General features: G+C 36.8%; 1 protein-coding gene across 1 annotated transcript; it reads left to right on the top strand.

The window, feature by feature from the left end:
- The first annotated feature begins 8,100 nt into the window (after positions 1-8,100).
- On the top strand, positions 8,101-71,834 carry hs3st2 (heparan sulfate (glucosamine) 3-O-sulfotransferase 2). Its single transcript, XM_056454237.1, has 2 exons — positions 8,101-9,119; positions 71,094-71,834. Exons 1-2 carry the CDS (start codon positions 8,590-8,592, stop codon positions 71,710-71,712), a joined length of 1,149 nt encoding a protein of 382 aa, XP_056310212.1. The 5' UTR covers positions 8,101-8,589; the 3' UTR covers positions 71,713-71,834.
- Positions 71,835-125,000: the final 53,166 nt, after the last annotated feature.

Raw genomic sequence — 125,000 nt, 5'->3', positions numbered from 1 at the left:
GGGTTTGGTTTTTCCATGACTGACCCAACTTTGGGTTACAACAACCTAGCATTTTTTACACTATTACTCAAAGAAGACATTTTAAGTGAACTGTCCCTTTAAGAGGATTTCCAAAACAAAATAAAATGATAAACAAATGTCTCAATGTATTTTCCTATACATGCTAAAAAGTTACAACATTTGGCAATTTAAGAAATAGTTATTTTACAGTGAAATGTGGTGTATAGTCTCTTCTCGGCTGTCTGTAAACTTCACAAATACCACAGGGCTAAAATGAGGGTTACGCTGGCAGCTCTCTGGACAGGAATATCTGTAAATATCACTGCCTGCTGAGTCTCCTGCTGACTTCTGCCAATACAGACTGGTTGACAATTACCAGCTTCCAGAGAAAAGCTTCAACCAAGACTCCGGGCTGATGACCAAAAGGGTGACATTTCTGACTCTTGTCCCCCTTTGGTGAGCAAACATTAGCGATCGATGGATCAAAACAGTTCTGATTTAAACAACACCAGTAAAATGTCAGTAACAATTAGCTGATACATCCATGGGCTGGAGAAGAAGCAACCTGCTGTTCAATGGCCTTTCCTGGGCGTCTAGTTTCTGTGATATTACCTTTCCTGTTAAAAAAGAAGAAGAAGAGATAGAAGCGTTTATGCTTCTGGAACGGCGCTAATGGCAAAGCCACTGCGGTCGAAACTGTCACATTTTCCCACTTGCAAAGGTTTGGAGCTTAAAAGGGGTGAGAAAATTTCCTCCAGCCTTTGCTGCTGAGAATGATGCATGCAAGCGAGGGCTCTGATCTTATTACTGCTGAATGATTGCCCCAAACTGAATTCAGAGGAATGAACAGTCGTACAATGGTGATTGGAGCTTAGAGAGGAATGGCTCAGCCTTGTGGAAAGGGTAACAAACAAAGAGCACACATCTAAAACACACCGTTGTTTTTTTCTTTCTTTCTTTTTGTTTACCAGAAGGACGAAGGCAGCAGATTGGATTATTTCATTTGCAGACATCAGTGATTGGTAATCCTAGCATGGTTTGGATTAACCTTTAAACAATAGTATGACCAAAAGATGTGCTTGTTTACATTTAAAAAAATAAATAAAAACAAAAACAAACAGTCACATTATTCATTCAAGAGAAAAGGGCCCTGAGGATCTGAAAAAAAAACTTGTGTATGTGTGAGTGAATGCAAGTACAGATGGTTCAGTTGCCTTGCTTTTGTTTTTTCTGATGTTTTTAATTTTTCATTTGTTTTTAATGTGTTCCTTTGAGGGGTCACTGTGCTGTGTTTCTATTGTTAAAGAGTAAAACAGCTTTTTATAGTGCTTTTTTGTTTATTGTTGATGTACAATCTAGTTTAACATGAAAACCATTTGAGGCATGACTAAAAGGTTAGTGTGTGTTGTATAGAGAAAGTTCCTTTGAGAAGAAGCAGTTTTCAGCACCACGGACAGAGACATGGTGCTTAAATGAGTTTAATATTGTTTGAAATATACACTTAAAAATAAAAAATTTAATTATTTTGAGGGCAATGCATATTGTTCAATCCTAATGACTTTCCAAAATAAAATAAAATAAAATAAAATAAAATAAAATAAAATAAAATAAAATAAAATAAAATAAAATAAAATAAAATAAAATAAAATAAAATAAAATAAAATAAAATAAAATAAAATAAAAAGTTTCCCAGTGTTGGGTTGTGACTGGAAGGGCATCCGCTGCATAAAACATGTGCTGGATAAGTTGGTGGTTCATTCTGCTGTGGCGACCCCTGATTAATAAAAGGACTAAGCCAAAAACAAAACAAAACAAAAAACAAAACAAAAGCTTGGAATGTACTACAGAAAAAAAAAAAGAATTCAGGTTTGTAACAATATGAGTGTGAATAAATGAACACAGACACCACAGATAAAGACATCGTGCTTAAATGAGAGCATGTTGTTTGAAATATACAACTTTTTTTCAATTTCAAAATAAAATTGAATTATTTTAAGGGTAATGGATAATGAGTTTCTAAAACAAAACAAAACAAAACAAAATAAAAGTTTTAAATGTACCGAAGAAGAAAAAATCAGGTTTGTAACAATATGAGTGTGAGTACATGAACACACAAACACCACAGATAGAGGCATGGTGCCTAAATGAGAGCATGTTGTTTGAAACATACAACTTCTGTAAAAATTACTTTGAGAGCAATGTAAAATGTTGGACCCTAATGACTTTCCAAAATAAAATAAAATAAAATAAAATAAAATAAAATAAAATAAAATAAAATAAAATAAAATAAAATAAAATAAAATAAAATAAAATAAAATAAAATAAGCAAATTATTTTTTTTCAATTTTAAAATTATTCAATATACTTTGAAATATAGAAGAAAAAAAACTGAAATACAATTAGCATCATATAGGTTTAGAATGGAATGTATACACAATGCAATAATCTTTTAAGCCATTTAAGAAACAAATCATCAGAGTGTCTTTAAGAAGTTTTTGTATTATTTTTCAGATAAAAAAAAAAACAAAATATGTCGTGTGAGATTTTATCAACATGATAGAAGTCAATGGAAACTAAAACTGTGTGGTGTACTTATATTCAAAAAAGCTGTTGTGTTGATGCTCATATTTAGGTTTGGAAACAAAAAAGTGTAAGTCAATTAAGTCAAATTTGGTATAATATGTCTTTTTAGGATTGTTTACAGGGCGGCACTGTGACTCAGTGGTTACCACTGTTGCCTCACTGCAAGAAGGTCGCTGGTTCGAGTTTTCTGTGTGGAGTTTGCATGTTCTTCCCGTGTTCACGTGGGTTTCCTTCGGGTGCTCCAGTTTCCCCCACAGTTTAAAGACATGCGCTATAGGTGAATTGAATAATCTAGTTTGGTTGTAGTGTATGGGTGTGAGTGCATGAGAGTGTATTGGTGTTTCACAATTCTGGGTTGTGAATGGAAGGGCATCAGCTGCGTAAAACATGCCAGGATAGTTGGTGGTTCATTCCGCTGTGGCAACCTCTGAAATAGAGACTAGCTGAATGGAAATGAATGAATGAACGAAGATCATTTACAATTGCTCTTTATTTCATTAGCATTTTCCCTCATAACTGCAGCAGAAAATATATTTTAACAAACGCCTCAGAGGTTTCATCCATAAAATGGAAGCCAATGGTTTTCTAAAACTGTTTGTCCACTAATATTCTTCTAAACATTTTGTTTATGTTCCACAGAAGAAGAAATAGGTAAAATGGGACAATAAGAGCGTCATATTAAGTTAAGTGTACCCTTGAGAGTATTTTACAAGTTTGGTTTGATACAATAAAAGTCGACAGCAAATAAATAATTTGCAGTGCTCATAAATATCCCATTAAATGCATTTGATTTCATTATAATTTCAGTCTTTTGTTATTCTCATTAACTTGATCTTCATTCTGCAAAAAGAACAAGGAGGAAAGTGGTAGTTATATTAGAATGTAATGGAAAATACAGAGTAGAGTTACAAAACACATTAAATAGGTGTGCGAAAAACAACCCCCAGATGTGCCATTCCAAGATATAACCAAGTAATTGAAAATGATTTTGAAATGGCGCTCCACTCCCCCAGAAATATTACATCCAGCAGGGTTTGAAATTGTTCCGCTAAAAATTAAACAACTCCTTATAGGCTGACCGCACTTTGACCTGAGTTATTTCAGATCATATCTCGCAGCACTAACCTCTGCAGCCAATAACGCAGCTATATATTGTAGGAAGCGCTGGCGATCGCGTTCGGAGATATCCAGAATAAGACTCAGAGCTTGGCGGAATGAAAAGGTTAATGAAGCCCCATGCTTAATTGTATCAATGTCATCTGGGCCAATGCTGTTGACCCAATTGATCCGTAGTCTCTGATCACATTTCACTAAAAGCGGATTCAGAGTCTCAGCAAGGGTGGCTGATTAGCAAGACAGACTCTCTGGTGCCCCACTAATTGGGAAAATTGTCTGCAGATAGACACTCTCTCTCTGCAAAGCACACACTTTCACTGAAGAGAATAGCCAAGTGGCTTGCTACTGTGTTTACATGTTATGGCATTTGGTGGAAAGGTTATTATTATTATGGTTATGATGATGATAATGGTGATTATTATTATTATATTATTAATAATAATAATAATAATAATAATAATAATAATAATAATAATAATAATAATAATAAAAATAATAACAAAAATAACAATAATAATAGAATTAAAATGTGAAATAAAATATATATTTTCATTGAACAACTGATAATCAACATGTTAATGTTATTTTTGGGTAAAATTCAATACATTTTGTCTTGTCATGCTTGGAATTATACATAAATAAAAAAAAAATTAAAATAAATATTATAATTTTTAGTGGACTATTCCATTCATAAGAGGTCATTTACTTCAGTGGAGATAAAACAAAAGCATTTATTGTGACAGATGCATAAATATTATCATCTATTTAAAGGAAATCAGTGGTAGCTAAAATTGTATGCTTACTGAGATTCTTCAATGCATATTTGTTCATGTTCCACAGAGAGAAAAAAAAACAGGTTTGGATGAAATATGAGTATTGTTTGCCTCCTTGTTTTCTCTAGCTTGCAAATTATGTATTTAATTGTGTTGTTACTTGTAACAACATGTACTGTATCTGGTCAACTCTTTATATTCTCATATCATGTCTAAAACCACGTTGAAAACGCGACATGTGCCGCATTGTTTACGGATTTAAACGCGTTTTTGAGCTCACAATCCATTGTCGTTTGTCATTGCTATGGCCACAGTCAGCTGTTCCTACACACGTGCGGCTGTCAAGTTTCAAAATAGTTCAGCTTTTGCCGCTGTGTGGATTAATACTGAATGTGTGTCATGGTTAAGAATAGAGAAATATGCTGGTGTTAAACTGCACTGCGTTAATGCACTCCTGCATTGGGCTCACACATACACTCTGCACTCTGACTACTTCAAAATTGTTGATAAGCCATGGTGGACATTTCTCTCTGTCTTATGTTGGACACAGTCGACCAATCATAACAGACTGGGTCATTGGACCAATCAGCGCAGGTTAGCATTGTGCTAAGGAGTGGTTTGGGAACAAATGAATCGCTGAGCGAATCATTTGGGAGTCGTTGGAATAATTAGATAAAAATAAATGCATATTATAAGACAATGAAAGTGTTTTTGGATCTTGCATGCATCAGACTGTTGTTGGAGACCCCAAAACCAAAATATGACGCTTTTTAATGCGTAATAGGGACTCTATAAGAGTATTCTCAGGGTTTGATTGATAAATCGAATGACCGAATGATTGTATTGAAAATTAGATATTTTACAAATGTTCTTGTTTATCACTGAAAACCTTTTGTTTACCAATATTCTTCAATATTATTTTTTTCACTGAAGGGAATAATCCCATAGCTTGCTATTCTATGTTTACTTACTATGCCCTTTGGGGCTTTTCTTCTTCTTTCTTTCAAAAAGAATACACCAAATAAAACTACCACAAGGCAGATTTTTCACTGAACAGCAGATAATCCCAACATGTTCATGTTATTTCGGGGTACACTGCTCATTTCATGGTGTCAACGTTTATATAAATATAATCTGCACATTCAGTATTTTTTATTTTTTGAGAAATGTCAGACAGACTCAAACAGAGATAGTGACATTTGCTGACTGAAACGCTCTTGTTCTCTGGTGCAATCCGTGTCTACAACATCCAAGCCTTTGGAGATGAGAGACACTCTGAGTGATTTGTTTGCCTACACACAGAAGTAAAGGCCGCTAAGGATTATATCCAATAAATGCAGGCAACTTTCATAATGAGAATTTGTTTATCACCTTAAGCCTTTTACTCCACAAAGACGTCTGGACGTTGAAAATCCCTTCTTGAAGAGGATGACTGCAATCGTAGGAATTTCACCTGTGTAAACCAAATCCTTTTTGAAACTGTCTCACCCAGCCACCTGTCAATATTAATGTCAATATTAATGTTCCTCTCTAGACAAACAGATTGAAATAAAGCTCTCTGCTACAGATTATGCGATGAGGAATATGGGCTATTTGTCTTGATAGTTGTCTTTAGTAGATATTTAAACACTGAAAAATTGCATCTGTCAGCAGTCAAGTGACTTTGAAAAAATCAAACGAATTAGATCGTACGAATTGATACGAATTAGCCACTAAATCAAAAAATTACGAATTGCCGTGAGATTGTGTTGAATATACCAACACAATCTCACGACAATTCGTAACTTTTTGATTTAGTGGCTAATTCGTATCAATTCGTACGATCTAATTCATGCAATTTAGTACGATTTGCTTATCACCCAATGACAGTTGGGTTTAGGGGTGGGGTTGGGTGCCACGCCTCCTTTTTAAAAATCTTACATTTTCATACCACTGAACCTGTACGAATTTGTATGAATTAGCCAAAACGTACAATACTTACGTTTTCTAGTGAGATCAGGCTGAATAAACTGTCAACATATACTATATTAATACAGATATTTATATTAAATATATTACTTTACTAGGCATGTATTTGATTAATTTGAGTATAAGGTTTATCAACGACTTGAATGAGAAATGTTTTCATGTGCTGCAAACATAAGAAGTATTTTACAAAATATTGATGTTTTAACTTTTCAGAGGTTAAAAACATTATAAAAGAAGATATAATAAAACAAACATGTCTAAAAGCACCTTTGAAGGTACAGCATGTTTGGAAATGACGTAGAATAATTATATTACCTTATCAAGCAATAGTTACCCTGCTTTTTCTTTATGTGTTGTTGATGAAAATTTTAATTCACTCCATCTTGAACATGTGCTCTTATGTCACTATTCATTTTAATAGGAACCACCTAAACAATCTTTCACACAAACTTTTAAAAGCGGCATTACAGTGTTGTGGTGGAAATGACACTGATACTGTGCGACAGCAATATTTTGTAATAAACGTATTATTGATAATAGTCTCACATTAATAACCATAACATATTTAACCTATTTCACTAGTGCTTAATTGAGACACATTAATAGTTACCAGATAAGTAATATTTTAAAATGTTATTTTCATTGTTGAAGTTTAAAACTCTAGGTGTGCGACAAGGTGAAAACAGTGATTTTGAAATAATAGAAAGGTAGAACATTTTTTAAATGTAAGTTTTATTATTAGTTTGACAAAGAAAGAGGAGTTTGAACAAAATTATATATATTTTTGTATGATCAAAGGACATAAAAGTGCCTGCAATTAAAAGATTACCCATAGGCCTATATATTACTCAAATGCAAAACATTAACTCATAAATCCAGAGAAACATAATTTTGAAGTGATTTATGAAATATATATATATAAGTTACATAGCTGTATGCATCTTAGGGCTGCACTGTGGCGCAGTGGATAGCACGTTCGCCTCACAGCAAGAAGGTTGCTGGTTCGAGCCTCGGCTGGGTCAGTTGAAGTTTCTGTGTGGAGTTTGCATGTTCTCCCTGTGCATTTTTATGTAAAACATATGCTGGATAAATTGGTGGTTCATTCCACTGTGGTGACCCCAGATTAATAAAGGGACTAAGCCGAAAAGAAAATGAATGAATGCATCTTTTCCCTGTCAATCTACAATTTGAGGAACAAATAATTAACTAAAAAACACAGTTTAAAAAAAGTCACTGAGTTTGCCTACAAAGTGCATAGCTACATGCGGATATTAAATAAATCCCCATCATTTATTGATCAAATAGTACCCTCTTAAAAGCCCCCAGTGTGAGAACCTCATAAATAACAGTTTTAAGTGGAGAGTTGTTTCTTTTCGGGTCTAAGAGAAGCAATTTTGTAAAACTATAAACACAATTTACTATAATTGAAGAATCGATTAAGAATCCACACCATGGTGCAAAGCAATTCGCTCAGACGCAGGGCAAATGAGAATTTAAGCAGAATAATGGCACTTAGTGTAATGGCACAGGCGGCTGGGCAGTACTCCTTTAAAAAGACAAACGCACGAGGAATATGAAAATATGACGTGACGTCAGGCGTCGTCTTTAAATATTGATCTCGAGCGCTTGACTGCCGCAAAGCCGCTCTTGAGAACTTTGGAAAGACACAAACATGAGCTGAGCTGAGCGGTGGCGGGGCGAGCGCTGCGCGGCTTCGCGTTGGGAGCAAAATGTGCCTTTTAGACCTGGAATATGAGATTTCCTAAACGGATTATATTTAGTAGGATGTTGTTCCACACCACCAGGTCAGACGAAGGGATATTTTAACACTATATCAGCAAAGAATCAAGTCCGTCCGTGAAGTCCGTCCCTGAGGTGATTTTTACGCACAAAAGTGGCGCGAATCTGAAACTAAAAGGCAGTGGAATTACATTTGTTTTCGCTCATTTGGAAACTTTACCTTGTTACTGATACCTGTTATTCTTTGACTTTCTGTCTTGTGTGTCCGGTCGGAAATATTAACTATCTTTTTTTTCCCAAATGAGATGTAAGCTGGCACCGTCGGAGTTGATGGGGAGCACGAGAGAGCCAGCAAAGCTCACAGAGAAACTTACGGAGAAAAACATGCCGTCTTTTCACCCATGGAGACATGGCATATAGGTTCCTGTCAAGCCGAGTCGTGCCATCCTCAAACAGATTAAGCAGGAGGTTTATTTTTATATTCACTATCTCTTTGTCTTTCATGTATCTATGCTACAGCATCCTCTTCTGCTCCGGTACAATCATGCCTAACCAGAGATTGGAGGAGCAGCGCTGCGTCCATCTGAAGAACGTTGGGAGTAAAAAACTTTTACAGAAGTCACATTATTGCACTATATCAGCAAAGGCGAGAGTTATCTCAGATGAGACGAGGGCTGTGGGTCTCCTAAACCTTACAGGCAACCAAAGCAAACATACAGCCTTCCAGAAAACAGAGCTGGTAGATCACAAGCAGAGTAATAATAGTAATTCGCCAAAATATGGGAATAAGAAGTTGCCCAATGCACTTATAGTTGGCGTTAAGAAAGGAGGCACCAGGGCGGTCCTGGAGTTCATTCGGATTCATCCAGATGTTCGAGCTCTTGGGACTGAACCACATTTCTTTGATAGAAACTATGACAAAGGACTGGACTGGTACAGGTAAGGTTGATTTTTTTAATGACTGCTTTTGAATTATATTCTTAATTCACAATTGCATTATAAGCAATAATAAATTTACTATTGTTTTACACAAACACACACACACATCTTTTTAAAAATGCTGTTGTAATCTGTTAAAAATATCACTGTCATGCAGATGTGTATCTTGTGTTTCAGACAAAAAATAAAAAGACAGTTTCCCCATTTATAAATAAGTCAAAGCAACAAGCTTTGTATGTCATCAAGAAGTGCACAGACTAAAAGTCAGACTGGAATTTATAACATGATTCTTCTCCGATCCACTTAGGGTTTTACATGACATCACTAGCCAAGGAAACCTCAATATGAATAAGACAAATAAATAAATAAATAAATAAATAAACAGGTTACAATGCAAAAAAAAAAAAAAAAACTCACTTTGATGTCATTTGCAAGGGGGGAAGACAATTAAATGTAATTTGCCATCATTTTTTATATTGCCAATTCTCTATATAACATTTACTCCAAACCACTGACTTAATCTGATCTAAAACAATGTAAACAGTCAAAAGGGATGATTCAATAAGTCAATAATTTTAGTTCTGCTTTAGTTAGCATTCCTGAATTGCAGACAAATTAGCAAGAAACATTCAGTCATTTTCTTTTCAGCTTAGTCGCTTTTATTAATCAGGGGTCGCCACAGCAGAATGAACCGCCAACTTATCCAGGATGTTTTACGCAGCGGATGCCCTTTCAGCCACAATCCAACACTGGGAAAGAAAAGAAACAATATATTTTAAATATATAAAATTACTTGTTTCTCTGAATTTACTGGATGAATTAGTTATGGATTTAGTTAGTTTATTTTTATTCATTTACGTTTTGTTCTATAAAGGTTTGATCATTTTTCTTCCAAAATTCACAAGTATTTGAGGTTATATCTGAAGTAAAACATTGGTATTGCCTTGTCTAACAATGAATATAAAAATATTTTAAATTCAGAATAAATGTTACAGGATCAGCAGTTTACAGAAGAAAAATAAAAAATGGTATTTTACTCAACTATATATATATATATATATATATATATATATATATATATATATATATATATATATATATATATATATATATATATATATATATAAATAAAGCTACACAACTATTAAATAAAATTTGACAACACCAGTAATTCATAGTTAATTATAATAGTACAAAATATTAAATTAACCTATATGAATAAAATAGTTCCTCATTCCTCAACTATTTATATTAAATATAATTAAGACGATATCATTAATTCATATAAAAAAATACTAGTACAAAATATTAAATTAACCAACATCAAACTAAAAGGCACAATTTTAGAAAATCCCTTGCAGAAATTTGTGGAAATCTTAAAAATTGGTAAAATGTCCCAAATATAATATCAGCAGGGTGCAAAAATGATGAAAACTGGCTTTTTTCAGTGGCAGTAAGACAAGAGTTGAAAAACCCGAACTGCTGACAAGGAGATGTTAGCAGTAAGTCATACTGCGAGAGCAGGAATGATAGCATTTTTGGCCAGAGACCCGGAGCAGAGTGACACAGAGTGATTGCAGTGTTCGGTTTCAAGGGGGAAAAATATGCAGATAAAGGCCAATGGATCTCTTTCAAGAGTAAACCTTCCATAAAGCCTGCCAGGGAAACGCATGGATCATATTGATCAGTGGGCAGATTAAAATCAACTCCTTCCTTCCTTCTTCCCTTTCTGCTGATGGGCTGCCATTCAAATACCCATCGGGGAGCCGTTGGACTAGCTGTGCAAGGAGTCTGTGTCGATTCAGTGTAGGGCCGTGGTGTAGGGGTCTCTGGGAGACAATATCATTCCTCCCACTTCCAGCACGGCGTCTGCCTGCAGCTCAGCTCCAGTAATTACACACACACATCACATCCCAGCCCAGACAGGACAGAAAGTGAAAGAGAGGACTCCCCATGGGCTGTGTCCAAATGTATGGGGGGGGGGGGGGGATCCATAGTAGGCAACAGAACATACCTGTGCGAGAGCAGCCTTTCAGCCATTAGCAGGTGTTGTGGCTTGTTCTGTCTGCCCATCTGGAAACCGCAATAAAACACACTTCTCCTGTGTTTGTGTTAGTTTAGGGGCAGCTCCACTCACCCACAGCCAACTGTGCTTAAATCAATTGAAGCGGATGTGTTTGTGAGATGTGCCGATCGATGCCAGTCCCTTGTATTTGGACATGGGAAGAAAAAGATGCGAGAGAAAAAAAGATGCAAGCAGTAAGAAAAAAAATGAGGCAGAATGAAGGGGAGATAAAAGAACAGCAGAGATGTTGCGTGGTTTTGTATGATTTCTAAACAAATTAATGCCCATATACAAGCTATTATTAGAGCAGATATGCTCTTTTGTTAAGTACTGCAAGATAAGTCTGTTATACAGTAGTTCTTCTGATTTATTTGGAGAGCTATTGATGCCAGAGGAGTTTGTGTATGACAATGCTGGTAATTAAGGTATATTGAAAAAGTACAGTAGATTTGAAATGGAATAGGTAACACTTTGACTAGTTGCTTATTAGCATGCGCATTATCATTAGGGATGCAACAATTATAGATTTTGGTCGTACGATTATCGTCTGAGGAATAATCACGGTTATCACGATTATTATGCATTTGTTTCAAAACACTTTATATTTTAAAGTATTATTTATCACTGCTCAGTCACTAAATAATATAGCACAAAATACTAATAAAAACAATCAATATTCTATTTCTCTTTGGAATTTGGAATACATTTACTCTGAAAATAAATGACAGAACAAACAATAAATAAATAAATAAAAATAATAAAAAAATTGTCTAATGTAAATCTAAGCATAACATGAGCTGAGTATTTCCCTTTTAAAAAGAACAAATGTAGTCATTGTAGGCTGCTGAACCTGTGTCTGAAAGGCACTTTTGATCAACTATATTATGAACTTGTTTGGTATTTTCATTTCATGTATTTTTTTTTTCCTCTTTAGAGTAGAAATGTCTGTATTCCATATAACATATGAAGCTGAACCGTCAGTTCTTATCACGTGACTTGGGGTGTGTTCGCACCATTCTTTAACTAGGTGCCCCTGCAAAGCGTGAGCACATTGTGCCGCGTGCGCACCATGTTCATGTCAATCCCAATATGAGCACAAGAAAAGAAACAATGAACTTACGCGTACAAGACACGACGTGATAGTTAATCCAGTGTGTGTATTAGGCTTGGACAGTATGCAGATTTTGATACCGTCAAACCTCCTCCCTATTTTACCTCGGTATACGGTATTACCATGCATAATAGAAAAATTATGATGTAAGGCTCAGACAGCGTCACCAAACTGTTGGCTTGTGCCTAAACCATTCAGAAACTGAATACCATATAGACCTTTTGCTTGAAACGCAAAATTACCACTTATGCTTTGCGTTTATACGAAAGGAGAATGCTAAGAACTTCCGGTCGTCAGCTGATGCGGGTAAACAGTCAAACTTGCATACCTGTAAAGTTTCATGCTAGTAATCTGGTTTGCTCTATAATGCAGTGAAGTGTTGCATGTGTGCGTGTGGCGTGTGTGTGTGTGAAGAGCCGCTGATCTAACAGCTGACAGGCCAGAGAAACACACACACTGTACATGTGTACTCTGGCGGCTGACATGTGAACTAGCAGAACGTTTTTCTCGCGTGCATGAACCACATCTGACATATTATAACAGCTTTAATACACACCTTTCAAAGTTGTGTGTCACAAAAACACTCCGCTATCCACTCAAAATGCTATTGAAACCCATTTTTGGAGCGCAAATTAAGTTCTTAGCATTCTACCAGAAGACGCTGGCCGCAATGGCGCCCTCCATGCAGCAGCCAAGAGAAAGGTTTATATACGACCTTAGGTTCAAGGTCACCAGTTTGTCTTGTTCGTATTAGAGATCTGCGCGGGAAGCTCTCTCTCATTCACACACATAGACAGCACCAAGCCAGCGATGCACAGCATCACCCTCTCTCTCTCGATCACACACATATACACACATATAGACAGCACCAAACAAGCGATACACAGCATCATGCTCTCTCTCATTCACACACATACACACACACACACACACACACACACATCAACAGCATCCATGTGGATGCGCGCGTGCTCGCTCACTGAATAGCGATGTTGTTAGACCGTCTGCTCACGTTCAAATTACACCAGAGTTACCGACCGCTTCCACACTTTATTCGGAAATTTATTCCCGCACCTTAAGAAATCTGGTAGGGTTCCGCAGCTCCCGTGGTACAGCAGCGGGAATGCAGACCTCTAGTTCATATTTACCACGCCGCCCTTCTCTTTCGGTCGAAACCCGAAATACTGCCAAACTGCAGAGGTTGTGTTCTTTTTCGAGACCAGGTCACTTGGTGTGCGATTCGCCATCTTACCGTACCTCTCTCTCTCCTACACACTGTCCCGGGATGACAATCACACATCGAATTTTTAGGCATTAAATAAATAATATTTAATATTTAATACTTGTCTCCTATATAAGTGCATTGTTTTTTATGACGGTATAACGGTATCGAAACTGACACCGTTGCTATTTTTAGATGCTGCGATATACCATATTACCGCATTAACGCCCAAGCCTAGTGCGTATTAGCCTCGATGTACATGCTCTGAACTATAAACTAGCACACAGTTGGCATAACTTTGTTTAGTTTCAGCAGTTTTGTTCCATGCAGAAGCACAGTGTTGAGAAGGATTTACGATAAATTAACTGTGACGAATTAAAACACAATTAATGGTGAAATCAGTTAATCGTTGCGTCCCTAATTATCATATCATTGACGTATTATATTTGATTGTAATGTACATATTTAAGCTTTATTCTGCATGACCCTATTTAGGCACAGGACAATAACCAGTTTCAAGGTTTACCACGGTTTAGAAAAGTCACGGTTTTGAAAGCGCAAATATTTTCGGTTACACTTTATTTTGATGGTCCATTTGAGTATTAGTAGACTGTCTGCTTAATATCTGCTGATACTGCTCCTTCAACAGACATTTAACTGACTATAAGAAACTTTGCTAGTACATGTCAACTTACACTAACCCTAACTCCAACCTAACAGTCTATTTATAATCTAATGAGAATTAGTTGGCATGTAGATCCAATGTAACTAAATTCAACAAATGGGCCAACAAAATAAAGTGTGACCAAATTTACTGTCATACCATTGCAAGGTACATGCAAGTAGTTTTGTTTTCAAAGACTATTTAATTAAATTTATTTAGGGCACAAAAAATGGACCTGAACAGTGCAGTGGATTACTTCATATCAGAAAAGAAAGATATCCAAAGATGCCTTTTTAAGTTGACCAGATAAAAAGATCAAATTTTAGAGCAGTAATCACAATACCGTGAAACCGGGATATTTTTATCTGACGGTTATTATACTGTCAGAATCTTACACCAGCCCATGCCTAACTATACTGTAGATCTCTTAACTGAACCTCATATAAACATAACTGCTACGACAACTACTTTCCTATGGACATGTGGGAATTAGGAGCTAATTTAGTGAAAATAGTGAATGTGTTATCAGATTATAAATAACTGTTGTGGACAATAAATGAATCTCCTGAAGTATATGTAATGCTAATTGGCATTCATTCATTCATTTTCCTTCGGCTTAGTCCCTGATTATTACAGCAGAATGAACCCCCAACTATTTCAGCATGTGTTTTATGCAGCGGATGCCCTTCCAGCTGCAACGTAGTACTGGGAAATACTCATAAAACCTCATTTTACCTAATTTCACACATGCACTCATACACTATGGCCAATTTAGTTTATTCAATTCACTTATATGTGGATGAAACCGGAGCACCCTGAATTATAAAAAACTAAGGAATGTTTGCATTCACTCACTGTTTAAAATGAGGCATCTATACCCATAAAAAAATATATTTCTTAATTTATTATCAAACATAGCAAAGCATAAAGCTTTTTATTTGTTATTATTGCACTAAAAAAACTGAAATAGCATAAACACCACCACAGGTAAAAGTAAGCTGGGCAATAAATCGAAGATTTGATTTAAGTGGACGATAATGACATTGAGATAATAATTCTGTGATAATGTCACCATTTTTGTTGCTTTCAATAAACCACTGCTCTGTGTAGCAAATCCTGCACATGATATTTCCACATAATATAACACGGTAATAAACTCAAAAGAGCTCACCTCATAAGAAAGTAGTTAAATCTAGTTTATTCAGCTATCACTATGTGGATTTGCTGGGTACCATCATGGGTGTTTGGACAATTCGTGGGTTTCTGTTAGAACGCCCTGTGGCTTTCAGAGGTTATTTACAACAGACCACACTGTGCTATCCTGACAAGTTGTGCATGACAAGTGCAGCTTTAATCAACTGCGTTTGCGTTTTTTAATTTAATTTATTACCCAGCCCTAACTAAAAGATTGATCTTGGAATTTAAGATTCAATATTTATACTTGAGTAAATGTAGATATACTGTATAGAAATATGAAATTTCTTATTCAGTTATGCGTGTGAAGTGGATAAAACTATGCTGTTTGGTTCACATTAGGTGTGAGAATTCTATGATTCCTCACAATTGAGTGCTATTTGATTCTTGGGGTCACAAATCAATTTAAAATCAATTCTCAATTTTGACTATTTTTATGCCAAAATGAATACAGTGAGAGAACAGAGGCTAAAACCATGAGCATCTTTTTCATTAGTTTCTTTTTACTGGCACTGATGGTTCCATGAAAAGCCTTTAATAACATCCATAGAACTTTTAAGAACCATTGACTAAACCATTTTATGGAACCAAAAAAGAAAAACAAACAAACATTAAGAATCCTCATTTATTCTTAAATGTAGTTAGTATTAATTGATGGTTTCTATATGGTGATTTGATTTGGAATTCTTTGGAACTTGCCAAATTTGCTGAATGTAATTGTGTTGTTATTATCATATTAATTAACATTTAGAAGATTAACACCCGAAACACTGAATTTGTGGAATGAATATTTGTACGGTTAAACCCCTAATGCACACTCAGTAAATCATGCCTTAATAAAGCACTCATGCGGGCACATATTAGCGCACAAACACACAGCTTCTCTTACTCTCACACTAAAAAACTCATCAATACTATTTGTGGATGGGTTAATTAAAATGCCACAGAGGCCAAGACACTGAAACAGTCCCCCTAATCCTCACTGAAAGCCATTTTATTTTAGCCACTGACATCTTGCAATAAGAGGACCAATAAGGGCTGCAATAAAGGGCAGAAGTAATGAGAAAGATGAATTGGCTGATTAAGTCAAAAGTTCCTTATAAAGCCCTTTAATAATGTGTTTTAGAGTCTTGTTTTTCTTTTTACCTCAATCTCAGTACTGGCAGGGTGCGTTCATTAAATTCACATAGCGTAGTTAAGATTACCCCTGGGATTTTACTAGAAGTCATCCTAGATGGAGGAAAAAAAAAACAAAGTCCTAGGTTGAAATAATAGGATCTAGCTTTAAAAAAAGAAGGTCGTAAGGTTTCTGGACAGTTTCGTTAATTGTTGAGTTTTGTGTGCATGACCACTCCTCCGAAGAGAGATGTCATGCATATGTGGCCTCATTACTTTATTTTCCGAATGCACAAGGATATGGCCTCATTTGTTGTAGTCAAACCTGTTTTCCCATTACGAGAGGATGCTCGTGAGCCTGCTGATGTTGGTTTAATATTCCAGCAATCAAACAAATATTTTGCACCATCCGGACTTAAAAGGGCATGTGGCTTCTATTGATTTTACCATAGTTGGAGGATCTTCAAGTAGATTCCCTAAGAAGTCCTAAGATTGTACGAGATGTCTTTTTAACATTTGCTAGAGCCAAGAAATTCCTCCTGGTCCTCCATTAATTGGCTCGAAGGGGAAAAGGAGCAGCAAAACACAACAGTCAGAAAGGTTGACGAGGACGTAAAGTTGGACAGAGCTTATTTAACTGGGGGAAAAGAAAAACGCACATTCCTGTTGCCCACAGGAGACCTTTCTATTCCCAAGCATCACTAACGGGAATTGCTAATCATGGCATGCTTCGGAGAGTTGTAGAACTTCCTGTAGCATTAATTACTTACACAATTCATTCTTGGATGCGCCCTCAGTGGGGAACGGGAAGCCACCGAGATGGTTTGATTTGGCGATTTTAGTGTAAATTACTCATTAGACATGAGTGCCACTAGCTAGAGCAACGAGTAAATACGAGCTACTCCGAGACAGTGCGTCTACCGATGGGAGTCCATTACGGGACTGACTGGATTAAGGATGAATGTTGAATGCTCTGAGTCACTCTAGAGACAAAACCGCACAACCGCTGAGGAGCTGAAGGTGAGCGCTCAGATTCACTTGAAGAGAGGCAGTCATCATATATTATCATACATTATGGCATCCAACTGGTCCTCTAGTGTGCAAATTAAACCATGCTTATGCTCAGCCTATAAGATTCATTGACTCAGAGTAGAATTTAGCACATTTTATTGTGTCGCTCTGAAATAAGCAAGACATTTTGCTAAATATTTTTTGGAAAAAAATAAATTAAAAAGCATACTTAATGCATTTACTGAAAGTCATGTCCTTGCTTTTTTGCAAGTAAATTATCTAGAGTTTTCATGTGCAATGAAAACACACGTGCTTGAGAGAAACCTCTCCAGCGTATTATACTTTCAGGAAAATGCAATACCATAAAGACCAAGGACACACTTCATAAACCTGCCTCGTACAGTGAGAAGAAAAAAAAAATCTCTTGAACCTTTAACACTACAGGCTGCGTTTGGTGATAACCTAACATCACACTTTAGAACACATTCCTGACAGTGAATAACAGGTAGCAGTTTTTGTTGATGCTTTACAGTTCATATAGACAGGGGCGATGAATGGAGCTGCAGGAAGAAAAAAAAGAGAGTAAAAAAACATGCTGCAGTCTGCTGAAGTACCGAGACTTAGACGATGATTAATCTTCCAAAAGGACAATGACCCAAAAATATACCCCTAAAATGTAATAGTCACACAGAAGTGGAGAGAAAAGTTCAGCTTCTGAAGTAACCCAAATCAAAGTCACTTCAATAAAAATAAAATAAAATTGTGTGTATATACACCTTTTTCTTAGAACGCAAAATGAATCATTATGATTTACGTGTAGAGTAGAGGGTGCTTCGAACTTCCAGTCCGCAGGTTGATGCGTATAAAGCAGGGGTCACCAATCTCGGTCCTCAAGGGCCGGTGTCCCTGCAGGGTTTAGCTCCAACTTGCCTTAACACACCTGGCTGGGTGTTTCAAGTATACCTAGTAAGACCTTGATTAGCTCATTCAGGTTTGTTTGATTAGGGTTGGAGCTAAAATCTGCAGGACACCGGCCCTCCAGGAACAAGTTTGGTGACCCCTGGTATAAAGAGTCACATTTGGATAGATTTGAAACGATAGTTTTAATCTATTTTACTTGCTTTTAACGTCTTTTAACTTATTGTTTATAGCACACTTGTTTGTAGTGCAAGTAGTTTGACCGTTTTCTACCGTTTATTATTCCTAGTCATTTCCCCCATAGGCGACCGAATCGGAAGTTTAAAAACAAATTGCAAAAACGGGCTCACTTCCGCACTGTAGAATAAGGTCAATAAAATGTCTGCATCTGGAGGTCGGCCTGTCTCTGTGAAGTGATTATTCCATGCGCAATTTTATTGGATGAGAATCATGGGACTGGTTATTCTGCTTAACCAATCAGCATCGACATAAAACATATACAGTATAAAGGCTGATTTATACTTCTGCTTAAAGCACACACGTTTGCTTCGGCGCAGCCTTCATGCAGTCGCATAGCCCTTGCCACGGCTGACACCGTTACTGACACGAAGTGCAGTAACGGCGTCGTGTAAGCTCTGTGATTGGTCGGCTTGATACCGGTGATGAGCGTGGCCTGTGCTGAGAGCCACGAGCCTGATGGAACGAGCGTTTACAAGTGTCGAGCCCCATGAAGGAGCTCCAGATGGAAACTGTTGTTTTATGTTTAGCTTATGATTAAAGTTGTTGCACATCCACCGGTTCCCACCTCTGAATAAGCGAGTTTTAGCTACTTGTAGCGTTGAGAAAAAACAAAACTCGACACAGAGGAACATAAAAAACTTCACTGCTAGCTAGCATTTCAGAAATGTTATTGCAGTGTAACACAAACAGCACGCAGAAGTAGAAGTGCACGACTACGCACAAAGCAGATGCCGTGGGTCATGCCGATTGCTCGACACAGAAGTATAAACCAGCCTTAATGACTGCAGGTATAGTGCAGTAAAAGTACTGATACAGCACTAAAAATATACTTAGGTAATGTGAAAGTACACTTTTTTTAATCTACTTAGTTTAAGCCAAGTCCTCAGAAAAACATCTCTATGACAGTGATTTTTACAGTGGCCGAGAAAGTTTAACGCGCTGCAATTTAAGAAAGCATGCAATTACAAAAAACACCAGCAAATAAAGAAACGATTTTCATCAATTTGACATCACACGTTGCAAATTAATCACAACACAAACAAGTGAAGCACTGCACAGCAAATTGGTCAAAACGCTGGCAAATATCCACGTAACGCAACGGAAATGTTTCTAGGGGACCAAAAAAAAAAAAAAAGACAGACCCTGCTGAGATATTGATATGTTACTATGCCGTAACTGTTGCTCAGTGAAGTGATTGGTGGTCTTTGAAAGGTAAGTTGTTTTCGTTTATTTTAATATCTTGATTACATGACTTAACACATCTATATCTCAGCAGGGGCTGTCATGTTTTTGGGGCCCCTAGAAACATTTGCGTTGTGTTACATGGATATTTGCAAGTGTTGTGACCAATTTGTAGTGTGTTTCTTCAGTTCTTCATGTTGTGACCAATTTGCAGCGTGTGTCTTCAGTTGTTTGTGTTATGACCAATTTGCTGTGCGTTTCTTCACTTGTTTGTGTTGTGACCAATTTGCAACACATGTGCTGTCAAATTGATAAAGATCCTTTCTTAATTTGCTGCTGTTTTTTGTACTTGCATGCGCTTTTTTAAATTGCTGCGCATTAAGCCCTCTCGGCCACCGTAAATTTGAGTATTGATATTTTGTTCATTTACACCACTGCTGACATTACAACTGAACACACAGTATAGATAAAGTGATCTTTAAAGTGAGTCATTTAGCTGGCTTTTTTTATTTAAGTTTCAATATATTTTTCAAATACAAGTTCAAACCTGTCTTTTAATTAACTTTTACACGTTGCAGACAGTGTAATCCTTTAACTCGCCAAAACTCTCTTCAAAAAACATACCTGTCCCCTCTTATGGAACCCTCCCGCCACCCTCCCCCTCTCCTCTTTTTTGAGTGTGCAGCCTTTTCTAGCAAGCTACAGTATATTTCATGTACACAGAATCACCTTTCGCTTAAAATTACGTATACCCATGAGACCGTGTTGATTATATGCATCTAAAAATGACTTGTCATTCATAAACAGTCCTCTCAAACTAGGAGCATCAGCAGTTTAAAGGTGAGCAGGCGTATGCATCACCTGACCCATCTGAAGAACACAACATCTAGAGCAAGGGAGATGAATACTAATGTATTCAATTATTATTATCTCTTTTTTGGTATTATTTTTAGATCAGTACGTGTTAACTGTTCCCTTCAACAACATAGAGGACTCCAAAAAGATTTTATACTGCACATATAAGCGCCAGACAGAGATATAAATAGCGTTTTTCACTTTTTTCAGGCTCCAGTGCATAAAAAAAAAATAACCATTTCCCATTTTAAAATCAATTCACAAGCCAATGCTTATTCACAAGCGTGCCTTATGGGAGTAGATGGTGGTGGGAGATGGTGTGCGGTGAAGCTATTTGTTGATATTGGATGCCATTTTAGTCATGACTTCCTTGGGAATGGTTTCAGTGCACCCATAGATGGTTTCATCTATGACCATTACTTTAAAAACTGCATCAAGAAAATGAAAAATAAGGATATTAATGTGTTATATAAGGCATCTGTTTAAATGCTAACGAACAAAGACACCTCACTCTTGCTTTAAAAGTCATTAATGTGACAATTGTGAGAAATAAAAATGAGATTCTAGTAACAATACAGTGTTAAAAACATAATGTGTCAAAAATCACACTCTAAACCAACCATAACATTTCCTTTAAAATATGTACAATAACAAAGAAAAAGTGAAAGTGAAAGAGGAAAATGTAATGAAAAACATGACAGTTTTTTGTATTTTATTATTATAGTTGGCTTGTTTGCAGATTACAGTATTTTGTGTGAGTTATAGGGCAGAATAAAGCAAATGAATCACTGAAACGCCACACCACTTTCCATTTTTAAACCACAAGTATACATTATAGGTGAAGATAAGAAAAAATAGCATAGTTTTGTATGCTGTAGAGCAGGGATACTCAAGTTTAGAGACCAAGGAGTGCACAAAAAGGGCCACAAATTTGAATTTGCATTAAAAAAAAACTTTGTTTAATATCATTTTTTCATGTTTTACTCACTTCAAAAAGCAGTTTATTAATAAGTAGTCTTGTAAGTTCTTGTTCTACTTCAAATTAATAATAATATGAACATAATAATAAAAATAATAATAAACAAGTAAAAGGGGCGGCATGGTGGCTCAATGGTTAGCACTGTCACCTCACAGCAAGAAGGTCACTGGTTTCCTCACGTGAGCTTCCTCCGGGTGCTCCAGTTTGACCCACAGTCCAAAGATATGTGGTATAGGTGAACTAAATAGGCCATAGTGTGTGTGAATGTGACAGTGTTTGGGTGTTTCCCAGTACTGGGTTGCAGCTGGAAGGGCATCCGCTGCATAAACCATATGCTAGAATAGTTAGCAGTTTATTCCGCTGTGGCGACCCTTGATTAATAAGAGACTAAGCCAAAGAAAAAACGAATGAATAATGTAATAAATATTTCCCAGTGATGGGTTGCAGCTGGAAGGGCATCCGATGTGTAAAACATATGCTGGATAAGTTAGCGGTTCATTCCGCTGTGGCGACCCCAGATTATTAAATGGACTAAGCCGAAAAAGAAAATGAATGAATGGAATGAATAAAACATTTTATTAATGCCAATGAACAAGCACACCTCACTAGCATCTAACGTCATTAACGTGACAATTTACAGGACAATTGGAATTTTTGTAACAATACAGTAATATATTCTGTCAAATAATCACATTTTTACCCTTAAATCTAACCATAAATATTTCTTTCAAATTATTTTCAACATTACAAACAGTAATAAAATATCTCCAATTGGCAATGTATTGCAAATGCTGTGCACTTTGGCACAATACAACAGTTTTGTGTGTGGTGCAGAGCAGAATTTAAATGATTAATCACTGAAAATTGAATATTGGAATTCATTTTAATGAATTCTACAGGGATAGCTTCAGTGTCAGCCATTGTACACATCATCTACAGCTCTTTAGCCGCTGCATCAACACAAATAAGTTGTAGACTATGCTATTTAAGGAATCGGATTAAATGCTAATGAACAAGTACGCCTCAGCGTTGTATAACAGCATTAATCTGACAATTTGCTAAGATTACTCTTTGTTTCTGCTTTAATGGATCATCTATGAGTTGAAGTGCAGGTATTTGGCATTGCGTTCGGGTGTCCTTCCAGCCATTTGCATTTCTGCCACATCCTGCGTAAGCCTGCTTCTCATTATTCCATGGTAATGTTCCCATTATATCCTGCAGCTTTGCAATGAACCCTTTAAAGCAGGAGAGAAAAATAGCTCCGAGGAGGCAAGTAAACTGAATACGAAGTTACACCGGGCTGGCAAAGCATGACACGAGCATACTACTAGCCTAGCTGGGTGTCTGTTTGAATACATAACACTCTGGAAGCCACCCAATAATGAATGACAATGAATCTAAAACACTGACACAATTAACTGGAAAACTCACCAGAGAGCGGGCAGTTTTCCGGCTCCAGATTTGGGAGGCCATCCATAAAGCATTTTCTTTGTGGGTGGTTCAGATCCATTCCCTGTTGGACAATGAAAGCTCTGGCTCTTAACTTCCACAAAAAGCGAGCACTAGCCTGTCTGTGGCTCAGAAGCGAATGATAACATATTGTGTTTTGACAGTGCCATTGATACACACTGAAATTAATTAGGATAATGAGGCAGCAGAGCCATAAAATTTATAATTTTGTGATCGCTGACATAGAGTATTATTGTTTTATTTTTTAATGGAACCATCCTACAAAATTATCTGTACTGTCAAATTATAATACAAGTTAGATTGAGGCTAAAACAATACCACAACGTACCATATTTTGTGTCCCAAATTATAGACAATACACTATGCCAGGGCTTCTCAAAGTCTGTATGGTGGTATGGATCCGGACTGCGAGGGTATTTAATTCAGACTCGATTTTGTATGGCAAGACCATGCGTAATGGATTCAAATTGTGGATTTCCTTCATTGATAAATGCATAAACCCTGTAAGTCAACTGTTTTGTTGTTTGCTTTTTTGTAAAAAAAAAGAAAAAAGGATGCGGGCAGAAATAAAATCGAAGGCAAAATATTCAAAATTTTCCTGCGTAACTCTGTTGTCACGACATCCAGTCATCATACGATGCTTCACGTGATTACGCGGGCTAATCGTGCGCGTCCACCTGCTTTAACGCACTGCAGCAAAGCGATCATTTGTGTGAAGATGTTGGTCTCATGGAAAAGAAAAAACTTGATGAAGAGAATAGACAGTTCAAAGTTGAATGGACAGATAAGTATGCGTTTATTTTGCCACAAGCCAGCACAAAGCCATTCTGCTTAATTTGTGATGAGACAATTGGAGTTGTGAAGAGTGGAAATGTGAAACGTCACTATGAAATGAAACACGGACATTTTGAATGGCAGTATCCACAAAATACCGATACAAAGACCGCAAAACTACAAAAACTAGAGTTTTTATCACACACTTTTTGTATTTTTCACTATTTTTGTAGAGAGCTTTGGATGTAGAATTGGTGCAGTTGCTATCTGATCTGCATGCAATGAACCCTACTACTCACAGTTACATCACTAGCTCCATTGAGTGCATTGTTATGCAATCTTTATGATATGCAATCTCAGCTTTGCATCATCATGGCTGCATCCAGATACTATTGACCTACATTTTGTTGTGTTTTGTACAAAAACGCAGTTATATTAGTGGTTTATGCACATTTGCATTGTATTTAATGTGTTTTTTAATGCAAATGCCACTTTATTTAAAGAAAGATAAATAGTGTTGATATGTGATGCGTGTTATGTATGTTCATTAAAACGAGTAATATCAATTGCTCCAGACCTTTGACCTTAATTAAAATTCAGATTAGGAACTTTTAAATTTGACATTGAGAACCCCTGCACTATGCACTGTATAGCAGTGGTCTCCAACCATTTTAACACCGCGGACAGGTCAACGCTTGCAAATTTTTCCGTGGCCCAAGGGACCAGGCTGAGGAGTTGGGTGGGCAGTGGGGGGTTGGAGTGTACCTAGTGTATGGTGTACGTAGATTGCTAGGTGACTATCTACCACTTTCTCAAAGGGGTGATAAGCTGACACAACATTGCTGCAACTCTGATACATGTTTTATTTCTGGGTAAAATGAAAAGCACTGCAGTGTTTGGGTGTTCTGTGTTTGTCTGAGATAATTAGTCTACTGAAATGTGTATATTCTATACAAAGTATGAAGCTGATTGGTCAGTTCTTGTCACGTGATTTGTGGTGCGCTCGCAGAATTCTGAAAGACGTGATATATGCACGTGCAAGTCTTTGGAAATATCGAACTTGCGCGTGGAAAACGCGATGTGCAAACAAGGCCACCATCATATGCGATCTCCAGCAGTTTATCTTCCTCTTGCACAGACATGCTGGATTCACCTGATTTGTTGACAAATGGGTTGCAGAACCATTTTTTTTTCCCATTGCAAAGAAACTTTCCAAAGACGTCTGTTTCATACTCATTTTGTAAGCTTGTGGGTCACATTTTGGCTGTAACCGAGATGTAACAGAAAAAACATTTTTCTAAATAAAAGTTTTTTTTTGTTGTTTTTTTTTTAATAAAAGATCGTTCAGATTCAGATAATCAATAAAAGAGAAATACTTAATTATTTCTTGTGGAGGCTGGTACCAATTGATCCGCGGACCGGTACCGGGGGTTGGGGACCACAGCTGTACAACGTATAAGCTTCATAGTGTTTTTTTTTCTCATCTAGAATGACTGATATAATTTATCCTAGGTAAACTGTCAGCTGAATAAATGAAATGTAAAAAACAATGACTACTACAGATGTGGCCACCGAAAATGCGTTTCTTCGCACTATAGTGCTGATAATTGTCATGCACAATCACACGCTGTGCTGCAGCAGCAAAGGCCACCTTTTCATTAAAAAAATAAATAAAAATGTTGTGCTTTACGCAATATCCACTAGGTGGTGCAAGGAACAACCACTTTTCCATTGACGAGCCAGTGCGAGCGAACGCCACACAAATTAAACAACCCACCAAGGGGTGCGTTTCTGAAAACCATCATTAGCCAGCTAAGGTCACAGATTCCATCCTTGTAATAAATAAATATAAGGGAAAGAAAAAACATATCTACTGGTCAGTTTAAGATATTCCATAAAACACCTTATAGGTTAGGGGTCTTTTTTTTTTTTTTTTTGCTTAAGATCACCCTAATGTTTCCCTTTTAAATTTAAAGGTGTTGCTTAAAATAATAAAGTAGTTTTGATTTAATAAGTGATATTACTTTCCTGCATGCTCCTTGATGTTTTAATAATGCATAATAATATTTACACCACATTAAAGACACAGGAGCCAGTAACTTTCAGTTGTCGAGATTTGTCACATTTAAAAGGTGTGTTTAAAATGAATAATAATAATTCAATTAAGTGCAGCATTCAGGTATTTAAAGTGGAGTGTACTTTTTAGATTATTCAATGCAAACAGACTACTTGCAAATGGGCATTATGAAGCAAAACAAAATTAAACAATGTAAATATAACAAAAAGATGGGCCAGGATTACTACACAGGGAAAATAAGTGTGAATGTTCAATTCCATAAATGGAAACTACACTTCCAATGGAATTGTATAGTTGTGATCCACTGACAATGTGCAAATGAAAGAAAACAGATGCAGCAGCTCATTCTATAATGTGAAATGCAGTGTATAATCCAGTGCAAATTAGCATTCAAACAAGAAAAGCTGGTGATAATAACATATCCATATAAACATCAGCACAATATGGGTTAAGACCAAGCGCCAACCTCCCACTCTCCCTTGGGAAGCTAATACGGAAGTAACTGAAACTGCAATTCATCAAAATTACGCTAGTCCTGGCTCCATATAGAACAAATTTCAATTGAGCCCACTGTTAGAACGGCCAACTTTAAAACAGAAAAAAAAGATGTTTACAGCCTGGTACAAAGACCGATTTTGGGTCAAATAGCTAATATTAACCTTCATGACAACTGTGAGGGGGGTGATTTTTTTTATAACTCATCCATTTCCTTTATATTAGGTTATATTAAGTTTGCATAATTAAGGGCGCCACTTGAGTGACAGCAAGGTTTTGCTGGTCACCATCACGTCACCTCAGCTGACTCCGGCAGATAAGCCACTGAACTCGGCATATACATCGTATTTTTGTGTTGTTTTGTGTGACTTTACACAGTCAGTTGCCTTTTGGACTTATTTCTTACAATTATTAGATGATATGGCATGCTGTGTGCACTTAATTGTGCTCACAAACCATTCAGTTATATTCATAATTTGTTCAGAGTAAAGTTATATACTTATATACCATCTTTATAAATGTATTTGTTTTATTTAAGATCATTTATCATCTATATTTTTCTTTAGAGCTATAAAGCACTCCAGAATCTGACAGATTGATTAGCTATGCTTAGTGGCTCAGTGTATTACAACAGTGTTTTTAAAAGTCTAAACACTTTATTTATGTTGTGTACAATCAAGCACATGTGATCAGAACACAAACGAGTCGCAAGTAATAAAGTATTAAGCGTTCTCCCAAAGTAAAGTCTGTCTAAGCCAGTTCCAAGCAAAATGCCAGCAGGTGTCTGTAGCTCCGCTCACTCTCAGCCTCTTTGCCCTTGTTTGGTACCCCGCCGTTGGTGCGATGATGCGCGAACAAAATGGCGACGGTTGGCTGCGCCTACTTGTAGCTTCATTTGCAGTGTTCAGAAACCTATGGGTGATGTCACGTATACTATGTCCATATATTTTACAGTCTATGGTAAAGACGTGTTTTTGTGGTCATAAATAATGATACAACTACCAGTAAACCTTTTACATGTCGCATGAATCTCATTTTCAATTTAAATTTGACTGTTTTTTGCAAGCTTGTCATGTAATTTTAAGAAAGTCAGAATTGCATATATAACATTTTTCTTAGTTTTCTCTTGTCATTTGAACATTTTTTTTCTTCTCAGAAACCCAAGAGACAAGTGAAAAGAAAGTGAAATATATGACAAAATCCAAGACCAAAAGTCACAATTACAGGAAAAAAGTCTGAATTCTGAAACCGAAAGTAACATACAAGCTTCCAAAGCAGTGTGTACAGATGTACAGTATGTACTGAAAAAGAATGTCCAAATCTTTTCTAATCTTTTTCTAATTTCTAATTGAATGTTTTTAGTAGGATTGGAAAATTGGTGCTTTCGTAAAAACAAAAGTTAATGATGTGATGCATTGGTTAAAAGGTTTGCATCAGACACAAGTTGACATTAAGTGGGATTCTTTTTTTGTCAATAGTCGATCAATCGATTCACATTGGGAAAGTGAAAATATTTCAGTTTTTTTATGTATTTAACACATTGTGTTTTCCTAAGAGCATAACCAACATTTCACATTGACACTTTTCATATAAATGTCACATATCATGCAAAAATATAAATATATCTAGAGTAGGTGAGTGAAAGAGTGTGTCTGAGCATAGATTTGGGGGGGGGGGGGGGGGTGTGTTGACATTAAATGTGCTCTGTAGAATTTTGAACCTACATATGGTAGCAGCTGTAATGGGAGGCTTGCATTGGGTAAATAAAGGTAAGCAAGTACAGTCCTGAACTCAACTGAGTTACTGACTGTTTCTAACAGCAAATGGGGTGAATTGTATCATTTTTTATTTGGTTTATTTATTTAGCGATTTTAATGGTGTAAACAGCAGTTCTATTTGTCCTGCATCTGCCATAAATAAAGAAATACACACATAAATTCAAATAAATACATAAATATACAATGCAAGTTTATTTATATAGCACATTTCATACACAATGGTAATTCAAAATGCTTTACATAAACAAGAATAAAAGAAACAAGAAAATAAAAACAACAATGAATAAAAAAAATATATTAAAATGGATTAAAGTGTATTAAAAAAGGTTAAGGAATGAAAAAGAAAAGACATAATGTGATCTGTCCTACAGCACAGTGCTCATTCAGTAAAGGCACAGCTCAGTTAGATACCTATTAATCAGTAAGCTTAGTTGTATTTCTAATGGATCAAGTCATTGGCCATGCATTTAGATGCATATTCTGTTGGCCAAAGTTCTGAGATGCACATCCCTAGGCTTTAGTGAGTGCTGACTTCTTTTTTTTTTTTTTTTGTATGCTGCTAAAGAGTAAATATTGTTCTAAATATGTTAGCAAATATAGGCCTAACACTTGTTTTAATAAAGTGCCCATTGAGTTTAGAACTCCCAAAGTGTGCTGTATGTTTGGTGGCGTGTAATTGAGAATGAATGAGAAAATGCCTCAATTACACTCTGATTGTCCTGTAGTGCTGTTCGAGCAATAAATCCTCAAAAGCCTCTTGTTTCCATGCATGTTCTGCATACGTAAAACTGATTGAATGAATAATTGTGTCAAAAAGAAATATACTAACTTGAGAATGTATTAAGTAGATACAAATTCTGAATTTGTATTAGGTTATTGATCAGTGGCGGCTGGTCAATAGAGGGCGCTGGGGCGCCGCCCCCCTTCAAGTTAGCCCCCTTTATTTTGTTAGTATTTATTATGACAAATATTGCCAAAATAAATTGATTTAATTACAACATTCTACAGTGTGTCATACTAACGTTTATTGAAAATAAAAAAAAATGTATGAATAATATTTTTTCATATGTGTACGGGGCGCCGGACTAATGAGTGTCTATGTAGGTACACGAACTTTTGCAATGCATGTGATATGACAATGAGCTCTAATTGGCCTGTTTTAAATTGTCCTTGGGGCGCAGCACTCTGCGCCCCGAACCCGCCCATTTTTGTTGTTAGAACGAATCATATTTGTTTTTATATGATTTGCCTTATGTGATTGGACCATTCTCACTTGGACCTTTCACTTAGTAGCAGCTCCTTAGTTATCTGACGACTATTAATCAAAGTGGAAGCAAGTGCAATTTCTCGACATGAAGGAAAATTCCATTGTATCTTTGCAAAGATATCCGTTTACAAGTCGTTTGGATGAAGAAAAAAAAAGAATCAAGGAGCTTGGACCACATCGACCTTCCTTGCAAATTCACCAGCAGTCAAGTGATCGCGGGCGCGCGTACACTGGGCTTTTTCAGCACTTGTTATGACAAACGGAGTTGGCTGGCAGGTTGTGATGTAAGTCATGCCTTTTACTGTTTTCTGTTTCTGTTTCAAAGTCCTGGCACCGAAACGTTGTGGACACGTTTATTTTCCTCATTTAAAGTACAAAACATGTTTACAGATTGATATGTTTCTGATCTTATAACTATGTGGTCAGTAGTTTTAGAAAATATAAACAGATGTTCCAATATAATGTTAATATAAACTTTTTATGTGAATTTATGTGTTGAGTTTTTACTGCAAATGTCATCCATAACGCTGGAACTGCTCAATAATAATTTGAGGAGTAATAATATTGTAGTCACCAAAAACATTTACCCACAGATGGTAAATGAAACAATACAATTTAATTTGTTGCAAGCACACTGGCTTGTTTAGATGATACAATGACCAGATCTCTTTTCAAATAGAAGTCTTTACGTGTCTCATTTTAGAAACATTATATAAAAATAGTTGATAGGAATTTTGAAGCTAAGTGTTGTTAATTTTATAAGCTGGGAATATTGGGCTGTATAAAACTATGATAAATGTAAATGCATTTTTATGACTAGGTGATCTTCTTAAACATATACAGTTTTTAAACTATTATCTTAAAGGATTTATTATTCTTCTGTTCCTTCTTGTGGGGCTTGATATGTTTACTAAGAATGAATGTGTTTGAGAAAGTATGAATTTAAACACTGCAACTGGTCTGCCTTTATAACTCAACCTGGTCATTTTAAATGTAGCAGTTGAAATAGACACTGTCATAATTACATCATTTTTGTCTTTATCCTTTAGGTCTGTGATACCATACTGACACACACACACACTGGAGAGGTTCTCCTTCACAGACCACCTCGTTAGTGCCACATTGCTGCAGGTAGACAGGTTTGAGCAGTATACAGTAGCATTTCCAGAAGATGCACATAGCAGGCCTATCCAGTGCTCGATGGAAGTAAGCTAAAGACAGAGCTTAGTCTCATCTACTCCAAGGATGAGTTCAGATCCTGTTGTGGTGCTTTGGAACTACTCCAGCTGTTTATGGAGAACAATCTTGAGGAAGTCTTTTCAGAGACTGTAACTCTCCTAAAGATTCTTGCAACTATGCCTAGGACCACAGCAGAAGCTGAGAAGTGCTTCTCAACCTCTAAAAGCATAACTTTTCTGAGAAACAGCATGACCCAAGAGAGACTGAATGCATAAGCCATGCTGTCAATAGAGAAGAGACTGATTACTGAGATGACTGACTTTAACCAAAAGGTCATTGAGAAATTTGCAAGCCAGAAAGAAAAGACAGCAAAATTTATTTTTTTTAAGTAGTGCTACTGGCCAGTGATTAGGCAGCGTGTGTGTGTTTATTGATTATCTTGATTAGTTCATTACTGATAATAAACCCAAATTAAACCAAAATTCACTGATTTGTGATGCATTTATTGTATGCTTTAGTCATATTTTTGTTTTTTGATACATCAACTGATAAATTGCTTTTACACTTGCGTTACCAACAGTTAGATTTTTTTTTCTGGTGTTTGCGCCCCCCCAAATTTTTTTAGCACCAGCCGCCACTGTTATTGATTTCTTAATACTATAATTAATGTCTATTTTACCTGTGTCAAGGGCAACACTGTAGCCTATATACAAACTTTCATGTAATAATAGCTTTTTATTGCCAGTCTATGTACTGTACAACTTGCAATAACTTTATAGTACCATCTAGTAGCATGAAGCCAGTCATTTGCAGAACTTGTATACATAGCGAATCCATATTACTACAATTAGATGCTTGCTTCACTGTGGTTTTCTCACCGCAATAACTTTTGTGTTATTGAGATGTCAGCACATATTTTTATATCAATCTAAAAAAAAGAGCTTTGTTGTGAATATACAATGAGATATTAAACTGCTTTCAATCTCTTGTACATTATGTGTGCATGAGCGTAAATAAAAAGTCGCTGTAGTTCACTTAATGGTCACCAATGTCGCTAACAAGAAAGGTTTCTGACCTTTTTTACACAAAGCCCCTTTAGTTCAGAGATAGTGCAGACCCAAAATGTAAATGCTGCTTACAACTACTCATCCTCATGTTGTTTCCAACTCCCCTAGATCTTCTGTTGTGATCACCAGCAGTGTTTTCTCCGCTGGAGATTACTTCCAGTATTTCTAACAAACTACAACTCCCAGAACTCGTTGCACCCATCAACCCCCGCAACAGCTGACAATAATCCAGACACTCACATGCACTTACAGCTGTTGGTCATGATGGACTGATTAGTAGGACTATAAAGACACTTCACTTTCATATTGCCGAGTCTTGTTTCTTCACAAACATTACAAAGTGTTTTTTCCTTGTTTGTTTTCCTGGGTTTTTTAATCTTGCCTTGTTTCCGTTTTGATTCTTTGCCAACTAGCCTGACTTGTCACTAGTGGTGGGCTAAGCAAGGCTTCATGAAACACTGAAACGGTCAAAGCAAATCTGTCAAAACTTTGAAACGTTTCAAAACCTGTCACCTACTGGTCATTTTTATGCATTGCACTGGAACAGCTTCAGCACAGAGACAGTTAAGCAAATCGAGGGATTAAACCCCACGTTGTAGTGTCGAGGCTTCAAGTGATTTAGTGAAGCGGTGAGAATTCCAGACTAGCATGCAGAGATAATGGGTTTGAAAATAAGGATGCAGCTATAGTTCTTAGTTTTTAAATGCTCTGTTCTTGTAAAGTGTTTTGTTATATCATTGGTCTGACATACTAATGAACATTTTGTGAATAAATATGTCTTGTTTTGGGCATAAAAATGTAACATTAACAAAATACATAATACATACATAGTCGGGATTCAAAATCAAGCCATTTGCAGCACAGTTAATCTGTGCACACGCACACTCCACTAGGCTACAGAAGATAGAGATTGTTTTATGCCCCTGTCAGTCAAACCCAGATTCTCCAGGTCTCAAAAAAGCTTGAGAAATTCCCGGTACTTTGAATCGATGTAGTCATGTGATCTGGGTGTTCCGAATCACCTAAAGCCTAGTTCACGCTACAGGACTTTAAACATCGGCAGATCACTGTGCTGTTCACACTACATGACTTGATTTTGTGTCTTTTAATCTCTGTGGTGTTCACACTACGCGACACTATGTGAATGATCCACAAGAGGGGGGTGACACACTACAAGATCTGACAACTCTGCTCAATCAAGCTACCAAACCACAGCCAATGAAATGTTGAGGGAGGAGTCATCAGAAAAAGCTGAACACTGCTTGTGTGCTCATTACATCACTGACAGCGTTTCAAACTTTCAAGAAAGCATTTAAAAACATTGTCAGTCAGCTGATGCATCAGCGGATCAATCGCCCATCGGCAAGGTTCGAGTGGATTGATACGCAGAGAGTTTTTAATTTTTGTAATTTAATAACTCTTTGAAATAAAACTAACATATTTATAACACCCTGAATATCTGTGTATTTCTTTCTAACATTGTTATTTTTTAAATTACATAACTGTAAAGAACTGAGCATTTCTCCCTTTAATTACCATATTGGTCAACATGACTGCATGCATGTCTGCCACTTTTCACTGTGACTTTAAATATGCATGCATTTTTTTTGCCTAGCAACTTCCTGCTAACATAAACATCACTTTCTTATAGCAAAAACATAAATTTACTTCAGATATATCTTTCAAAACAGCATATTCTGTGCAGGGAAATAGCTCCTGTTTGAAAGTGAATATGAAAGCAAGCCCAGAGCTTTGCGTCTTCTAGTATCTTAACTACATATTTATAGGTTGTATTACCAAAAATATCATATTTTTAGGGTAATGGTGTCATCAAATTTGATGACAGACATTTAGAGCTTAATTTTAATATCTCAATAGAAGCATTGAATATTAATATGATGTGACAATATGACGTTTTATAGGAGAACGGTCAGAATGACCAGTATGGTAATTCTAATAATTACAGAACTCTAGTACCCTTTTAATATAGCCGACTCCCGTGTCCGTGTTAAGGCAGAATGAAGCAAGTGCATCGATGCCCATTCTGGCCAATCGCAGACTTTTCTGTTGGGCTCCTGAGCACACGCTGATATGCTTTCTCATTGGCTGCAGCTCGTCACTACATCTGACCGGACGTGGGGTCGAGTCGGCCGACTTCTCTGGAATATTCAGCATGCTAGAAATTGGATTTCCGTCTGCGAGGTGTCGGCGACGCTTCAGCAAACCTCTTTGACGCGTTATTCAGTAGTTCACACATAAAGACTGGCGAGCGCCCGATCACAGCCCGATCTGTCGGCAAGCTCGTTAACTTCCAAATCGGGCTCAAATCAGGCTTAAAATCCTGTAGTGTGAACTAGGCTTTAGTCACATGACCTAACTGTTTCAAATCTGTTGAATAAAGAGATTATTTTTTATTCATTCATTCATTTTCTTTTCGGGTTAATCCCTTTATTGACCAGGGGTTGCCACAGCGGAATGAACCGCCAACTTATCCAGCATAGGATTTACGCAACAGATCACACACAAACAATTTAGCTTACCCAATTCACCCATACTACATGTCTTTGGACTATGGGGGAAACCGGAGCACCTAGAGAAAGCCCACATGAACACGGGAGAACATGCAATCTCCACACAGAAATGCCAACTGACCCAGCCAGGGCTCGAACCAGCGACCTTGATTTTATATTCATTTTATTTAATAATTCTTATAGCTTGACAATATTCCAATTGTACCACTAAAGGTGCATGGTCTGTTTTGAGGATGTATTTTTATGAACGGGACCATTGTTGTCTATGAAGGTTGAGGGAGCTCTCAGATTTCATCTGAAATATCTTTATTTGTTATTCTGAAGATAACGAAAATTTTCAGGAGTTTGGAAAGACATGGGGGCGAGTAATTATTAATCTTATTTTGAGTTTTGGGTGAACTAGCCCATTAAATTTAAAACTTGATTTTAGTGAATTTTTTGCCTTCTCATTTCACAAGTCACTCAATCTATTTGTACTACTAAATGGCACTGGATAGTGTATAAGAAATCAAATTGGGATGCACCTATAGAATTTCATGGTCCTATTTGCTTCATAAGCGTGTGATGTTGTGAAATCACAGCTTGAAATGCGAGCGTCGGACCACCGTTCTCTGAACTGAAGCCAGCATCCAGGAGACATCATCTCTTTGAGCTCTCCTCCTCCTCCCAGGGCCGTATCTGAAGTAAATGAGACCAAAAATACTGTGGCACCGCTGAGGTGCAAAAGATGTTTCAGTTCCAACACAAATGAGTTTGGAGATTGACAAGTCTGGGACCTTTCATCTTTTTATAGTCTCTGTTGAGGAGCTCTTTGAGCAACTACGCATAAAGTCTGCCAGCACTCTGCTCTGAATCAAAATACACCATTTCTCAGAGAGGTAAAGTTCATTTATCATCGTTCGCCGGCCTTCGAGTCTATTTCAGGGGTAGTCGATTGTCTTAATTGTTCACGTTCCTTTAGGCCAGATCGATAATACCAACAGATCGTTATTGTTTAATTTCATATGTTGCAATTACAGCTAAGACAACGCATGATGAATTTATGAGGGCGAGTGAGTCATTTATAAATGGACAATATACATGTTGACAAATGTCTAGCGGAGCTTGTGCATGGATAAATCATTCATTAGAAGCGACGGGCTTGAAGATGAATGTATGGCTGAAATGATAACACATTTTTAAGGTGTCAGTTTGAAGGAGTTATAATTCATTCAAGTGCTGGTTTTAGTCGCATTACTACCGCCAGCGCTGTTCACCTACGCCCACGCTCATGATGTATGTGTGGATGCTTCATGGTTAACTCTTAATAGGCTTTCTCTGAGGCCAGTTCCTGTTGCTGACTGGTCATTAATGGGCTGACATCCTCCCAGAAGAAAATCGGAGTCCTTGAAATATTCATGATCCGTATTATGCTGGTGGCAAAATGAAGCCATTTGACAGGACAGGAAATTAGGAGCATTAGGAAATTAGTAATCCTTTTTTTTTCATGTATCATGTGACATTTTTTAATGGTTCACATGGCAATGTGCCTTGTAATTGATTTATTTATATATTTAATTTTTTACAATTATGGTTAACTAAACACTTTTGATAAACTTTTCTTACATGTGACATAACACCATGTCCTAACCATGCAATAGCATGTATGTTCCTTATTTATCAGGGGTCACCACAACAAAATGAACCACCAACTATTCCAGCATATGTTTTTTTTTTTTCACAATTCAGTTCGGCTATGCTTGACGTCACCCATTCAAAGTCAATGGGAAGCGTTAGTAAGGCCATTTTTGTTTACACAATTCACTTATACCACATGTCTTTGGACTGTGGGAAACCGGAACACCTGGAGGTATCCCACGCGAACACGGGAAGAACATGCAAACTCTACACAAAAATACTACCTGGCTGGTACTAATTGATTATATATAAAGTATTACAAAAGCGCATGCTCTTTTTTCTGCAGTAGGGTTTTTGCATACTATTTTTCCTGCAGAAAACATAGCATGCAGTTTTGTATGCAGTTTTGCAATACTTTCTATTCCTACAACATCCCAGCTTACAGCTAAATACAACTTGATCTAATGGGGAAATGTGGAAAGCCATTTTTAGTTTGTTTTGTTTGTATGAATTTATTATTATTTATTTATTATTATTATTTTTTAAGTAGGGCAGCCCATTACCCTGCCCCAACCCAACCAGCAATTTCACCCCTACACCAAAATAAAGGTTCCAAAAATAGGGTTTTGTAGAGACAGCAAAGAGGAGCCATTTTTTATCACATGGACACATATTCAAATATTCTGATAAAATGTTAAAATGTAACAAATTAAAACACATGATAATGTATTGTTAACTTTAAGTATTGATATAAATATTATGCATAAGAAATAACAGACAATGTGGTGTTGTATTATCAGAAAATAATGCACATATAAGGTGGCGAAGCTGGACCGGAGTCCACACCTACAAGACATTGCTCAGATGAAATAGTTTGAGATATTTATCAGGTTTTTGTCCTCAAACAGCTTCTGTGTGTGGTGCTATAGTTTTTTACACATCTCATCTGAAGTCTAGCTTTATTTTGGTTTCTTTTTTTACTTGTGTACACTGTGAAATAACTGAAAATATTTGTTTGAGTGAAATGGAATTAAGCTGGCACGGTGGCTCAGTGGTTAACACTGTCTTCTCACAGCAAGAAGGTCACTGGTTGGAGTCTCTGCCGGGCCAGATGGCATTTCTAAGTGGAGTTTGCATGTTCTCCCCATGTTCATGTGGGTTTCCTCCAGGTGCTCTGATTACCAACAGTCCAAAGACATGCGCTGTAGGTGAATTGGTTAAACAAAAATGGCCCTAGTCTGTTTCCCTGTACTGGGTTCTAGCTGGGTTGCAGCTAGAAGGGCATACACTGCATAAAACATATGCTGGAATAGATGGCGGTCCATACACCTTATAAATAAGGGACTAAGCCAAAGAAAAAACGAACGAATAAATGAAATGTAATTGTAATACAGACAGGATCCACGCTAAACTACTTTAGCTGTGTGTTTATCACCAGCCCTGTATATAAAACAATATGCTATAAATATTTACCAATCTGCCATTTGAGGAAAATTGGCAGAAAGAGTTTGCTAATCTTTAGCTATAAATTTAAGAGAGTTCTCAGAGCAAAAGCTCCTCTGATTGGCTGTGGTTTGTGGTCGAACTAGTCGCATACATTAAAGTGTGGACGGAATTGCTTGATACTGAAATGTGGTTAGAACACAAATTGATGCTTAAAAAAATTTATTAATGGACTTTTAATGACTTCAATGCATGGCTCGGTGCATAATTTCAGTCTCTCTGCTTTAGCTGTCAACTACTTCATCTAGTACATCAGGAGACAAATCCATTATGTAGTCTGTCTCAGGCTTCAGGCCCATTGTGACCATCTGATGCAAGCTCTATTCTGATTGGCTGCTGTGCAATTTCTTGCAGTCGGGACTCCATTCACCTTGACAAAAAATAGTGTTTACAGATACAGGGTCAGAACAGTCAATATTTTGAGGAAAAACTAGTCACTAGAATCAAGGCTGTATAGCCAGGTTTAAAAATTTGTGAGATCTGGGAGTTTATTTAAAGAACTTATTAGCAATAATGGCTACAAATGCAACTACAATTCAAATAGGGGCACAGAGAAGTGATATGGAAGTTTACCAGAAAAAAAAAGTATATATATATATATATATATATATATATATATATATATATATATATATATATATATATATATATATATATATATATATACTGTATCTATCTATCCATCCATACATCCATCTATGTAGCATTTTTCATAACTGTAAATTTGACATGTAGTACATATCATGGTCACACTTTACAATAAGGTTCATTAGTTAATGTTAATTAATGCATTTACTAACATGAACAAACAATGAACAATACATTTACTACAGTATTTGTTCATGTTAGTTAAAGTTAGTTAATGAAAGTACGGTTGTTCATTGTTAGTTCATGTTAACTCACGGCACATTAACTAATGTTAACAAGCATGTACTTGGATGTTAATAAAGCATTAGTAAATGTTCAATTATGATTAATAAATTCTGTACAAGTGTTGTTCATGATTAGTTCATGTTAGTAAATGCATTAACTAATGAACCTTATTGTAAAGTGTTGCCCATATAATATATATTCAGTTGCGGCCTGGTTAAAAGTTGATTGAGTCTTTCATTGATGGTTCATGATTAATTTATTGGTCACATTCCATAGAACCATTACACAACACAGCATCATGAATTACCGTAAGAACTAGAGAGAAAACAAACACAAATAAATCACAAAAATTGAACCACTAAACCAACTTCAAAATTTAAACATTAATCTTAAACAAATTAAATTACCTTATTTTCCCTTAAACCAGGAGCTAAACTCATAAATGAGATATCAGTGAATCAGCTGTGTACCCGTGCCTTGTTGGCGTGTTTCACCTAGCATCTTTCCCTGGCGTACCTTGCTTAACGTCCATTACTACAGGCATCATATATCAGGCTCTGTAATCTCATTGTCATAATTAAAGTCTCCAACCATAACTTACTTCATTCAACAAAATCAAACCATATACAGACTAAAATAAAATAACAAAAAAATTATAAAAAATAAAGTAACACATTACTTCAAGTTTCATTACATATTCAGTAACTTCAAAAATCCTCAAGTATTAATGATTGTTCAAGTCTGTCTTATGTTATGTTAAGGTTATGCTGAAAAAGTGGTCGGCAGTTCAGAAATATAAATTTTGTACTAAAAATCAAACAAACAAAAAAAAAAAAAACATTGTGCAACTAAAACAGATAATTTACATTAACCACATTGAAATGATGAAAAAGCACAGTATTAAGTTAATTAATAAGTAAAGCAATATTCTCACTAAAATATTAACAAGACAACTGCAACATTTTTACTTTAACAAAATATCCTGTGCATAAAGATGCAAAGGGAATATTGAATCAAATGTAATGATAACAGCTCATAACCAAACACAGAATAAACTGCAAATTCTTATCCGGGAAAGAATGAGGAGGATATCGTTGACTGGGCAGGGCTCATTAACAGTGTCAGCGATGACATGAATTTGAACTGAGGAAATGAGGCAGTATCTGTCCCTGCAGATTCATCACACTGACTTATGCTTTTCATCTGAAATACCAATCACATCAGCACTTACACCAACATCCCACCAATGAGGCTCAGATTAATTATAACTGCCCAGTTAATAATTGCATGTGTAGGTTTAAGCAAGACCTCAGCTAATGCAATATAGCAGTGTCTCTGAGCATGCATATATATCAATATTCACAGGTTAAGCTTAATGCCAGTGGATTGAGTAATTAGATTTCAGCTCAGGCTTGTGAAAAATGCAGTACATGTCTGTATATATATATATATATATATATATATATATATATATATATATATATATATATATATATATATATATATATATATATATATTCATTCATTTTCTTTTCGGCTTAGTCCCTTTATTAATCTCGGGTCGTCACAGCGGAATGAACTGCCAACTTATCCAGCATTTGTTTTATGCAGAGGATGTCCTTCCAGCTGCAACCCATCACTGGGAAACACATACACACACATACACTACGGACAATTTAGCCTACCCAATTCACCTGTACCACATGTCTTTGGACTGTGGGGGAAACCGGAGCACCCAGAGGAAACCCATGCGAACGCAGGGAGAACATGCAAACTCCACACAGAAACGGCAACTGACCCAGCCGAGGCTCGAACCAGCGACCTTCTTGCTGACCTTCATCACTACCTACTGCGCAACTGCGTCGCCATATATATAGGATGCTGCGATGAGGATTTGCAAAGTACCAGTTCCTTGTCATGGTGATCGGCCGATATAGATTCTTATGCCTTAAGCTTTATGTAACTTTGCCATTGCATAAAGCACATTTTCCCTCCAGGTATGATGGAGTGGAGATCTCTCCTTACCTAACATAATAAACTGAAGATGATGCAAATAATCCTATACATTATTATTACTGCATATATTCTTAAACGTGTCTCTTATAACCATTTATTGTGGACAGAAGTAGCATTACAGAAAATAAATAATATGCGGGAGACTCGCAGGTCTTTCAGAAGAGGTCATACGGGTGGACACAAGATGGGGCTGATTGCTCCGCTCGCGTCACAGCAGTTCAAAACACTGGATATACAATGTTTGCAACAAAAAGACCATCACTCGCTTGAGTAGCGCCAATAAACTGTATAAACAGAGGTCAAACCACATCTTTGTGTATTTTAGCTGCTGTAACGCAAACGCAGTGATAACTTTTTCCCCATGCATCATTTAGTTCCTCACGTGTTGTAGTTGCTATCTGTATAACCCAGGAGCACATCTTCCTGTGCTGGTAAACTCATAAAAAAACACTTGTGATCGCTTTATAAGATTGGAGCATCCCTAATAAATATATATATATATATATATATATATATATATATATATATATATATATATATATATATATATATATATATATATATATATATATATATATATATAAATAATCATAAAGAGAGAGAGTGGGTTGAGTGGTGGACACTATGGGTTCTATGTTAACGATCTAGATGCAGTCTAAAGTGCATGGCGCAAAAGCATTAGGGGCGTGTCTGAATCAACTTTTGCTATTTTAAGGACAGAAAAGTATGCTCTGCGCCCCGGCGCATGGTCTTACTGGGTTGTGCTTATTCTCTTAATGAGTTATGGGTGTGTTTTGAGCATAACGCGCATTAAACCAATCAGAGTCTCATCTACCATTCCCTATAAGAGTCAGTTGCATTTGGCGCATTTGCTATTTACATGGCAGACTTTGTAAGCAGAAAAACTGAACGCTTCACTAGCGAGAAAACCTAGTGAAGATCATCTGCAGCACGAGGATAAAGAACGAACCTCCTCCATTTGGCCTCTTTACTTTCTCTTTCTCTTTACTTTTGCTCTTTACTCCTTTACTTTCGTAAATAAAGAAAGTAGTGTTGTGCGCACTCCACTGAAGACATTAATTAGCCTACATATTTCATTTTGTTTGTTAAGATTTGTTTTAAAACTATTTTTAAATTCAGTTCTGATTTCCAGCAAACGAATAAATGAACAATAATAATGAAATGTGGTAAAAAAAACTGAGTTATATCCAAACACACGTCCTGTTCTTTATGCCCTATATGGTGATGCAGACATCTCCAAAACCAGAAAGTTTGACAAATCTAAACTTATTTTTATTAAAACAAATATAAATATGCATATAATAAATTATACTGCTAATAATAATAATAAGATTATACAAATGCAAATTGTCATGAATAAATGGGAAAAAAGCCCCCCGACATGAAGGCATGGATACAGTGGTTTTTATACTTATGTAGAAAATATTAAAATTTGTATAACAATTTAATCATTTAATTTGTTTTAATTAGTTTCATATGTAATACAGTTTGTAAAGTAATATTTTCTGTCTTTTAGAAGACATATTTTATGAGATACTTGCTTTGTTTACCAAATAAATGGATCTAATTGGGATCTAATTTTATTAACATTAAATAAAAGTTTCAAATGTACTATTTTTTATTTAACACATTAATTTTTTTTATGGGATTGCATATAAATTTGCAGATTTCTTTCAATATTCTGCACAAAAATGGCAAAAAATGTCAGCCGATTCTGTTTGGTCATACACATAACTTAGACCAGCTTTCAGTTGGTCAAAAGCACAGTCTATTTCAGTTCCTCAAAATATCAACATGCCAACAATGCACCTTAATACACCTTCTTTATAGACCAGCACACCCATGAGTCCACAAAATGGTGCAAATGGATTCGCTGTTTAAAAAACGTGGCGCAAAACGTGAAAATTAGAGTTGCACTGGTCTGAAAATAGCAACAAATCGCGCCAAACACGTCTTGCACCTTATTGCGTTGGGTGTATGATGTTTTCTAAGAATAACCTGAAAACAAACCTCAACATACAGTCACACACAAATAGACTAAAACTCACAAACATATCCTCGCTCACAAATAGGTTCACACATTTAATCCTGGGATTTATACGTATGGGATCGTTAGACAGGTCAGATGTGCTTAAGTGCATTAAAACACATAAAGGGCGCAGCAGGGAAGGAAAAAAAAAACAGACTTTATTCCCAACCCAGCTCAAACAGCATCAGGAGGGCATTTAGTACTGTATATCATATTGACTGAACATCCAGAGCTGACCTTTTCATCAGACGTTGGTAGACATTTCTAAGGATCAAAACGCTGGACTTACAAGTTACAATTTGAAGTGAAGGTTCAAGAGCACAGAATGAAAAGAATATGCTATGACTCGCAGCAATCAAAGCCCAGAGATGACTTTACTGTAGCTGTGCTGCATTCCCAAGTCTGAGTGAACTTTCAGAGAAATCCTCATGAGGTTGCATCAGAACAGTGTATAATGATAACTGTTTTATATATATAGCTGCAAAGTCAGTGAAAGTCAAATCCTAATGTTTCACAGATAACCTAAACAGGCAATTTGCAAGTCAAACTATTACAGGAAGGGGCAAAGAAAGGCAGATTAATGAGAGTGTTGTTTAGTTGTAGAATCTTAAGTGCTGTTCGAGCCTGTTTATACAATTTCTCTTCACACACATCGGCTGTAGTTGCTGTCTAAGGTTAGGTTAAAGCTTTCTTTCCATTCGTTAAAGTATGTCAATGTTTATGTATTCAGTAATATCAGGAAGTGTGTAAGATAGATATGCTATGAATACCTCAATACAGACATGTTTATGAAGGTAAAAAGGTGGTTATTTTCACTCAGAATTACACACATAACATATTATTTGCAATCATTTACAAAGAAAAGCCAAGTAATATTGAACTAAATGGTATATTTCGAAGTAAAAAGACTGAAATAAATATTTTCAGGCACATCACAAGCCGATATGGATATAAAATACCACATATTCAGGAAAACATTATACAAAAATAGTTGAAATGCATGTAATATAGCCACATTTTACTTTTAGAATTGCTCCAATTCAGTATTTAATTAATTTAAAATCATTCACAAGTGTTAATGTTTTTTTATTTTGGAATACAATCAAATTTTGGGGGTTGTCAACAATGTTATCAGTGTATCAATAATGTACATTTATGTGTCACTGTCAAAGCTGGGTCGCAAAACTGCTTGTCCCAACACAAGTTGATTCATTTAACTTAATTTAATATTTTTTACAAATTTATTTAACAATTTATTATAATAATATTTGCTGGGGAAACTTATTAAACTTATTAAATGTATTTAATTTAACCGCTTAACTGCAAATTAGAATAGAAACGGTATAAAAACACACAGACATACTAACAGTTATAGCTACTGTACATTGTTATTGGTCAGTGATGCTAATATTTGGCACAAATCCATCAATTTCCCCTTTCTGGCTGTTCTTTCTATAAACATGTAAAAGCACTGTCCATGCGTGTTTCCTTGTCGATTAGTATCGTTATATTTCATTGCACAACCATTCGTCTATCAGGCTTTTTGGCTAAAAATAGAGAAATCACGGTTTAATTAGTTATTATTAGATTATTTTAAAATTTCACCTCTCCTGCGGTGCATGAACTAAGCTGTTAAATGGTCAGCGTATGAGGTGGTTAAGCTAAACTAGCTTAAATTTTTATTAAATAATTTTCTAATCGGTTGCCTATTATGTCGTGAATATACCCCATGTAATGCATACTGCAGTCTTTTTTTGGTCTGGCTTTCTCAGATATCTCACCTGTTCGCCAAAAATTACTAATGATATCCCTGGCAATGTCTGACACCGGTGCATACATATTGTTATAGACGTGCCAGGCACGAAAGCTTGACAGGCAAAGCAACAGTAACAAACGAGGGCGGGGCTTAGCGAAGGGTCAATTGAGCAGTAGCCATTTGCCTAATAATAAAGCTTGTTAACAAGTAGCTGCGTATTTACAGCTACTATATATTTCTGTCCATCAGCTTCCCATCTCTTTGTGCTCCATGGCAGCGTTGTCGCAAACTGCTGTTACATCTGAACACATTTTTGAACACATTTTTGTAATTCCTTTGTCCCGCGGCAGCACCACACTTGGTAGTACTGGTCATTTTGAACTGTCACTCATTGTATATGCAGGTCAAAGACAAGCTCTCCCAAGTTGGTAACAAAATAAATGTACAAAATTGATTTTATATACAAAAAAAAAGTGTATTAAAATATGTAAAAGTGTATTTTTGAAAATATATTGCATTGTTGAAACAATGTTGTGATCAGATTAAATAGATTTTATTGTTATTTATTTAAAAGAAAATACATTGATGACAAATGGATAAAATCTAGTAGTTTGAAAGATAGTGGCAGTATGGCAATAATGGCAAAGTATGGCAATTATTTTCATTTTTTGTCTAGTAATAATTTTCAATTTTGCACTAAACAAGACATAGAACAACACATTACATCCAAATCCAGATCGCAGATGTTCTTGATTTATACAGCATCCCTCATTTGAGCATCGCTTAGTGTGAAATAACTGATGTATTATTAATGCGTTTGCAAAAGTCAGAGGCAGATACATCATCTCATAATAAAGACTGAAATCCTCAATTCACCCTACATTGAATGTAGGCATATGACTTTATCAGATGTTTGGTTGTGATAATTGCTGATAATATAACAATTAGACATATCTCAATATTTAATAATATAAACGCACAGCTAAAGTAGTTCCAGGCAGGATTTGACCATGACTGTTCCAGATCACTACGTCATACGTTGTTTTGGTCACCTTTTACAATGAGCTTTCATCAGTTAATGTGATTACTAACATGAACTAGTTATGTACAATACTTGTACAGCATTTATTAATCATATTTCAACATTTACTAATGCATTATCAAAAACCCCTTCGGACTCTTTGTCCATTACAATAGACATCACATGTCAGCCCATGTTTTTTTTTTTTGTGTGGTTCCTGAGCATTTCATCTAGTTTAAAGCCTGAATTCCATGAGAGTGGACGATTGTCATTCAATCAAAGGGCGGAAAGGCTCAGCATCTTGTAATTTGAAAAAATCCACTACACTGAAAAGCAGCATGGCATCACTTTACTCCAGACCTGTGGTGGATTTAGGCATGGGCAATATGGGTGATAGCCCAGGGCGGCATCTTGCTGGGGGCAGCAGCAGTCGGTGCAAAAAAAAGGTTTCTATATGCAACCGAAACAACGCTGTAAAAGCAAACTGACACATGCACGCAGAAAATCATTCACGCACGCACTGCTCCCGGTGTGAATCTCGGTTGTTTGCATGCACATCGATAAAATACGAGTCGCTCATGCGCGATGAAACCGTAGTAACAGCCTTTTATGTTATTTTTATGACACAAGGTTTCGACACGCAGCAAGATTTGCAAGTTGACAAAACTGAAGTGTATATAATATGATGATGATCTTATTTTGACTAAGCATGGCTATATAGCAGAATGGAGGGATAATGAGTCATTAAGGTAACACTTAATAAAATTAATTCTCAGCCTTGAGTCGAGTCTAAAATGAACAGATCATTCTATAAAACATTTTTTTTTTTTTGTAATTATTTTTTCATTAATATTCATGCAAAATATTTCTCAAGTAATCTTAGCATAGCACTTCAGTTTATTTACATTGTTTTCCAGTTACATTCAGGGTTGTGTTCTGTTATTTATTTAGAATAATTTTTATTTATATTAAAAAATATTTTTAATTATCCCAATTCTGATTTTGTCCATATTTTACCCAAAATTATGTTAAAACAACAAACATTTTTAGAAGGTCCTTTTATTTAACTTGACGTAACCTTGCAACTAGGGGGGTTGAGGGGGATAGATGGGGTGGTTCACCCAGGGTGCTATTTAAGCTAGAACCTCCACTGCTTCAGACAGATACGTAAGCCACATTTACAATGTTTTTATTCAGATTTATTGATATGTTTGCCAATATTTCATTGATTGTTTGTAAAAAAAAGAGGGATTGCACTCACTGTACTAATTAAAGTATAAAATCTTTAGCAACATTGCAAGCTTTACATCAGGATTTTTTCAGATATGTCTGTCCATTGGGATGTACAATGGGTTCAAGATCTGTTACAGAAATAAATCTCCAGAAATGCTGATTGATTTCATATGCAGAATATACAGATCTTGAAGCATATAGCAGATGGAAATATCTTCGATGCAGACATTATGTAGAGTGATGAGGAAGACGAAGATAAAATCTGTCATAAACAAGGTGCAATCAACAACAACCTTACAACAACAAAATTAAAGTAAAAATGTTACAATTGTTTATGACTTTGGAAATAGATTTCTAGATTAGACCAGCAATCATGTATTTTCTTTGCATTTTATGTTGGTATAATATTCAGGAAGTACAACTGTTCTGACCTGATGTCCATTGCAATGGACAGAAAAATATATTCAGTTAAAATCAGAATTATTAGCCCCCCTTTTACATTTCTTTTCTTTTTTAAATATTTCACAAATTTAGTTTAACAGAGCAAGGACATTTTCACAGTATGTCTGATAATATTTTTTCTTCTGGAGAAAATCTTATTTGTTTTATTTCGGCTAGAATAAAAGCAGTTTTAAATTTTTTAAAACCCATTTCAAGGTCAAAATTATTAGCCCCTTTAAGCTATATTTTTTCGATAGTCTACAGAACAAACCATCATTATACAATAACTTGCCTATTTACCCTAACCTGCCTAGTTAACCTAATTAACCTATGTAAGCCTTAAAATGTCACTTTAAGCTGTAGAAGTGTCTTGAACAATATCTAATAAATTATTATTTACTGTCATCATGGCAAAGATAAAATAAATTAGTTATTAGAAATGAGTTATAAAAAAAATGGGGAAAAAAATAAACAGTTGGGCTAATAATTTAGGGGGGCTAATAATTCTGACTTCAATTTTTTTTTTTTTATATTAAAATTTGGTCTCATTTAAAGGAGTCTAAAGAACTGTGAAAACATACTTTTACATTTTTAGAAACCGGGAACATAATTCGGGTCTGAATGGGGCTAACATCCAAATTCATGTCTGTTAACATTAGTTAATACATTTTGAGTAAACATGAACTAACTGTATTTTCATTAACTAACATTATCATGAACAAATACTTTAACAAATGTATTGTTCATTGTTTGTTAATGTTAGTAAATGCGTTAATTAACATTAAATAATTCAACCTTATTGTAGGTGTTACCGTTATTTCAGTTATCAACTGAACTCAACTGCTGTTCAAGGACAAATGGCTGACAAAACTCTTGAAATGCAGCATCAGAACAATGTATTTAGCTGTAGTAATCATAGTATATTATTGGTATATATCTAATAAAATGACACTGGACAGATTCTAAAAGGATTTGTGCATCACAGCGTTCTGTGTCCTTTTCTCTTTAAATGTGCACTGTCATCTATTAGACAAACACACCGCAATGTGTGGAACACAAAGGTGCAGCACATAAGAAAGTCATCTCAGCGCACAGGTTGGCCAGAAGCCTTTTTTTTTTAATCAGAATCAATGACCTCAGTAGGAACGGCACATTGGTTTGCACTTAGCACTCCATGCCGACTCGCAACATTTTTTATTTATATATTTTTTTCCAAAGTTGTGTTTTGTGCATCTATGGTCCAGCTCACAATGTGGTCCCAGAATAGAGATGCCTGGTCTGACAAAAGACCTGCAGGAGGCTTTTAATTTGAGAGAACAACTTCAGGTTGGTGGTATTAGTATGACAGTAGCTGATGTAATTCACGGAGCTTGTTCTCCAGAGCCTTCACGACCTTGTCAGCAGATCCCAGACAAATCAGAAGGGCTGCCCGGCTCTCTGAAAGTTCTCTTCAGCTGGGAAGACAACAGAAATGCATGGTGCTCTGGCAGACAATTAGCAGCACTGTTACTTTCAGATGCAATATCAGACCTTTGCCTGATGTCATTTCTCATTTCTCTGAGCCGCTGGATCTGTTGGCAGTAAGTGCCGAGCGAGCCCTCGGATGAATTACAATGTCAATCTGCATTAAAAGTAAAAGCCAGTGATAGCAGACATCGGGATATCCTCCATTATGTGAACCCCAGCCTTACATATAGAGTGATCTAATAAAAGGCCAGAAAGCTGGAGTAAATGTTGGGATGGAAAACGTCCCCCATAGGAGCGTTGGGTTTTCAAACTGCCGATAATTGTTTTGCGTCTTACTTGTTTATGATAGAAATTCAATTAGGAATTAATTCTCGTAATTCTGCCGGAGAGTGACTTCAAAGTTAATTCAATGGGAAAAGATTAAAAAAACGTTTCCTTTGGTGCGCCATGATAAGCGCGTTAATTATGTAATTGCTGAGGAATTATGCCAGTGATTAAAATGTTTACATTTTTGGCATACTTGGTGTTGCTATTAAAATCATTCTTAATACAGGGACTTGGTAATCTGAGGATTCTGTGTACAAGTTTCAGATTGTCTTTTTATTATTATGCTAAATAGCATAGAAAAACAATGGGCAAAAGGCTAATTAGCATGTGCTTCCCGCACAATGCTACAGTATAAGTCACTGCTTAAAGGGATTGTTCATTTACTCTTTCTCTCTCATGTGGTTTTAAACCTTTTTGTTTTTCTTTTTCTGTTGCACACAAAAGAAGAAATTTTAACACTGGAACTACCAGAATTCTATAGAATTACCATATCGGTCATTCTGACCGTTCTCAGATAAGACATGATATTGTCACATCATATTTACCTTCAAAATTTGAGAATTGGGTTGTTACAACTTATTTTAAATAAAAAGTTTCAACCAGTAGCAAAAGTAGTTGTTCGAGTATGGAAACATACAGTGAAAGTATTCATAGCACTTCACTTTTTCCACTATACAGCCTTATTCCAAAATGGATAAAATTTATTGAAAATCTCATGTATGTAAGTATTCCCAGCCTTTGCTCAATACTTTGTTGATGCAACTTTGGCAGCAGTTACAGCCTCAAATCTTTTTGAATATGATGCCACACGCTTGGCACACCTGTCTTTGGGAATTTTTGCCCATTCCACTTTGCAGTACCTCTCAAGCTCTATCAGGTTGGATGGGAAGCGACAGTGTACAGCCATTTTCAGATCCCTCCAGAGATGTTCCATAGGATTTAGGTCTGGGATCTGGCTGGGCCACTCAAGGACATTCACCGAGCTGTTGTGAAGCCACTCCATTGATATTTTGGCGGTGTGCTTTGGGTCATTGTCCTGCTGGAAGATGAAAAGTCGCACCAGTCGGAGGTAAAGAGCACTCTGAAGCAGGTTTTCATTCAGGATGTCTCTGTACATTGCTGCATTCATCTTTCCCTCTATCCTGACTAGTCTTCCAGTTCCTGCTGCTAAAAACATCCCCACAGCATGATGCTGCCACCACCAAGCTTCATTGTAGGGATGGTATTAGCCTGGTGATGAGCAGGGCCTGGTTTTCTCCAAACGTTACGCCTGGCATTCACTCCAAAAAGAGTTCAATTTCAGTCTCATCTGACCAGAGAATTTTGTTTCTTATGGTCTGGGAGCCACTCTACCATACAGGCCTGATTGGTGGATTGCTGCACAGATGGTTGTCCTTTTGTTAGGTTCTCCTCTCTCCACCGAAGAACGCTGTAGCTCAGACAGAGTGACCATCAGGTTATTGATCACCTCCCTGACTAAGGCCCTTCTCCCCCGATCACTCAGCTTAGATAGCCGGCCAGCTCAAGTCTTGGTGGTTCCAAACATCTTCCACGTCCGAAAGATGGAGGCCACTGTGCTCATTGGAACTTTCAGAGCGGCAGAATTTTTTTTCTTTAACCTTCCCCAGCCTTGTGCCTCGAGACAATCCTGTCTCGGAGGTCTACAGACAATTCCTTTGTTTTCATGCTTGGTTTGTGCTTTGACATGCACTGTCAACCCTGGGACCTTATATAGACAGATGTATGCCTTTTCAAATCATGTCCAATCAACTGGATTTACCACATGTGAACTCTAGCTAAGCTGCTGAAACATCTCAAGAATGATCAGTGGAAACAGAATGTACCTGAGCTCAATTTAGAGCTTCACGCCAAAGTCTGTGAATACTTATGTAAATGTGATTTTTCAGGTTTGTTATTTTTAATAAATTTGCAACAATTACAAAAAAAATTTAACTGGGGTGTTGTTTGTAGAATGTTGAGGAAATAATTTCTAATTTCCTTGAATCCATTTTTGAATAAGGCTGTTACATAAAAAAAGTTGTAAAAAATCGAAGCGCTATGAATACTTTTCGGGTGCACTGCATATAACTAACATGTATAACAAACATAACCAATAATTAAAATTCAGTCATCAAATTTAAGTCATCACCCTAAAAATACAATATGTTTGGTAACACAGCATATAAATGTATAGTTAGGGTACTAGACCACCCGCGAATGTACATGACTGTAGCTGCGTGCCAAATGGCACAGTATACACTATGCACTTCTGCACTATGTACTTATGCACTTACACACTCAACAGCAGAGTATTTGAATGTTGTGTCGTCCCAAATGGAACACTAATGTTTTTTTTTTACTAAGCAGAAATTCAAACAGTTTCCCAGATGACATTTGACGGTTGCCACATTAGTGAAATAAATTACCAAAGTACCAAATAATACCTGCCATGAGCAAGTAGCAGACACTGAATAGTATGTTTCATTTTGACCGCTATTTTGTGTTTTGTCATTTTAATGAAACTATGCTAGAAAAAAATACACATATTTAGGAAAAGTCAGGGTATTTTAGTTATGTGTGTTTTATTTTAAAAAAGTTATTAAATTACAATAATTATAAAACGTCAAAATGACCGATTTGGTAGTTCTAGTGTTAAAGAATGTTGGTTGTTTGGTAAAATAATTACTATAGACATCAAAGGGCTCCAGCAACCAGCATTCTTCAAAATATCTTTTGTCCAACGGAAGAAAGAAACTCAAATATCCTTTGAACAATTGAAGGGTTCTATTAATTAATTATCTGCTGATTTAATTAACCTGTTAACTGTCACTGCAGTTTTTTTAGTGGAGGCCTGCAAAGGTAACTTTGAAATTTAAATGAATATAAATCTGGAAAGCTTTTGAATATAATCCTCATGCTGGTCTTGTTTTAAAGAAGAGACTTTGAAGTTTCCTGCACAGATGTCTGCAGTTTAAAATTAAATAACAAGAAAGCTATAGCTGTTCAGATTTTTTGTAATAAAATACAGCAATACACTGTTTATATTTTATTATAATTTTATAATTTATTACTTATAAAAATTACAATTTGCTTGACCCTAACAAATATAAGAAATATGAGTCATGGGTCTGAAGAAGTTTTGTTCAAATTGTGACACCAATATTGTAAAAAAGTTACACCACAACGGCCGCACATTCATACCCAATTTGTGCTTCCTGAAATGCACTTGCTTACCACTACTTCTTAATAAATTTCAAATATATTCTCAAAATTTTGGAGAAATTTAGGTAAAAAATCATTTGTTTGCATTGTTAACATAAAAATAAAAGTTTAAGTGGTTGTAACTGTGTTTATTGGCCTTTTTAAAGGCCACAATCTTCTATATTTTATACAAATTAATATGAAATTGTCACATATATTTCCTAAAAAAAAATACAAATATGAAAAGTACACACTTATAGATTTCCAATGATATATCATTTGTTAATATTAAACAAGGTGAATATAATGGCTTCAGATATGCAATGGCAAATGTTGACAACTAAGAGGTTAAATTAATTAATATAATGAACATGGTATATACATAAGTGCTTTTGAACATTGATGTAACTTTAATAGTGGTTTTATTTTTTTACAGCTCAAAGCTGTGTAACTGATGTATGCACGAAGTAGTGTTTAGATGTTACAGTAGCATGTCTGTTTTGTATGTTCAGTGTTTCCTCTAGGATTTTTTCCAGCCGTGACGGCAGGCCTTTTTTTTACACAGATCTACCAACTACCTGTGGCATTATTTCAATGACAAATGTCATGAGCGCATTATTAGTAGTCGAGATTGCATTTATGTAATAGCCTACAGCATGCAAATCTTTTTGGTGTCTTCTTGCACGCCCCCTCAAATATAAGCCGCTTCAAGAGCGCGCAGATCTTCTTCTTCTGCGCTCTCAAATAAACGCTGCTGAAGTGCGATTTAGTGCGTTTATGTAACGAGTATGTCTCCAGCATTTTTTAGAGTTGCTAGGAATACTTATTAATGTGTCCAATAGACCTACAGAGCGGTATTAATGCATCCTAAAGTAAAGTGAAATGGCTATACATCGTGTTTGCTGGGTCTCACGCGTCACGCACCTGTCAGTCAGTCAGTCAGCACGTAACCTTAAAGGGTTAAACAAATGATGCACAGCACTACTACGGTTACAGAAAAGTTCTTGCTGTTATAATTCACTTACCCTTTAATACGTTTTGGTGCGATTATAACCCGCTATTAAAAAAATTAAATGTTTTGAATGAGAAGCTGTAATGTAGCCGTGACGGGATGAATTTTGGAGCGGCGCCCCGCCATGGAACAATAAACGTAGCAGAAATCATGATGTTGTATTTCATATATGAGTCTCTATGTATACAAAGATTTTTGTAGATGTAAGTTTGTATGCATGCATGATTATTTATAGATAGATGCAAGAGCTCCTTTCATAAATGTATTTAAGTGAAGATCTCCATGCGCGTATGTGTGACATTTGTTAGATATTGTGTACAATTTTCAGATATCTTCTGAAGCATTCAGTAGTACATGTCTGCTTTACATACAGTATGTGTATGCAAGTGCTTGACGTGTGTGTGAGTGATGTTTGGTTTTAGCCCTGCATGGCGCCTCTTGCTCAAAAATTCCCTTTTATCATAAACAAGTGTGCAGACATGATACAAGTAGGACACTCATATCGCAGCTTCAGTGATTATTCAGGAGCTTTTTCACATCATTAAAGTTAGGAAAAAATGCTTTCTCTCAACAATAAATGCTTCTTCTGGACATGATGCTGACAGCACAACCCGGTTACAGTGTTTGAGGGTCAAAGTAGATGTTGTGAAGTGGATGAGATCGTGTATTCCTGATCTAAAACGATTTTTAGCTGAATATGTGGTTCTCTGTGATTGAGAAAATGCAAGTCAATGGCTATAACAACTTTGAATGACTGCAAATATACATATATATATATATATATATATATATATATATATATATATATATATATAATAAATAAAGACAAAAGAAAATTCACATCACTACCGATGATACTCTGAGGCCTTATGAAGAGAATTGATTAGTCTGTGCTAAAAATACAACACATTCAAAAGTATTATTACCTTTGATCCACAGCCTAAGCAAGTTCACCACTGTAATCTAGCTTTATATCACATTATGATAAATCAGAATGCCAGAAATGTTTATGTTGCACCCATAACATTTAAAAGCATTCCAAAATTGTTAATAAATCTACTGTTAATTGTTACTTAAATGACTTGCTTGAAAACATTTGATCACTGAGAAAAAAAACCCAGATATATTAAAGATAAATAAAGATATTTAATGGATTAATGTGGAGGTCGCCTTCAATGTTTAAATGCATTTAAGGTCAAAAAACACTTAAATTATATTATATAAATTATATAATTAAACACTTAAATTATAATAATATACACTGCTGCATCAACACTTTTCTCACAGTGTCTGAAATGGTTTGTTCAAGGATTCAATCTTACATTACCATATCTGAATTAAAACTGTTGTACTTGTGGTGCTGTCATGGATTGGTCAGGCTCTCACGACCCCCACTCACGAAGATCACCATCACCTGACTTCTAATGAGCACACAGCTGCATCACATTCACGAGCACCAGATAAAAGCACAGCACTCCAGTCGCTCATTGTCCGGGCTCGTCTCGACGAAAGCGGACAACTGAGCGACCACTCAGCGTAGTCATCCTCAGCTAAAACAAACGATTTACTTACCTGTTCTCTTTGTATTCCTCCTAGTCTTCCTGGTCCTCCCGAATCGTCCTGTCTTCCAGTCCTTCCAAGTCTGTGTCATCCTCTGTCAGCTGTATCTGGTGTGTGCTGTCCATCCTCGTGTATTCCTGTTACCCAGCCACGGAGGAAAAGACCCCAACATCATTCCTGATCCTCCTGGCTATCCTTCATGTGCTCCTTGTTGTCATTTAATAAACACCCTAACGTTCCCTTACCTCTGTCTCCTGTCCGCTTCATAACAGAAGCCCGGACCCATAACGACGACAACATGAGCACCCCCGATCACCTTCAAGAGCTGGTGGACCAGTTGAAGCGGATTCTACAGCCACCAGCTCCACTTTCCAACGCACCACCAGCACCGAGCACTTCCGCCTCCACAGTTTCTTCTTCGGCCCTTCCTTCCAGTCCCATGGCCCGACCAGCGCCCTACTCAGGCGGAGCGGGGGAGTGCAATGGTTTTCTGTTACAATGTTCCCTCATATTCGAAATGCAACCTTCTCTATATCCCACAGATAAGTCGAAGATCGCCTACATCGTATCTCTACTCTCTGGACCTGCACTTAAATGGGCTGAGACGATCTGGAACCAAGCCGGGCCGGTCATGAATTCCATCACTACCTTCACGGAGTATTTCAAAGAGGTGTTTGGACGTTCTGATGGGGAAGTAGCCGCTGGAGAGCAGCTGTATCATCTAAAGCAAGGTACTCTATCTACACAGGAATATGCTCTCCGGTTTCGCACTCTAGCAGCTGCAAGTGGATGGAATGAGAGATCGTTGTTGACCACGTACCGGCTCGGCTTGGAACCCACTCTCCGAATCCAACTGGCCACATTAGATGATACAATGGGTCTGGAGAGATTCATCCAACATTCTCTCCGATGTTCCGATCGTCTCCGTTCCTATCAACAGGACACCATCACCCCCTCGTCTGCACTCCTCCAATCGCCTGAGTCAACAGCCTCTCCAGAACCAGAACCCATGATAATAGAGTCTGGAAGACTGACATCAGCGGAACGACAGAGGAGGCTGACCCGGGGTCTGTGTCTATACTGCGGTGTCAGTGGACACACCCGTATGGAGTGTCCCCTTCGTCCCATTCGGACTTCAGTGAGTGTATTCAGTACGAATATTGAACAATGTAAACCACTTACTACCACCGTACAAATAACTACTGCCTCTATTTCTCTCCTTGTCACAGCCCTCATCGACTCCGGGTCAGCAGGGAACTTCATCTCCCAATCCCTCTGTCGTCAACTCCACCTCCGTACTGAGGCGTCCTCGCATATATACCAGATACAACCGATAACCCAGTGCACTCGATCTTCGACCCGTATCCATCGACAATGCGAAGACATCCTTCTTCAAGTGGGGTTGTTACATCAAGAGAGGATTCAATTTCTGGTTCTGGAGGGTGCAAATATGGACATCATTCTAGGGCGCCCGTGGCTGGTGAAGCACGATCCCATCATCTCTTGGGGCACAGGAGAGATAAAGAAATGGAGATCTGGATGTACACCTGCCTGTTTTCCAAATCTCCCTCTTCAAGGTCGGAACCCCATTTCTTTGTTTGCAACATCGGTCGAGAGCCCTCCTGAGAAGCAGTCTATCCACATTCCTAAGGAGTACAGCTCCTTTCATGATGTCTTCTGCCCCAAGAGAGCTTCCCAGCTACCGCCGCATCGGCCATGGGACTGCGCGATCGACCTAGTTCCAGATGCCCAGTTGCCAAGAGGTAGGATCTACCCGCTCTCGCTTCCAGAGAATCAGGCAATGGAAGATTACATAAGGGAAGCTCTGAGTCAGGGGTACATACGTCACTCAAAATCACCAGCCGCCTCAAGCTTCTTCTTTGTGGCCAAGAAGGACGGAGGGCTGCGTCCATGCATCGACTACAGGGTCCTAAATAACGGTACAGTAAAATACCGATATCCCCTTCCTCTGGTACCAGCCGCTTTGGAACAGCTCCGAGAAGCTAAAGTCTTCACTAAATTGGACCTCCGCAGCGCGTATAATCTGATAAGAATACGTGAGGGGGACCAATGGAAGACAGCATTCGTGACCCCTACTGGCCACTATGAATATGAGGTCATGCCTTACGGTCTGGTCAACGCCCCCTCCGTATTCCAAAACTTCATTCATGAAGTCCTCCGGGAGTTTCTTCACCACTGTGTAATAGTGTACATAGATGACATCCTCATTTACTCCCGGAGTGAGGCCGAACATCGCCAACACGTTGCGGAGGTCCTACACACATTGAGAGAACATCACCTCTACCTCAAAGCGGAGAAATGCTCATTCCACCAGAAGTCGATTCATTTCTTGGGATACATCATTGACCAAACCGGTATACGTATGGATGGGAAGAAAATTGAGGCTGTTCTATCCTGGTCAGAACCCACTTCCATTAAGGAGCTCCAGAGGTTTCTTGGGTTTGCTAACTTTTATAGACGGTTTATCAAGGACTACAGCAGGATTACATCACCTCTCACTAATCTCCTCAAGGGTAAACCCAAAGGACTGGAGTGGACCAAAGAAGCAGCCGCAGCCTTCCGCCTTCTTAAGAAGGAGTTCACAAGGGCCCCACTCCTGACTCATCCTGACCCAAATCTTCCTTTCGTGGTGGAAGTGGACGCATCCACCACCGGCGTCGGGGCAGTATTATCTCAACATCATGATACACCGCCCCGACTGCATCCCTGTGCCTATTTCTCTCGGAAGTTGAGCCCGGCGGAGCAGAATTACAGCATAGGAGACAGGGAGCTTCTAGCAATCAAGCTAGCCTTGGAGGAGTGGCGTCACTGGTTGGAGGGAGCCAAACATCCGTTCCAGGTGATCACAGATCACAAAAACCTCCAATACATCAAAGAGGCCAAGAGACTATGTCCACGTCAAGCCAGATGGTCACTTTTCTTCTCACGTTTTGATTTCTCCATTTCCTATCGTCCAGGACCCAAGAATCTAAGAGCAGACGCTCTCTCTCGTTTACACGAGCATCACGATCATGAAGAACTCCCAACGAAGATTCTTCCCGAACACATCTCCATTTGTCCGATCACCTGGAACGCTCCTCCAGTCGTTGCCACTCCGGAAGCCCCTGCTCCGCCGGGATGCCCTCCTCATCGGCAGTTCATACCACCTGAACACCGGGTAGATCTGATCCACTCCTTACATACCTCGCTAGGCACTGGACATCCAGGGATCAACAATACTCTCTCGCTAGTATCCCAACGATTCTGGTGGCCAAACATGGCAAGGGATGTGAGGCAATATGTTCAGGGCTGTAAGGACTGTGCCCAATCCAAGAGCCCACGTCATCTACCCGCTGGAAAGCTCCATCCCTTGCCGATTCCGAACCGTCCCTGGTCACACCTAGGAGTGGACTTTATCACTGACCTCCCTTCGTCAGAAGGTAATACCTGTATTCTAGTCATAGTAGATAGATTCTCAAAGTTTGTCAAACTAATCCCTCTGAAAGGTCTTCCCACAGCCTTTGAAACTGCCGACAATATCTTTAATCAAGTCTTCAGGTCATTTGGTATTCCAGAAGATATTGTGTCGGACAGAGGTCCACAGTTCATCTCACGTCTATGGAAAGCCTTCTTCAAGCTCCTAGGTGTGGCCGTCAGCCTCTCTTCTGGATATCATCCCCAAACCAACGGGCAGACAGAGAGGAAGATTCAGGAGGTGGGACGGTTCCTGAGGACCTTCTGCAGTGGTCACCAGAACTCCTGGAGCCAGTATTTGGGCTGGGCAGAATATGCCCAAAATTCACTGCGGCAACCCTCCACCGGACTCACGCCATTCCAGTGCGTCCTGGGCTTCCAACCACCGCTCTTTCCCTGGGATGGCGAACCATCTGATGTCCCCGCAGTGGATCACTGGTTCCGGGAGAGCGAGAGAGTCTGGGACGAGGCTCATCAACATCTGCAGAGGGCAGTCCGTCGAAGCAAGGTAACCGCCGATAGGAGAAGGTCTGAAGAACCCAGATACACACCCGGACAAAAGGTGTGGCTATCCACCCGGGACATACGCATGCGACTGCCCTCTCGCAAGTTAAGTCCCCGATTTGTTGGTCCCTTCACCATCGTGGAACAGGTTAACCCCGTCACCTACAAACTACAATTACCCTCTCACTACCGTATTCACCCTACATTCCACGTATCACTCCTGAAACCCTATCACGATCCTGTTCTTCCCTCCACAGAGCCTGACCACGAAGAGGAACCCCCTCCTCCACTGCTCCTAGAAGAAGGAGCCGTCTACGCAGTGAAGGAGATCTTGCGTTCCCGACGTCGTGGTGGCCAGTTGGAGTACCTGGTGGACTGGGAAGGGTACGGCCCCGAAGAAAGGACATGGGTTCCCAGAGCTGATATTCTCGATCCTAGTCTCATGGTGGAGTTTCATGAGAGCCACCCTGAGTTCCCAGCGCCTAGAGGCAGAGGGAGACCACCACGGCGTCGGAGGTGTCGGCCCTCAGGAGCGGGCCCTGGGGAGGGGGGTACTGTCATGGATTGGTCAGGCTCTCACGACCCCCACTCACGAAGATCACCATCACCTGACTTCTAATGAGCACACAGCTGCATCACATTCACGAGCACCAGATAAAAGCACAGCACTCCAGTCGCTCATTGTCCGGGCTCGTCTCGACGAAAGCGGACAACTGAGCGACCACTCAGCGTAGTCATCCTCAGCTAAAACAAACGATTTACTTACCTGTTCTCTTTGTATTCCTCCTAGTCTTCCTGGTCCTCCCGAATCGTCCTGTCTTCCAGTCCTTCCAAGTCTGTGTCATCCTCTGTCAGCTGTATCTGGTGTGTGCTGTCCATCCTCGTGTATTCCTGTTACCCAGCCACGGAGGAAAAGACCCCAACATCATTCCTGATCCTCCTGGCTATCCTTCATGTGCTCCTTGTTGTCATTTAATAAACACCCTAACGTTCCCTTACCTCTGTCTCCTGTCCGCTTCATAACAGGTGCAGAGTGCTCTGGTTCGAGTCGGGTGAAGCACAGTTCCAAAAAACAAGTAAAAGCAACATAAAAAATAAAACTGTGGCCATGATACAATGTTCGCTTTTGAAAACACTACTGGGTGGGTTTAGGAAAGAGTTTAGATACTGTAAGTGGTTTGCTGGTCTAGGTGATAAGTCATACCTTCTTATGGACAAAGGATTTGTATCTGACGCAAATAACAACACATCTTATGTAACGTATTTCAGATTTGCACAAATTTAGACATCTAGTGAATTTGTGACATAAAATGTGCAATGAAACATACCCGAAGCAATGTATTTCACATATCCGCAAAAATGTACGCTAAGGCATATACTTCCCATGAGCTATGGGTTGGTTGTGTACGTTACTTAAAAAAGTAATTAATTACTGATTACTGAAATGATTTCTAAATAACTATTTTCTAATTACTTTAAACATTTTAATTACTTTAATCAGATGTGCTTAAAATTAATTTAAACACACACTGCAGACAATAAAAATGTAACTCTTAGTTATTTAAATTTGAGTCAAATGTAGATTTTTGTTTTGTTACCAAACATAAATACTCAGCAAAAAAAGTTAAACATTATACTATAAAAATGTAAAATGTTTTTAAAAGCTAATAAACTTTAACCAATTTCTTAATATTAACCATCTTTAGTTAGAAAATAGAATGATTTTGCAAATTATATTTGTTTAACAAACAAATACAAGTGCTTTTCTGAACTGATTTATACAGATCAATTGAATTAATTTAAGTATTTAATAAAATTACCTGAAAATGACAAGTAATGCTTTACTTTTTTTCAGTGGATGTGTAATTTAATTACAGAAACTAGTTACTTTGTTACTAATTACATTTACACACACTGATACTAACTGTAATTGTAGAAATAGTTTGATCACACAATTCCAAGTCTGAATTCCCATCCAGTGAAAGTGTGTAGAAAGCAAATTTGCTTTTAAAGCAAACAGAGCTTTCTCAATGTGTTGACAACATGAACAAAACTCTTCCAGACCTCAACTGCAACTAAAGGATTTGAGGGTTTGAGTAACTGCAAATGAGCCAAATGAAAAACACTAACAGCGTAATGGAACTATTAGTTTGATCTATTTATGTAAAATATGAAAATCAAGTGAAGCTCTATCAAGCCTGCAATTTTTGTTCACATCTAGTTTTACTTCTGCATTAGCCACACAAATCAAAGCTCTCATTCTGTTTTACAAATTGCCAGGAACTTAAGGCTACTTCACGGGCCATTCTTCGCAGTGGACCCAACAGTACTCTTCTGTGGACCACTATGCAATTAGCACCTCTCTATTCCAGCTTTCAGCCAACTTAGCCTTCACTCTCCTCACTAAATGAGTTTTCCTCTAAAAGAGCAGACTCTTATGCAAGCAACAGAGCACCTGCCAGCCCCTGTCTCAAGACAGCAGATGAGAGACACATCAGTGATGTGATAACAGGCAGACTGGCAAATTCATGGCATCTTTTGATTCTTGAAAACGCAATTAATTAAAGAACTGCGCGCACAGAGGTAGGCGATGATGCAAGGACTAAATAAATTGGAGCCAGATCTTTCTTTTAATAAATATTCCACGCAAGTGGACGCAGTTTTAACAGAACGTCGTCTTCTGTGCAATTTAATGACAATTTCAAACAGAAATTCATGAAATAAAAAGAACTATTCAATAAGAACTTGAGTTTTACGGCACTTGGTTTGAGTTAAGAAAGGCATAAATTTTCCCTTAGCGATGCATGAATTATTACAGCCTGCAAGAGAAAAAGTGTGAGTGCATTTTGATTGATGTCTGGAAAGAACTACAAGTTCGATTATGCAACTTAAGCATGCATTGCATCAGTGTGAGGCTGTGATTGGTGTTCTGCATTCAAACGCACAGTGAAGTTGTTTAGTGGTTGAAGTTTCAATGCACCGTATGCAAGATTAATGGCTGCCTCTGGCCCTGAACCGCTAGGGCTAACAGAGACGCCCTGGCCAGCAGCGCACCATTTATAAATCAAGCTAAATGGATCAATATTTTCAGGACTATGGTGGTGAAGTATAGCAACTCCTGCTTTAGGAAAGCCCATTATGATTTGGGGATGAGTCACAACTGGTGGTGGAAGCGGGAGGTTATTCTGTGACCCCTGTGTTCCATACAATACAACGGTCAATATAATTTCCATCTTTATTACTGCCTTTCGCTAAGATTTAAATTCTTAAGCCCTCGCTAATCCTGTCTTATAGCTGTAATTCTCAATTTAATGGATGAACGCTGATGTAATCGCATAAAAAGTTCATTTATAGCTCTGGTTTAATATCGTCTCAAGGGGAGGGGAAAAAATTTGAGGGATTTGTAAACGTAGCAAAAAAATCTCATTAATTACCTGATGTTGATACTTTGGAGTTTACTTGATTAATCATAGGACAAGGTCCATTAGTGGGGAACATTTATAGAAATATTTATCTGTTTAAGTTTAATTTACATGTTTATGTTTTTAGATTGTGTTTAGACCTAATTAATGACACATTATTTCAGTAAAGGAAGGTAGAGATGAAAAAAATATAAATAAAAGGTCTTTAGAAGCACAGACAAACAAACACACACACAAACTTATATATCTATTTTTTGGGGGGAATTCCCACAGAAGTGATGATTTTTATACTGTACAAACTATTTTCTGTCTCAAATACCCCTAAACTCAACCATCACAGACAACATTCTGCATTTTTACATTTTTAGAATGTTTAATTCTGTGTGATTTATAAGCTGTATTCTTGGACACACAAGTCCAACATTTACTGGTAGCTGTATTCTTGTGAGGACGATTGGTCCCCACAATGTAAGGAATATAAGGCACTCAGACATACTCAAGCGGAGTTACATATCCATAGTGATTTTCTTGGAATGCGTTTCTTGCAATGAATTTCTTGAGTTTAATTCCATTGATCTCATCTAAAATTAAACTATATATAACATTAGTCAAGTGAAGAAATGGTTTTAAAGGCCCTATTAGAATCCTGAGATTTTCCTCATAGATTGATAATTCTGTTTTTACCTTATTTGGAAGGGTCACAAATATTAATGAGCTCTGCACTCATGCTCCCCCGACTCATTTCTCTGAAGCTCACGTAGTGTGATTTATTCTGAAATACACATGTAAAAGTGGCTTACAGAGATATATTTAGAGCTATGAACAGCTGAAGTTAGAATTATTAGCCAACCTAAATTATTACCCCCCTGTTTATTTTGTTCCCCAATTTCTGTTTAACAGAGATATTTTTTCAACACATTTCTAAACATAATAGTTTTGATAACTTATTTCTACTAACTGATGTATTTTATCTTTGTCATGATGACAGTAAATATTATTTTACTAGATATTTTTCAAGACTCTTCTATACAGCTTAAAGTGACATTTAAAGGCTTAACTAGGTTCGTTAGGTTAACTAGGTGGGTTAGGGTAATTAGGCAAGTTATTGTTTAATGATGGTTTATTCTGTAGACTATTGAAAAAAATATATAGCTTAAAAGGGCTAATAATTTTGACCTTAAAATGTTTTTAAAAAAATTAAAAACTGCTTTTATTCTAGCCAAAATAAATCAAATAAGACTTTCTCTAGAAGAAAAAATATAATCAGACATACTGTGAAAATTTACTTGCACTGTTACTCACCATTTGGGAAATATTTAAAAAAGAAAAAAAATTCAGTGGGGAGCTAATAATTCTGACTTCAACTGTATTTACAAGTTTAATGTACACTTACTGGCAACTTTATTAGGTACACCTTACTAGTACTAGGTTGGACCCCCTTTTGCCTTTAGAGAGGGGGGGGGGGGGGGGGTTGTAACCCCTTTCAACCCCTTTGTGCCTTCAAAACTGGCTTAATCCTTTGTGGCATAGATTCATCAAGGTACTGAAAAATTCCTCAGAGATTTTGGTCCATATTGACTTGATAGCATCACGCAGTTGCTGCAGATTTATCGGCTGTGCATCTATGATGCGAAACTCGCATTCCATCGAATCCCAAAGGTGCTCTATTGGATTGAGTTCTGGTGACCGTGGAGGCCATTTGAATACAGTGAACTCATTGTCATTTTAAAGAAACCAGTCTGCTATGATTCACTCTTTATGACATGGTGCATTATCCTGCTGGAAGTAGCCATCAGAAGATGGGTACTCTGTGGTCATAAAGGGATAAACATGGTCAGCAACAATACTCGGGTAGGCCGTGGTGTTGATACGATGCTCAATTGGTACTAATGGGCCCAAAGTGTGCCAAGAAAATATCCCCCACACCATTACATCACCACTACCAGCCTGAACCTTTGATACAAGGCAGGATGGATCCATGTTTTTATGTTGTTGATGCCAAATTCTGACGCTACCATCCAAATGCTGCATTAGACCAGGCAACGTTTTTCCAAAATTCTATTGTCCAATTTTGGTGAGCCTGTGCGAATTTTAGCCTTTGTTTCCTTTTCTTAGCTGACAGGAGTGGCACCCAGTTTGGTCTTCTGCTACTGTAGCCCATCCGCTTCAAGGTTTGCTGTGTTGTGCATTTAGAGATGCTTTTCTGTTCTGTATACCTCAATTGAGTCACTTAAATCACCTTTCTTCCCCATTCTGATGCTCAATTTGAACTGCAGCAGATCATCTTGACCATGTCTGCAGGCATTGAGTTGCTGCCATGTTATTGGCTGATTAGAAATTTGCATTAACAAGCAGTTGGACAGGTGTAACTAATAGAGTGTGTATAGAAAAACACAGGTAAACAGATGAGTTTGAGTTTTATTGCTATCTTTTCACAATTACAGTAAGAGTTGAGCTGATAAGATATGATCGAAATATCATATGATGAAAGACTTTAGCAGTCTACATGTGTATTTTGCTTCATTACAAATGTACACGTAACTGTCACCTCATTACAAATATACACAGTTAATTTCACAATATACACGTTAAACAAAAGATACAGTTAAAAAGACCATGTCTCTTCAGGGTGGCGCTGAATAAATTTATAATCTCACTCACTATCCTACTGCTTAGTCCATGATTTATCGGGGGTCGCAACAGCAGAATGAACCGCCAATTATTCTGGCCCATTTTTTATGCTGCGGATGCTTTTTCAGCAACAATCCAGTACTGGGAAACACCAATGCATGCTCTCATTTACACACATATTCATTCACTACAGCCAATTTTATTTACCCAATTCACTTATACCACGTCTTTGGACTGTTGAGGAAACCTGAGCACCCGGAGGAAACCCCCAAAAAAATAAAAACAGGAGAGAACATGCAAACTTTACACAGAAATGCCACCAGGACTCGAACCTACAACCTACTTGCTGTGAGGCTAACAGTGCCGCCCAACGTATCTGTCCTTTCCAAATTTTGCATTATGGAGAGCTGTGAACAAATGCGATGCAGTTGCATTAACTTACCAGACTAATGCTTGTCCCATTTTCAAAGTAAAAGTGCCCCATACAACACAACAAGCTGTGTTAAACTGTCGTAATCTCAGATGGAAATGTTGTGGCCAATCAAACACTGTTGGGTAGTGCATATTAATTGGCCTGTTTGTCAGTGGTCTTTTACACTCACTGTGTTTACACTATTCAGCTCTTCATTGTTCATCTTTAAACATTACAAATTCAAGTTTGTTTTTAATTAAAACATTTGCATGGATGAATCATTGATGAAAAACAATTACAATTGCATGCAGAAAATGATAATGTTGAATTTTGCTAACTCAAAGATGAACACGATGTGTGTCAAAAAATTCAGCGTCAAGAGTCTTTGCATTGGCTAAACAGCGCCGTCCTGCATTCAGATAGCAGTTCCCCTGCCTATGGCTACTGCAGGCATGAGTGCACTCTCAAGACACCTGTTTCAGTGATATCTGTCAGGTCAGAGGCAACTTTTCTGCCTGCCATTCCATAAAAAATAGCTTACGGCATCGTTAATGCGCTAGCTCCTTCAAAGAGCTAGACAGAACAGCAGCGATCAGCTACAACAACACAACTGTGACCGAGTGGATTTCACCTCATGTAGTTCATCAGTTCAAGCTGAAACAACTCTAAAGTTGGACTCGATGGCTCTCTTGAAGAAACTTGCGAAAATAATGACCTATTTCGCATGTCCCAGATTTGCTGAAGCCCTTTCTCTCTATTGTGCATCTGTAATGCAGGTGATGGTGATTTATGAGCAGCAGTGGAGGATGTGCCTGAGATTTGATAATTTCCCAAACCCTTCAGCATCACGCCCGCATGGGGAGATAAGAGACTAGAAATATTGGCTGCCAGTATTAAAACCTCATGTGTGTGCTCTGATTACTTTGTCACTTTGTGCTACCGACTTCCTATTTGTCATACTGGAATCTACAGTAATGCAATGGGTTGACCATGAAATCTCAAGCAATAGTATTAGCATTCTGAGCATTCATTTTACTTTTTGCAGAAGATTACAACAGGGAAATATGAACTATTTTAATATTTCAGTGCTCATTTTACATATGCATATGTATAGATGTACAGCAAGGTCAATAATTATTTCATCACCCTGTTATTTTTCAATATCTCCTATTAATAAATCATGGAGGGGTCTAGAATTTTCAGTATAGGTGCAAAAATCCAGAAATCACATTGTATGACTTTAACAATTTATATGTAAATTAGTGTGTCAAAATTCTTTTAATATTTGGTACAGAAGCCTTTGTTAACAATTACAGAGATCAAACGGTTCCTGTAGTTCTTCATTAGGTTTGCACACACTGCAGGAGGGATTTTGGCCCACACCTCCATACAGATCTTCTCTAGATCTGTCAGGTTGAGGATGTCACTGAGCAAGACCGAGTTTCAACTCCCTCCTAAGATTTTCTATTGGATTAAGGTCTGGAGAGTGGCTAGGCCACTCCAGAACCTTGATATGCTTCTTACAGAACCACTCCTTGGTTTTCCTGGCTGTGTGCTTTGGGTTATTGTCATGTTGGAAGACCCAGCCACGACCCATCCTTAATGCTCTTATTGGGGAAAGGAGGTTTTTGCTCAATGTCTCACAATGCATGGCCCTGTTTATCCTCTCCTTAATACAGTGCAGTCGTCCTGTCCCCTGTGCAGAAAACACTCCCAGAGCAAGATGCTTCCAGCCCCATGCTTCACTGTACAGATATGGCTACTGAGAATGTGCGAGAGATCTAAAGTGGTCTCGCACGTCACTGCATTAAACTGCGGCACAGCCCAACATGGTCTAACACAAATACATGGCCAGCCGGAGACAGTTATGTATCATAGAGAACACACTGAACTGACATTCTGTAGCAACCAGAGCATGAGAGCGGTGTGACGCTCAGCTAAGCATTCTGCTCCATGGTTGTGCACTTGCACGCCGGTAAACCAACACCGCTCATTATCCCGCGCTGACATAAAATTTATCTAGTAGTCTAACTCTAATTGTTTGTAACTAAAAAATCTTAAATAATTGTCTAAAATTAAAGCACTTTTATAAAATAAGTTTAAAATAAGCTGTGTTCTGTGTTTCTTGTGCTTTTTTATTTCAGTACAGTTTTATATATAATATTTTAACAGGCCTAAGTGATAAACTGTGTATTTTAATGCCTATTTATTTAGGCAGATGTGTGTGTTATCTTATACAAAAGTTTAACTGACTGTTAGCCTATCTTAAACTATGGAACTCTGACCATAATTCGAATCAGAAATTTGCTTCCACGACCACGTCTTATTAATGCATATCCTTGTTATACTTTTAATATTTAATTATGAAATGTAATAATTTGTTCCTGGAATTGTCCTACTAAATATAATATTTTCGTTGTAACATTTTTCATAACACAGATTTGATGTGTCGATTATGAATGACAGCATAGATTCTATATGATCTGAATAAATGTTTAAAGAATGTTCACACATATTTGTGTGACTTCCACTGTAAGTGTAGCTAACCAAGCATAGTGCTGGCCAGTGTTTTAATTTCTTGCAATTATAGTGTGCAGTGCAAAGTGAAAGTACACTCGAAAGTGTAACTGTGCTACTGTTTTTTATGGGGTTTGATACAGTTACATATATTTATTACATAATGATCATTGTGTTTATCTTACTAAATATGTATTTATTTATTTATTTATTTATTTATTTATTTATTTATTTATTTATTTATTTACTTATTGACTTATTTATTTATTTATTTATTTATTTATTTATTTTAAATCTCCGCCAGTCCACAAGGAATCGCTTACACCAAATTCCATCTTCCCACTTCATTAAAGTCCAAATCACTTTATTAACACAGTATCAGTATTAAAAACAAATCCAATGATTCAATACTTATAATGACTATATCTGGCAACATGATGGAGTATACAGCCGCATGATTCACTTAAACAAAACAGTTCATAGCAGTTGTTTTTTTCAGACTGCGCTTTAATTATTTATGGCTATAGGGTTTTTTTTATTTATTTATTTTTTTTTTATTTCCTTATAGCAATGATCTGCCCCTGCTGTAAATCTGTCTAGGAAACTGATTTATATTTAATACACAGGGATACCAGTGCTGGGATGCTAGATTCGGATGAAATGCTATTTTTTTGTGCCACCTCGGTAGATGTTCTGTATTGTTGCAATCCTGTCGATTGTTACAGTTAAAACCACTCCATCTGGATGTTATTCAATTGGAGCAAATACCTGTAATGTTATAAGATTTTCCGGTTACATATTAGTTTAGGTCACAATTCACAGTGTTAACAAACTATTAACTAACACTAGCAGGTATAAGTTGGATTTAGGTTTTGGGTAGGACTATGGGATGCAGAATAAGATCATACTTTATAACTACCAATGAACGGTTAATGAATAAATAATAGGCAGGTGATAAGCCAGTAGTTAATAGTACGAATTGTGACCTGAACTAAAGTGTTATCGATTTTCCTTCTTTGTGTTTCATTTATGGACTTTCTGTGCAAATGCAATATGAATATTCGGTCACACTTTACAGGTTTCATTAGCTAATGTATTTATTAACATGAACTAAAAATGAGCAATACTTGTACAGCATTTATTAATCATAGTTTAACATTTACTAATGCATTAATAACATCCAAACTCATGCTTGTTAACATTCATGTACTGTGAGATGACACGTACTAACAATTAATGATTGTATTTTCATTAATTAATGCTAACTGACATGAACAAATATTGTAAGAAATGTATTGTTCATTGTTTGTTCATGTTATTCAATGCAATGCACCTTATTGTAAAGTGTTACAGAATGTTCTATAAATCTCTTTCAATTTTTCCTCACAAAGTTGTGAAAACATTAGGATTGCATTTGGTTAACTTTAGAAAATAGCAGTGTGCTGTGCTTTTTATGTTGCTAGGCAACCACTGTATCAACAGTCTTGGTGCTGGAGTGCCTGACGTCAGGCATTTTTTTGCGCACTGAAATGACTTTTTTTTTTTTACTGCAGCTGCACATTCACTCAAAAACCTAAGGTGCAGCAGACGGTTTGAACATGAGGTATTCGTTGTGATCAGCAGGGCCTTAGTCTCTTCCTACTAAATGTATTAATTTGTGGGCAGGGCTAAATAGGGTTAATAATTTATCAACGAGCAATGACCAAGTATATTGTATCATACTGAGACAAAATCTGAAACAAGCTGCTTTGACAGTTTGGTTTCAATAAAAAAAAATTGTAGACCAACATACAAGTACAGAACATTATTTTTGTACTAGAGTGACATCTTATTTAATGAAAAATCAAAGGAGCATTAATTTCTGACACATTTAAGATAGATTAGTACACAACCTACTCTGTAAAAAATGATTTCTGCTAAAATGTTGCAAACAATTTATACGGGTTGAATTTGTTTGGCAAATAACTATAATACATTTACAGGTGTTCTAGGAAATTATAAATGGTGTTTCTCTCATTGAGGACAGAATATTGCAGTTTGAGCCAGTTATTAGTTTTTGCTATAATGATGCAAAAGGATGTGGTTTTAGCATTTTCGTAGTGTATGTGTGTGAATGAGTGTGTATGGATGTTTCCCAGAGATGGGTTGCAGCTGGAAGTGCATCCGCTGCGTAAAACATGTGCTGGATAAGTTGGCGGTTCATTCTGCTGTGGCGACCCCGGATTATTGAAGGGATTAAGCCGAAAAGAAAATGAATGAATGAAAAGCAATAGCACACCCCAGCTGTATCATTCATTGATGTATCATTTATGACTGTTGGGATATGTATGGAGAGTACCATAATGAATTTTAATATGTGAGTTAGTGCTTTGTGCTAAGTATCAGCAATAATAGTGAAAAAGTTGGAAAACAAATACTGACTTAATAAATTAATAGGATAATTAAATAAAATTATGATGATTATTATTATGACTATTAGTAGTACTAGTAGTAGTATTAATAGTAGTAGTGGTAGTTTTGTTGCAAAAGAAAGTTGCACAAAGTATTCAATGAAAAAAAATCAACAAACAAACTCAAATAGGAAACTAAATAGGAAATGCAATGAAACAAAAGAAACCTTATTTTATAGAAATATACCTTTTTATTAATTGTTTTACTCACATCCATTTATATTTGTTCTGTTATTGTTTCAAAGTGAAATAAAGACAATTTTATAATTTAAATATGTTTGAGTATTTTGAATTAAGGACTAAAACAAATGCTAATACTTTATTTTGATGGTCCCTATTGCACATTTTGTTGATTTGTTTGTTACATGCCATGTCAACTTACACTAACCCTAACCTAATAGTCTACTTACAATCTAATGAGAATTAGCTGGCATGTACAGTGCTCAGCTTAATGGACTACATCCCATTTTGAAAATGAATATTTGTATCCGTTTCTCAGTGAATATAGACAATTGGTGCATTTGAACAAAACAGATTTATTAAACAGATATATTAATTAAAAGAATATTTTAGTCACCAAGCATATTTAGAAATTGAAAGATAATACAATTAAATTCAAGCAAAATATTGCAAATAAAATTACAACCTACACAATTTCAACTAAATATTTCAACTTTCTTTGCTTCTCTTGATTTTTCCTCTTTTTTAAAATTTGTATTTAATATTTTTTCTATAACAAATTTAAGTGTACTAGTTTTTGGACCGTTATCATAAGTTATTTTTTTAGATAAGCTCCAGATTGGGTTTCAGTACTGACTAATCTAATGCATATGCACAATATAATATTGTATAGCTTCCTATTAAAAGTTTGAATTTAAAGGTAGATTTGTAAGGGGTGTACTCGTATATGCTGAGCACTGTAGATGCAATGTAACTTAAATTCAACAAAATGTGCTTAAGGCACCATCAAAATAAAGTAATACCAAACAAACATAGTTACAGGTAGAATATGTGTCATAAAAATGGCTGGATCTAAATGACTAAGAAAAAATATTATCAGTTAACTGAAGAGATTTAAGCAATTGCTATATATGCGAGACCTTTTGAAATGTATTCATGAATTATAATTACAGTATATACTTGGGTGAACCATATAAATATATTTTTGTAAACTACTGAATTTATTCAAAATTTCAACTGCCATTCTGTGAGTATAAAAGACTATATATTTGTTTATACTGTACACACCTACACAATTAAGAATTAATACATCTTCCCATTTTATTCCACAGGGGGCTTATGCCAAGGACACTGGACAGCCAAATCACAATGGAGAAAACCCCCAGTTACTTCGTGACCCGTGAGGCTCCGCGGCGTATCTCCAACATGTCTCGTGAAACTAAGCTAATTGTAGTGGTGCGCAACCCAGTCACGAGGGCCATCTCCGACTACACACAAACCCTCTCCAAAAAACCTGACATCCCATCCTTCGAAGACCTGGCCTTCAAAAACCGCAGCCAGGGCATCGTGGACACGTCCTGGAATGCCATCCGCATCGGCATGTACATCCTGCATTTGGAGAACTGGCTTCAGTACTTCCGGCTGTCCCAGATCCACTTTGTGAGCGGCGAGCGGCTCATCACGGATCCGGCCGGAGAGCTGGGCCGCGTCCAGGACTTCCTGGGCCTCAAGCGGATCATCACAGACAAGCACTTCTACTTCAACCGAACGAAGGGTTTCCCGTGCCTGAAGAAGCCGGAGAGCAGCAGTCAGCCACGCTGCCTGGGTAAATCCAAGGGCAGGACTCACGTTCAGATCCAGCAGGACGTCATCGAGCAGCTCAGAGAGTTTTATAGGCCATTCAATGTCAAGTTTTATGAGATGGTGGGTCATGACTTTAGATGGGACTGAGGAAGAGGACCTTGCCGAAAGCAGGCTCTCTCTTCTAAGCATGAATGTGGATTTAAGGGATAGTTAGGACGAAAGGAAAATTCTGTTATTGTTTGTTCACACCCAAAGTCGTTGTAATAAATCATATCCTGTTTATACATATAAATTACTCCTTTTAACCAGAGAAATTTCATCTCACTATCATATACTTTTTTATAATTGATGCTTTTTCAAACAAACAATTAGAATATTTAGATTATATTATTATGAGAAATATTTTCAGCATCAAACAATATAAAAAAAACAGACCAATCCTATATAATAATATTATATAATTATATACTTTATTCTTTTAGAGTATATTTTTAGCACAAAAACAAACGTTTGTTCATTAATTAATTCCTTTTCTTTCAGCTTATGGCCCAATTTTACTGAGTGGTACAGTACAGGTCGGTACAGGTCACCTTCATCAGGCTTGCATTTCCACTGTCAAAATGATACCAATGGCATAGTGTACGACAAATGTATGTCAAAGTTAAGCTGTACGGGTCGTTCACATATAATATAAGAAGCACTTCTCACAAAACAGATGCTTTATACACATAAATACTTGTGTATAAATGTTCATTACTAACCGTTCTATAAACATATAACTGCAGATCAGTGATAGCCTACTGTAACTACATAACTACAGTGCAAACTAGCCTGCTGTAATGTCTGCAATTATATACCATAAACAAATAAATGCAACATATGAACACATACAGCTTCTTAAAGTCTCATATATGTTACCAATTACAGAAAAACTACACACAGCATACATTTAGTCCTTACTTGAGTTAAAAAATAACACGCAACATCAGTGCAAACCTCTCATTTGTATTTTTAATCTTCGCCAGCACAGGTAACCTTGGTTAGAAAGTAATTCCATCACTCAGAGTTCACAATAGTCCAAAAGGTGAAGATAATAATTAAACATGGCAGTTTATTCTTATTTTAGTTTGCTGAAAGAGTCATTTGCTCCTTTATTTTTTTGGTTTCTCCTTTGCTGTTTTCCGCGCGTCAGTCAGTGTTTGTCCGTTTCTGAAAGGTTCGGATGTTTCTCTCGAGAGAAAGTGAAACCGCTCATGCTTTAGACGGCCTTGTAAACAACGACAGGGTAGATTCTGCCCTTTTTGTTGGCTTTGTGGCTGTTCATCAAAACGACGACAGGGTTTATTTAAGCTCAGGTCGACCATGGCTCGTTATTATGTCTATATTATTATTGTGTAAAATCTTGGCTGTGTTTTTAAAAATGGCGCTTCCTTTGTTTTCATTCTTCCGGTTTGTGCAGGAGCTAGTGAAGTATCTCTGTAAACCAACAGCGTTCAACTGTGCATCTAGCTCCGTCTTTTGGTACCCTTCTGTTGTGCTAGGTACCCTTTAGAAAGAGTACTCAAAAAGTACGGTGCGGTTCGCTCTTAGGTACCTTTTGAGAGTTGAAAAGGCGTACCGAACTGTACCACTCAGTGGAAACGGGCCAAAAGTCCCCGATTTATCAGTGGAATGAACCGCCAACTACAACTGTTTATAATGTTTATCATTAGCATCAATTTTTGCATATTATTTAGAAAGGATCATAAGACTCTGAATGATGAATCTTCAGCTTTGAATCACAGAAATAAATCATTTTAAAACCCACTCAAGTAGTAAATCAGCAGCCTTGATGAGCATAAGACTTTCAGTATATTAAAAACCTTACAAACCCCTAATAGTATCTGCACAATAGTACAGTTAACAGATTTCAAGGGTGAGTAAACGATAACAGAATTTTCATGTCTGAACCAACTATCTGTTTGAATCAGTTTACTGGAGGAAAGGAAACAGAAGACCTCAAAACAATTAAGAACCAGTGCTCTTAATATATGTAAAAGATCAAAACATGGGCAAAAGTTGTATGTACTGTAGCTCAAGAGACTTTGCCTTTGACATGAAATGCTTTAATACATCTAGGACTCATGCAAGGTCATTAAACAAACAGAATGAGAATGAGAAGCTCCTGTTCAGTGTCACAGCGTTTGGTATTCACAACATTTGTCTTATTCATTGGCCTCCTGCTTACTGTTTAAAACACTCAAGCAAGTCAATCATCTTGATATGAAATAGAATGCCGTAAAGCATACAGTGACTGCTGAAGTGTGTCATTACGGTTATCTCAATAAATGTAACACAGCAAAACAAATTAAACAAATCCTAACAAAACACATTTCATCCTCAGTGCCGTACGAGACTTTAATTCAGGTTTTGCTCATGCAATGAAAACAATATTAAGGTCGATGGAGAAACAGCATCAAAAGATTACACACATTTTTAGTCTGAAGTCTAAAGTGCATGGCGCAAAAGCATTAAGGGTGTGTCTGAATCCACTTTTGCTATTTTAAGGATGGAAAAATATGTTTTACGGTTGGCGCATGGTCTAATATGGTTGTGCTTATTCTGTCAATGAGTTATGGGTGTGTTTTGAGCATAACGTGCATTAAACCAATCAGAGTCTCATCTCCCATTCCCTATAACAGTGTTTCCCAACCCTGTTCCTGAAGGCACACCAACAGTCCACATTTTCAACCTCTCCCTAATCAAACACACCTGAATCATCTTATCATAACATCAGAAGAGACTCCAAAACCTGAAATGAATGGGTCAGATAATGGAGACATCCAAAATATGTACTGTTGGTGTGCCTCCAGGAACAGGGTTGGGAAACACTGCCCTATAAGAGTCAGTTGTGTAATGTCATGGCACATTTGCTATTTATATAGTAGATTTTGAGAAAAACTGAACACTTCACTAGTGAGAAAACAGTTAAACAGACCATCTGCAGCACGAGGATAAAGAATGAGCCTCCTCCATTAGGCCTCTTTACTTTCTCTTGACTTTACTTTTACTCTTTACTTTACTCCTTTAATTTCGTAGATAAGGAAACTGGGTTGTACGCACTCCACTGAAGACATCCATTAGCCTACATATTTAATTTTGTTTGTTAAGCCCAAAGATTTCTTTCAAAACTATTTCTAAATTCAGTTCTTATTTCCAGCAAACAAATAAATGAACAATAATAATGAAATGTGGTCAAAAATCTGAGTTATATCCAAACACACATCCTGTTCTTATGCCCCATATGCTGATGCATACGTCCCAAAAACCGGACAGGTGGACAAAACTTGTTTTCATTAAAACAAATATAAATATGCATATAATAAATAAGACTGCTACTAATGACAACGTTATACAAATGCAAATTGTCATGAATAACCTGAAAAAAGCCCCAGAGATGATTAAGGTAGTGGTTTTTATATTCATATAGAAAATAATCTCTTTTTTTTTTTTCATTTGTGAAGATATTTGTGTATTGTTGTACATCCTGTGTGTATTAAGCAATGTGTAAGTGTTTGGACCTGCATAGGCACATAACTAAAGCGCTCTGCGCTGGACTTTAGACCAGCTTATAGTTGATCAACGGCGCAGTCTATTTTAGTTCCTCAAAATAGCAACGCGCCAAGAATGCACCTTAACACACCTCCCTTTCAGACCAGCATGCCTATGAGTCCACAAAGTGTCGAAAATGGATTTGCTAATTAAACAACGTGGCGCAAAACATGAAAATTACTGTTGCGCTGGTCTGAAAATAGCAACAAATCGAGCCAAACACATCTTGCGCCTTATTGCGCAGTGTGTATTATAGGGTTCTTTGTGTTTAAAAACAACACTTAATGTGCCTGTAAACAAAAAACTAGCAACGCTTGTCCCACTTCCAAGTTCTTCTGATTGGTCCACTGCTTTAAAACTGACAACAATGCGCTGTGTAAAAGCTGAAGTTAATTTGACTTACCACAGCAAATGTTTAACAAATGTCAGTTTAAGGTCAAAATACTTGTACTTCAACATACTGTATTTAAGAGAATACACATAAATAAAAAAAAATTATGATAAGAAAATAACGGTTGGCAATATCGATAAATATAATGAGCTGTTTTGAGTAACAAAAAGAAGGCTGTGAATGAGACCAGAAGTCTCGACATGTTTAAGTTATAATAGCTGAGTTTGTACTTGTGGAAAAAAATGACCCCAATCTCACAGGGAAACAAAACTATTCTATATATTGTCAGAAAAGTAGATCTAACACAGACTAGCGGTGCTTTGTGTAAAAGTTGAAGTCCATTTAACTTTTTACGTCATCAAAAAAATTTAAACGAGAATAAAATAAAACAGAATAGATAAAAAAAAGAAGTTGCGAGACCCGCATGTAAAGGTCACTCACGTCCACCAAGAGCTTATTTAACAGATTTCAGTAAATGGTCGAACTGCTTGGGCTTCAACCAGCTGTATTTAAGAAAGTACATTAAAACCAATATTAAATTAAAATAACAGTTGGCAACATTTATCGGTATAATGAGCTGTTTTGAATGGCTAAAAAAGAAAGTGAATGGGACCAGAAATGATGACATTTCTCATATGCAAGAAAACATAACTATTTTACCAATTGTCCAAATAGGGGTTAATTCATACAAAATCATACGATTTCAGTTGGATGAAAACAACTAAACCAGAGTGTCATTGGGTGATGAGAAAATCGTACTAAAATGTATGAATGAGATTCATACAAAAATTCATACAAAATAGCCACTAAATCAAAAAGTTACCAATTGCTATGAGATTGGTTGAAACTAAGGTGATAGGGAGGAGGAATATTCGTGCATGACTGTATGTGGTTAAAAGTAATACAATAATCAATTGCTCTTTTGATGCACTAATGCATAAACTAATATTAACACTCAGAAATCATTGCTGCATCGATGCCATGAAAAATTTACATACAGCAGACGATGGTGCTGGCAACCGCAAGGTCACAGGTCTGATTCTTTCATTCTGTGATGAAAATGATTATATGCATAGCTTGACACTGTCAAATCAGTAATGTGAATATAGTGTTTAGATTTAAATTACTATTTGGACTGATGAAGAACAGTGTGAACTATGTCCGGTGTCATTTATGTGCAGAAAGGTCTTTCTAATTTGCAAGGTAATAGACAGTGGGAAATGGACAAGTACGTTTCTATGGAAGGAAATGAATGAGAAAGGTTTTTGAAACAGCAAAGCGTGAACACACAGAAAAAGCCCAGCTACTGTTGGAAAATATTAAATAACTTAATTTGTGGAAGTACATTGTAACGAGGAGACGGACACGGAGGGATCCATTATGCAGTATTTATTAGTCACAGTCAAACACAAACATCCAATATGCACTAAAGTGCGAACACACATCAACAGTAATCAATAATGGTCTTGGGCTGGCGGCTGACAGACACAGAGTGATTTACCAGGCATAGATCAGTGGCAGGCAGCGTGGTTCAGAGTCCGTGTATAAAGCAAGGGTCGTGGGCAGGCAGAAGGCAACTCAGAGTCAGAAACAGTCCGGGGTTATTCTCAGAAGATCAGACAGGAAGGACCGCTCAGTAATGCTGGCTGGGACTAAACAAGACTTCGCCATGAACTGGTGTTTGAGTGTGGCTTATATAGGAAGCGTGGGTCGTTAACTAGATTCAGTTCAGGTGTGTGCACAATCAGTTTAGATGGATGATGTAATGCTTAAAAGTCCGGGAATGGTGACCTCTGCTGGCCAGCGAGGGGAATGACTGGGACAGAGTCGGTAACATACATTTATTAAAGAGAAATTATATTATCTGAAAAATGCCCATTACGTATGTTTTTAAAGCCAACTCATTATTTTTGCAATTTAATTGTTGTATGGTTAATGTTTATGATTTTTGAAATACTGAATTAATTATGAAATAGTTCCAGTGAAAATGTACATGCTATTCTTAAAATTCAGAAACCGATCTCTGAATATTCGAATGCATGCATTTTTTTCATGTTTACACAGTTATAGAACATATCCGATCTGTGTCACATATGAGCAAGAAATCGGAATTGGGTCACATTTAACTGGTAGTGTAAACGGGGCCTTAGTCAGTCAACAGCGACTTCTAGTGGATTTACGTGAGAAGAGCAGGCACGAATGGCACTTGCAAGAGAAATTTTAGATCTGAAAAAGCATACACAGCAGCCTCTGGTGGATTCACGAAAACAAAAACTGCAAAAAACCATACCTCCTGAGAAGTATTTGGCGCTCTTCTGAAATGTATATAGAGGTACATTTTCAGAATGAGCCAGGGTTGGCAAACTCACTGGTATCATTCAAATAAGAACTAAAACCCATCTCTTCTGCGATCACCTGAACCCCTGTGAACAAAACCAGGACCCCCTCTACTCTCCTCACTTCACCACATGACAACCCCAAACTGAGTGTGCCTCACACAGGTGAGTGGGCTTGACAAACCACCTGTTTAAAACACACTCATTCATCTGTCTGACACTTTCTTACAATAATAATAATAATAATACACTGCATTTATGAAGTGTGCTTCACACAGGTGAGTGGGCTTGACAAACCACCTGTAGAAACACTGTTCTCTCTCTATAAAAATTCAAATAAATAAATAAAACCTTACTCAAACATCTGATTCTCTAATTAATGACAGTTCCTTTATATAATTAGTACTTCTTGTGTGTGCTGCCTGCTGTTGGATTGCTGAATTCCTCCAACTAAATGCTTAAATGTGAATGTAACATTAGCAGCAGCGCACAATTCAAAATGGATCCAAGGATTTTGTCACTGCGGACAAAAGTATAGGATAACTTTGGATTTTACACTCAACTGAAGAGTGAGATACTATTCATGTCACAAGCAAGAACTGCAAAGCAAAAGTTGAGTATTCAAGCAACTCTACAAACCTCTCTCTGCATATGAGCAAACATTATCCAGAGCAGCCAGCCTTGGACAGAAGAGGTATAGCAGCAGCACACACCTGTCATCTCAGAAGCAGCCAACCTTGCCCAATATATTTAACTCCAAACTCCCATTCACTTCTCAGCACTCTCTGAAGGTAACAAATTCTTTATTGCATTTGTTATATGTCAGGATTTATGGACACATCCTGTTTCAGGCAACTGCTATTTAATAATCAATGAACAAATAATACCTTTACTAAGTTCTGCTGAAAACTAGTTTTATTATATGTATTGTCCAGATACATTATAATGTATGTATTTTATTGTGATATTGTTAGCAGTGATACATAGCCCTGATCCACAGGAAAAAATTCCAACTGTTGAAAATGCCCACATGCTGAAAATACATTAACACTAGGGATGTTTCCCTAGTTTTCACCCACTAGAAATTTTCCACCACCCAACGTTATCATCTAAAAATGGCATTTTTTTTTGTTTGTTTGTTTTTTGGAAGTAAGAGAGAAGCAACCAAAAATTTGATCGAAAAAAAAGGAAATAAAAAAAAAACTGCACTGCTCTCCTCAGCAGTGTTGAGCATGCTGGTTTCACACTCCCTCCAGCCATAACTTGCATGCAGTCAAAGTCTAAAAGTCTGCTCTGAATGCATGAACTGCACATGCTCACTGGTAGAGTTACAGTAAGTCTGTCAAGACATTTCTATGTGTTATACTAGTTCCTGCTGCTTCCAATAGTGCCACTTCACTGTAACGGCAATGCTGAAAAAAATGATGCCTCGACTCAACTGATATTAAAAAATCTGGTTATTTTATTAGTGTGAGTAGATGTGCTCAATTAATTCCTGCAATGTGTCAAACTATTCTACAATAGCTATAACATGGAACCACAAGAACTTAATAAAAGAATGATCAAAGAAGTCAAGACTCCAAATCTGCATCTGAATGATGCTGGATTAGGTACAATTAAATTTGAATTGAACTTCCCAGCTGTTAAAAGATATGCTCTATTTAGTATGAATCTGCCATGTTGTCATTATCATGTGAGCTACCTACTTCGATTATGTCCCTTAATTTCCAATGATAAATCCTCTCCTGCTGCCCCAAGCGAGTTGAATTTGAACTTTCCAGTTGATAAAAAAGTATGCTTTAGTATGAATCTGCCATGTTGTCATTATGACCTACCTGCTTCAATTGCCACTTCACTTTTTAATTGATAAATCATCTCCAGCTGCCTCAAGGGATAGTGAAGTGTTTATTGGATGTGCACTTAAGAATCTTGGTGAAATAGTAGGTCACCCCAACACAATCTCAAGGCAATTCGTAACTTTCTGACTTAGTGGCTAATTCGTATGAATTCGTACGATCTAATTCGTACGATTTAGTACGATTTGCTCATCCCCCAATGACGGTTGGGTTTAGGGGTAGGGTTAGGTGCCACGCCTCCTTTTTAAAATCGTACAATTTCGTACAAATGAACTCGTACGAATAGCTACATTGTTCTTAACATACAATTAGAGAAGTGTGAAATTTTGGAAATAATGTAAGTGGAATTTAAAATCCACTTGAGATCACTTTTCACTGTAAAAGATGCTCGGTTCCACACAATTGATTTGTGTTGAGACAACATGAAGGAATTAAAATAAAACAATTAAGTTGTAAAAAAAAAAAATAGATGTGTTGTTTCAGCTTATTTAAACAAAGTAGATTGAAATAAGTAGCAAATTTTATTTTTTTTAAATTGCTTTATTGTATTTTAATTTATTATTTTAACAAAGCAGTTCTGAAATCAGTTTTTGGTCAGGTGCATTTAGAATTTTTTGTTTTGGCAGTTAACTAGACATGTTTTGTTTTGTTTGTAATTTACTTATCGTTTGTGATTTACCTTAAATTTGCTCGCCCCTTTCTTTGGTAGAACATTAAATGATAATGTTAGCTGGAAATGTGGCCCTTGATTATTAAAATTTTAAAACGTCAACTAGATTAGAAACGTCAACTAAAGGCCTCAAGATTATGCTTATTTTACCCAAATAAATTGCGATCATGTCTTGATTTTTAATTATTTAATTAGGACAGTAAGGTCTGACTTTACTTAGACAAAAGTCTTGTCACTTAACAGAAATAATGTACATTATAGAATATAAAGTCATGGTGCAGTGGAAAACTAATAAATATTGTGTATGACTCCCAGGAGCTTGAAGAACTGCATCTATACATCTCTGCAATAACTCAAACAACTTACTAATAAAGTCATCTGGAATGACAAAAAAGCGTTCTTGCAGGACTCCCAGAGTTCATCAAGATTCTTTGGTTCATCTTCAATGCCTCCTCCATCTTACCCCAGGCATTCTCAATAATGTTCATGTCTGGTGACTGGGCTGGTGCACCTTGACCTTCTTTGCTTTCAAGAATTTTGATGTGGAGGCTGAAGTATGAGAAGGAGTGCTATCCTGCTAAAGAATTTGCCCTCCTCTGTGGTTTGTAATGTAATGGGCACAAATGTCTTGATACCTCAGGCTGTTGATGTTGCCATCCACTCTGCAGATCTCTCGCACGCCCCCATACCGAATGTAACCCCAAACCATAATTTTTCCTTCACCAAACTTGACTGATTTCTGTGAGAATCTTGGGTTCATGCAGGTTCAAATAGGTCTTCTGTAGTATTTGTGATGATTGTGATGCAGTTCAACAGATGATTCATCAGAAAAAATCGACCTTCTGCCATGGTTCCAAATGATCAACTAGAAATTAGGTTATTATATGTTGCTCTTACAACTAGGATCGACGACAAGATTTTGTCAGATAGTATAGAGGCAAAACAAAACAAATACCCAAGGCTTCTGATTATACATTAAGGCTTTATGACGTAACTATCTGTCATTATCGTCATATTACTTGCCTGCATGTTAACTCTTAAAGTCATCGAAACTCATTGATTTGCATTTTGTGAATCACCAAAACCACATTTACATCTAAAGCCTGGTTTATACTTCTGCGTCAAGTGATCGGCATGACCCACGGCGCTTGCAACGCGCGTAGCCGTGCATTTATACTTCTGCGCGCTCTTTCTGTTGCTCTGCAATAACACATCAGAAACGCTAGCTGGCAGTAGTTGTTTATGTTATCGATTTATCTTCGCTGAACGCTACCTTAATGTACAAGTGACTTAAACTCGCTCTTTTCTAAGGCTGGGATTGGCGGACATGCAACAACTTTAATCATAAGGTAAACACAAAATAACAGTCTCCATCCGGAGCTCCTTCATGGGACTCAACACTTGTAAACACTCGCTGCATCGGGCTCGCCTCCGCCCACACTCGTCAGCGCTACCAAGCCAACCAATCACAGAGCTTGCGCTACGCGTCGTTGTGAAGTGTAGTTAAATTTTTTTTGAGAGGTGCGCGTCAGCGTCACCGATGGCCACGGCGAGGGCTATGAGTCCACATGTAGGCTGCGTTGTATTATACGCGTGCGCTTGATGCAGAAGTATAAATCAGCCTTAAAAATCTTTAAATGTTCTACTGGAAAAAAAAAAAAAGTTTCTTACATCTTAGATACACTGATGGAGACTACACTGAGAGCAAGTTTTATTTTAGTTTGATCTATGCCTTTAATTTACTCCTATATGTAACAATTATTACAAACTTAAAGCAACTCAAGGTTATAAGTGTAAGAAACATCACAAATGGACTTCAGAGAAAAGTAAGCAACACAAAAGGTGTCTCCATATGCCCTCACGCTGCCGCCTCCTTTCAAAAACGACAGCTATACAGTCTCCTGGCTAAAATCCATAAATGAGAAAAATGCATTTGGTTTACTCGTCTAATGGTCATTTTTCTTTCATCTTTTGTGCGCGGCGATGTCCTTTATTATGAATGCACTATATGATTGAAGCAGAGCCTCAGTCCATCTGTCAGAGCGATGAATCAAGCATTAGTCCTTTAAAACACATCTGTGTGCTCTGAAAAGGTCTATACCATTGATTTGCTATGATCATGAGGGAGGAAACAGCGCAATTACTGGTAGAGGCCAGTTTAACCTTCAAAGTAAATACCGGGAAATAAACAGACAGTGCTGAAAATGTCATGAACTTTGAGCTTTTCAGAAGCTTCTTGTACCCCGGCCTTAATAAGTAATGTCAACAAAGTCAGGTATGCCTTGTCTGCCTGTCGGAGATGCTCGGAGAGTGTAATGGTGCATTAGGGTGTTATTCTTGGGCTTTCAAATGGTCTTTAGCATTGGTCAAATGATGTGAAGTTTACCAAAGCAAAGATAATTAAGATGTATTTTAGCAGTCATCGCAAATAGAAATCTAATATGTTGAAATATACGCAAATTACCTATATGACATACAAATTAATGTTTGGATTTCACATATATAAACTACACTAGCTCACAAACAATTTCTCTCATTTATCCCAGTTATAAGAGCCACAACTAATAAATTGATTTCTAGTCGATCATATGGAAAATTGACAGAAGGTCGATTTTTTTTCCGATGAATCATCTGTTGAACTGCATCACAATCATCACAGATACTGTAGAAGACCTATTGGAACCCGCATGGATCCAAGATTCTCACAGAAATCCGTCAAGTTTTGTGAAGGAAAAATCATGGTTTGGGGTTACATTCAGTATGGGGGAGTGTGAGAGATCTGTAGAGTGGATGGCAACATCAACAGAGTGAGGAATCAAGATATTTGTGCGGCCCACTACATTATAAACCACAGAAGAGAGCAAATTCTTCAGCAGGATAGCGCTCCTTCTCATACTTCAGCCTCCACATCAAAGTTCCTGAAAGCAAAGACGTCAAGGTGCTCCAGGATTGGCCAGCCCAGTCAACAGACATGGACATTATTAAGCAGGTCTGGGGATAGTTGAAGGAGGCATTGAAGATGAATTTTGAAAAATCTTGATGGACTCTATGAGTCGTTGCAGAGTTGTATGGATTCAGTCCTCCAAGCTCATGGGAGTCATACACAATATTAATTCTTTCTCCACTGCACCACTATATGTTCTATACTGTACATTATTTCTGTTAAGTGACAAGACTTTTGTCTAAGCAAAGTCAGACCTTGCTGTCCTAATTAAATAATTAAAAATCAAGGCATGATCATATATTATTTTGGTCAAATAAGTGTACACTAGAGACCTTTGCCTTTCATATAAGCCACTTCTGGTATCAAATGATTAACTAGAAGTCAAGTTATTATTTGTTGTTCCTAAAACTTGGATAGACGACAAGACTTTGTCAGGTAATGCATATATATGAACATCTACAAATTAGTCAGAAAGAATGAGGGGAAAACTTTAAAAGGTATGGATGCTGAAACACACTGTTGGTGCATCTGTCTTGTTGTATAATATTAGCATGACTGAATGGACTGCTAATGTCCAGTGTTGTGCAAGTTACTTCCAAACTGTAATACATTACAGATTACTTATTACTGTGATTTAAAAGTAATCCCTTACCTTACAATATTACTGTCTCAAAATTGTAATATGTTACATTACTCTTATATTACTTTTTAGTTACTTTCACCAAAATAACTACAGAATTAGAACTTAACATTCTAAAATGACTAAATGTACTGCAGAGCATTTTACATCCAGTAGAAAGCGATATGATGTAGCAGAATGACGGTGACCTATCCAGGCTACTAACAATATAGTATATATTTGGCAACGTGAAGGCTCAAGACAATGCAAGAAAGGATAAGAGCCAGAATCACAAATGATCAAAGTCTGTTGAAAGTATGGTAAAGGTAAAGTGATTATCTGGCAATATCTGTGAATAGCTTGGCTATTTTCATATTAGACACAACAGGCCTGTATGTAAACTCCAATGCCATGACCAGATGCATTTTTTTCTTAATCTTGCCATTATTCTATTCACTTTAAATTCAGGTTCACAACACAAAACTGTCATGCACAAAGTGAGCATGATGACCATAGCTTTCTTAATATAATGCTCGTGCACCGATTTCCTCTGTGGACAAAACTGCTTGTGAGCTCTCAAATATACGCTGCTCGCGTGCAAATTTTCTCATGCTCTCTCAAATATGCACTGCTCACGCACAAAATTTCTTGTGCGCTCACAGTACACTACTCGCTCATTGAGATTATATGCAGACTCACAATTTGTGTCTTGTGTTCCCTCTTCCTTTCATGCTTTTTGATATAATTTATATTTGTACACTATTTATTAACAATAACCAAAATACTAAAATAGACTTACATATTAAATTTTTAATCTAATCCACTATAACCTTTTTTGTTGTTTGTTATATGATGAAATATTTCCAATTTCAAACACTTAAGACACAGAGAAAAGTTGAATGCAAAGAATACATTTTTAAAAAAACATTTATTAAACATCCAAAAGGTGCACCATACTAATCAAATAACACAACATTTAAACAAAAATATAACGAATGCAAGCAGAAATGTAACCGATAAAAATAGGGGAAAACTTGATGAGGTATTATAGCCTACTGAACTATTCACTCCTCAAATAAATCTCACTATCAATCCCATTTTATCACGTCAACTAAAATAAATTGAACACGTCTCTGTTGTCTTCCACATTGCTGATGAGATTGTGGAGGACATTTTCCCTGTCATGTACAGTGTTTTGAACAGTTCTACTGTAAAGTACTTCAATTAACCAGTTGTGCTAATACTAGTTGCTATGGTAACACAAGCGTAATATAAACAAATTACCCAGTGCTGTAGTTTTTTTTTTTTTACAATATAGGGTATACTATACTACAATTCACCACACTTTACTGTAGTAAAACTACACTTTGTATTTCATTTTATCAGTTCACTATTCTTAATACTACAGTATGCTGAAGCATTCATTAACAAATTGTAAATAATACTAGTCTAAAACATAGGCAGTATATCTAACACTCAAAACACAAGTATTTATTATAGAATTTATCATAACCTTAGTGTTTCGTGTATTGCTAATAAATACCGTAGCAATATATAAACCATATCAACATTCTTGGGATAACCAATTGAACAGGAGGATCTCTGGAGAGCCAAAGCACGAAAAGAAGAGGAAACATGAGGCACAAAATGTGAGTCTGCATCATCTGACGGAGCCAGAGCAGATCATTCGCACGTGAGCAGCCGTGTTTTGAGTGCATGCGACTGCGAAAAAAAAATTGCGGTCGAGTTGTCCACGAACAGAGAATTACATGAATGCGCTCTTGTAAAACTGCGCTTACGACTGTTGTCAGTGAAATAACGCCATATGCACATACGTCCATCTCGCGAATGTACTGTCTTCTGCTCATCTATTTTGCCGCTTTTCCGCTGCACGTCAGGGCTTGACCTTACTGTGAACCGGGCTGAGCCAATAGCCTCGGACCTCGAGCTCAGAGGCTGAAATCATTCCGCGTTCAAAGTAAAAAAGTTCCAATAGCCAGAGGGATATTGATGACAACACGCGCATATATTCACTAACCACGAACAGAAAATAGAACTTACTTGCGGCATTTTTTATTTGGTAATGTCTTGCGGGCGAAAAGTTTGTTGTAACGCACGCGTTACTGAACATGTACCGAGTAAAATATTACTGAAAATGTATAAGTAATGCCTTACACTACTGTGTTACTGGAAAATGTAATACATTACTGTAATACATTACTTTTGTAACGCATTACTCCCAACACTGCTAATGTCTGTTGAAGATATAGATATTCATAAATGCATATACTTATTTTCCAGACACACACTCAATCTGCTCTCAACTATAACTCCAATATGGCAGACAGTTTATATATAGTGACCCATAGCCACTGAGTCATCCGAGTATGGAAAAAAATACCACTTGAAAATTCTCAGTTTATCTAGTTTTTAAAATATTGTCATTTAGTGCTTTATTCCCAAGGAAATTACAATTAACAGGAGTAACACAATTGCCAATTTTTTTGCAGTTAAAAATCACGTCTATTCTTCCATCAAATATAGTTTGTAAATATCAATATAAACAAAACACGTGACACTTTTTAGCACTGTTATTTTGACCATTTGTCATTTAAATGCAAAAAGGCTTTAAATAATAACGAGGCTTTAAGTACACCACTAGTACCGGGTTGGACCCCCTTTTGCCTTCAGAACTGCCTTAATCCTTCATGGCATAGATTCAACAATGTACTGGAAATATTCCTCAGAGATTTTGGTCCATATTAACATGATAGCATCACACAGTTGCTGCAGATTTGTCAGCTGCAAATCCATGATGCGAATCTCCCATTCCACCACATACCAAAGGTGCTCTATTGGATATATATCTGGTGACTGTGGAGCTCATTTGAGTACAGTGAACTCATTGTCATGTTCAAGAAACAAGCCTGAGATGATTCAGGCTTTTTGTTATCCTGCTGGAAGTAGCCATCAGAAGATGGGTATTCTGTGGTCATAATGGGATGGACATGGTCAGCAACAATACTCAGGTAGGCTGTGGCATTGACTCATTGCTTAATTGGTACTAATGGGCTCAATGTGTGCTAAGAAAATACATGATGTTAACACCAAATTTTGACCTTACCATCTAAATGTCAGAGCAGAAATCGACACTCGTCTGACCAGACAACATTTTTACAATCTTTTATTCTCCAATTTTTGTGAGCCTGTGCAAATTGTAGCCTCAGTTTCCTGTTCTTAGCTGACAGGAGTGGCACCCGGTGTGGTTTTCTGCTGCTGTAGCCCATCTGCCTCAAACCTGATTTATACTTTCACCTGGCACCCCATTGCGAACATCTACTGACTGTGCACGCACCTCACGAACAGACGAGGCTTTTATACTTGGTCCGTTTGATGTTGTGATATTCTTTAAAACGACAGGGGGGCGGTCAAAAGAAACTTGCAGTAAAGTTGAGCGGATAAACAGAGAACTACGTCATATCATTAATATCATACAAGATTTTGAACTAATTCTTTTTTCATTATTAAATTAAAATTCTCAAAGATTAGGCGGCGCAGTAGGTAGTGCTGTCGCCTCACAGCAAGAAGGTCACTGGTTCGAGCCTCGGCTGGGTCAGTTGGCGTTTCTGTATGGAGTTTGCATGTTTGCATGTTTGCATTGCGTTCGCGTGGGTTTCCTCCAGGTGCTCCGGTTTCCCCCACAGTCCAAAGACATGTGGAACAGGTGAATTGGGTAGGCTAAATTGTCTGTAGTGTATGTGTGTGAATAAGTGTGTATGTGTTTCCCAGTGATGGGTTGCAGCTGGAAGGGCATCCGCTGCATAAAACAAATGCTGGATAAGTTGGCGGTTCATTCCGCTGTGGCGACCCCAGATTAATAAAGGGACTAAGCCGACAAGAAAATGAATAAATGAATGAATGAATTCTTAAAGATTTTTATAACCATTCAAGTTTTTTTAATTCAAACTTTGATGCATCATTTGCTTTTGTTTATATCTCGGGCAGTTTTACCTATTAAAGTTTTTTAAAATATTAATGACAACAGAGCATGGGTTTCTATTTTTTATTATGGCAAGAATAAAAGCCCCAAAAAAATTCTGACTTTTCTAACCCACTCAATAATTCAAACATTACTGTCTGGCTAGTTTGTCCTCTACTGATATGCTAAAAGGCAATAATGGTCCAAAATTCCTGACCATTATCACCAATAAAGCCCGAAAACAGGCCATCGGTATATTGTAAATCGCTAGGTTCATATATTGCTTTCCAGTTATCAAAGAAATAATGTTGTGACTTCATTTTAGTTTTGTAACTATTCAATTGATGTATGTTTTACATTAAAAAACAAAACAAAACAGTGTAAAATCTATGAATGGTTAAACTGTCCTCCTTTGCCCCAGCTGTTGCAATTTCTAGCTAAGAATTATTGGTCATCTGGTTCTCTCTATGATCACGCATGGACTGATCATAAAGATGTCTGTGCAGGCGTACCTGTTTTAGACAAAATCTCTTCAAAGTGTTTCATATTTAACTCAAATCAAATGCGGCGCCGTGTGAACTGTTTGCTCGAGTCTCAAAAAAAATTGTGCGCTCTGCTAGCCGAAATCTTGTGCACCCAAAGCAAACCCAAAGCACCCAAAGCAAACCTCCGCAAACACAGTGATGACGTCACATTCGCTGCGAGCACTCAGGCGAACTAGCGGATGCCAGGCTTCAACATTAGACGTGTTGTGCGTTCAGAGATGCTCTTCTGCATTCCTCCCTTGTAACAAGTGGTTATTTGAGTTACTGTTGCCTTTCTATCAGCTGGAACCAGTCTGGCCATTCTCCTCTGACATCAACGATGCAATTGCACCCACAGAACTGCCACTCACTGGATATTCTCTCTTTTTTAGACCATTCTCTTTAAACTCTAAAGATGGTTGTGCTTGAAAACCCTAGTAGATCAGCAGTTTCTGAAATACTCAGACCAGCTCGTCTGCCACCGACACCATGTCACGATCAAAATCACATTTCTTCCCCATTCTGATGCTCGGAACTACAGAAGATCATCTTAACCATGTCTTCATGCCTAAATGCATTGAGATGCTGCCATATGATTGGCGGATTAGAAATTTGCATTAACAAGCACCTAATAAAGTGACCGATGAGTGTATTTACATCAGATTGGGAAGAAATGTCACAATTTATAGAATAAAAGAAAAGTAAATATTTTCTTTAAATAAAAAACTCAGAATTACCTTCATTTACTCCAAATGCAGTATTTGTTTTATGTATAAACTCACAAGTTTAACCAATTTGCCAGTGTAATAAGCATTTCTAATCCAAGACTAGTAAGCAAAGCTGGTCGAAATGTGTGGGGAAACGTGTGGGGAGAAACATTAACACTCCAGCTGCTTACTGTCATCATTTTCACACCCAAAACACAATGCATTTACTGTGCTTTAATGTACGTAAAAAAAACCTTCAAAATGCCAAACTTAAAGTAGTTGTTAACTGATCAATTTGACCGCAAAAACATTTAAAAAATCCCTGTACTTAAGATCTTATGCTGAAATGGACAGACATAGGAAAAAAAGGTAAGTAGGTGGATTGCATCAATATGTTGCACCATTACAAACATCAAAAATAGATGTGCTAATGAGCAAAGAAAGCATATTGCGCCACACTTGAGACATCATTTGAGGTGCTGAAGAGTCATCATCCATCTGCTAAAATTCATTACAATTCAGCAAAACTTCACTTCTTGTGAGATAAATAAAGTCTAAGCTTCATAGACACATTTAATGTACATGCATCTAATAAAACTACACAAAAACCCACCATACGTTTTGTAGTGGAATAGGATTTTTGTCTTGCTATAAGGGAAAAAACAAAAAAGAAAAACAGTCTCCCTAGTCAAAAGAAAACCCCAAATCCCACAGATGTCAATGGGCGGAAATACCTGCTGAGAGCTGTTCAAAAGTGAGCGTACCGAGGGAAAGCGCGTTTGCTGTAGCTCATTTTGTGCATGACACATAAAAGATGTGATCTCTGGTAAAAAGCAAAGTGGTTTGTTTCAAACGCCTGCACAAAGGCGGTGCAAAGTTTTGCGCGAGAAGCCTCTCAATTAGCATGCCGTGTTGATTTGATAAGGCCGGCCTCTTGTCACGGCTGTCGAGTCGGAGACAGGTTTGTGTCCTGCAGCGGTTTCAGCATTTAGAGCTCAGACTGGCATGTACAGCGAGCGAGGCCATCAGAGGGCTATGAGTGTCACAACACTGTCTCACCTAATGAACAGCATGCCAGAAACGTCTGTCTTCATGCAGTATTAGTCCATCCTTGTTAAAGAAAAAGAGAGAGCTGCTTTTGCAATGAATGTGGTCACATTTATTTAGGCCACAAGACTGTGGATTTCTGACAAGCTGATTTAAATGCTAAAATGAAGCCCTTGATTTGAGAATGACAATGTGCATTCATAAAATATTAACTAATAGATGAGGGTTAGTTTGTTTTTAATAATTGTAAAAAATTGTAAAAAAGTAAATTTCTTATCTTACAATGTTACAAAAAAAGTATAATTTGAAATTACTTACAGAATACAGATTATAAATGTCAAATTCAGAGAAAAAAAAAAAAAAGGTTTGATGGGTTCAAATATATGAACTAGTACATTTGTGTACTACGGTGGCCGGGAAGTGCAAAACAACATTATTTCAAGAGTTCGCCCTAAGCTGATGATTAATTATAAAGCATGTTTGGCATGCTGTCCCAGGAAAGAGCCCTGAGCTCGTGAGATCCTCGAGTCCGGGGCTCCCTCCCGTTGCAGGGCGAGAGGGAAGTCTGAGCTCAGGAAGGTCTCGAGAACTCCCCTGCTTGATAATGGTAAATGTAGATTATGAATAGCTATGGAGAGTGTATGCTGATTTCAATGCTTGTCTATGATATCGATTTAGATTAGTCAATTTACTTATGTTACATGTTTTAGGTCTGTGGGAAGAAACCCGAAAGCCCGGGGAAAACCCACGCAAACATGGGAAAAACATGCAAATTCCACACAGAAATGCCAACCTGGCAGGTAAGATCTGAACCGGTAAGATTCTTGCCTCTGTGCTGCCCTAACAAGGAAAGGGGAGGAGTAGGGGTGGAAAGGGGGATTCTTTAAGACGAAGATGACCAAGGTAAGATACTCTGGTTATTTATAATGATTTAGGAATTGTCTGATTGTTGAATCGTGTGTTAGATAATGAGGATCAGCTGCTATCAATAAGCGCGTGCTCCTCTCGAAATTAGTTTATAAATAAACTTTACAAAGTGTGAAACACTTTTACGAAGCTCAAGACAAATTTACATTTTAAAAAACATTTTTAGCTATCATAAGACACAATTACATAGGAGAACCGATTTTACCAAAGACAAAACTAATTTACATTTTAGAAAAGAAACTAACAAGACGCAAAACACTTTTACCAGTCCCGAAACAAATATACGCAAAGGGAATGTACCACACACCGGAAGTGATGCGGAATGTACCACACACCGGAAGTGATGCGGAATGTACCACACACCGGAAAATTTTAAGAAACAAGTTAACACGAGAACACAACCAATGGGAAAATTTATGGATTTTGTATGTTTGTGTGCTTTTTATACTGTTTCTATTCTAATTTGCAGTTAAGTAAAAAAAAAAAACACATTGAAATGCAAATCAAAGTATAAAGAGCAGAAGTGAACAAATAGATTTTTAGAAATAGAATCTTCCACCAAATATAAAAGCAGACACTAACCCGCTATAACGCCGTCACCAGTGGCTAAATCTCTTAAAGACGGACAAAAACATCAGTGAATTGTAGCTTTGACACAGACATGAGGGTTATAAACTAGTGAAAAACAGCTGCGGGTGAAGTATGTTGACTGCAAGTGCTCAGTTTGTGATCATATCTTTGTTTTGTTCTGTTGATATGTAATCCAAATAGCTTGAAACAGATGGAAATATGACTGGATTGTGCTGCTTTTACGGTCCCTCACACAGCTTGATCCACCCTGGCATTTCTCCCCTTTGGTTTTAGGTTTTGGAAAGGGAAAAAAAAAATTCCACCACCCCGTCCAAACGTTTAGGATACCGGGTATCAGATTTGCACAATCCATATGCACAACAATTTGGTTTCCTCCCGCCTATAGCTACACTGACCTATACCCATGCGTTGCATGCAAAACTGTTGCAAACTATTTATTTGTGTTGAATTTAAACAAACAAATTAAATTGAGCAATGTTTAACTTAATTTGTTTGTTTAAATTCAGCCCACATAAATTGTTTACAACCACTTAACGTAAAAAAATTGAGTAAATCCAAGGAATCATATTTGAATAATTTTTTTCAGTGTACGGTTGCTAAGCCACGATTGGTGTGTGGTGGTTTTCGGGTGTGGCTTAGCGAAGGGTCAATTGGACACTGATTTAGTAGAATGGTGTAATGATGCTGAAAATGTAGCTTTGGCATCACAGGGATGCATTACATTTTAAAATGTAAAACCTTGATCATTGGATCATTGAAATATTCCACTATATCTTGAAAAATCCCACATGATCTTCAGAAAAAACTCCTATCGACACTATTTATTTATTTGTTAGCTTGGGCATTTCACCTTAAACTCTTATGGAGATTATGAACTTCTTTTCACTGGTCATGATTTCAAGAGTTCACACTTAGCTCATATTTGATAACATGGCTTGTTTGGCAGGCTGTTCCGGGAGAGAACCCTGAGCTCAGAAAATCCTCGAGCCTGGGGCTCCCTCCTGTTTTGAAGGGCGAAAGGGGAGTTTGAGCTTGGGTCTAAAGAAATCCCCTGGTTTAGTTAGGGCCTATGACAGATTATTGGGTTTGCTATGGAGAGATAAAATGCTGACTGAAAAGCATATATAAGAGCTTGACTAAGAGCTCATCTACTGTGCCAATGTGGTTTAGTCAGTTCACTTATGTTGCATGTCTTTGGATTGTGGGGGAAACCCACGCGAGCATAGGGAGAACATGTAAAATCCTCACAGAAACGTCAACTGACCTAGTAAGGACCAGTAACCTTCTTGCTGTGTTGCAACAGTGCCGCCCTATCTAGGAAGCCGGGGAGGAGTAGGGGTGGAAGGGGGGATTCTTCAAGATAAGGATAACTGAGGTAAGAAATTCTGGTTATTTATAGTGTGTTAGGATTCATCCGATTGGTAAATCATGTGATAGCTAATACCAGACCAGCCATGGCCAATCATAAGTATATGATCCTCTCAAAATTAGTATATAAGTGAAGTTTATTTATAATCTAGTTTCGAGAGGAGCATTAAGCTACGGTCACACCGGGCTTTGTGTGTGCGAAATTCTGTCGTGCGGCGCTGCGAAAAGGGGCGGGATTAAACAAGCTTATTAGACATTTAAAAAAGCGAGCGATTGCTAAATGTTTTACATTTTTGTCCAGAGAGGTCCTGTTTTGATCCTCAATTGGTCTCATGCGGTCAAGTGATGCGATTTAGCAGGTTAGAGTTCACCAAGCTTGAACTTTGCACTGCAGCAACCTGCGAAACTTAACGCATGACCCCGCGTTTCCGGTCTGACGCATTCGCGTGCGTATGAATGGAAGTCTATGGGAAGAAAAGTCAAGTGTGACCGCAGCTTTAGGAATATGATTGAACATGGCTGGGTTTGCATTAACTAATGCATAATTTACCAATCAGATGATTCCTTATAAACAGCCAAGGTTTCTTACTAGTTATCTTCGCCTTGAAGAATCCCCCCTTCCACCCTTTCCCATCATTTGGTGGCACAGTGGATAACACTGTTGCCTCACAGCAGGAACATCACTGGTTCAAAACCTTAACAGGCCAGCTGTCTGTGCGGAGTTTACATGTTCTTCCCATGCTCGTGTGGGTTTCCCCCGGGTTCTCTGGATTCCTCCCACATTCCAAAAACATGTGTCATAAGTGAATTGATCAATCTAAATTAGCACTATAGTCAAGCACTTAACCAGCAGTATATCTCTACATAGCAATTATAATCTGCCATCAACTCTTAACAAAGGGGAGAGTTCTCAAGACCTACACATGGTCAAAATCCCCTCTCGCCCAGCAAACAGGAGGAAGCCCAGGGCTCAAGGATCTTATGAGGTAAGGGCTCACTCCCGGGACAGCATGCCAAACTCATTTTATAATCAGTCATCATCTACAGTGTGAACTCTTGAAGTAAACTGCACTAAGGAGATGCAACACATATTGTTGTATTTGTTTTCTTTTACATTTTATTGATAGAAAAGTGGTCTAAATTATGATCTTTGGGTGACACTACAGTATGTGTGATATAACAATATAACAAAAAAAATCTTAGTGTTCTTCTGCAAATAAATTAAAATAAATGAATTGGTCAAATAATCAGAGGTCTTACAGCACAAAATGACAATATTAAGTGCAAGGAGAAAACTGTGTTATATTGAAATGGTTAAAAGGCAGTTTGAGCGCTCAACAGCACGTTAACAGTGGATTTGCAACTCCTCTATACAGTATCTGCAATAGACAAGCTAACAAATCATTAAAAACACTGCAATAGTTTCAAAACAAGTAATATTGAGGCAATCCATATAAAAAAAGACAAATCAACAGTCTGACTTGAGGAAAGTTAGTCCGTCTATTCTATCATTTAAATATTGGTGGTTATTACAACTGGCTCAATGTTGATGTTACGTTACAGTGAATGTTGCCATGTTATATTCATATAGAACTGTTTATCCTAGGCTAACTGTATGTTGAATCATTATTTTAAAACATCCAATATTCATCAACACAGTAGCCGATGGGTAATTCGAGCCTGTTAGTGCACTGTAAAACTCAATAAGTTAAAGTAACTCAAATGATTTGAGGAAACCGATTGCAACAAACCATTTAAGTTCAAAAACTAATCAGAGTAAGTACTGTGAACTTAATCTATTTGAGTAAACGAAGCAATTTGAGCACAGTAAAACCCAATAAATGAAGAGAACTCAAACCAACTGAGTACTGTAAAACCCAATAAGGCAACTCAAACCGTTTGAGGAAACCGATTGCAACAAACCATTTGAGTTAAAAAAAACTTCTATAAGAGTACTTCTATAAGAGTACTTACTCCATTTAAGTTGAAGTAATGAGGTATTTAATTAACTCATTATCTTCAACAGTGAGTTCAAAACTCTTTTCAAATGAGTAGAATTAACTTTCAGCAAAGTTTGAGTTAACTACACTCATTTCATTTGATAAAGTGGACTGTTGTGTTTTACAATGTGCAGTGCATTTGTACAAAGTGCTAAATTTATCATGTCTTTATTTTCTTTCAGAAATTCAGAATATATAATTAGCTAATCTAATGTGCAAAACAGAATGACTAAGAAATTGCATCTCCCTTCCATTCTCTTGGAAGTGCTCTTAAATAAATAAACTACATTCAATTCATAAGTAAAAGTGAATATTTAACACTGCTTTGCGGCTGAATATTTAAAAAAAAGCCTTCCATAACATTAAAACTCATTAAACAAAGCCCATTGGGGAATAAACAAACCAAACTCTTAGCTGCAGTATTACGGCTCAAGAATCGTTCCCTCAGCATTTTAAGTGATTAAATCTAATTCTCTAAAGTAATCACCTCTGCTCTGCTGCGCACACGGTGAAACTGATGAGCAAAGCACAGAGCGGCAAAATGGTTCGCTCTCCTTAAAAAGTACATGACACTTGTAAAAAGCTCGTCATGTTTTGATACGGCTTTAAATCAATTTTATTGGCGCTCAAAAACCACAGTGTGTGTTTTCCCTCATCCCTTTCTCCTCGTCACATCCACACGAGCCATTAATGGCGACGGTCGACTTTGTGAAGTATTTTTATCAAAGCGTCGTCTCACCTCCGAGAGGCAAACCCACAGCGGATAATGAGAAGAGCGCCTGGCCGCTCCGCCACAAACGAACACTCGCCTATACGGATGATTTATAGGATGACAGGTGCGTCCCACCTTCAGAGGATTTCTTATTATGTAGCCTACAGGATGATCACGTGAAGGGCTTGATTTCAGAATAGTCATCAGCAGCAGCACTGCAGGCTTTTTCTAAAACACTGAGTGCATTCACATGGACATCAGCAATCGGACTATTTACCAAAATCTGAATAAGACCCCAGCTAGCAAAATTCACGTGGCTCAAATCCGACCCACATTAGACACTTAAATCCGGCCCACATACCGCATGGAATGATGGCAATTGGGCGCTCCTGTTTTTCATATATGGGCCACAATTAAGCCAAAGCCAACCAAATGAACCAGAACTGACCCTATTCTGGGCCACAGTTTGCTTTTATTCTGGCCCAGGTCTGGCCTACACCTTACACTTGCTGGGTGTGGCAAAGTACAAAAATACCAGCATGCATTGCAGTATGAATACATTATATAGCTTATTGATGCTACAGTTTTCATTATTTGCTGTTGATTCTGCTGTTTATGTTGACGTTGTTGATTGTTGATTTTGTTTATTGTCACCATTGTTGAGTTTCAAACGCTGATTATTTATATCTCTGTGAGAAGTAGTTAGACCATTGAATTTTTTTTGCATATAAACCGTCATAATTCTGTGGCATGTGCAAGCATGTTATTACTTTACTTCTAATAATGGATTCAACTTTGGTTAACATCAGTGAATTATATTATTTCATCACAGGTTGTGCCTCACTTAATTTTATTGTTTTTTTGGTTTTGTTTTTTTACTTGGCTTGTTTGCTGTAATGTATAAACTTTCCAAGCAAAGATCTTAAAAATTACAGCAGCCCAAAAGATAATTTAAATTAAGAGGTTTGGGGCTATGAGCCCAACTAAAGCAAACACTTTTCTCCATGATGGTGACTTTAGTCTATGTGGTCCACATATGTTTTAAGATCATTGGGTCACATTTGCCATATCTTCTCTTGGCCGCTTTAGGCTCACAGCCACATTAGCCAGAGCTAACTTCCAAATATTTGCCAAAAGTGGCCCACATTTGTTTTAGGATAACTGGGCCACGTTTGCCATATCTTCTCTGGGCCACTATAGGCTAATGGCTGCATTAGCCAGAGTTTATTGGGCTGAATATTTGCCAAAAGTGGTTCACATATGTTTTGAAATAACTGGGCCACATTTGCCATATTTTCTCTGGGCCACTATAGGCTCACAGCCGCAATAGCCAGAGCTTACTGTGCCAAATATTTGCCAAAAGTGGCACACATATGCTTTAAGATAACTGGGCCACATTTGCCATATCTTCTCTGGGCCACTATAGGCTCACAGCCGCAATAGCCAGAGCTTACTGTGCCAAATATTTGCCAAAAGTGGCACACATACTGTATGTTTTAAGATAACAGGGCCACGTTTGCACTTACACATGTGCGCCACTTTAGGTTTACAACCAGATTACCCTTAAATGACTATGTCACATTTTTGCCAACTGTGGCCCACATTTGTCCTCCATCATTTGGGCCAAATTTATCATTTTTCACATGGGCCACATTAGGTTTACCTTCAGATTACATTTTGCCATAAGTGCCAAATCTTTGCCTTAAATGGCCCATATATGAATTTGAATTTTTGTCCCCCCTTTGCCATTGTACAGCTGGGCCACTCCAGGCTCACATTCGTTTTGTCTGGGGCGAAGGAATACCACTAGTGCCGCATAACTGCCTAAAGTGGCCCACATTCATATGCGCTCTGGGACAGTAGTATAATTACACGAGTTAACTTATTCCAGAATTCCAAGTACATTTCTGGCATCTTACAGTAAACTGAAGGCTATTATTAATCTAAAATAATGTAAAAAAAAAAAAAAAAGCTTAAATGTTATTGGAAACATTTGATTGTTACTAATTGCAGTTTAGCTTATTGTTAACTTTTTTAACTTTTTTAGCTCAAGATGCTGATTAAAAAACAAATAACACGTCTAAAACACAATTGTATTATATCTATAATAATTCTATATATTGTAAGTGAGTGAGTAATGCAACAATATAACAGAGTATAATAGTTGACAAATAGGCTATGTAACCTATTTGTGTATCCAAAGCATTTTGTACATATTAACGGTATACTGTATATATATAATATAAAAATTCTCCTTTTTTAAATATTTCCCAAGTGATGTTTAACAGGGCAAAGAAATTTTCACAGTCTGATCATATTTTTTTCTTTTGGAGAAAGTCTTATTTAATTTATTTCGGCTAGAATAAAAGCAGTTTTAAATTTTTTTTAAAACCATTATAAGGTCAAAACTATTAGCCCCTTTAAGCTATATACATTTTCGATAGTCTACAGAACAAATTATCATTATACAATAACTTGCCTAATTACCCTAACCTGCCTAGTTAACCTAATTAACCTAGTTAAGCCTTTAAATGTCACTTTAAGCTGTATAGAAGTGTTTTGAAAAAATATCTAGTCAAATATTATTTACTGTCATCATAACAAAGATAAAATAAATCAGTTATTAGAAATCAGTTATCAAAACTATTATCTTTACAAATGTGTTGAAAAAAATCTTCTCCATTAAACAGAAATTGGGGAAAAAATAAACAAGGGCGTTAATAATTCAGGGGCCTAATAATTCTGACTTCAACTGTATATATATACACAATTCTATATACATATATAGAAAAAATAGATAGTAAAATAAACACACAAACATAATAAAAGTATAATTAATATTTCTATGATCATTGTAGCTGAATGTATTATTCAGGAGGTGAAGACAGTCAAAAATAAGGAATCTAAGTTAATATTTTTAAGACAAAATGTCCAAAAAATGCACATATGAAAATCCATTTTAGAGATTTATTGTTATGACTTGTGTTACTGTTCAAAGTGAATTCATTAAAGTTTTTGAAAATAATAGAAGATTTATCTTGGAGACACAAAATATGCCCACAATACTGGAATCACTCAGTTGCTTTTAGATTAATCCTATGTTCCCGTTTTATTGATTAACGCCTCACATTATTATCACAGCACATGACACCATCTGCCATTTTCTCCAGAATTTTACGTAAGCTAACAACATTAGGCTCATTTACGTTTCGGTATTGTATACAGCTTTGGGTGGATCATTTTTATTCTTAACGCTATTGGTTGGGTTTGGGTCAGTGGTTTGCTGGTCAAGGTGAACTGTACGGCAAGCCCTGCCTTCTCTTGCACATATGTAGACTGAAACCTGACAGAGCAGAGTATTTTACATTTTGTAAAATTGTAGATGTTTATTGAGGTGTCTGTCTGTGTGACAGGAACGCACCATATTTAAACACATCCAGACAGAGTAAACATTTTATAGTATGAGAAAAGGATATATACATTACAAACTCAGTTGATTGGCTCAAAAATGATAAAAATGTGTTCTCATCTCACGCAACAAAAGTACAAGTGCTACAGTCAAAATGCTGCGTCTTGAGAGGACATTAAGCTGTATGTTTGCTGCTGACATGTAGCAGTAATGTTTGTTGTCTTTTAATTAATTAACTTAACATGGCAGATGAAAATCCAAAGTTAGAAATGCAAATGAAATTCCTACCAGGAAATAAACAGTTTGTTTTTTTAATGAAGGCTTGTAAACACAGTTTACTTGTATTGGCTGACTGTTGGTTTGCGTGTAAACTGGGACATTGGGATATTTAATGAACTGATATTTGTACATTTTCAGCATAGTGGTCTGCAATTAAAGCTTAATGTCTGTATGATATGATGATAGACAGGGCTGAAGGAGTGGATTGTGATTGCAGTAGCGTTGGCTGATGTTTGTTAATTGAGAGACCTGTAAGCAGCTCTACTGATTCTTTATGCTCAACATACTCAACCTGACAGCTCCTGCGCCACACTAATGAAGAGCCGGCTATTAGAGCTGCACAGCACACTGTTAACTTTGATGAAGTCCAGGTCTTGACATATCCATGTAGAGAAAAGAACACAATGAAAACATTGTGTTTTTTGCATAAACTATTTTCTCTAGATGTGAATACCTGGCTTCATTTAGGGAACATGAGCTGAATATTGTTATGGTGGCACAGTGGCGCAATGGGTAGCGCTCTCGTCTCAGCAACTCGTCTCGTCTCGACTGGGTCACTTGGCATTTCTCTATAAAGTTAGCATGTTCTCCCCATGTTCACGTGGATTTCCTCCGGGTGCTCGGGTTTCCACTACAAGTCCTAAACACATGCACTCTAAGTGACTTGTGGAGGCTAAATTGTCTGTAGTGTGTGTATGTCCTGGTCCTCCAGGTTGGGGGCTGAGTGTTGGGCTAACGACCCACCTCGCAAAAATGTGGTGTTACAAAACACCAACATGATGCGGCTAAATATCAACTTTGATATAAATAGCCCTGGAAGTAAGAGTAAGTAAGTATGGCATTACAATTTGCAACCTCACAAAATAAGATTCAGCTTTTCTAATCAGCAGGTTTGTAGCGAGAGTTATAGCAAAAAGAAACTATTATTGTTCTTAATTTATTGACAAAAAAAGTGTCATGGCTATTTACAGATTTTAACATAGCAAAGATAACCAGGTCAGTTTATGTATGGTATATATAGTAGAAGAAATAATAATAATAATAATAATAATAATAATAATAATAATAATAATAATAATAATAATAACATTTTATTTATTTGAACAGGAAGGGCTCATCTCCAAACCTTTCCCAAAAAGTTGGGAGCATGAAATTGAAATTGGTATGCTGAAGCATTAAGAGTTTCTTTCATTAAAATCAAGGAGCTGAGGCCAAGCCCTGAAAAATAACCCCACACCATAATCCCATTTATCAAACATTACACTTGGCACAATGAAGCAGTCAGGTAAGTTTTGTTTTCCTTGCCAACTGCCAAACTCCAGAGACCATCAGCTGAGTATTCAATTTAGTTTATGATTATTTCTATGGTGCTTTTACAATGTAGATTGTGTCAAAGCAGCTTAACATAGAAGGTCTAGTAAATTGAAACTGTGTCTGTCCAGTTTTCAGAGTTGAAGTTCAGTTTAGTTCAGTTCAGTGTGGTTTAATTTTCCAAACACTGATAAGCAAATCCATCGATGCGCAGCTCCACAAGTACCAAACCAAGCAAGTGAAGTGAAAGTGAAGGAAAAAAAACTAGATAATAGAGAGAATCCAGGCTCAGTTGGGCATGACTAACTTCATGTGCAAAGCTGCAGTCTAGGCATCGGAGGCCGGAGAACACTTGACATCCATCGTGGAGAAACTTATTTTATATAGAGAGTGAGTGTGTCTGAGCCTCGGACATTATCAGGAAGGATATTCTAGAGTTTAGCAGCCATGAATGAGAAGGCTCAACCTCCTTTAGTAGACTTTGCTATTCTAGGTACTACCAGAATTATTGAATTTTGAGATCTTAAAGAGCGAGTTGGATTGTAGCGAGACAGAAGGTTGGTAAGATAAACAGGAGCTAGATTATTTAAAGCTTTATAGGTAAGAAGCAATATTTTAAATTCAATACGAAACTTAACAGGCAGCAAGTGTAGGAATCAAAGAAATGGTGTGATATGATCATATTTTCTAGACGTGGTAAGAACTCTGGCAGCTGCATTTTGTACTAGCTGAAGTTTGTTAATAGAGGATGCTGGGAAGCCAGAAACAGAGCATTTCGGTAATCCAGCCTTGTAGTCATAAAGCATGGACTAGCTTTTCTGCATCTGAGATGGATAGCTTACATACGAAACTTAACTGAGCGATATTTCTCAAATGAAAGAAAGCAGTTTTTGTGACATGGGATACATGATTTTTAAAAGTTAAATTGCTGTCTAATATGACACCCAGATCTTTTATAGTAGAGCTAACACTAACTTTGTATGATTCTAATTGTAGGACGAGTTGTGAGATCTGCTGTGTACAGGATTTAGTAATAATTCTGTTTTGTCTGAGTTTAAGAGAAGAAAATTGTTGGTCATCCAGTCTTTAACATCTTTAATACACTCAGTTAGCTTGGACAGTTTAGACGTCTCATCAGGTTTAGTTGAAATATACAATTGAGTACCATCTGCAAAGCAGTGAAAACTGGTCCCATGTCTTCTAATAATGTCTCCCAGGGGTAGCATGTATATTGTAAACAGCAAAGGGCCTAAAACTGATCCTTGAGGCACCCCATATTTTACTGGCGGGACTTGTGAAGGCTAAAGAATAAGGTCAATACTTGACAAACATAAGTATGCAAGTTATTAATATCATCATATTTTTCCCCAAGCACCTTTTACCAATTCCAAACCACATTAATCTTGATAACTGTTATATATTTGGTATATAATCAATAATAAGTGATGTATCATTTGAAACCTCATTCTAAATCTAATCCTCATTCAGTCAGAAACTCTAAACTCTACTTAGATCAATTTCGACTGGATCCTTTCCCCCCCCAATGTCTTGCTTACACAAAACTTTGTCATCCTGAAACATTATTACCAGATCATTAGTCTTCATTTGAACATATCCGTCTTCTCTGATGTACCATTGCGTGTATATTTTCATTCTGCTTGTCTCCTGCACATTACATAGTCAGTCTTTAACGATCAGCAGCAAGAATACAGCTAAAACTTCCCTTTGGCGACGGTCTTTCTCAGGTTATCTTTAGACGAGACACCGTCTGGGCGCCAGTTTCTCCATCTCCACCGCCCCTCCTAGTTTGGGGCTCGTCAGAATCCTCCTCGGCGCTGCTCATTTTCCTGTGGCCTGTTGAACACGCACCGGTCGCTTACCTTTAGGAAAGGTCAAGTGCTGAACACTTCTCCAGGCTGCAGAGTCGGGCTAATTAAGCTCCAGCGGTGGAGGATTGTGAATCCCCAGACGAGAGAGGAGACCTCGGCGGGTCATGGCCATCTTGTCCCAGATTCATGGCTGTGTGTGCCATTTGCATTCTCTTGTAGTCAAAGCGCGATAAAATCCCTCAGGAGCGTCCGCGGTGAGATTCGAAAAATTTCTATGACAGGAAAGGAGAGAGGATTTTGAGATGCTGTGAGCAGAGAAAAACTGCTTGATGAATGAGGTTGGGAATGTTTTCTGTCACTGGCTGTGCTTTGGTGACAATCACTAAAGTAGACGCTAAAGGAAAGGTCTTTTCGTGTTCATCTCATAGAGCAGGGTTGGGAATGAAACATTAAAGATTACCTATGATATCTTGGTAATATGTAAATTTTCTCTTTCAATAACTAATTTTAATACATTTTACTTTATATTGTAATTATTTATATCTATACTACAAGACTTAAATGCTTAATTTTCATTGGTTGATGAATATTCTAAGGTGTGAAATTATTTTCAGATAAATGCATGCTAAAGTAGTTCCAGGCAGATCTTGACCGCATTACAGTTCCATATTACTACGCTGAATGATTTCAGTTATTTCAAATGTGACAAATGTATATCAAACCAAAACAGAGCAGAAGGCTTTGGACGAGGTTTAAGAAACTAATCCAACACACAGTACAAAAGCCTGACAAATGTTTTGAAATACAACATCTGAGTTTGTTTTTGGGGGTGTGTAAATGTAGTTTAAGCAGATTTATTGACAACACATCATTGAATTATTAGAAAATAATGCACACATGAGGTGGTGATGTGGCCATGATGCAGAGTTATTTAAAGGTGCAGTGAAATTAAAATAACATTTTCAAGATGTTAGTATCATCTTCAAGGATATTAAGGTACAAAACAATGACAAAATTTACATTTAGAAGATATAAAACTGATATAAACATGTAAATCTTGTAGTTTGTTACTTCCTTCTAAACGGATCAACATTTTTTTTTTATGTCACCTCATACTTCAGTTGCTCATCAAATTTTGACCAATCAAACGCTCTCTAGTATCTGATATGCCCCACCCCCTTTAAGATGCTTCATATTTGCTTCTCATTTGACGTGCTTGAGCTCAAACACTCTCACTGGCAGAGCGGTGATAAAACAAAAACGCTACTTTTAAAAGAGGGGGAGCTACTCTATGTCCCGCCCTTTCTTCATTCTTCAGTTGAGATTACGTCCAACATTGACTAAAAACTGCACATTTCAAAGCACTTCACGGGACTTTTAATGAACCCTGTTTTTGGCTCCTTTTCGATATGAAACGATATAGTACTTAATTGACGCACAGGTCAGTTTTTTTTTTTCTTGCGAAACAGTATGTGTTGATAACGATCAATGTTACATAAACTTCAAACAACAAACACTTCAGTGAAACATTTACAAAACCTCAATCATAAGTGAGACCAGCCTGATCTCACGAGAAAACGTAAGTATTTTACGTTTTGTCAGTTTAGTGGCTAATTCGTATGAATTCGTACGAGTTCATTCGTACGAAATTATACGATTTTAAAAAGGAGGCGTCGCACCTAACCCCACCTCTAAACCCAACTGTCATTGGGGGATGAGCAAATCGTACAAAAATGTACGAATTAGATCGTACGAATTCATACGAATTAGCCACTAAATCAAAAAGTTACGAATTGCCGTGAGATTGTGTTGGTGAGACAGTATAATCAAAAAAACACATTACATTCAGAAAGAAATTAAATCAATTAAAACATTTACAGTGTACCTGGTGTATAGCTTTTTTTAGCTGGTTTATAGGTTTACTGTACATAAAGCTTTTTATTTATAACTTTGTAAATGTATTTATAAAAGTTATAAAGATTGCTTGATGAATAAAAAAAAGTTTCTTTTTAGCTTTACCCTGTTAAATTTAAGAACTCATTATTACCTCTGCTTCAATGGTAACAATTTCAGCCATTTTTGCAAAACATAATTTGGATCAGAAATTTTATTATTAGCTTTAGTCATATAGCTTTCCCTAGGGGCTGACCTACAATCCTAGATCAGATTATTTATTTATTTGTATATACTTTATTGTTCAGAGCGTGTACAGGGTCTAAAATTGTCATTCAAGCCACCTGAAGTATTAGCATAAAACGATTAAATGTAATGAAATGTAAAAGGCATTTAATAACTTGTGATTCCTCATTACAAAATAAAAAATTATGATCTTTAACACTCAATATGTAAAAGACACTTGCAATTAGTGAAAGGTAAAAAATAAATGTTACTTAAGTATAGGTATTTTATTAGGTATCATGAGTTAAAATGAATGTTATATTATAAGCAAACTGCACTTTTCAGAATTATACGTATATAACATGCAAAGAACCTATATGAGGATACATGTGCATATATAATAATACATTACGTATATACACTGCATATATGCTATATATGCCACATACAGGCAAAATCGAGGTGCATGTGTGTGCATATACAGACCATATAGGGCTCCTTTATTGCTTTATGTCCACTTACAAGTCCTTTATGTTTATACAAGATATGTCTCCTGTATAGCTCATATCTCACTTTGGCAACTGTCATACTTGATGCCTAGCTTATATTTTGTATTATCACGGCAATAACTAAGAAGTAAAAAAAAAAATGTAAAAAAAACGTACGTACATATGTGTGAACACTTGAAATTGGTATCACGTGTAATTGGCATGTTATGGAATTTAACTATGGCAAATAAGTGAGAGCCCACATGGAAAGAAGATATATAAACATGTTTTAATATAGGTTTTGATATAGGTTTTTAACATATGTGACATACAGTTGAAGTCAGAATTATTAGCCCCCCCCCCACCCCCCCCCCACCCCATAATAGTTTTAATAACTCATTTCTAATAACTGATTTATTTTATCTTTACCATGATGACAGTAAATAATATTTGACTAGATATTTTTCAAGACACTTCTATACAGCTTAGTGACATTTAAGGGCTTAACTGGGATAATGAGGTTAACTAGGCAGGTTAGGGTAATTAGGCAATTTATTGTATAACAATGGATTGTTCTGTACACTATCGAAAAAATACATAGCTTAAAGGGGGCTAATAATTTTGACCTTTTTTTTTTAATTAAAAACTGCTTTTATTCTAGCTAAAATAAAAAAAATAAGACTTTCTTCAAAAGAAAAAATATTATCAGACATACTGTAAAAAACATCATTTGGGAAATATTTTAAAAAGAAAAAAATCAAATGGGAGCTAATAATTCTGACAATTTTATAACTGTATATAAAATTGGCCATTTTCCTATATTATATGTACATATTACATATAATATGTATTATATGTACATATAATATAGGAAAACAGCCAATTTTGTATACATTATGTTACATATATTAAAAACCTATATCAAAACCTATATTAAATATTTCATGGTGGGAATATACAGCACTACTCCTAATTTCATGTTCATTTATACAATGCAGAATGTTAAAATGTATATCTTAAAGATGAAATTCTGTTTACAGTTGGAAATTGTATTTAATAGAAATGCAGCTATACTGTACGCTCATTCAATGTTAGCTCACATCTATTAAATATTATTCACAGATAAAATGTTGCTTTTAAAATATATTAGTAAATATAGAAAATGTGTACATTTTTATGTTATTGTTAACACCAAAACCTTTGCGTTAACTATTTTACTAAATACGAATTAACTTTATAAAGCAACATCTGCTACTTCATCACATAGTCCTCAGCACTGCCTGATTTAATTTATTGTCATGTTTACCTCCTTCATTTAGACCAGGGGTAGGGAACCTATGGCTCGGGAGCCACATGTGGCTCTTTAATAAAAAAATATGTGGCTCTCCAGCTGTCTCCCTTCAATAAAAAATTAAAACTTCCCATTGAAAATACTATTAAAATTACCTTTTTTTGTATATTTTTACACAAAATGAATAAGAATAAGAATAAAAGGACGTTTCATTCAATACATGTGTGTGGCGCTGTGGATTAACTTGAATAGCGACACCAATAAAGAGCATGCAACTTACATTTCTATGGCAACCTTGCACGTACAGTAAATTCAAACAACATTCATAAGTGGTGATGGAAAAAAGAAAGAAATTCTATAAATTATCCTTTCTTAATACATGGACTTGCTTAACATGTGGTGCTTCATATATATGCCCAATGGCTCTTTAAAAAAATGCATTTGCCAAAAAAATCTGAAATGGCTCTTTGCCGAAACTGGTTCCCGACCAGTGATTTAGATTCTTGACAAGGATGCACATACACTGATTTGTGTCACTTTCATAAGTCACTGCACTTTATACACAATTTACCGCGTGCTAAAATACACCTCAACCGAGTGCTTCATCATCTCAGTGTTAAATATACCCTAACCAAGCTATTACTGTGGCTGAGAGCATAGACGGCTCTGCTTGGAATGATGCATCTAGCCATTATACAACAATGGTCATAATGCCAGAACATTAGCTAAATCCTGCGTCCGCTACTCTGGCGAGAGGCCGTGCAGATGATATTCACACATGTAAATGAGCACCAGCGACTGGGCATGCATTATAAACGTTCCTGTGGTGGGAGAGATGAATTTTCTCACATTCACACCCCTTAAAATGCCTTGTACATTTTCTGTCCACCTCCACATTTTGAATGAGCGAAATGCTAAAGACGCAGCAAATGAGCAAACTACTCAAATTAATAATAAAACAATCATAAAAGCTTTCTGATAGAAATCGGTGCTAAGAACAAGAATCTGTGTGTTGTTTTGGAATATACACTATGGAAGGAAAATTGCTGTACATGTTTTAACACAAATTTTGGTCACATATGAACAAAACCAGCCATTGGGTTAAAAGAAATTGACCTAAAACTTAAAACAGTTGGGTTTTTGAACATTCAATTCAAAATAGAGTTGAAACTACTAATTAGCATTTTTACAAGGGTATCTTTGAGCAAAAGTATCAATATACAGTGGCTGTTTCTCATTATGTGCTCTTCAGCAATCCTTGTGTTCTTGTGTAATGTCATCCTCAGCTGTCAAAGTACAGCTACAATACTCAAGACCGCAAGAACGGAGAACACGTGAGTTTTGTTTTGAGCACAAAACTCGCTCGAAAATTCCCATTAGTCACTGCGGCTGAAAAAAGGAGGTGCGAAGCTTGGCATTTTCTATAGATTTATTATTAAAGTTCAGATATCTGATTTATCTCAGGAGTTTCCCTTAATAAGACTGTGAAATAAACATTAACATGAAAATCTTAATAAAGGCACAAACACATTAAGGGTGTTTATTTGCTGAAATTCGTATTAAAATCTATGTTAATCTATCTAAGGGTTTTGCGCATGTTATATATAGTGAAAACAATAAATCGTTCAATGAATGTTGTGATGTTTAAATAATTTGAAGTTAAAATACGTGAAGGTCACATGACCATCAGGAAGAACGCAGCATCTCATTTCTCACAGGATGCGTTCTATGTTCTTGCGCTCCACCGAATTCGTTCTTCCAAAGTAAACTGGCAAGACCAGTCAACACGAGAACACAAGTTCATTCTCTGTGTTTTTGGAATTGAGAAACAGCCAGTGTCTTTTACTAACAATGGCATCCTTGGTTTGAAAAGTCTGAAAACGGTCTTATGCGTGGTTCAATAACTCAAAGCTCTTATAAAGAAAATCATTAATAAATACCTCAGGCGTAGTTCTAAAAAAGTGGCCATTATAGTAAATGGCATTTTTTTTGTCATCCATAACTTTCTAAAAATAGGAACTTGATTTCGGCGCTGAAAACCAAGTCCTCTGGTGTGACATTACACTACCTGACAAAAGTCTTGTCGCCTGTTATCGACTCGGTCCCAGTCATTCCCCTCGCTGGCCAGCAGAGGTCACCATCCCCGGACTTTTAAGCATTACATCATCCATATAAACTGATTGTGCACACACCTGAACTGAATCTAGTTAACGACCCACGCTTCCTATATAAGCCACACTCAAACACCAGTTCATGGCGAAGTCTTGTTTAGCCCTGGCCAGCATTACTGAGCGGTCTTTCCTGTCTGATCTTCTGAGAATAACCCCGGACTGTTTCTGACTCTGAGTTGCCTTCTGCCTGCCCACGACCCTTGCTTTACACACGGACTCTGAACCATGCTGCCTGCCCTCGACCCAAGCCTGTCTAACGGATTCTGAACCACACCGCCTGCCACTCATCTATGCCTGGTAAATCACTCTGTGTCTGTCAGCCGCCAGCCCCAAGACCATTTTTGATTACTGTTGATGTGTGTTCACACTTTAGTGCGTATTGGATGTTTGACTGTGACTAATAAATACTGCATAATGGATCCCTCCGTGTCAGTCTTTTCGTTACATCGCCTATCCAAGTTTCAGGAAAAACAAACAATAACTTGACTTCTAGTTGATCTTTTGGTATTAGAAGTAGCTTATATGAAAGGCAAATGCCTCTAGAATACGCTTATTTTACCAAAATAAAATATGATCAAGCCTTGGTTTTAATTAGGACAGTAAGGTCTGACTTTGCTTGCTGCAAAGCCTTGTCACTTAACAGAAATAATGTACAATATAGAATATAAAGTCATGGTGCAGTGGAGAGAGAATTAATATTGTGTATGACTCCCATGAGCTTGGAGGACTGCATCCATACATCTCTGCATTGACTCAAATAACTTATTAATAAAGTCATCTGGAATGGCAAAAAAAGCGTTCTTGCAGGACTCCCAGAGTTCAAGATTCTTTGGATTCATCTTTAATCCTTCTTCTTTCATCTTACCCCAGACATGCTCAATTTTAATGTCTGGTGACTGGGCTGGCCAATCCTGGAGCACCTTGACCTTCTTTGCTTTTTAGGAACTTTGATGTGGAGGCTGAAGTATAAGAAGGAGTGCGATCCTGCTGAAGAATCTGCCCTCTCCTGTGTTTTGTATTGTAATGGGCAGCACAAATGTCTTGATTCCTCGGGCTGTTGTTGTCATCTACTCTGCAGATCTCTCGCATGCCCCCAAACTGAATGTAACCCCAAAGCATGATTTTTCCTACACCAATCTTGACCGATTTTTGTGAGAATCTTGGGTCCATGTGGGTTTCAATAGGTCTTCAGCAGTATTTGTGATGCAGTTCAACAGGTGATTCATCAGAAAAAATGCCCTTCTGCCACTTTTCCAAATGATCAACTAGAAGTTATTATTCATTGCTCTTGCAACTAGGATTGACGACAAGACTTTTGTCAGGTAGTGTATATGGTAGTTTTAAATCTGCAATTTCACTGAAACATTTAGTTCAAGGACCTCATTCAAGATCATGTGACCGAAGCCCCCTGTGAAGTTTTTGTCTCAGAACATTCACATACAGTATTTAACTTTTTTAACTATAAAATTGTTAAATGTTGTTGTCCTTTAGTGTGACACCCCTATTTATTAAAATTGTCCAACAAATCTGACAAGTCATGGAGAAAATTAAATATTCTTAAATTTAACATAAATAGCACTATATAAAGAGGAGTGTCCAACAATAAGATAAATCACTCTCACGCTATTCATATCATGTTAAAGTGTGGTTAATGTTTTGCAATGTCAGAGCGTAGGACAACTTTATGGTTTGTTGAGTGAAAAGTAAAGTTAGTTAAAATTGTTTAAATATTGATACAAAGTTAAGTTAGACAAGTAATTATTATTATATTTTAAATAATTTATTCAATGCAAACTAAAAGACATAACACTTTCTCCAGAAGAAAGAAAATATTATAGAAAATATTGTGAAAACATCCAGTCTGTTATACATAATTTGGGAAATATATACATTTAAAGTCTGAATTATTAGTCGCCCTTTGATTTTTTTTTTTTTCTTTTTTAAATATTTCCCAAATGATGTTTAACAGGGCAAGAAAATTTTCACAGTATGTCTGATAATATTTTTTTCTTCTGGAGAAAGTCTTAATTGGTTTATTTTGGCTAGGATAATAGCAGTTTTTAATTTAAAAAATATATATTTTTAGCCTCTTTCAGGTGCGGTCACACTTGACTTTTCCTTCCATAGACTTCCATTCATACGCACGCGAATGCGTCAGACCGGAAACGCGGGGTCATGCGTCGAGTTTCGCAGGTTGCTGCGGTGCAAAGTTCAAGCTTGGTGAACTCTAACCTGCGAAATCGCATCACTTGACTGCGTGAGATGAATCGAGCATCAAAACACGACCTCTCTAGACAGAAATTAAAAACATGGAGCAATCGCTCACTTTATTAATGTATAATCATCTTGTTTAATCCCGCCCTCTTTCGCAGCGCCACACGACAGAATTTCGCACACACAAAGCCTGGTGTGACCGTAGCTTTAAGCTTTGTATTTTCAATAGTCTACAGAACAAAGCATCGTTATACAATGACTTGCCTAATTACCCTAACCTGCCTAATTAACCAAATTAACCTAGTTAAGCCTTTAAATGTCACTTTAAGCTGTATAGAAGTGTCTTAAAAAATATCTAGTCAAATATTCTGTACTGTCATCAAGGCAAAGATAAAATAAATCAGTTATTAGAGATGAGTTATTAAAACTATTGTGTTTAGAAATGTGTTGAAGAAATCTCTTTGTTAAACAGAAATTGTGGAAAGAAATAAACAGGGGGCTAATGATTCAGGGGGCTAACAATTCTGACTTCAACTGTATGTATAAAAAAAAGAATACACATTTCACAGAATGGCAAATAATTTTGAATTCGATTGCATACATTTCTTGTATGAGAGTAGTGTCTCTTTTTTCATTTGTGGTGATATGTGGTGATATTCTCCAGCTGTGATTCTTGGACAATTTTGATCGCTCAAACCATCCTCCTTGGACAACAGACGTACACATATCATTCTTCCAGGATGATTCATAACACTTACAGTTGAATGGAAAATTCTTAATTATTGCCTTGATGGAACAAATGGGCATTTTCAGTGTTTTGGCTTTTTCTCTTACAGCCTTTTACTGCAATTCACAGCTCTGTTCTTTGGTCTTACCCATTGTGATAAATGACTGGATGAGTTTGGCCTTTGTGTCACTTCATATTTATAGCCGTGTGAAGCAGGAGGACATGCTTGAACAATTTCCTGTTTCCAATCACCCAGGAGAACTGAGTAAACGGTAAAGTATCAATGGGAATATCCTTTTTTTTTTTCTCGTAAATGAATTTATAGGGGTGCTAATAATTGTGGCGCATGTATTTAACAAGTATTTGTTTGATAAGATGATGTTTGTTGCAAATGTGTGTGCTGTTTAGGTATTATTTTGAATAAACTATACATTCACCGCCACTTTATTAGGTACACCTGTCCAACTACTCATTAACACAAATTTCTAATCAGCCAATCACATGGCAGCAACTCAGTACATTTAGGCATGTAGAGATGGTCAAGACGATCTGCTGCAGTTCAAACCGAGCAACAGAATGGGGAAGAAAGGTGATTTAAGTGACTTTGAACATGGCATGGTTGTTAGTGCCAGACGGGCTGGTCTGAGTATTTCAGAAAATGCTGATCTACTGGCATTTTCACGCACAACCATCTCTAGGGTTTACAGAGTATAGGCAGAAAAAGAGAAAATACCCAGTGAGCGGCAGTTCTGTGGGTGCAAATGCCTTGTTGATGATAGAAAGACAACAGTAACTCACATAACCACTCGCTACAACTGAGAAGAGCATCTCTAAACGCACAACATGTCGAACTTTGAGGCAGATGGGCAACAGCAGCAGAAGACCACACCAGGTGCCACTCTTGTCAGCTAAGAATAAGAAACTGAGGTTACAATTCGCACAGGCTCACCAAAATTGGACAATAGAAGATTAGAAAAACATTGCCTGGTCTGATGAGTCTTGATTTGTGCTGTGACATTCAGATGGTAGGGTTCGAATTTGGCGTTAACAACATTAAAGCATGGATGCATCCATAATGGTGTGGGAGATATTTTCTTGGCACACTTTGGGCCCATTAGTACCAATCAAGCATCATATCAATGCCACAGCATACCTGACTATTGTTGCTGACCATGTCCATCTCTTTATGACCACAGTGTACCCATATTCGGATGGCTACTTCAGCAGGATAACTCGCCATGTCATAAAGCATGAATCGTCTCAGACTGGTTTCTTGAACATAAGTTCACTGTACTCAAATGGCCTCCACAGTCACCAGAACTCAATTCAATAGAGCACCTTTGGGATGTGGTGGAACGGGAGATCCACATCAGGGATGTGCAGCCAACAAATCTGCAGCAACTGTGTGATGCTATCATGTCAATATGGACCAAAATCTCTGAGGAATATTTCCAGTACCTTGTTGAATCTATGCCATGAAGGATTAAGGCAGTTCTGAAGGCAAAGGGGAATCCAACCTGGTACTAATAAGGTGTACCTAATAAAGTGGCCGGTGAGTGTATATCAAAAGGTTAAAGAAAAAAAATTTTTACAGCCACCTTTGCTAATATTTACCAACTATAACAGCATCTTTAATTTTGATATATTACTACAGAATAGTTTTGTTATAAAGAAGCAATCCGGAGCAATCTGTTCCAATCTAGCGGAATAAAAAAGCATTCATGTGAATTATGTGTTGTGAGCAGTAAAATAACCATAAGTCTTCATAATCCAATCTGTGTGTTCAAGAGCCTGTGGTTAGTATATTGTTTGTGTAAGCTTTTATCTGTTATTTGTAATTTGTTTATGTCAAGTCTATATTTATACATCCTTAGTAAAACAAAGAGATTATATATTTTGACCAAAGAGTCTGTCTGAAACTATATAAATATATTTACATAATTATTTAGAGAATTAACTCTGCATATTACACTTTTCTTCCACTCCAATGAAGACAAAGATGTAGTAAATAAAAATGTAGAAGCACATCTGTCTGTATTCATTCATTCATTTTCCTTCGGCTTAGTCTCTACACTACAGCAGAATGAACCACTAAATATTCCAGCATGTGTTTTACGCAGCGGATGTCCTCTCCAGTACTGGGAAACACCCATACACTCTCACATGCATACTCATACACTACGGCCAATTTAGTTTACCCAATTTACCCATAGCACATGTCTATGGGGGAAACCGGAGCACCCGGGGGAAACCAACACACACACGGGGAGAACATGCAAACTCCACACAGAAATGCCAACTGGCTAAGCCAGGACTCGAACCAGCAACCTTCTTGCTGTGAGGTGAATGTGCTAATCAATGAGCCATCATGCTGCCCGACCATATTATTAATAAACTATATTTTAAATATTCCAAATTATGAAGAAACAGGAGAAAGATTCAAGTCATGATTGAGTTATTTTCTTCCACTAAACTTAACTGAAATGCAGAGTCAGATAATGTCATTTTATAATCAGATCTTAACCCTGAATTATTAAAGTGACAAATAATCACTCTAGGTATTAATATCATTACATAAGGAACGTAGAGTGTTATAAATATGTTGGTCAAAGATGAAGTGGGGCTTTCAAGCATTAAAACAATAAAAAATGGTATCTAAAGACAATCTGAGTTTAACAATGTAATAAACATCTAATAATGTTGGAAAGAATGTTCAGTTTCTTGCACAGATAATATTTTTTTTATTATATCCCAGTAGCTATGTTTCCATCCAAAGATGTGAATGAAATTTAAGCGCAAAACTTGAATATTACATATGCGAATAAAGCAGCGTTTCCATCCAATAATTCAAAGAGAAAAAAAAATGATCACTTTTTGATATTTGGCGCCAGTTAATCAGAAAGAAAAATGAAATTTGCTGTGGTAGAAGAAGATGTCTGAATCTTTATTTAATAAATGACTTGCACCTTAGAAAACGATGAAGACTGAAGGCATGAGACGTGGAGCGCAAACATTAATAACACTAATACTGAAATGGTTAAGCATTTTAGAATGACCAAAACAACATTTCAGATGTTTTACAGTGTGCTCAGCCTGCTGGTTTGTCCATTCATACACGTTTTTACCATCACATGATCTCTTATAACAAAATCAGATGACCTTTTTCAATGTGCATACTGAAATTTCTTTGGTTTCCATCATAGTTTATGCACTTTTTTTTCTTATAGAATGAAAAGTTTATCCTACTCAGTTATGTGCATGTTTTTTATGTGCATTTTCAAAACTATTGCGCATCTTTTTTTCAATAATGTGCATTAAAATAGGTAGATAATAGGTGGATGGAAACATAGCTGATGTATTAATGCAACAGGTATTACTTTATAATTTTTTTTTGCTTCTCGTTGTTTGTTTTTTCAATCAACAAGGGCCACATTTTCACCAATAAAAGTCTTAAATGTCTACATCGTTAACGACTCTAAGGTGAGTAAATTAAAGATGTAGTAGGTGATCTGCCAACATGCTAACCATTAGCATAATAGCTTTGAAAACACAGTCCCTCCCCTGCCATCCAAAGCCATGCCTCCTGAAATCACGAACGTGCACCTTAAAGATGACAGTAGATCATGTTATTCGCCAGTTAGAAAACTTTATAGTACTTTATTATATTACTATTATTATAAACTGTTTTATATCTATCAAGTTTTCAGTTGTGTAGCAAGCAAAGCTTGTCATAATGTGCAATATTTCATGCATGCAAGGATCGCTGGTCTCTCTCTCTCGTGCTTTGTCCTAAAGCAACTAGTGTATGCTCAGTGCTTGCCTGGCAGGGTGCAGGAATTACACTTATTAGTAAGCCATACTTTCATGCTATTTCAGACTGAATATTCAAAGTAGCTAAACAAGGGAACGCATCACAGGCTGTCATTGTTCACAAATGAACCAATGTGATGTGATTATAAAACCAACTTCACCTCAGTAAAGCAAGCTAAGCGGAATAGTGCCATTTATTGATGTTTTGTTGTAAAACTAAATAGAATCTACATTATCGATGCTGTAAAAGGTCCCTTATGAAATTGAAAATAGCCACATGAAGCTTTCACCAGCTTTCAGTGGCTGAACAACACTTCTGTGCACTTAACCCATTCGTATAACAACAAAATCTACATAAGCTTTGTGTTACTAAAAGAGTTTTAAACATAACATCACCTGTCTAAAAGAAATGCTTCAGCAAGTGTGTCGTCCTTCCTCCAGCGTGCAAAAGTAACTCCAATATTGATTCAAATTTTATAAAGGTTTTGATTCAGCAATTGTTTTTACTGCTGTCAGTCATGCAGACAGTGAATCAGTCTGCATGAACTGGGTGCACAGATGTACACATTTACATTTATTGAGAGTTTGGGCTACTTATCAAAATTATGGGACTTATCAGCCTGGCTACTTTTAATTGGATGAACATGTTTAGTCTTATGCCTTTCCCAGAATATACAAATACATATAAATACAGTTAGATCATTTACTTTAAAGGTGAAGTAGATGATCTGCCTAAATGCTAACCGTTTAGCATAATATTTTTCAAATACAATCCTTCCCCTGTCGTCCAAAGTCACGCCTCCTGAAATATTAAACACGCACATTAAAGATGACAGAGACCTACTAGATCATGTCATCTGCCAGTTACAACTGCATTATATCGAGCACATTTTCAGTAGCAAGCAAAACTTGTCATCACTCTCTAATCAGTCTCACTCTCTTACTCGCTTTGTCTTAAAGCGACTACTGTATGCTTAGCAGTTGTCTAGCAGGGTGCAGGGTATACACTTATTACTAAGCCATACTTAATGCTATTTCAGACCGAATATATTCAGAGTAGCTTGGTTAACAATATAGAGAGCGTGTCACGGGTTGTCATTGTTGAAAAATTAACCATAAAATCAGCTTCACCTCAGTAAAGCGGGTGGAATAGCGCTAGTTACTGATGTTTTGTTGGTAAACTAAATACAAATCTACATTATCAATGCTGTAAAAGGTCCCTTATGAAAGTGAAATTAGTCACATCAATATTTTGCCGGGAGATTTCAGTGGCTCAACAACACTTCTGTGCATATAACCCATTCATAATCCAACACAATTTACATCAGCTTTGTATGACTAAAATAGTTTTAAAACATAACATTACCCGTCAAAAAGAAATACTTCAGCCATGGTGTCATCCTTCCAAAAAAAGTTTTGATTCAGCATTTGTTTTTACCTCATGTAAACTTGCAAACGGCGGATCTGCGTGAACAGGGGTGCACAGATGTACAAATGTACATTTGTTGACAGACAGTTTGGGCTACTTATCAGAATTATGGGAATTATCGGCCTGACAAATTTTAATTGGAAAATTTTTTTTTTGTCTTATGCCTCACCCAAAATATAAAAATACATATTTATATTTATAATTTTTAAAATACATTTAGATTGGATCATTACTATTGGAATGTGAAGAGACTTTCAACCAGCACAACAAAAAATGTTTCTTCTAGACCAGGCAATATTAAAATGTGCTTCCATCTTTGATCATTTCATAACTCTTTCTTATTTGTATTAATTGATGTTAACTTCTTCAACAAAATGTATAACAATTGTATTAATCGTTAATCTGCTTTCCATCTATTTGATTTAAGAACGCCTGCATCATAACTGCATATGCACCTCTTTTCCAGGGTCCCACAATCTCCCAATTGGACAGTCCTGTACACCCATATCATCTTTCCCTCACCAACCTGCCAAATCACACAAGCAAAAATGGCTTGTGAACGCAGTTTTCTGGCTTCTAAAAGCGAGATTAAATTTTGCAGAAAGCCCTGTTTTCTTTGATTGCCGGAGATCATGCTTCACCAAGCCTCCCTGGTGAATTGACATCCCGCATTGGAAAGTGTCGCGCAAGAAAGCTATCGGATGACACAAAGAGAAATCATTGAGAGTAATTGCTTTGTTGATACTGAAGGCGACACTGGAGATGGAGCGCTGGTGGGCCTGCTGGGGAAGGAAGTCCATATCGGTCTGGAAGAGTCTTTGAAAAACAAGCCCTGCGGGGCCACAAGAGTGCTGGCTGTGTTTCGGGTGATCCACACAAACGGCCCGAGGACAGGTCGATACAGCAGAGACACGGAGGCTGGTCTTCAGAGCCACTCTGGTCCTGTAAGGGCTTCACACAAGGTCAGTTCGGGATCTGTATTTATAGAGAGACATCATGGCTTCCTGTAAGGCTGCATCACCTGCACGGTTTAGATCAGCTTACATAGGAGATGTTTTTAGCCTTTAATTGAAGCATAAATCTTGATGCTTCGTTAAGGTTGTGTAAACACTCAAAGGAGGTGTTGTCACATCATGCTGATGGTAGAAAATAAACGAGCTGGTTTAAAAAGGGAGATTCATAATTACTGTGGACGTAAGCACGTCAGGCGTGTGTGTCAACAATGGAAGTGTATGGGAATTCATTGAAGATCAGAGACTGTTCAGTACAATAACTGATCTCATTTTACAGAGGTCATGTGACACTTCAGTGTCTTTCAAAAATAATTTAATATACTGTCGGATCACATGATGGATCACAAGACAAAATTACGTAATAATATAGAAATCAAACTGTACCATATAAAAATGCTGTGATAGAAGTTTTTAAAAATGTAAGAATATTTCAAACATTACTGTTACTGTAAGCTTTATTATCCCCTTTTGGGGTGATTTGTTCTGCAGCTTAATAGATTTCCAACATATATAACATATCACACACTTAAGACAAACATTAAACAACATTAGCTACATTTTCGATCCACCAATTCATTTGCGCATATTGGTTATGCGCATTAAAAACTGATTGATGGAAACGCCAAGATGTTCATAAATTTTGAAACTGCGCATAAAAAGCATGAGTAGGATAAACTTTTTAATCAATAAGAAAAGATCCGCAAAAACTATGATGGAAACACTTTTACCTAACAAATTCCAGTATGCGCATTTAAGTCATGTGATTTTGTTATTAGAGATCATGTGACGACAGAAATGTGTGTGAATGGACAAACCAGCAGGCTTAGCACACTGTAAAACATCTGAAACGGTGTTTTGGTCACTCTAAAATAACCTTATTGTTTTAGTATGTGTTATATTATTAATGACCTCCAGAATCAAGAGTGTCTGGGTTCCGCGTCTGACACCTTCAAACGCCACAGCGCGTTCACTGCGTGTCGACATTGTCTTCTGAGGCACAAGTCATTTATTAAATGAAGAAAAGATTGACGCAGCTTCTCCTACCGCAGTTAATTCCGTTTTTACTGTTGATATTTGGCGTGAGTTAATCAGGAAGTGACGATTTTGTTCGCTTTGACTCGTTAGATGGAAATAGTGCTTTATTAACACATCTTTTATGGGATAATCCAGTTTTGTGCATAAAGTTACTTCACATTTTTGGATGGAAACATAGCTATTGATAGTACTAAAAACAGTGGCTACCTTTTCCCATTCAAATTCGGCAAATTAATAGCACAAGGAACAAATGAAAATTTAAATCTGTTGGTCCTTGCCAAAGGGACTCTATACAGAGATCGTGAAGGTAGGGGTAGGAACATACAATTTTTTTAGCACTATTTTAAAAAAAGGTGAATATGTGAAGCTTCGTTCAATAAATAAAAACTTTTTTATTTAAAAAAAAATGTATAGCAATCAAAAACAAGAATAATCATAATAAAAAATCCTGTTAAATCAGACTACAGCAAACACTTAAAGAGATTGTTCATCATTCAAATAAATAAATAAATAAAGAAATAATTGTTTGGAACAAGTCAAGGATGTGTAAATGATGACAATTTTCATTTGCGCTGAACTGTCTTTTAAAGATATTTGTTGTTTCTTAAACTTGGATAGGTGACAAGACTTTTGTCAGGTAGTGTATCATTACTATTATACTATTAGTTCATATGGAAAATAAAAAGATTAATTAATTGTAATCTCATAGGATTAATGCACTATATGATTGGTGAAATACAAGTAGTTTTACAGATAATGTTCGAATGAACTTTGAATATTGTTATTAAGGATGTTTTTTGTAATACTGCGGCCAACACAGGACCAAAAACATCACTTTTCAAGAACAGATAGCTGATAAAAATAATTGTTGTCATTCAATTTATTGTGATAAAATGTTCAACGTAAAGCCAAAAGTGGCTCAAATTTCAAACCCCATATTGTTTTTCAGTTCATGTGTGTTATACGGCAATTATATATATATATATATATATATATATATATATATATATATATATATATATATATATATATATATATATATATATATATATATATATATATATATATATATTGCACTATATAGAACTCGTCTCTAAACATGTTTTAGTTTCTTTCTTCCTTTAAAAACAAGAGAAGATATTTTGAAGAAGTTAACTTCCATAATATTAGTTTTTCCTACTATGGAAGCTGATGTTCACCTGTTTTCAGCTGTCTTGATAAAAATATTTTTTTGGGGGGTGAACTGTCTTTTTAAGAAGGGTAACAGGGTTGTCTCTGAATTAAAAAAAGCCTCTTTTTCTGCAGGCTGACTTAAAAATAAAAAAAGAAATGGAAACTTGGAAAAACTTGATCAACCCTGTTAGTAATGAAGCATTCAGAAAACATCCAAGCATTTCAAGATGCTTGAAAGCAAACACAGACATCTTTTTTTTTCCAACAAGTGCTGAAATATGAAAAGCAGAATAAATAAGTTATAGGCAGAACTATATAAATAAACAGGCCTCTCGGTCTGAGAAATGCTGCAGTGCTGTTTGGAAATAATAAAAGCTTGTGAAGGAGTTCAACTGGTCCAGTGACTCCACAGGGCTGATATAACGTCTGAGAAGGATGCAGAATAGCCCATAGACTCGAAACATCTCCATCCTATTTTCTCCGCTCCTCCTTTTATTTCAAGGACACTTCAGATGGAAAGGACTACATCAAAAACTTCATTGTAGGCTAAACTCACTGGAAAGGCTTTCATGTTCAGAGGAAGAGCTTAGGCTTTGGAAGGCTGTACGTTTTGGGTTGATATGATATTCAATTCACTTTTTCCTTCCTTTTTTGGATTCACGGAAGAAACAATAAGTCTAATGCATCAACGTAAATCAATATGGACTATACAATATACACTAAACTATAGTATGTGATACACATAAATCATATAGACTATACTATAGTCTATATTGACTATGAATTCAACTACCAGTTTACATGCCAACTACAAGTGTAATATTTGGTCAGTGTTTATCAAAATTTGGGAAATATCTCTATAAACTGTTAACTGTCAATAATGTAATAAAGCATAGGTAACATAGAATTACTATAGAACCAAGTGAATTATTGTTAATCAATGGGAGTGTGCAAACTACATGCAAGAAAATTCTGTGCTGGCTAGCTTTTAGTAACCAAATCAAATTATTGGCTAATTTGTTTTAATTGATATAATTTTAATTATAAAATCTGCTCACACCTTAATGTTGGTTGTGTTTATTGGAGACTGCATGAATTCTTACAAAGAATCCTAATTCTAAAAAGAAATTAAATAGTTATGCTTATCTGTGAGAGATGGTTGAAATAAGACTTGACCAGATCAGATTATCAACATTTTTATAAAAGAATTAAATTACTGCAATTTTACAACCACACTTGTGTGCGTTTTTTCTGTGTGTGAGAAGGACAGAGCCACCTACTCAATTCTACACCAACTGAAGAAGCCATAACAAACGTATTCCATGTTTATATTATAAATCCACAAGACTGTTATGGCGCATTTAATGGTCATCATTATCTTAAATCCTTTTTGATTTGATTTATTTTAAAACAGAAAAATCATACATAAAACAATTCTTTAAACAAAATACATTTTATCATGGTTGAAATGGAGCAGGATGATGCGCAAGCTTTTTATTTTCCCAACCCTATTACCACACCTATTATTCGTTTATTACTTCAACTTATTTCTTCCTTTACTTATCTCTTCATTTTACATGGAGACATACATGAGCTTTACATGAGACATATTTCATCCTTTTGGCATCTTTGACATATTATGTATTATTCCATTTGTACGTTTACATTTTATAACATAGACCTACAAAACACACAGTATTGCAAATAGCCATTAATTGAAATTCCGTCATACCTTTCTCATTTTGTTCTTTTTTCCATGATCTATCACCTCTACTTATCAAAATATTTATTTAACAATATATTTTTTTAACATTTTCTATATATTTTACATGTTTTTACAATCAACTATAAGTTTATTATTATATTCCTTTAATAATATATAATACATAATATATAAGACAATGTTTTAACGGTTTCCCCCACAGTCCAAAGACGAGGTATAGGTGAACTGAACAAGCTAAATTGGCCATAGTATATGTGTGTGAATGCAAAAGTGTATAGGTGTTTCCCAGTGTTGGGTTGTGGCATTTGCTGGATATGTTGGTGGTTAATTCCACTCTGGCGACCGCAGTTTAATAAAGGGACTAAGCCAAAAGAAGACTTTTTTAAAATGTATTAGTATCCTGACATTGTTTGAGAAACTGTTCCAGACTGTTCCATAATTTCACACCACTTACAGACATACCTTTTTTTTTAATTGTCCTTGTTTTCAACTTCCTAAGATTTTGTTCTTCTCTCAGATTATATCCCCCTTGTCTTTCAAAAAACATTTGAATACATTTTGGAAGTAATTAGCTTTAACCATAAATTGTGCTGTTTTAAATGGTAAAATCAATTTTAACTCAATCATTAAATTTAAGTTTCTCCATTTAAAAAATAGAATTTGTATGCTCCAAATACACCACATTTTCTATCATTCTAAATTACGTTCTTCTGTATTATGTATTTATATATTTTATTTAAAAAAAGTTTTGTATTTTTTAGTAAAAACAAAACAAAAACAAAAAACTTATGTACATTTATATTCATTTACGCATATATTATAACATATTTGCAAATTACAAGAAATAAATTCCCACTTAATTATTATAATTAACTTAATTGTTTTATTTTTAATCCACTTAAACTTAAAAACTAATAAGTTAACTTCATTCCTTCATGTTATCCCAACACAAATCGATTGAGTGGGAACCCAGCATTTTTTACAGTGCCGTGTATAGTGTGTCATCTGGGATCTAGCTAGCAGACGGTACATACTAGCAGGCCATTAGCTGTAGTCTTTGTTATGTTTTGAAACACTTGTTGAAACAAGATGTAGATGACGCAACAATACAGACAGCTTTCGTCACTTTGTTTTTTGTGTGGTCAGTTTGATCAAAGTCCCTTTAAAGCAAGTTATTTCACTCGGCGGCCATCTTTGAAATGGCAGTATGCTCGGGCATTCTGTCTGAATGGGGAAACATCAAATTCTCCAAAACTGTTTGCCAAGCTTATGATTACATTATGGTCATGTTTGGAATTACCAATAAAATTAAACAACTGTCTCATAAGATTTGTTTCTAAACTTTCGAATCAAACAAAATTGGCATATTTTCAAGTTGCCCGAGCTAATGCGCATGCGCTCTTAAAGAGAACGAGATCACTACACCAACCTCATTTATGGCCATTCTACAGGTTATCATCCTCTGAATAATGCCTCGTCTGATCACACTGCTCTTCTGAAGTAATCCACAACTTGGTCTTGATGGTGAATCTCCTCCAGAAATAACAGTGACTCTTTGTTTACAAGTTTGTGGAGTGTTTGAGTGACTGCAGTCAAGGGTTGTGCGTTTGACAGGACGAACTGTACCTCAAGCTCATTTCATACAGCTTACAAAACCAGAAATGTTTTGTTTTCAATTACACTTAGTTCATTAAAGTACAGATTTCAAGCTTTATTTTGATATATTTGTCATGTCTGTAAAGCAAGTATTCACTGAGATTCTAGTGTGTTTGTTGACCACTAAACTGTCGTGAAAGCACACGTCTGATCTGAGCTTCCCCCTGGAGAAATGTCACAGTCTACAGCGATTGATGATTGGCTCCTGTACTAGTAGGCGGGGCTTCATTCACCAAATTGACTGTTACACTTTTCCCCATTCAAAGCTATACGACATGTCTTGTGTATCCTATAGTCTTTGGTTTGGTGTATCAGATCCTTAATGCTCTTTTGTCCTCTTGTAATTTAATCAGAGATGTATAAAGTACTAGAGACCCAGACTTAAGTAAAAGTACAAGTACTCTATCAAAAAGTGACTTGAGTAGAAGTAAAAGTGCTCTTTAAGCACCATACTTAAGTGGAAGTACTAAAGTATTCAACATGTTTTGTACTTAAGTATTGCAAGTAGTTTATTTCAAAATTTACTACTCAAGTACTGAAAGTAAAAGTACAAGTATTGTGTAATGTAGTTATTAAAGAATGCAGTCAAAAGACATCATATTGTTTTGTTTATTTTAAATCTCTTTTTTGGGGGCACGTCATTAAGCAGAACGAAAAGAAACATGACTTACAATACTGTTTTTCTCTCACGCTTGAACCACAGATCTGACAGATTATAACAGCTTTAACACACACCTTTCAAAGTTGTGTGTCACAAAAACAGTCCATAATCCACTCAAAACGCTATTGAAACCCATTTTCGGAGCACAATTTACTGGTTGTGAACGCTGTAAACGAACGTTCTAATTCACTTGATTTTGATTTTATTGTAAAAAAAGAAAACGTGTATATTACTGTGTTAAATGAAAATCTGAAATATTTTATGGCTTATGGCTATGATTTAGTATTCAAAAATGTTTCATTTTGATTATGTTTTAATTAAATTGGTCTTAAACTTCATATTTTTATAGTATATTTATTCATTCTGCTACTTTTACCATAAACCAACATCTCAACCATTTGGTAGAGGCTGATGTTGTTGGGGGAAAATGTATTGATTGTGTTAACTAGCGACATTAGGAGTTAAGAAATGCAATAAATAAAAAAATTCTATTGGTTTTTTTCTTGGTGTGACAGTTAAATGGTTACTTGTAATACAATTGTGTCCTTTAATACAGCAGTAATATATATGAACTGTACCCTTAATTTGACCCGCTCAAAGAAAACACTCTTTCTGAATGTATCAAACAAAACTCATACAAAGAAGACAGCATGAGCATTTATAGCAAATAAACTAATGTAAATATTCTCCCGCCTGCTTTTTAACGCTGACAGGCGAGGTCTTACACCCCTTTGATTGGTTATTGTCTTCACCTTCTCAACAGAAAGGGCTGCTATCGGCTTTAGAAATGAAAGCGTTGTTCACTGATGGCGGGAAGAACAGCCGCGGTTACAGTC

This window comes from Danio aesculapii, chromosome 3 (assembly GCF_903798145.1).
Source record: "Danio aesculapii chromosome 3, fDanAes4.1, whole genome shotgun sequence".
NCBI classification, from domain to species: Eukaryota; Metazoa; Chordata; class Actinopteri; order Cypriniformes; family Danionidae; genus Danio; species Danio aesculapii.
The sequence above is the reverse complement of the archived record's forward strand: the minus strand, read 5'-3'. Positions and strand labels throughout refer to the sequence as shown.

Excerpts from the sequence above, each read along its gene's own strand:
- hs3st2 (XM_056454237.1), top strand. The coding sequence starts at position 8,590 with ATGGCATATAGGTTCCTGTCAAGCCGAGTCGTGCCATCCTCAAACAGA. Across the intron at positions 9,120-71,093 it reads AAAGGACTGGACTGGTACAG|GGGGCTTATGCCAAGGACAC; the intron begins GTAAGGTTGATT and ends TTTATTCCACAG.